The following is a 144,179-nucleotide window of genomic DNA, read 5'->3' as shown; positions in this document are numbered from 1 at the left end:
TGAGGGTAAAGGTGATGCACTGGCCAAGCATGTCTCTAGACCTAAACCCTATTGAGCATCTGTGAGGCATCCTCAAACAGAAGGTGGGGGAGTGCAAGGTCTCTAACATCCACCAGCTCCGTAATGTTGTCATGGAGGAGTGGAAGAGGATTCCAGTGGTAACCCAGACATCTCAACTCTCCCGTGTGTCTCAGGAGTCTCCTGCATTTGGCTGCAGGCTCCCGGTCTCCTGCGAGTGCTGGGCGATCTCCCGGCTGAGCCTGTCACTCAGCCGCAGACAGAGCAGCCCGAGCGGCTGAATGGAATATGGCCGCTCGGGCTGCTCTGTCTGTGGCTGAATGATAGGAGGACAGAGCCGAGAGGAGGGGTGGGCGGGGTCTTGTCAGGTGGAGGAGGGGGGGTGTGTTGAGTCCTATGCTGATTACATACTGAAGATCTCTTCATTTCAATCATCTGGCTGTCATACCACTCCATGCCTGAAAATCTGCAACAGCCCACGCTCTTGGCTGAGGACACTGTGTCCCTCCTCTCTGCAGCTATGCCAGTGTCCAGACAGGAGAAAAACGATCCTTCTCAGGTTTGGATAAAGTGTGCCTGGCTAGATTGCATGGTCTGAGCATCAGTAGGGATGGGCAGATCTGGCAGAGAACACAACAGCACGATCACTGTCCAGCCCAGCAGGAACCAGAACTCTCCCCAGGTCAGCTCAAATGCTCTTGATTCAAGCCATGGCAGCTGCCATTAAGGTGAATTGCTAAAATGTATTTGTTAGTGCCAGCAATATTAGATTTGTGAAACTTCCTGTCTGTGTCAGTCTGTCCAGCAACTCTGATGAGAGCACAGACCAGGATGACTTCTCTGTTTCCCAGGATCATTAGAAATCTGTATTGGACATTTACTGAGGGCTAGGTATTTGCTTGCCTTTGAGGTTAGGGTCTGCTTTAATTAATTTCAAAGCCTATGATCAGTTGCACTTATTGTTTAATGTCACTTAGAAATGTCTAAAAATCTCTGCAGTGACTCGGTATAAATATTTTTTTTGGATATCTCTATGTAGCTGCTCCACCCCCCTAGTTGCCAGCCCTCCTTCATACCACCACCACATCAGTTGTCCTAAAGGTAGGTACAGATGGATTGAAATTAAACCAGTTCAGCAGGGAGCAGCAAAATTTCAATCTGTGTGTGGCTCCCCCCCCCCCCCTTCCTGTTAGACAGAATTTGATTGGTAGATTGACTTCTGTTGAACGGTCATGCTAGAAAACTTTCATTTAATCAGTGGCCAAAGCCAAATGTCTGCAGCCACTGATCAGTGAATTCTGACAGTGGGGAGTCCCTACTGTCAGAATACAATGGCACAGTGGGGAGTATTTCTCCATCCACCTCACTTGTGTGGATGGGAAGAACCTGTTCATTTTTTTCTTCCGCCCACCAGCTGAACAATAAGAGAACTGTGTATACTCACCTTTAGACTTATACCACAGACACCAGGGCACACTGACCCCAATATATTACTGTGGGATATAATGTCTACTGCTTTTAAATTTATATATTACATATGTTTTGATGAGACGTGTTGCACGTGTCGCTACAAGCAGCATCCCACTCCCTACTCCACCTGGTTGGGGGGGGGGGGGGGGCACAATTTAAAATCTTTGCCCTGGCACTGGATGACCTTGTCCCGGCACTGCAGGTGGATGTAATGATGTCCTCGCCAGGAAATGCCAGTCTGTTTGAGGTGGAGGACTGTAAGGCTTGATTCACACCTATGCATTTTAAGTGCTTTTTGCAGATTTGCTCTACCGAACGTGGTCCATAGGAAACCATGTTAAATCAACTGTAGTGCAAATCTGCAAAATGCAAAAAGCTCTAAAAATGCATAGGTGTGAATTTATCTTAACCAAGTCCTGCCTCCTAGATAGATGAAACACTGATCCAATGATACATGTATGATAATGTGTATCATAGGAGGCGGGACATTGTTACAGTGGCCGCCAGGATATTTGAATCTGTAATTGAGCTCTGCGTAAGCAGGATGCATTTAATTGGCATTGATCAGGCTGCATTTCACTGGTAAGGCTGTATTTAATTGGGGGGGGGGGGGGGGGGGATTTGGCGGCAGCACAAAGCGTCACCTCCTTGAAATGAGTTTGCCACCTCCCTAAAATGAGTTTTTGCAGATTGGGATGTCTGGTAACCTGTGAAGCTCTGGTGAACTCCATGCCCAAGAGGGTTAAGGCAGTGCTGGAAAATAATGGTGGTCATACAAAATATTGACACGTTGGGCTCAATTTGGACATGTTCACTTATTATTTATTATTATTATTATTATACAGGTTTTATATAGCGCCAACAGTTTGAGCAGCGCTTTACAACATGAGGGCAGACATTACAGTTACATTACAATTTGGTACAAGAGGAATCAGTTTTGCCAGCGGTTTAGACATTAATGGCTGTGTGTTGAGTTATTTTGAGGTGACATCAAATGTACACTGTTATACAAGATGTACACTCACTACTTTACATTGTAGCAAAGTGTAATTTCTTTAGTGTTTTCACATGAAAAGATATAAAAAAAATATTTTAAAAAATGTGAGAGGTGTACTCACTTTTGTGAGATAATGTATATAGTTGTAACAACGTTCATATTGTATGTTCTTATGTGTAGCTTTAACAAATATTTCATTATTTCTTAGTTCATAATTTCTTAGTTTAATAAAGTATATTTCCTAAAATATGAAATTCTGTAACTTCTTTAACTAAAAGTCCAAACAAATCAGAGTTCATAAATTAGCCCCTCACTGTTTGAGCCGTTTTTTAATTTTCTTTTTTCTTGCACAAGCTTCAAATATCATTTACGGCCAGAAGATTAGTTAAAACCTCTAAACGCTACATATTTTTGAAAGCAGAAACCCTGGAGAAAAAAAGCCACCATTTTATGTCAGATGATGTTAGTGCAATGTTTTTTCAAGCGCAAATATTAAGTAAAATATACACAGTTCATTTTAGGGCACACAAACAAAATAAATTATCCACATTTTTTGAGTAAAATATAAGATACGAGTTTGCAGTGGATAATTAGATACCCAGCACATCAAGTTTAAAATTGCACACACATTGAAATTGAGTTTGGTTTCCAAATTTTCTATAGACAACATGTAAAAGCCCCACAGATCAACAGTTCAGTGTTTACATGTAATTATTGCTACCGGCTGTTATAATCACTGTGTTCTACAAGGGGGATGGCTTCCCCCACCCCTCCGCTGTAAGAACACAATAGCTCCACGGGAGGGATTCCCTCATCAACACTGACTGTGTTGATGGGGGAATTGAGCAATTTTCTTTCCTGCAACCAGTCAGATAGACTTATGCCCGGTACACATGATCGGAAATTCCGACAACAAAATCCATGGATTTTTTCTGACGGATGTTGGCTCAAACTTGCCTTGCATAGACATGGTCACACAAAGTTGGTCGGAAATCGTGAACGTCAAGAACGCGGTGACATATAACACGTACGCCGAGCCAAGAAAAATGAAGTTCAATAGCCAGTGCGGCTCTTCTGCTTGATTCTGAGCATGCGTGGAACTTTGTGAATTGGAGTTGTGTACACACGATTGGAATTTTCGACAACGGATTTTGTTGTCGGAAGATTTGAGATCCAGATCTCAAATTTTGTGTGACAGAAATTCCGATGGAAAATATCCGATGGAACCTACACACGGTCGGAACTTCCGACAACAAGCTCCCATCAAACATTTTCCATCAGAAAATCCTTCCACGTGTACGGGGCATTAGACTTGATCCAAATAACCTCCATTTCCCTAGTATGCCCTGCTTTTTCCTCTTGCTGCATTTGTGCAGGGTATCTGAATATGACTGTGCAGTCAGTAATTACAAAATCGCAAAGACCTTTTCAGACATGTCCCTCTCCTTCTCTCCAACACAAGTCTATGTCACATGCTGAGTGATGTGGTTGTTACTCAGCTCTGCCAGCACAGAACATTGCTTTGTAAAGGTTCGAAGCATTATTTTCAAAGACTAAAAGATACTTTAAGGAATTTCCTAGCAAAAATCAAAAGATTCTGTGGTAATGCATTATAAAGAGATAGAAAAGGTGGGGCATTCATTTTCAACCTGTGTCCTTTCCTTTTTCACTAAAGAGTAAAACTCTTCAGAGGATTGACTGGAGACTGTGATAAACATGCATGTGTCTGGCTCAGAAGATTTTGACAAACAGCTTCATAAGCGATATTTTGTTAGATCAGGTGAGTATAGGACTGATGGGGGGCTGGGGGCATGGCAAACTATAAAATAAGATGCAGTTGCACTCTATGGCAACAATCTGGTCCAATTTAAATGCCTTTTGTTGCTCCTTCTTCCTCTCTACAATTCATCTACTCTATGCATCTTCTCTGATTTGGCTAATTTTCTCTCTCTTTATGTTTACACTGTATTACTTCTTTCCTTCGATTCCTCCTTTACTGCTATGCAAACTTTTCAACACTTTTTTGTTTTCTCTCCATCTACTCTACTTTGTCCCTCTACAGCTCTTCTGTCCCCTTATACACACCGTTGTAATTATTTAGATATCAGCACACACATCTCTTTCCCATTGCCCTCTTTCTCTCAGAACAGGTCAAATGGCCATAGGGTCCTAGGATAGTTAAACCATCCATGGTCATTTCTTTTACAGCTCCCAACTCTCTTAAGACCTTGGGTTTCAAAGGCTTAAGTAGATCTGGCAAGGCTTGGGACTGGACTTTGTTTTAGTGCGGAACCCCTTTCCATTCTTTCTAGTTAGATTTAAATACATCAACGAGGATCTAAATGAAAAATGAATGAAACTTAATGCAAAATACAATACTAATTGCAAAATACTAGTTGCCTGAATGTTATTATGAACCATCAGATTCAGCATATTTGAAATTACTGAAGCAGAACAAGTATATACATTAGATGCTCTGACTTTCCTGATCTGCATGCTATCAGCATGTTATCAGCATGCCAGTTAACTAGAGTTTTTAAAAAGAGGTCATCCATAAACTATAACTGCCTCAATATTTCTGTCAGTACATGTTTATTTTAGGGCAGTTTTCTACTTTTTAATTTATCCAATTTCTTATTTAACTTAAAAATATATTAAATTAATTAAAAATATAAATCTGCAACATCCTGAAAGATATAGCTCATTATGGCATTCACTACAACTATAATGTGTGTAATATAGATAATTTATCCTTACATTTTTTTTTTTTAATCAATCATATTATTAAGTTCTATAAGGCTGTTCAGGTATACAGTACAAAGGGTTATGTAGTAGCAAACATGCAAATGCATAGATATAGAAATACATTAACTGGTATTAACAACTCCAGGGAGAAGAACCCTGCCGGGTACTCCTAAAAGAGGGGAAAAAGAAAAAGATATGCTTGGGAAACATGAGGGATGGCTTCCCAGTGGAACATTGGGTGTTATCATGCCATCGTTACGGACATGCTGTGCAGGATAGATTTTGTAACTAAGGTGACCAGTGAGAGCAGAAGGATTGGCCATTGCTATTTTTGATGGAGAACATAAGTTCAAATTGAGTCTGAGTGTTGAGATTAACTGTGAATTAAGAGAGATCGGGAGATTCTGCTTGTTACCAGTTAGATGTGATGGATCTCCTGGCTGTGATCATGCAGTGTATGATGAAAGATATCCTTACAATTTTATTTGTTTAGCAATATATTCATTAATAAAGTGTAGACGTTGCATGTGTCTTACTGGAGAATAGCATAATATAAGCTGTTAAGTGCACAAAACCTGAAATCGGTACCTTCCAAACAGTTCCTTTTGAATGAATGAAGCATTGAACTGGTCTAAAAATCTCCCATGATCATACAGCAGAGGTACTCCATTAATTCCTTATGGAACCACTCAATGATGATCTGGAAGCTACACAGTTCAGCCACCAAATCTAGATAAAGAATACCCTGTGTAGGCTCCAACCTGACTTGTTTGGAGCTCACACAGGGCTCCTCTGGCACATGTGATAGCACTGGACAAATTAGAAGGAAACTAGAGTATCACATTGGAGAGAGGGAAGAGGGAAAGGAAGTCTCCTGCTCATCCCAACATGGATGTGCCATTTACTTCACCTTACGCTGAACAGTATTGAGGGGGTGTGGGGAATTTGAGTATATGTTGCTGGGGAAGGGGGCAGCTAAGTGAAACATTTACTTTGTCCTGCATTGGGCAACAGAAAGGTTCACTTAAATTTTTAGTAAACATTTATTAAAAGTAAAATAACACTGCGCATGTGACATAATAGCAGTAGCGCTGACAATTGAACTCCCATCAATCCATTGAAAATAATGAACTGCACAAATGAAAACCAATCTGCAATGATATCATCTATAATTTTTTTATGAATAGCTCTGATTTTAATGCATGTAATTTAGCATTCCATAACTTAGGTAAGAAAAAGACAAGGAAAAATATTTGAATTACCAGCAAAGTTCTCGGTACATTAAAAACCTTTGTCTATATAAACATATAGTTACATAGTTAGGTTCAAAAAAGACACAAGTCCATCTAATTCAACCATATAAACAGGTCTCTAAAATTTAATATAGTTACAATATATAACATTGTATAGGAAAGGCTGTAGAAAAAGATACAGTAAACAAATACTCAATTCAAGTGTAACTAAACGCAAATGAGAAAAATATAAATAATTAAACGTATCTCTTGCACATATAAATATATTTGATGAGCCATGGTTGCTTCTATTTTTCTAAAAAATTATTTAATGTAAATGGCCCCTACGCTTTCTTTTTTTAGAGAGGCTACTTTTGCACTACATGTTCTCACTAATGCAGGCCATACACGGTCGAATTTCGAACGAATTTTCTTTTCAAAATCAGAAAATTCGTTTTTTCTGTGATCCGATGATGCCACCATTGATTTTCGAAATTCGGCCGACCAAGCCTTCAATTTCACCTCATGTTGCTACAGAAAAGAATTTTCTTGGCTGGGAATCTTCTTTTCTCTCCGTAAATTTTCTTTTATCTCCGTACATTTTCTTTTATCTCCGTACATTTTCTTTTATCTCCGTACATTTTCTTTCCTTATTACGTTTCTCACACGATTCTCCCATCATTGATTAGAAAATCGTTAGTTTTTCTAAAAATTTCCAACATGTCCGATTCCTCAAATTTTATTTCCGCACGAAAATTGGCTGTTGCTGCAGCCCACTAATGGTGCGAAATTCATACGAAAATTCTTAGATACGATTTTCGAAAGAAAATTATTTCGAAATTCGAACTGTGTATGGCCCGCATAAGGCTGTTCTGTACATGCAATGTTTATGTGTTCAATGCACACATGTAGCTGTGAATGGACCCGTAGAGTTTCCCTTTGTTTTCCACACTACACTGCAGCACGTTGATGTGAACCAGCCTGATAGTAAAGAACGGGATTTCTACTTGACATGCATTTTCAATCAGCAAAATGCAAAGATTTTGCTGCATCAAAATGGACAAGTGTGAATAAGCTTTGTAGGTCTACCTGTATACCCACCTACAAACTGATTCCATACAGGCACTGCTCATTGCAAATGAAAGTTAGAAGGCATGTATGCACATTACTGAAAGCACTATCAAACCTAAAAGAAAACATTTATTAGATTCTTACATGCAATGGCTGCATTTTTTTTGTTGTTTTTTAAAAGAACAGGCTGTCCTGCTGATGTAGCAGTCAGTGGGTTAAGACAAACCATTTGCCACTGGCAGGGGTGCTTACAATGATCAGATTTTATTTATTTATAGTATGTAAAACCTTTATCACAAAAGGAAAAAAAACTCTTGTAATCACGTGTGAGCTGGAGTTTGGCTTCAATTTGTTAGATGACTAGCAGATTTATACACTAACACTCTCCTCCCTCCAAACTGGCAATTCTGCCTTTCAAAGGTGCTCCTTCTTCCATGTAATGGCCGTGCATACTGGACATGAATAACTGTGTGTGTGGCAGCCATTTTGTTGAGATCACAAGTCTTCCATTCATTTCGCCATAGGAAGGTATACTGCCACTGCAGTGACCTTACCCTCCCTCCTCCTCCAGTTTACACAATTTACAACCTCTTATTTGCATGCCAGACACCTCTTTTCAGTCTAATGATAGGACTAGCAGAATTGAACCCAATACATATCACAGTACTCATAAAGCTGTCTGACTTGCCCCCTTGAGTGACTGGAGTATTAACAGATACCTTTCAGCTCTCTCCCCTATTGTAAATACAATAGCAATAAACATTCCTTATGGACTGGTTAGCAGCCAAGACTCTAAAACTTCAGTATATTTCATAACTCATAAAATAATAACAGCACAGGCAGAATGAGTTGAGTTGAGAGGTATCTTGATATAGCGCGGTCTTAGCCCAAAGGGTCCCGAATAAGGACATATTTACCTCCCTCAGTTAATTTTTTTTTTTTTAAGTCCAACACCCCTATGTTAGAGGATATGGGGAACCACTGGAACACCTTATCTCTCCTGGGTAAAGTAGACATCTGAGATCAATCATATTTATATCCATTTCAAAGCCAATGTTATGCTGGACAATAATGTGCATGTTAGCAGACTGTTTACACTGTTTGCATGTTAGCAGACCTGTTGTGGGTATTCAGGGATATTAATATTTCTAGAAAACTGTACCTGGGATACAGTCATAAAAACAGTGATATCCCAGGGAAACTCCTCAGCCACTTAATTGGTCAGATGGTCTCTGTCAACACCCCCTTGAAACCAAAGAAAAGTGGGCTGCAACCACATTGGACAGATCTCATGTACCATCAAACGAAGGAAGATCTGTCAAGTTATAAGAGACAATATATCACCTTGCTCATTGACTGAAGTCTGCTGAAGCGAGGACTTGCAGGTATTTTCATTTTCAACTCCTTTTTGCTTCTCTGCTGCATTATTGTCTCTTTGTTTCTTTGTAATACCCCTTTTTCTGTAAATATTTTATTTTGCGCCATTTTTTACCTTTTCATTATTAAACCATATTTTGTAAAGTGCTAGTCTCTATTACCTTAATGCAAATTTAAGGAATCCCTGTCTCTTGAAGAGCACGACTGCACGATAAATCTCTGAATATACCTGTCTGTGGTGACAGTGTGTGTACGGATGTTTATTTGAAAATTATAATTGTCATTGCTAATACTGTGAAGGGTTGATAGGCCCAAAAGCTATCTGGTGTCAGTTTGGGGTGTAAAGGGTTAATTTCTTACGTAACTATACTCAGTGAATATTGCTTTCAGTCTGTTGGCACTTAGATTATCGTCCAGCAAGCTGCAAAATCTTTGTGCAGGGTGAGCCTGAGAGTGTCATTGTTGCATATCAGTGACAGCATGGTGTGAGGTTGACCAGTCATTTATCACAAGTTTGTGGAAAGGGCCGTGGTCTGAAACCGTGTTCCTCACAATCCAGAGTGGAGGTGCTCTAATACAGGAGGTCTGTTACTGTCCAGATCACCAGGTGAAAACAAAAGGTAAAAGGCCTAAAAAGAGAGAACGAATGTTTCCACCGCATCTAATGATTGGTAAGCTGCAATATATACAATTTTTGATTTGGGGTTTAATACCACTTGGGGCAAGCAATCATGGGATGTGTTGTCAGAGCAGAGAGTACTCCATATGACCATAATTATATATACACTGCTGAAGCCTAAAACCAGAACTTCAGAACTGGTGCTTCCTAGGTTTGCAGGACAGAGTATAAAATCGGCAAACAAAAAGACCCTTTGACAAGCTCATTTAGAAAATATTATACAGATAATAAATAATAAACAAATACATTGTGTATATATATAGATATATATATGTTGCAACTAACTTGCACATTTGTTTTTACATGATGGTTTTGTGAAGCTTTCAGTTTTACACCTTTCTGGAAGGTTAAACAGTTACAAGCTGTACTGAATATAAATAACACAAAGATAGCAGGAGGCTGATACAAGGTCAACGCGAGTCATTTTATACAGTGCTAATCTTTAACTGTGCAAAACACATTATAGAGCATCATCCAGATGAAAGAGCAAGAAGGTCAATGGGACAGGTCGGCCACCCACCTCCGCTATTAGCCCATCATCCCACCTGACATGTAAAGAGGCTGATTTCCTTCCACCGTTCTGATAGCCACTTGCACTTTCTAATTATACCTAATGCTCTTTTAAGCTCATTAACACTGTTGTCAGATCTGCTGGTGATAATTTAGAAGCTTGATTGTGCTCCACATAAATCGTTTTTTGCCATGTCGATGTGTTATCTCAAGCAGTCAATAACAGTTTCCTCTCATGGCTTCTGCCAATAATGGTTTACTTTAAAGGTTGTGTGCCCCTACATCAGCCAGTGTGAGAACGGTACTTTTCAGCTTTGCATGATGGGAAATCACCTTCCAGAACATACTGTAACATACTGCTACAGTGCGGTTCAGCTGCACAAGATCACTTATACCCTATATTATTAAAAGTGTTGGGACGCCTGCCTTTGCACGCGCATGAATTTTAATGACATCCCAGTCTTAGTCCGTAGGGTTCAATATTGAGTTGGCCCACCCTGTGCAGCTATAACAGCTTCAACTCTTCTGGGAAGGCTGTCCACAAGGTCTGACCATTCTTTAAGAAGCACATTTTGTGAGGTCAAGCACTGGTGTTGGACGAGAAGGCCTGGCTCGCAATCTCCACTCTAATTCACCCCAACCATGTTCTATCAGGTTGAGGTCAGGACTTTGTGCAGACCATTCAAGTTCCTCCACAGCAAACTCACTCATCCATGTCTTTATGGACCTTGCTTTGTGCACTGATGTGCAGCCATGTTGAAACAGGAAGGGACCATCCCCAAACTGTTCCCACAAAATTGGGGACATGAAAGTGTCTAAAATGTCTTGGTATGCTGATGCCTTAAGAGTTTCCTTCACTGCAACTACGGGGCCAAGCCCAAACCCTGAAAAACAACCCCACACCTTAATCCTCACCCCCACCAAATTATTTGGACCAGTGCACAAAGCAAAGTCCATAAAGTGCAGCAGTTCTCATACCAAATTGTATTTTAACTGTAATGTCTGCCTTCATTTTGTAAAGCGTAGACTGTTGTCACTATATAAATCCTGTATAATAATAATAATTCCCCTGGCTATGGCCAAATGTCAGGCCAATTGTGAATGGGGAAAACTCAGACATCCCTTAGTGGCAATGTAGCTCCCACACCCTTTCCCACTTTACATACATTTCTATTGGTCAAAGCGAGGGCAGCGTTAGAGCAACCAGGCAAGCTCAAGAAATGCCTGTGTTTTGCCTGTTAAAAAACCCAGCAATTGCTTGTAGCCGAAGTCATTGAGAGCTGCATCTTCTTTTTTGATGGCATTTCTATTTAAATTGATAGCCATTTGTGATTTTCATTTTTCTTTTCATGGAAAAACACTGCAGAGATATGTGCCCAGCTCAAATTTCATGAATTGGGTTTACATCCACTTTAAAGTGGATATAAACCCGATTCATTAAATTTGAGCTGGGCACATATCTGCAGTGTTTTGCCATCTCTCTTCAAAGCACTAAGTCCCGTGGCTTTCCTCTGCTCCATTCCTGTTATCAGCACAATAATTTCTGACAAGTTCTCTGACACAGGAGATAAAAACCAGCCTGAAATTTGTGTCAGGGTGGGTGCTATAAATTAGCAGACAGCTGCTCTACTCACAGAACAGTTCTGAAAGTCTCTGCCTATCTGGAGAGGGGGGGCGCCTTTCCTCCAATCAGCTGTCTCCCAGTGTAATCCAACCCTACGCTGCTACTGCTGAATCAGGAAGCAGGTATACATGTAAAACCTATGTAGGGGGATTTGTTTCATCCCTGTGTTTCATCTGAGGCTGTTCACTTCACTAGGTATATGTGAGGGCTTACATTCACTTTAAACACGTGTGCATTAACCAAGGACTGCATTATAATATGAGATATCTGATGCGCAAACCTTCGTTTCAAATAATTATTGTATCAATCAGCATGGAAAGTAAACATTAAACTGAGGTCCTCCCACCGCTGCAAAAATTAAAAGCCAGCAGCTACACATACTGCAGCAGGTAGCTTTTAATAATAGGAGTCCTGGAGTCAAGCGATGTCAGCACCGCAGCTGATGTTTCCATCAGCTGTCGGGTACTGCAGCCACCATTGCGGGTAAGGAAACCTGGCAGTCTAGCCTAACGGCTTCACGCCGGGAACCCTACTGCTCATGAGGCGAGGCTCCTCTCTCCTACTGACCCTGAGCCGATATCCGCACCACCCTCTCCTTGAAAGGTGCCAAATGTGGCACCAGGAGGAGGGGGGGAGACAAATGAGCAGAAGTTCCACTGTTGGGTGGAACTCCGCTTTAACCACTTGCCGACCATCTCATGCTGACATGCGTCATCCGCGGGTCCCGCAGACTCTATGTCTGCCGGTGGCCTGCGATTGTGGCATGGAGAGGTAGAACAGGGAGATGCCTATGCAAACAAGGCATTTCCCTGTTCTGCCTAGCAACATGACAATGATCTAACTGCTCCCAGCAATCGGGAGCAGTCATATCTGTCATGTTCTAGTCAGCCTATCTCCTCTACAGTTAGAACATGCTGAGGGAACACAGTTAACCCCTTGATCGCCCCCTAGTGTTTAACCCCTTCCCTGCCAGTGACATTTACACAGTAATCAGTGCACTTTTATATCACTGATCACTGTATAAATGCCAATGGTCACAAAATAGTGTCAAAAGTGTCCGATCTGTCGCAGTCACAATAAAAAGTTTGGCGCCATTACCAATTTAAAAAAAGAAATGTGTTAATAAAAATGTCATAAATCTATCCCCTATTTTGTAGACGCGATAAACTTTTTTGCAAACCAGTCAATATACGCTTATTGCGATTTTTTTTTTACCAAATATATGTTGAAGATACTATATTGGCCTAAACTGTGAAAGAATAATTTTTTTTATATATTTTTGGGGGATATTTATTATAGCAAAAAGTAAAAAAAATTACTTATGCTTTTTTTGTTTATAGCACAAAAAATAAAAACCACAGAGGTGATCTAATACCACCAAAAGAAAGCTCTATTGGTGCTAAGATTGTGGGGAAAAAAAGGTAAATTTTGTTCAGGTACATTGTCCCATGACCGCGCAATTGTCAGTTAAAGCGACGCAGTCCCGTATCGCAAAAAGGGGCTTGCTCAGGAAGGGAGTAAATCCTTCCAGGGCTGAAGTGGTTAATAGAGATACGAGTAAATTAATTAATTAAAAATGAGCATATTACAGTAATACCTCGGACTGCGAGTAACGTGGTTAACGAGTTTCACAATACGAGCTATTATTTTTTTTAAATCCTGACTCAGTTTGCGAGCGTTGTCTTGCAAAATAAACAGGATTCAAGCCTCTGCGGTGTGCAATAACATATTTGGCCAGAGGTGTGGGGGCGCCGGTGACACTCGGAGCCGATCGGAAACACTTGGTTTCCAAGTGCATCAGAGCTGTTTCTGAGTGTCTCCGACGTCCCCCCACCTCTGACCACATGCGGAACTGCATACCATAGAAGTCACTGTGGAACAAATTATCTTAGTTTCCATTTGGGAAACTCGATTTGATATACGAGTGCTTTGGATTACAAGCATTCTTCTGGAACAAATTATGCTCGTAATCCAAGGTACCACTGTACTGGCAACTTTTTCTTTATAGATTTCTTTCTTTCTTTAAAGCGGAGTTCCACCGAAAAAAATAAAAGTCAGCAGCTACAAAAAGTGTAGCTGCTGACTTTTAATAATAACAGTGGAGAAGTATTAGAACTAAATCGGGTTTATTTTGCTGTTTTTGCCCCCATGAAAGAGAAAGAAAATCCCATTTTTGGCTTGACACTTAAAGCAGTAATAGAGGGAACATGACCGAAAATCTCCCCAATGGGGCACAGATGGCAAAATAAAATAAAAAATACAACAGGGATTATAACCCTCCCTTACTCTGTCCCAAATAAAAGGTTTTACCTTTAGCTCTACTTTAAAATACATAAATGAATCTGCTGGATATTTATTACTGCATCTTTAAATGTTTTTTTAAATTTTTTTTACAATGCAAGCAATGTAAACACCTATATTCAATCTGGTATCAGCCACTCATAGTCCCTGTACAGCAGAGCTCAGATTGAGGAAGGAGAAACAGCATAGGGAGTCAGTCAGTTTTGGGAGGAGAGAGCAAAGTAACAGAAACAAGTTCATCAGACTACAGCATATCTTTTCAGTATCCACTTCAAGCCTGGCTGTGCTGCGTGGCAGAGCTGTGTAATTCTTAGGACTAGCAGGAATACAAATCATTAAGCCCACCTTTCATACTGGTGCTGCTTGTCATGCGGTTCCAAATCGCATGAAAAGTCTCTGCCTAATGTTGGCAATGGTTCAAATTGGTGTGGCTCCTACTTTGCGGTGCCACACTGATTTGAAAAAAGGTTCCTGCACTATTTTTTTCGATTTTCGATTGAATGTACAAAGAATTTTTGTACAGCTTAAGAACATCTCCACCTTCGGACAACAGCATTGTCAATCTGGGGAAAGGGTATGTTAGATGTACTAGCAGATATAGATGGACCTGACTAATTATTAAAGGCAAACTTCAGCTAATTAAAGTGGTAGTAAACCACCACAAAAATATAAAAAAGGGCCCCCTGCAGGTTTAAGTCATTATGTACTAGTATGCACTGCATACTAGCACATTATGACAGACTTACCTGCACATGTAGTCCTCTAGTGCAGTGCTGTCACTGGGGGGTTGTGGGCTGTATGGATGCTCTGGGTAGGGATTGTCGTCCCTTCAGAGCGCATGCACCGGTGACATCACTGGCTGCATCACAAGTGAATTTCTCCTAAACAATGCAAGTTTAGAAGATATTCACTGTACCTACAGGTAGGCCTTATTATAGGTACAAGTTAAAAAGTGGACTTTCCTTCCTCTTTAAAACCTGCCTAGGAAGACCCACTCCTCCAGATTGCCATCCGTGCATCAAGGCATTTTTGCATAACTCATTACAAGAGCTAACACACTGCTTGTACCAGGGCTGAGGGTTGTTAGGAAGAGTACTGAGGGAGGGTGCGGTGATGGTTTCAGGAAGCTATGTACAGCTCCCTGCCAGCACCTCGTACCAACCATCATCTGTCTGCATTGCATAAAGAAGCACAGAAACACAAAATGTAATATAATGACATCTAAAATAAGGAATCATTTTATTAGCGTCTCCTAATGGCAGTCAAGTGTTATGACACATTTAATAAGCATGTCTGTATTTGCTGGTGCTTCCTCTCTATTTGCTGAAATTACCTGGAAAGTCACTTCTCTACCACCTTGTTTCGTGGGGGGGGGGACCTCTCATGATTGTTGATCTTGTTTTCAATTGTGAAACAATCTGTAATCAGTCTAACTTGTGACCCGTTTTAGGTCTTTACTTCCTGTCATATCTGGAATAAATAAAGAATGAAAAAAAACCTGAATTAGCATGTTGATGACAGCATACTGGCGCTGGGGTAGCTGGAACTGGGACAGAATAAGTCATAAATGTGACAAAGTGAGCAATAAAAAAAAACACAACAAAGTTTTGAACTAATCTTCAAACTAAAAATAGAAAGGAAAAGAATAGCTAGATTTACAGTACAAAGCGTACATACAATAAAAGCTGCAGTACACCGCGCAGTGTTCTGTTATTGCCATATCATAGTGCCAGGTGCCCTGTGTTCTCATGTAAGATTGCCAATCTCTCCGCTCTCTTATATGGGATGGGGGTGAGCGGGTTTTGTCAATCAATCAAAGATAAATACATTAGACCCCTTTCACTGTGGGGCCGCAGGTGCGTTAGCGCTGAAGTTTGTTTTAGTGGAACTTTCATGCCGCTAGCGGGGTGCTTTAACACCAAAGAAGGGGTTAAAAACACCCATGTTGTGGCGTTTCCGAATCGCTTTTGGAAGCGCTGCCCATTCATTTCAATGGGCAGGGCGTTTTGGGGTCGCTGTATACAGCGCTCCCACACCACCCCAGAGATTCTGCTTGCAGGACTTTTCCTAACGTCCCCCAAACGCACCGCCCCAGTTTTCAGGTGCTATTTAGAGGCTATTTCTATTGCTAAAATGCCTGAAAACCACCTCAGCATGAAATGTGCAACTAAACTCTCTCAGTCATATTAACTATTTTAAATATTTATGCTGCTAACATGAGTAAATAGATAAGAAGATATATCATTTACTTGTTTTAATCTTCTTTTTTTTACATTTCTGCAGTTGCTTCCTGGTTTCTGGCCTAGGCTAAAATGATGTCATACTTCCCAGGAGTCTTCATGGGTATTTTCTTCTTTCATCTGGAGGAGGGAAGGAGAGGCTTTCTCAGCTAAGCACACACTCCTGCCTGCATGCCTGAACTAAGGGCAGATGGATTCCAGGAAGTAAATTCTACATGAATCATTTGCCCTTACTCAAGATGGTCATTGCTAAAAATGCTGGGGATGTTTTTCAAAGTGATTTCTCAACAAAATAAAGCATGGGGACATTTATGGATGAGTGAGTTTACTTTGAATATTAATAGAGAAGTATGGATTTTTTTATCCCATATTCATACTTAGCTAGGTGGATGCAGCATTGGACCGAATGAACCCAGGCTGGACTTCTCCTTTAACCGCTTCCGCACTTCCCTATACCAGCTTTATTGCTACAGGGTGGTAGCTGTATGCCGGATCATGTATAAAAACAACAGCTCACTTCATTATACAAAGCGGAAGCCAATCAGCGGGTGCAAGGTACTAGATGTCCGCCAGCCGATCATCGGGCAGAGAGACAGAACTCTGATCTGCCTATGTAAATAAGGCAGATTGCCATTCTGACAGTGAGAAGGGATGGCGTTTGTGTCCCTGCTACATTCCATCTCTTTCCCTAGTAAAAGCACCTCAAACAGTTCACATAAACACTGGTGAGGCACACAGTTAACCCTCATTAGTACAGTGGCAGTGCATATTTTTAGCACTGATCACAGTATTAGTGTCACTGGTCCCCAAAAAGTGTCAGAATGTCCGGCGAAAAATCAAAGTCCATTATACGTCGCTGAAAACCACCATTACTACAAAAAAATGTAATAAAAATGTCCTATAGTTTGCAAATGATATCATTTTATATTTTAAGCAATCCAATCAATATACGCTTATTGGGATTTTTTTTAACAAAAAAATGTAGCAGAATACATATTGGCCTACATTTATGTTTATGAAGAAATTTGATTTTTACAATTTTTTTTTATTGGATATGTTTTATAGCAGAAAGTAACATTTATTTTTTTTTCTTTAAAAATTGTCAGTATTTTTTTTTTGTTTATAGTGCAAAAAATTTAAAATGCAGAAAAATGTCAAATACCACCAAAAGAAAGCTCTATTTGTGGGAAAAAGGGACATTCTTTTTATTTGGTTACAGCTTTGCATTGACCGCGCAATTATCAGTTATAGAGTATACAGGTAGGTACATTATATATGCGTAGACTCAATATACACAGTATACAGTTAGGTATATATGAGTAGGCTCTAATTATACACAGTATACAGGAAGGTATACATGAGTAGGCTCTATACACAGTATACAGGAAGGTAGACATGTGGGTGCTCTATACACATAGTATACAGGTAGGTATGTATGTTTTAGGGGGCTCTATACACGCAGGGGATTATGAAGTAAACACAGGGATGAAGTGTATACACCGTTGCTATGGTAACCAGTGACACTAAGCCCTCTCTCAGATATGAAAGGGCTCAGTCACCACACAAAATGAAAGCCAAGCCTGCCTGTGGAGAGAAGTGACCCAGGTCCCCCCCCCCCCCCCCATACACAGTACTACACACACATAACACAGATATATGTACTGATTGGATCAACATTCAGCCCAACTCCATTCATAACCCACTTCCTGGTCCCCCTACAGCCCTCAGGACCCCACAGATAGTCCCGTCTGTCCTTATCACTGCCTGATACCAGAGCAACTGTCACAGTTCCTTTATATTATGAAATGCTCAAACCCAGTGTTTATTAAATACCATAATAAAGCTTTATTTGTTTAATACCAATGGCATAAGCTCAATTGCATTTAGGTACTGTGTTGTATGAGCCAGTATATTTCAGGCAAAGGATTAGGGCAGCTAGTGTGAGAAGTCCAGCGCTGTGATTGGCTGGCAGTTGATCTCTGCACAGGTGCAGATGTTAAGGGTGTAGTGTCACATTTTGCTGCCTATCACAGGATGCTGCGGAAGTGACGTTGCCGCCAGAAATTGCATACTGCGCATGCGCGATGCTTTCCAAACACTCGCGCCGTGCGTTCCAACATAGTTTCGGCAATACAATTCAGCGAAACCATCACATAATGTTACGGAAGTGATGTTACACACAACACAAACACTGGGCCGTTCGTTACAACACTAATACTTCCCTTGTTACCTAGTAGGTTTTGCATTGCTGGGACTTGTAGTGCCTATCCTGAGCTACATGCTTCAATGTTCAGTGTCCTCATCCCTATCCCCGGACTTCAATGTTCAGTGTCCTCATCCTTATCCCCGAGCTTCAATGTTCAGTGTCCTCATCCTTATCCCCGAGCTTCAATGTTCAGTGTCCTCATCCTTATCCCAGAGCTTCAATGTTCAGTGTCCTCATCCCTATCCGCGAGCTTCAATGTTCAGTGTCCTCATCCTTATCCCCGAGCTTCAATGTTCAGTGTCCTCATCCTTATCCCCGAGCTTCAATGTTCAGTGTCCTCATCCATATCCCCGAGCTTCAATGTTCAGTGTCCTCATCCCTATCCCCCTGCTTCAATGTTCAGTGTCCTCATCCCTATCCCCATGCTTCAATGTTCAGTGTCCTCATCCTCATCCCCGAGCTTCAATGTTCAGTGTCCTCATCCTTATCCCTGTGCTTCAATGTTCAGTGTCCTCATCCTTATCCCCATGCTTCAGTGTTCAGTGTCCTCATCGAAGCAGGGGGATAAGGATGAGGACACTGAACATTGAAGCTCACGGATAGGGATGAGGACACTGAACATTGAAGCAGGGGGATAGGGATGAGGACACTGAACATTGAAGCTCGGGGATAAGGATGAAGACACTGAACATTGAAGCTCGGGGATAAGGATGAAGACACTGAACATTGAAGCTCGGGGATAAGGATGAGGACACTGAACATTGAAGCTCGGGGATAAGGATGAGGACACTGAACATTGAAGCACGGGGATAGGGATGAGGACACTGAACATTGAAGCTCGGGGATAAGGATGAGGACACTGAACATTGAAGCTCGGGGGTAAGGATGAAGACACTGAACATTGAAGTTCGGGGATAAGGATGAGGACACTGAACATTGAAGCACAGGGATAAGGATGAGGACACTGAACATTGAAGCAGGGGGATAGGGATGAGGACACTGAACATTGAAGCTCGGGGATAAGGATGAGGACACTGAACATTGAAGCACGGGGATAGGGATGAGGACACTGAACATTGAAGCTCGGGGATAAGGATGAAGACACTGAACATTGAAGCTCGGGGATAAGGATGAGGACACTGCACATTGAAGCTCGGGGATAGGGATGAGGACACTGAACATTGAAGCTCGGGGATAGGGATGAGGACACTGAACATTGAAGCTCGGGGATAAGGATGAGGACACTGCACATTGAAGCTCGCGGATAGGGATGAGGACATTGAACATTGAAGCTCGGGGATAAGGATGAGGACACTGAACATTGAATTCCGGGGATAGGGATGAGGACACTGAACATTGAAGCATGTAGCTCAGGATAGGCACTACAAGTCCCAGCAATGCAAAACCTACTAGGTAACAAGGGAAGTATTAGTGTTATGACGCACGGCCCAGTGTTTGTGTTGTGTGTAACATCACTTCCGTAACATTATGTGATGGTTTCGCTGAACTGTATTGCCGAAACTATGTTGAAACGCACGGCGCGAGTGTTTGGAACGCATCGCGCATGCGCAGTATGCAATTTCTGGCGGCAACGTCACTTCCGCAGCATCCTGTGATAGGCAGCAAAATATGACACTACAAGGGCTCCTCTAGGGGTCCTGACAAGCCAACGGTGAAGAGGAACTCGACTGAGACGCATCTCTATAGCCAGACTCCAGCGAATACTGCCATAAACGATTATTCTACATTTCTCTTATTATTTAGTATTAATAGTATTTATTTTTAGGTAAACCTTCATTCGCCTGCCATACCATCTAGTACCCTCAAGATGCCGCGGCGTCCACAGCGCAACAATCGTGAGATACCACCACGTGACCCAACAGGTATGACAATTGTACCATATTAACCCCTTCATGACTGCATAACACATATATGAGGCATCCAGAAAGTGGGCTTTAAACCTGGGTGCTCCATATATGTGTTCTTACAATACATACTATTGATTCTTGGCTCTATTTTGGGCACAAAAACAAATCACACACACATATGGGGTATCACTGCGATCGTCAGGAGCAGGAGAATTATTTGTGCAATTTTTTTTGGCGGTGGTACATTGTAATGTCCTAAAATATACAGCTAATTATAACTACTTCCTGCCTGTAGGACATACATGGAAGTCCTTGGGTTGAAGTAGCGGGAAGATGTCTGCACCTACCGGCCTCATTCCAGTATGTGTTTTTTTAGCCAGCGATTCTGTTTGTGACAGAAGTGATTTGAGTGGCTAAATAGCCACTCAATCACTTCTGTGGGTGGCAAAAGGGGGTGCCCCCTCCCTCTTCTGCCTTTCCCGAGCTCTAAGTATAAAACAATAAATAAAAAAATAAAAATAATAATAATTAAAAAAAAATCAAAGCACTCCCATTCCACTGTGCTTACACGCAAATGCAAACGCATATGTAAAGAGTGATTGTTCCACACATGTGAGGTATTGTTGCAAACATCAGTGTGAGAGCAATAATTCTAGCACTAGACCTCCTGTGTAACTCTAAACTGGTAACCTGTAAAGGCATAGAAAATGTTGCCTATGAAGAATTCTAAGCACCATAGTTTGCCACCATTCCATGGGCAGATGCAATTTTAAAGTGTGACATACTGGGTATCTATATACTCGGCGTAACTTCATCTTTCACATGATATAAATAAATTGGAGTAAATATTGTGTTTTTTAAAAAAGTATTATTATTTTATTATTTCCACCCAAAAAAATGCATTTGAAAAACTTCTGCACAAATACCGTGTGACATAAAAAATTACATCACCCATCATTTTATTCTATAGGGCCTCTGCTAAAAAATATATATGTAATGTTTGGGGGTTTCAAGTAATTTTCTAGCACAAAAAAGTAGATTTTTACATGTAGGAGCGAAGTGTCAGAATTGGCCAGGTTACAAAGTGGTTAAAGAATTATAATTTTTTTCTTCTTTTTTGGACCAGTTTTCCCTTTGATAATAATAAAAATCAGGAGATATCCTTTAACATTTCCCACCTAAAAAAAGCTGTCCTGAGAAAAAAACAAGGTACAGTAGTCGTGATGATATGCACAGTTTTACGAACACATGTCAAAGTTGCAAAATTAGGACGGGGCATTGACTCTGGTCATAAGCCCTGGTTCACATTGCAGTGATTTGGCATGCGATTTGACAAGTCAAATCACATTGAAAAATTGGCAGCTATTGCCAGCAATGGCCCCGTCTGAATCGGCACAGATTCCCGAAAGTAGTTTTTGTACTATATTTGGGGACTTCAGGGTGCGATTTCAATAGACATCTGTGCAGAAACGCACACAAGTGTCTCTGAAATTGCCCCCCATGTCATGACTGACATGCGGTAAAAATAAATTGATTTCATTCCCGATGTCAGTGTGAACCTAGGCTACAGGGGAGAAGAATTCCTTTTCTACCCTTGTTAAATAATTTAATTTTGCTACCAGATTCGAATTATTTATTTAGAGTTTATATGTTAACCAATTGCCATTCAGCATACGTATATATACTGTACATTCAGGATGGCAAGCGGTTATACTAGGATTATGGGTGCAGCAGCAGCCATAATCCTGTTATCAATTATTACAGCCGCCAATTCACTTTTATTTATTTTTAAAATATGAACAAAAATGTAAACCACCCCGTCCCCTGTTCACACACCTAAATGCGCATGTAGATCTTGCACACATATGTAAACAGTGATTGCATCACTCAATGAGGTACCGCTGTGAACATCAGAACAATAATTTTAAATGCCAGAGCTCACCTTTTACTCTAAATTTATAACCTGTAAATGCTTTTAAATCATTGCCTATGGACAATCTTAGGTAGTGTACTTTGTCGCTATTTCACATGCATTCACAATTTTTAATTGTTTTGGCATATATTTACCTGACACATCATTATCTTATATTTTAGCAAAAAAAAAAAATGTGTATTATATTGTGTTTTTGTGCAGTAAAAAGCAGGCCTCTATCTAATCAGCTGTCTTGCAGGGCAGAGGAGAGGGACCAGGGATCCAACAGACCCCTGATTTCTCCATAAAGAGTACCTGGCTGTCACTGCCCAAAGCTATCACAGGGGTTTTTGCCCACCCCTTGTAATAACAATAAAGTTGAATGAAAAAAAAATACATTTCAAAAAAGTGTAAAACAAAAATAATAATAATTGCATCACACATGTGAGGTATCACTGTGAACCTCATAGTGAGAGCAATAATTCTAGAGCAAGAGCTCACATTTATCTCTAAACAGATGCTATGCACATGATTTTTTGAACAGGGGGACCGGAATGGTCGCCTCCTCACAATGTTAGCACAACATGACCTACCCCTGAGTAATACCCAACATAGTGTCTCTTTCGGGCGAGTCGGTAGACATTCTGGACGTATATTTCGGCAATTCTATAGCTCCCTCTATACCTCCATGTTTCCCTCGGACTTCAGGCCACAGGACTTGGCACCTTGGCTGGACCCCCTGGCACTTGGCTGGCTCTCAGACGCAGAGAGGGAAACTTTGGTAAGACCCATCATCTCGGAGGAGGTTTTGAAGGTCATCGGATCCTTTCCTGCTGGAAAATCCCCAGGCCCGGACGGTCTCCCCATAGAGTTCTACAGAACTCACAGAGACCTACTTGCCCCCAAACTGGCCCAGCTGTATTCCCATTGTCTGATGGAGGACACCCTTCCCGACTCTATGAGTCATGCACACATAATACTTATCCACAAAGCCCCTAAGGACCCCACATCCTGCACCTCATATAGGCCTATTGCCCTACTTAACACAGACTTCAAATTTCTTACCAAATTTTATGGCTAACAGAGGCACAGATGTCAATCTACGATGCTTGTTTACCAACATACATGCACAACACCTAAATGAGAGTTCCCGGGTGGTAGCCTCCATAGACATAGAAAAGGTCTTCGACACAGTGGAGTGGCCTTTTCTGTGGTAGCTCCTCCGCAGAATGGGGTTCCCCTTGATATTTATCAGGTAGTTACAGACACTCTACAGGTGCCCCACGTCGGCTATTAAGTTGGGGGGGGGGTCTGTCACGGCCCTTCCCTCTGTCCAGAGGCACGCGGCAGGGTTGCCCTCTCTCTCCAGCCCTTTTCGCCATTGCCATTGAACCGCTGGCGGGGGCCCTATGCACCTCCCTACACATCAAGGGCCTGCGCGTTGGCTGGCTGGAGGAGAGGGTTGCCCTATATGCGGATGACCTCCTTCTTTTTCTCAATGATGCAGACTCCTCACTCACAGGGATGCTGCAGATTATGAACTCACTCTCCACTGTCACGGGCCTTAGAGTTAACTGGTCAAAGTCTCTTTTGTTTCCTATAGATCCTGCAGCACGTGCCACCGCCCCCTCCAATATACCTCTACAATGGGTTGATAGTTTCAGATACCTCTGGGTGATGGTTTCGAGACAGGCTTCAGATTTCTTGCCCCTGAATTTATCCCCAGTGGTTCAAGAGACACGGCTGAGACTGAAGGCATGGGAGTCACTACCCTTATCATTGCTAGGCCGGATAAATCTGATAAAAAATGAAAATCCTGCCCAAATTTACCTACCTTCTTAACCAATCTCCGCAATGGATTCCCAAATTCTTTTTTACCCGGCTACATAGTCTCTTGATTTCTGATTTCAATATTCCGCAGAGCTATTTTTTTTAGATATCTACAACTTTCCCATGTCTTCGTCGCTAATTCTCCAGTCCTCATCTCCAGATCGTCCAATCCACTCTAGAGGACCTCCTTAGGTCCAAATGTGCAAACACGCCCACCTCACGACTTTACGCTCATTTGATAATGACCTCCCTTCCCACTCTGGAAAAACTCTGAAATAAATAGCTACAAGACATTTCCGTCTTTGACAATGACGATTGGGATGACTTATGGGACATCCCTTTCAGATCCCTGGTCTACCTGAGAGACCGACTAATACAATTCAAGATGGTCCATCGTGCATATTTTACCCCACAGAGGCTGCACAAGATGAACCCTGCCTCCCCCCTGGCTGCTGGAAAGAGATACTAAAGGTCATCACACAGGTCACCACCATTTCATTCCAACCCTCCATGGCAATATGTATACTGGGCCTGTTAGAACAGATAATTCCCACTGTGGCTAGCCGCACTCTGGTCGGGCTCCTTCTCTTTTACGCCTGCAAAGCCATAGCCCTTAGCTGGCGTAAGCTTACTCCTCCTCCTCTCTCTCTCTGGAAACAATTGGTCAACAATAGCCTGCCTCTGTATAAAGATTGTTATGCCAATAGGGGTTGCCCTCATATATATGATAAGGTTTGGTCCAAATGGCTGGCAGATTCCTCCACAGCCTCAGACTTGAACCCTTCTTAACCCAGTATCTCCTGGCAATGAATAAGAATCTGCAACTATGAATGTAACGCATGCTTCTGGTATACACGCTCTAGCCCCACGATGTCCTCCTACCCATGAAGTCCAACCTGCTGAGACCATTGTGATGTTTTCATCTCCCTGCCGTATTTCATATAACTGTTTGTCTTATATCATACTTCTGTAGGTACCTAAGTAGGTCCACTCTTGTCATGACCAATGTATGTTGTTTTTTCTGATTTTAAATTCAATAAACAGATTTTCAAAAAAAATAAAAATAATCAACCTTGTAAATATAGAAATCAGTATTGAATTTAACAGTGTGAAGTGACTATTACACCCAGAACCCCAATTAAAAGGGATTATGTGACAAAAAATGTAAAAACAAATAAAACAAAGATTATAGTGAAATCAAAAATATAAACTGGTGTCCATTCTATCTGAACACTTGAAATGCGCATAGAATCGCTTGTGGATCTAAACTTCTGGTAAGCAGCCATTTCGTTTGCTTAGAACACAGTGGTGGAGCACTTACGAGCATTTGTTGTGCACAATGACACTGCAATGCCATGGACATGGATGGAAATCTTTAGTAGACTTTTACTCACCTGTTTATGAACATTTTTGATTTCACTATAATCTTTGATTTGCTTTTACATAGGGATGGCCTTGAGGTTCGCCTGGCAGTCGGTTCGCGGCAAATTTTGCTTGTTCGCGATTCCCCAAACCGGCGGACTTCTGGCGCTGTTCGCGCGGCGGACATATGCGTTTACATTGTGAAGAACTTTGACTCATGATGACACATCCATCATGGGGTACAGGACAGCCAATTGAGACATTTCAGCAAATGGACAATTGGACATACCCCCTACCTTATAAATAGACCTGATCTGGCAGCCATTTTACATTCTGTCTTTTGTCAGTGTAGGGACAGGACACTGTGTGGAGCAGGGACAGACAGTTTAATCACTAGCTATTACTATTAGGTCCACAAAGGTCCTTCTAAGGACTGGTATAGGTGTACAGTATATAGGGTTGTAATACACTTAGAATATACTTTCTTTCAAATATACAAAGTACATTCTGGTGCACTGCTGCTGACTGCTGTGCTGCGGAGTGCACTGCTGACCGATTCTGCAGCTGTCTTTTGTCAGTGTAGGGAAAGGACGCTGTGTGGAGCAGGGACAGTCAGTTTTATCACTAGCTATTACTATTAGGTCCACAAAGGTCCTTTTAAGGACTGGTATAGGTGTACAGTATATAGGGTTGTACACGTATAATATACTTTCTTTCAAATATAGAACGCATAACGCATAAGTCGCGGTAAGCCCAACACTCACCTAGGGATGACTGCCTTAATAAGGCACATGAGCTGCGATCACCGAGCCCAGTGGGAGCAACGGAACCCACAAAGCCACACTCCAGGCTCTCACCGTCCAGCCTCGTCTTCTACTTCTCCTTCTCCTCTCTCCTCACAATTGTCCTCCACTCCACCTTCCATCATGCCGTCCTCACGTTTTTCTGCAAAAAGGCAGGCTTCCGTGGGCCAAATGTTCGAGCATAGAAAAATTATGATGCCGGATAACCCTCTTGCCCAACGATTGACGGCTGGCTTGTCAGAACTGATAGCCCGCCAACTACTGTCATATAAACTGGTGGACTCGGAGGCTTTTCAAAAATTTGTGGCCATTGGAACACCACAATGGAAGGTCCCAGGAAGGAAGTATTTCTCACAGAAGGGCATCCCAGAGCTATATGGCCATGTTCAACGGCAAGTGAATGTATCTCTGGCACACAGTGTCGGTGCCAAGATACATCTGACTAGTGATGGCTGAACGGTTCGCCCGGCGGTCGTTTCGCGGCAAATTTCAGTTGTTCGCGGTTCGCCCGATCAGCGGACTATTGCCGCCGTTCGCCCGGCGGACTTCCGTGTTTACTGTGTAAAAGAACTTTGACCTATGATGACACATCCATCATGGGGTACAGGACAGCCAATTGAGACATTACAGCACATGGACACTTGGACATTCCCCCTAACTTATAAATAAACCCGATCCGGCGGCCATTTTACATTCTTTCTTCTGTCACTATAGGGAGAGGTTGCTGTGTGGAGCAGGGAGAGATTGCAGTGACCCAAATCGCTAGCTATTTGGTACACAAAAGTTATTTTCAGGACTGGTATAGGTGTTAGGTGTAGTTCAGGATATAGGTTTGAGGCAGTGCTGTGCTAGTGATTCTTGCAGCAGCCTGAGTGTCTTTTGTCAGTGTAGATAAAGGGACTGGACGGTGTGTGCTGCAGGGACAGTCAGTTTAATCATTAGCTGTTACTATCAGGTCCACAAAAGTGCTATTCCAGTTATTGTTCCAGCAGCCTCTGTTTTGTCAGTTTATATAGGGACAGGCAGGAAGCTGTGTGTGAGGCAGTGAGGGTCAGTTTAATCAGTAGCTGTTACTATATTAGGTCCACAAAGGTTCTTTTCAGGACTGGTATCAGTGGTATGGTAATAGGCTTGTACACGTATAATATTCTTTCTTCCAAATATAGAAAGAATATTATACTTGACTGCTGCCCTTCTGCTGCAGTCTGCTAATCAGTCACAACCTACTTGTTCCACAAAGGTCCTTATAAGGACTGGTAACCTGGTGTAGGGTGCTACAGTACATAGGGTTGAGTGAGATACAGTCTGCTATTCTCTAAGGACTGGTATAGGTCCACAATACATAGGGTTGAGGTGCACTACTGCTGACCACTGCCCTATACTGCAGCAGTCCTTCATCAGTATAGGGACTGACGAACAGTCTGCTAATCAGTCACACACAACCTACTTGTTCCACAAAGGTCCTTATAAGGACTGGTAACCTGGTGTAGGGTGCTACAGTACATAGAGTTGAGTGAGGTACAGTCTGCTATTCCGTAAGGACTGGTATAGGTCCACAATACATAGGGTTGAGGTGCACTACTGCTGACCGCTGCCCTATACTGCAGCAGTCCTTCATCAGTATAGGGACTGACGTACAGTCTGCTAATCAGTCACACACAACCTACTTGTTCCACAAAGGTCCTTATAAGGACTGGTAACCTGGTGTAGGGTGCTACAGTACATAGGGTTGAGTGAGGTACAGTCTGCTATTCTATAAGGACTGGTATAGGTCCACAATACATAGGGTTGAGGTGCACTACTGCTGACCGCTGCCCTATACTGCAGCAGTCCTTCATCAGTATAGGGACTGACGTACAGTCTGCTAATCAGTCACACACAACCTACTTGTTCCACAAAGGTCCTTATAAGGACTGGTAACCTGGTGTAGGGTGCTACAGTACATAGGGTTGAGTGAGGTACAGTCTGCTATTCTGTAAGGACTGGTATAGGTCCACAATACATAGGGTTGAGGTGCACTACTGCTTACCGCTGCCCTATACTGCAGCAGTCCTTCATCAGTATAGGGACTGACGTACAGTCTGCTAATCAGCCACACACAACCTACTTGTTCCACAAAGGTCCTTATAAGGACTGGTAACCTGGTGTAGGGTGCTACAGTACATAGGGTTGAGTGAGATACAGTCTGCTATTCTATAAGGACTGGTATAGGTCCACAATACATAGGGTTGAGGTGCACTACTGCTGACCGCTGCCCTATACTGCAGCAGTCCTTCATCAGTATAGGAACTGACGTACAGTGACGTACACTGCCCTATACTGCAGCAGTCCTTCATCAGTATAGGGACTGACAAACAGTCTGCTAATCAGTCACACACAACCTACTTGTTCCACAAAGGTCCTTATAAGGACTGGTAACCTGGTGTAGGGTACTACAGTACATAGGGTTGAGTGAGGTACAGTCTGCTATTCCTTAAGGACTGGTATAGGTCCACAATACATAGGGTTGAGGTGCACTACTGCTGACCGCTGCCCTATACTGCAGCAGTCCTTCATCAGTATAGGGACTGAGAGTCACAGGGTCATTTAAAAAATGACAGGCAGAGGAAGAGGCAGGCCCTTCCGCAGGGGTGGTAGGGGTAGGACAGGAGCAACAGGCTTGAGCCAAAGTGGGAAGTTGCAGAAGGTGCGTTCAATTACTTTAAAGGATGCACCAGACTTGGTTGAGTGGCTCACTCAGCCTTACTCTTCTACACCCTCCTCATCCTCTCGATCTGCACCCTCTTCTTCACTCTCTGCTATGTGCACCCCCAAAGACACTACCACCAACAACACCACCACCACCACATACCTTCTGCTTGAGTCACAGGAATTATTTTCCGATCCCTATCAAGACATTTCTGATGCGCAGCCACTCTTGGTATTGGATCAGGAAGAGGAGGTAGCAACAACCGCTACTCTGACGACAGTACCCAGATCAGCCCAAGAAGGAGGTTGGTCCCCGGAGTTGCTGCCTACTCCGAGATCTCTACTTATAGCGGTGGGGAAGGTGACGTCGATGATGACGTGTCTAGTGAAGTCACGTGGGTGCCCACAAGAGAGGAAGAGGAGGGGGGTTCAGAGGGAGATATGGACCAGCAGATAGGGAGGAGAAGCAGGAATAACTTACATTGCACAGGAGGGACAAAGCAGACTGCAAATGTATCAGGAGCGAGTCATCGACCATGTATGGTCACATCTGGCGCTCCCAGGATACCGGCACATGGCTCCGCAGTGTGGGCTTTTTTTAACATGTCCGCTGCTGACAATAGCGTTGCCATCTGCAATCTTTGCAGTCAACGCATTAGTCGCGGTAAGCCCAACACTCACCTAGGGACGACCGCCTTAAGAAGGCACATGAGCAGCCATCACCGAGCCCAGTGGGAGCAATGGAACACACAAAGCCACACTCCAGGCTCTCACCGTCCAGCCTCGTCTTCTACTTCTCCTTCTCCTCTCTCCTCACAATTGTCCTCCACTCCACCTTGCATCACGCCAAGCTCACGTTTTTCTGCAAAAAGGCAGGCTTCCGTGGGCCTAATGTTCGAACGTAAAAAAATGATGACGCCGGATAACCCTCTTGCCCAATGGTTGACGGCTGGCTTGTCAGAACTGATAGCCCGCCAACTACTGCCATATAAACTGGTGGACTCAGAGGCCTTTCGAAAATTTGTGGCCATTGGAACACCACAATGGAAGGTCCCAGGAAGGAAGTATTTCTCACAGAAGGGCATCCCAGAGCTATATGGCCATGTTCAGCGGCAAGTGAATGTATCTCTGGCACACAGTGTCGGTGCCAAGATACATCTGACCACAGACACGTGGTCTAGCAAACACGGGCAGGGAAGGTATATCACTTTTACTGCCCACTGGGTGAACCTTCTGACGGCCGTCAAGCATGTAACCCGTGGCACCCATGTAGATTTGGTTTTACCGCCACGGATTGCATGCAGGCCTGGCTCTTCTTCTCCTCCTCCTCCTACTTCATCCTCCTCCCTCTCCTCCTCGGCTGACTCCTCCTTTTCCGCTGCGCCACCCAAGCTCCCAGAACCTATTCGACATGCCAGTTGAGACGTTGCCATGCCGTGCTGCGTCTGTTGTGCCTGGAAGCCAAGAGCCACACTGGCCCGGCACTCCTTTCAGCTTTGCGTTCACAGGCAGATCAGTGGCTAACACCGCTCAATTTGACAGTTGGTAAAGTGGTGTGTGACAATGGTGCCAATCTGCTTAGCGCATTGAAACATGGCAAAATTACACACGTGCCATGCATGGCACACGTCTTAAACTTGGTCGTGCAGCGATTCGTTGTCAAATACCCTGGGGTCCAGGACATCTTGCGGCAGGCAAGGAAAATCTCGGCCCATTTCAGAAGATCTTACACGGCCATGGCTCGCCTTGCTGACAATCAGCGGCGACACAATCTGCCGGTCAGACGTCTTATTTGCGATTGCCCGACGCAATGGAACTCAAACTTCTATATGCTTGATAGGCTGCTCTAGCAGAAACGTGCAGTTAACGTCTACCTGTATGAACTCTGCGGCAGAGCAGGTTCTGGGGAGCTGGGTTTTTTTTCACCGCGCCAGTGGCTGCTTATGCGCGACGCATGCAGACTTCTGCGGCCATTTGAGAAGATCACCAAACTGGTCAGTCGCAGCCATGGCGCCATCAGTGACATGGTACCTTATGCCTTCTTTATGGAGCATGCATTGCGGCGTGTCATTGATCAAGCTGTGGAGGAGCAGGAGCAGGAATATGAGGAAGTCGCAATGCTGGATGAATTCCCAGGGGGGCTACTCTATCTGAGACAAGTCAACAACAGGAGTCTGAAGAGGAGTCAGAGGAGGATGGTGCCGGGGCGGATGATGAGGAGCAAGAAGAGCATGCTTTAAACCTTTCTGGGACCCCTGTTGTTTTGCGTGGATGGGGAGAGGAGAATGAAGAGGACGACATTATCCTGGAGGATGAGCAGGAGCCAGACCACCACACCGCTTCCAGTTTAGTGCAAATGGGGGCCTTCATGCTCCAGTGTTTTAATAGGGACCCCCGTATAAAAAGCATAAGGGTCAAGGACCAGTACTGGGTGGCAACGTACTTAGACCCCCGGTACAAACACAAAATGGCGGAAATGCTACTGCCGTCACAGAGGGCTGTCAGAATGCAGCACTTCCAGGCCTTGCTTCGAGAAATGCTGCATTCTGCTTTTGCGTGCGCTGGCAGAGGAGCAATTCCCATTCCCAGAGAAGGAGTTGCGGGTACCAATCCAACAGCGCCTGCAAGAAGAGGCGGGTTTGAAGATGTGTTGGTGACTTTGGATATGAGGTCATTCTTTCAGCCGACCCATCGACAGGTGTCATCCGGATCCAGCATCAGGGAACGCCTAGACCGTCAGGTGTCCAACTACATCGGGTTAACGGCCGATGTGGACGCTCTGAGGAGTGATGAACCCCTGGACTACTGGGTGGGCAGGCTTGACCTCTGGCAGAGCTTGCCCAATTTCCAATCGAACTGTTGACTTGCCCCTCGTCCAGTGTCCTGTCCGAAAGGACGTTCAGCGCAGCAGGGGGGATCGTGACCGATAAGCGTACTCGCCTAGCTCACAACAGTGTTTACTACCTCACATTTTTAAAAATGAATGAGGCATGGATCTCGGAGGTATTCAACACATGTTACCAGTAGACCATGTATATGTCTATAAACAATTTTTTAAATCGAGCACACAGCCCTTCTTTCTTCATTTGGCTCACTTCCTTGTCCAAAAAAAGCACACCGTACTATATGCATGTACCCTCCTGTTTGAAGAGGTTGAGCGGTGTCATATTTCTACTGGGGCTGCTTATTATGAGGGGCTCCCACCATCCCTGTGCTGTGCTGACTTCCTCCTGGGGCTGCTTATTATGAGGGTCTCCCACCATTCCGGTGCTGACTTCCTCCTGGGGCTGTACCTCTGCTGTGCATATTATGAGGGGCTCCCACCATCCCTGTGCTATGCTTATTATGAGGGGCTCCCACCATCCCTGTGCTGTGCTGACTTCCTCCTGGGGCTGCTTATTTTGAGGGGCTCCCACCATCCCTGTGCTGTGCTGACTTCCTCCTGGGGCTGCTTATTATGAGGGGCTCCCACCATCCCTGTGCTATGCTGACATCCTCCTGGGGCTGCTTATTATGAGGGGCTCCCACCATCCCTGTGCTATGCTGACATCCTCCTGGGGCTGCTTATTATGAGGGGCTCCCACCATCCCTGTGCTGTGCTGACTTCCTCCTGGGGCTGTACCTCTGCTGTGCATATTATGAGGGGCTCCCACCATCCCTGTGCTATGCTCATTATGAGGGTCTCCCACCATCCCTGTGCTATGCTCATTATGAGGGGCTCCCACCATCCCTGTGCTATGCTCATTATGAGGGGCTCCCACCATCCCTGTGCTATGCTGACTTCCTCCTGGGGCTGCTTACGGTGCAGGTGTCAGTGCTGTATATCACGGTGCTGATGTCAGTACTCTCTATCATGGTGTTGCTGTCAGTGCTGTATATCACGGTGCTGGTGTTAGTGCTTTATGTCACGCTGCTGATGTCAGTGCTCTCTATCACGGTGCTGGTGTCAGATGACTCTATCACGGTGCAGGTGTCATTGCTGTATGTCACGCTGCTGATGTCAGTGCTCTGTATCACGGTGCTGCTGTCAGTGCTGTATATCACGGTGCTGGTGTTAGTGCTTTATGTCACACTGCTGATGTCAGTGCTCTCTATCACGGTGCTGGTGTCAGATGACTCTATCACGGTGCAGGTGTCATTGCTGTATGTCACGCTGCTGATGTCAGTGCTCTCTATCACGGTGCTGCTGTCAGTGCTGTATATCACAGTGCTGGTGTTAGTGCTTTATGTCACGCTGCTGATTTCAGTGCTCTCTATCACGGTGGTGGTGTCAGATGACTCTATCACGGTGCAGGTGTCATTGCTGTATAAAGTGGGGACGTGTGCGCTACCTTTAAAAACGAAGTAATATGAGAGAATAATAAATAAATAAAAAATATAGTAAAAAACACCCTAATACTAACAAAGTGTAAATACAAGTGTACTTGTAACAATAGCAAGAAATTAAATATTATGAAAAAAGTGCATCCGTGCATTAATAAATAACAAGTGGCTTAGTGCATAATTCAAGTGAAGTTTGCTACATGCAAAAAAACGCATATATCTGTGTAAAGATAAAGTGTCTAAATAACATAAGAATGTTCCAAACAGGAATCCAGTAGCAGCAGGTAAGTGAAATTATACAAAAATGGCAACATATATAAGGAAATGAAATATGGCAAAAACCATATGAATAGATCAAAGTGACATCAGTGCATCACACTAAAGTGTCCCATACAAGATACAATCGTGCAACTCAGATAATCGCAATCCAAAATTTTAAAGTGCAATGTGCCAAAGAGACAGTCCTCTGGTGATGATCCGTGCCAGTGGTGCTAACGCTAGGTAATTACCTCACCGCTGCAAGGTAAGCAGCGAAAAAAACACAGGGCAACCAGATGGCAGGGGATGATCCAGGGGATGGCTGCACAGCAAATTCTTGGAAATAACACAAATTCCTCCAACTTCCTCGTCAGTGGTAGGTGGCAAACAGGCTCAAGGGGATAAACCAGAGAGATCCGCCATGGTGTAATATTTCAAACATTTAATTTTATTAAAAATCAATATCTACTCACAGGGGAAGTGGGGAAATACACAGTGAACAGCAGACCGCCGAGCGCCTTGCTCGGATGTAAACGTCACTTCCGGGTTCCCACGCGTTACGTCATCAATAGGACTTCAAATCCCAGTTGAAGTCCTATTGATGACGTAACGCGTAGGAACCCGGAAGTGACGTTTACATCCGAGCAAGGCTTGTTAGTATTAGGGTGTTTTTTACTATATTTTTTATTTATTTATTATTCTCTCATATTACTTGTTTTTTAAAGGTAGCGCACACATCCCCACTTTATTCTAAGTCCACAATACTGAGAGTTAACTCATACAGTGATTGCTGCTTCTTTTTTTACCTCCCTCTTCTATTTCTCATAGAGCACAGAAGCCCCTAGATACATATGTCATTGCTGTATGTCACACTGCTGATGTCAGTACTCTCTATCACGGTGCTGTTGTCAGATCACTCTATCACGGTGCAGGTGTCATTGCTGTATGTCACGCTGCTGATGTCAGTGCTCTCTATCACGGTGCTGGTGTCAGATGACTCTATCACGGTGCAGGTGTCATTGCTGTATGTCACGCTGCTGGTGATCATCTCCTGCACCCTCTTCTTTGCCTACCCTGACCTTCCCTCTCCTCCATTGCCTTCATGTGCTCCACAGTCCTGAATTGTCACAACAATTTCCCATATAAAAAAAGAATGCTTGTAGTTGTCGATCCCAGATTCACCTCATACATGTGTTATGTCATTGGCCATGTGGTGGGACTATGTTTGCACAGCTATTAATTATTTTGTGGCTGCAAATTTGACCTGTAGGTTTGCAAAGTTCGCCTCCCATTGAAGTCGATGGGGCCCGCCGCGAACGTTCCGATTCGCGAACTATCGGCCGCGTTAGCGAAACGTCCCGACGGAAGTTCGTCCATCACTACATCTGACAACAGACACATGGTCTAGCAAACATGGGCAGGGAAGGTATATAACTTTTACTGCCCACTGGGTGAACCTTCTGACGGCCGTCAAGCATGTAACTCGTGGCACCCATGTAGATTTGGGTTTACTGCCACGGATTGCATGCAGGCCTGGCTCTTCTTCTCCTCCTCCTACTCCATCCTCCTCCCTCTCCTCCTCGGCTGACTCCTCCTTTTCTGCTGCTAGCGCCTTTTCCGCTGCGCCGCCCAATATCCCCAGAACGTATTCGACATGCCAGGTGAGACATTGCCATGCTGTGCTGCGTCTGTTGTGCCTGGAAGCCAAGAGCCACACTGGCCCTGCACTCCTTTCAGCTTTGCGTTCACAGGCAGATCAGTGGCTAACACCGCTCAGTTTTACAGTTGGTGAAGTGGTGTGTGACAACAGTGCCAATCTGCTTAGGGCATTGAAACAGGGCAACATTACACACTTGCCATGCATGGCACACGTGTTAAACTTGGTCGTGCAGCGATTCGTTGTCAAATACCCGGGGGTCCAGGACATCTTGCAGCAGGCAAGGAAAATCTCGGCCCATTTCAGAAGATCTTACACGGCCATGGCTTGCCTTGCTTACATTCAGCGGCGACACAATCTGCCGGTCAGACGTCTTATTTGCATTTGCCCGACGCAATGGAACTCAATCTTCTATATGCTTGATAGGCTGCTCCAGCAGAAACGTGCAGTTAACGACTACCTGTACGAACTCTGCGACAGAACAGGTTCTGGGGAGCTTGGTTATTTTTCACCATGCCAGTGGCTGCTCATGCGCGATGCATGTAGACTTCTGCGGCCATTTGATGAGATCACCAAACTGGTCAGTCGCAGCCATGGCGCCATCAGTGACATCGTACGTTATGCCTTCTTTATGGAGCGTGAATTGCGTCGTGTCATTGATCAAGCTGTGGAAGAGCAGGAGCAGGAAGATGAGGAAGTCGCAGTGCTGGATGAATTCCCGGGGGGGGGGGGGCTACTCTATCTGAGACAAGTCAACAACAGGAGTCTAAAGAGGAGTCAGAGGAGGATGGTCCCGGGCGGATGAGGAGGAGCAAGAAGAGCATGCTTTAAACCTTTCTGGGATCCCTGTTGTTGTGCGTGGATGGGGAGAGGAGAACGTAGGAGGAAGACATTATCCTGGATGATGAGCAGGAGCCAGGCCACCACACCACTTCCAGTTTAGTCCAAATGGGGGCCTTCATGCTCCAGTGTTTTAACAGGGACCCCCGTATAAAAAGCATAAAGGTCAAGGACCAGTACTGGGTGGCAACATACTTAGACCCCCGGTACAAACACACAATGGCTGAAATGTTACCACCATCACAGAGGGCTGTCAGAATGGAGCACTTCCAGGCCTTGCTTTGAGAAATGCTGCATTCTGCTTTTGCGTGCGGTGGCAGAGGAGGAATTCCCACTCCCAGAGAAAGAGTTGCGGGTACCAATCCAACAGCCCCTGCAAGAAGAGGCCGGTTTGAAGATGTGTTGGTAACTTCTGATATGAGGTCATTCTTTCAGCCGACCCATCGACAGGTGTCATCCGGATCCAGCATCAGGGAACGCCTAGACCGACAGGTGACAGACTACATCGGGTTAACGGCCGATGTGGACGCTCTGAGAAGTGATGAACCCCTGGACTACTGGGTGGGTAGGCTTGACCTCTGCCAAGAGCTTGCGCAATTTGCAATGGAACTGTTGGCTTGCCCCTCGTCTAGTGTCCTGTCCGAAAAAACGCTCAGCGCAGTAGGGGGGATCGTGACCGATAAGCGCACTCGCCTAGCTCACGACAGTGTTGACTACCTCACATTTATAAAAATGAATGAGGCATGGATCTCGGAGGAATTCAACCCATGTTATAAATTCTTTATTTTCATAATATAGTGATACAGTCTTTCATTTCTAGACACATACACATCTACATCTTATATTTAGACCAAGCCGTTCATCATTTCATCGTGCTAGATTTCTCCTATTACATTACCTATTTCCTTATATTCACTATTATTATTTTTTTTTCCCCCTTAACCTGGTATAGCCCTGGTTATTTGTCTTTGAAGAAAAAGAAGCAAATAGCAAAACAACAAAAAATAGGAAAACGAAAATAAATAAATAAATAAATAAATAAATAATAAAATGTTCTCCTTTCATTTCCTCCCCCTCTCTCATCCTCCCCCCCTCCCCCACCCCTCCCAAAAAAAAATAATAATAAAAAAACAAAAAACAAACAGGAATCAGCATCTAATGGTTTTGTTCCCTATATAAAATATAGGGTTTCCATACTTCATGATACCTATCTTCTTGCTCTTTCAGTATCATAGTCAGATTTTCCATTTGTTGGATCTCCGATACCCTGCTCATCCATTGTGATTTGGTTGGAGCCAGCGTCGTTTTCCATAAAACTGGGATGCATGCTTTTGCTGCTGTAAGCAAATGCCTTAAAAGAGATTTTTTATATTTTTCTATAGATAACGGAACATCATGCAATAAGAAAGCTGCCGGATTTTCCCCAAGAGACACATCTGTTATTTCCTTCACTGTTTCCGATACCATCTTCCAGAAATCTTTTACCCCGGTACACTCCCAAAATATATGTAATAGGGTACCCTCGGCTCTCTGGCAGCGCCAGCACAAATTTGATACTTGTGGGTATATCCGGTGCAATACTTCTGGGGTCCTATACCATCAAGACAAAATTTTGTAGCCCCCTTCTTGGTATCTAGTTGCTATCGACGCCTTATGCGTGAACATGAAGATCTTATTTTTCTGTAAGTCTGAGAAAGTGACTCCCAGGTCCCTCTCCCATGCTCGTATAAAAGCCAGATCTTGTGAAGCTTCTTGTTCCATCCGCAATACGTACATTGATGAGAGGGAATGTTTCAGTGGTTCACCTTTTAAGCATATCTGTTCGAACTCAGATAGTGTCCTGATCACCGGTATTCTCTGCCTACTTAATCGCAGAAACGCATTTAACTGTACTCGCCTAAATGGGTCCAAGTCCTCCCTAAATTCTTGTTCGATCTCTTCCTTATACATTACATGATTATCAATTGAGAAATGTATAATCCTACTGATTCCCTTTCGTCTTAAATCCCTAAAAACCTGATCTGTCAAACCTGGCTGAAAACCAGGAGTGCCCAGAACTGGTATCATAGGGCTTGGATGTTCTGATATCCTGGTTTTCTTAAATAACTTTTGAACTACCTGTAGTGTGGCACCCACTGTCGGATGTCTCCGTACTTCCTGTGGTATTTCTACATCTGAGAGCCACACTATTCCTTCCAATGGTATCGGGATTATTGCTTGTTCCATATCGATCCAAGGTTTTTCTTTTTTGATTCTACACCAATCTATTACCCGTGTTAGATGTGATGCCTCATAGTAGCCTACTGGATCTGGGAATCCTACCCCTCCTCTCTCTTTAGGTAACATCAGAATATCCCTACGTATTCTCGCTTTTTTACCTGCCCATATAAATTTTATGAATCTAGATCTCAAATCTCTCAGATATCTTACCGAGAGCTTTATCGGTCGAGTTTGGAACAAATATAACAGCCTCGGCATTACGTTCATTTTGATTATATTGATTCTCCCAAACCATGTAAAAAACGTTTTGTCCCAACGTTCAAGGTCTAGCTTAATCTGTCGTATTAATGGGATAAAGTTTAGTTCCAACAGTCTGTTCAACTTATTTGATATTTTAGTCCCTAAATAACATATGTGGGAATCCGTCCATCTGAACGCGAAATGCGCCGCTAGCTGAGATTTCATTTCATTATTCATTTCTACTCCCATCGCTTCCAATTTGCTATAATTTACTTTAAAGTTAGATATCTCTCCATATATGCGAAGCTCCAATAACAAAGAAGGTAAAGAAATCCCTGGGGAGGTTATAAAAAACATCAGATCGTCCGCATATGCGGCCAATTTATGTTCATCATTTTTTCTTATTGAAATGCCCTGAATATCCGGGTTAGCCCGGATTGTTCTCAAAAAGGGTTCTAATGTAAGAATGAATATGATAGGGGAGAGTGGACATCCCTGACGCATTCCATTCCTTATACAGAATGGTTCAGACATTGTCTCATTTATTTTCACCCTAGCTTTTGGGCAGGAATATAAACTATCAATCCAATTCTGCATCCCCTTTTTCAGTCCTATATGCTGTAGCGTTGCTCTCAGGAATGTCCAGTCGACCCTATCAAATGCCTTTTCCGCATCTGCCGATATAAGTACTAACGGTTTTTGATAGTGTTGTGCTATATATAGAGCATCAATAACTCTCTGCGTATTTTCTCTTCCCTCCCTACCAGGGGTAAAACCTACTTGATCTGGATGTATTAAAGCTGGAATAAATGGCAAGAGTCTATTCGCTAGTATTTTTGTTAAAATCTTGAGGTCTGCATTTAATAAGGAAATTGGGCGGTAACTGGCACATTGAGTTGGGTCTTTCCCTTCTTTTGCGATCACTGTTATATGAGCCATTAGTGTTTCTGGTCGCATCCTTTGCCCCTCTCGTATTGAGTTATAAGCCTCTATAAATTTTGGTGCCAATTTTTCAAAAAAGGTCTTATAATAAAGTAATGTATACCCATCCGGGCCAGGGGCCTTTCCGGGTTTCATTTCTTTAATGGCTTCTGACAGTTCCTCTACTGTAATTGGTCCATCTATGTTTTCTGCTTCTTCTTCGAGAAGCTTAGGCATTCCCGATGCCATTATATATTCTTTTGCCTTTTCCCCTCTAGAAGGTATCCCCACCTTTGGCCGTCGATCTTCAATTTGATATAGGGTAGTATAATAATCTCTAAATGCTTTCGCCATAGCCTGTGGTGAGTTAACTAACACATCTCCTTGGGTTTTAATTCTCTCAATATAATTTCGTGCTCTCGTTTCTCTGAGCGCATTTGCCAGCACTCTGCTGGGTTTATTTCCATATTCATAATATATTTGTCTGCACCGAGTTAATTTTGCTTTTGCTTTATCCGTCAATAACAAATTCAATTCTTCCCGTAACCTCAATAATTTTTCTTCAGTCTGTTGCAACTGCGATTTCTTATGTACTGATTCAAGTGTCCGGATCTCTTCCAGCAGAGTATCTAGTTTAGCGCCCAGAGCCCGTTTCCTTTGTGCTCCTAAAGAAATAAGAATCCCCCTGATATAACATTTATGTGCTTCCCATCTACATAGCGGGGTTACCTCCTCTGATTCATTTGCTATAAAAAAGAGTTCCAGTTCCTGGGCTATCTGGTTCTCGTACTCTGGTTCTCTCAGGAGTGTCTCATTCATCTTCCAGTTCCATTCCCGCGGGATTTTCTCTCCCCATTCCATAACACTATTAGTTGATGCATGGTCTGACAGCGTAAATGATCCTATGGACGCCTCCTTTACGCAGGCCAATGCGCTTTGGGATATAAAAATATAGTCTATTCTAGTATATGTTTTATGTTTAGCTGAAAAAAAAGTATAATCTCTTTCCTGTACGTGGAGAATTCTCCATGTATCTATTAACTGCAAATCCTGTAACATTTTCTTCACTCTGCGCAATTTCACTGCAGATAGATGAGAGACTCCCTTTGATACATCCAGAGCCGGGTCTAATGCGATATTCAAGTCCCCTCCCAACATCAAAATCCCTTCCTTATTTTGGTATACCAGATTCAGATATGCCTCAAGTACCGCGACCTGGCCCTCGTTCGGTAAATACATATTCACTAGTGTTACTTTTTGTTCTTGTAAAATACCTTTAACAATCAGAAGTCGTCCTGCCTCATCAGTAATTATCTTACATTCTTTCCATGGTATTTGATTTGAAATCATAATTGATACTCCATTTGCCTTTGTAGTCTGAGCCGCACTATGATATACTGTAGTAAATCTCCTATTTCCCAATTTTGGGATTTTATCCTTTCTAAAATGTGTCTCTTGTAGGAAAACAATTTGGGTCTTCAATCTTCCTAGTTCCGTTAACAATCTAGTACGTTTCTCTGGGCTGTTTAACCCTTTTACGTTATAGGAAGTCAATTTTATCCTCGTCATCTTTTATTGCTTGGCTACAACCGAATCCCAACACCGAGAATCCAAATAACTGGGAGGAGGGGAGGGGGTGATGAGGAGGAGAAGAGAAAAAACAGAGAGGAAGAGAAAAAGAGAAAAAAAAAAAAAAGTATCCCAGGACCAGACAGACTCAAGGCCCTAGGTAATGTAGAATCTAGGCGTTAGCAGGCTCTCTACTGCTAAGAATCTGCCCGCCAATTGCCTAGTAGAAAGAAATAAAAATTTAAGACGCCTCTGGCTATCCTCCCCTAGAAGGAGAGGCGTCTAACTTATGGAAAGTGAATAAGCAAGACAGCGATCTGAGCTCTGTTAGCAATCCATATGCACCCTTTAACCTATCACACCATCAACCCTTTTTTAATGTATCGAAATTCTTAGCTATTCTATCTTTTGCATTTTAATAACCCCTTTACATCCCTATCTATCCCAGCCCCCCCCCCTCCTTTCTCCTTTTCTTCTTTCCTCCTTTCCTCTCCTCCCACTGCCCCCATTACTTTATATTTATTAAATTCCAAGGGAGAGATAATAAGAAAAAAAAAAAAGAAAAAAAAAAATATATATATATATATATATATATTTATATGGGAAATACCTCCAAGCGGGTCCCTGTATTATTCTATTTTTCCAGCATTACTATTCATTCTTTCACTCTCTACTCTTATTTTCAGCTTCTCCCTTTTTCTTCTTTCTCTTTTTTCCTTTTCCCCTCTCCTCTCCTCCTTACCTCTCCCCCTCCCTTCCCTCCCTCTTCTCTCCATATCTCCCATGTCCAGCTACTCAGTCAGATAAGGGAATGGGTCCCGTCATCAGGGCGCTAAGAAATCTCTATTTCCCCTATACCCCCCCTTCCCTCCCTCCTCAATCCATATCCACCAGTGATTCCCTCATCTCTGTGTTATACCCTTATCCTAGTGATAACATATCATATTTATTAACCTTTTATTCCCCCTACGTGACCTTCTGGTTGAGAGGGGTTGACTCAACCAGAGCAACCCCCCAAAAAAAAAAAAAAAAAAAAACACAAATAAAAAAAGGAGATGTTTCCCTTTAAACGCCCAATCGTGTACTCATCTAATATCCAATTTTACAACATCAATCACAATTCAGAAACATGCCTCTCAATGAGAGGAAAAAAAAAAAATTATATTTATGTACCCATAGTATATTATTATCAACCTATCCACAGTGCAATATTTTATTTATTCATATACCTTTAATATCTCCCCCATCCCTTAAACTTTATTAAACTATATTTAATTTAATTATAACACCTCTTAGTGTCTCTCTACATTTTACCCCACCTACCCTCCCCACCTCCCCCCTCCCCGCCTCCCCTATACCTGGGTCCCACCCCCCCCCCATCTTCGCCTCCTATTCCCATTCATGGGATATATTCCGTTTTCTGTTTTCTTCCCCCCCCTCAGAGGTCTCCCCCCCCAAAAAAAATAAAAAATAAAAAAATACAATAAAAAATTACATGGATAAATAACCTCAAAAATGCATATTCCCAAACCCAGACTTAATAAAATTCCATTTATACTAAGATCCAAAAGTAGATCCTCATTACGCCTTCCTGATACTTATACACAAAATTTATAACCATACGTATAATAAATTCTTTTTTACACTTTAACAAATCATAATACTTTAAATCTATTAATTCCTTCCAAAAAAAAAAAAAAACACATTTTTTCTTTGTAAGTTCATTTTGATTTGTCTCGATCAGTCCATGCTGATTTCTTCTTCCTATGATGGGCTTGGTCTAGGTCTCTCCCTCTGCCATAAATTTTGTTGGGAGGGTCGTTCCAACAATTCTGTCCAATTTGGGACTTCAATAGCCTCTGCGCCCAGGAAAAAGAAGAGGTCTGGGAGTTGGGTCGTTTCCCTTAAATTGAAGCTTTGCCCCCCCTTTTTCACTACTACTGCCAATGGGTGACCCCATTTATATGTAGCTCCTTGGCTTATCAGATAGTCTAGTAGGGGCTTTAGCATCCTTCTCCTCATTTTAGTTTGTCCACATATATCCGGATATATTTGTATTTCACTTCCTTCAAACTTTACTGTTCCCTCTTGCCAAGCCGCTCTTAGTATGTCCTCTTTTACCCTGTAAAAGTGTACCCGACATAAAACATCTCGTGATTTAAACCGTGCAGGAACATGCATCCTGGGACTCCGATGCACCCGGTCAAGCTCAATCTGAGTGTTCGGGGGATTGTGCAGCATTTGGTTTAAGATAGTAATCACTATATCTCTTAGGGTGTCCCCCTCGCTTCCCTCAGGGATCCCCCTAATCCGGATATTGTTCCTCCTACTTCTATTTTCTGTTTCTTCAGAATGCAGTTGTATCATAGCCATTTGCTGATGTTGTTTATTTAATTTGTCCTCCATAGCCACCAGCCTTATGTCAGTCAAATTATTTATCCTTTCTAGATTGCACACTCTACTATCAACCGCTGTGATATTATCCCGCACCTCCTTAATTTCTTCTTTCAGTGAACCCACTATGCCAGCCAGAAGTTTTTGTATATCTTCCTTCGTTGGGAGAGCCTGAATAAGCTGTCTAATATCCGGCTCATTCCCCTGCTCCTGTGTATTACATGTGGCATGTGTACATACCTGCTCCTCTCCTCCTGAGGCTATAGGGGTCACCACCATATGTACTGCGCCAGCCGTCTCAGATATTGTCTCAGATAGTATCTTTGATGATGTAACCGATTCTCTCCGCTGTAACTGTGATCGTAGCTGCGAGGTCACCGTAGCTCCACGCTGTGTCAGCTCAACCGCCGGAGCCTGTGTCAGTACCTCCGCAATGGGCTCCTGTGTCCGCAGCATACTGGTGTCCGCGTCTGCCGGCTGTTTAGGGTCCCGCTTTACCGCCAAGTATCGAGTGATGTATGAGCGGGTTGGAGTATGTGCTCCGGCGCTTTTCCCTCTCCTCGGCATGGGTTAGATAGGGTGTGCGTCCAGGCACTGTCGGTCTCCTTAGAGGTGCAGCTGAGCTCCGCTACCAGGCTCTCACGCCGCCATGCCTAGGCCACTCCCCTTCTGGTTCTGCTCCCGGATCCAGCATCAGGGAACGCCTAGACCGACAGGTGACCGACTACATCGGGTTAACGGCCGATGTGGACGCTCTGAGAAGTGATGAACCCCTGGACTACTGGGTGGGTAGGCTTGACCTCTGCCAAGAGCTTGCCCAATTTGCAATGGAACTGTTGGCTTGCCCCTCGTCTAGTGTCCTGTCCGAAAAAACGCTCAGCGCAGCAGGGGGGATCGTGACCGATAAGCGCACTCGCCTAGCTCACGACAGTGTTGACTACCTCACATTTATAAAAATGAATGAGGCATGGATCTCGGAGGAATTCAACCCATGTGACCAGTAGACCATGTATATGCATAACTCTATAAACGATTTATTTAATCTAGCACACTGACCTTTTTTCTACCTTTGGCTAACTTCCTTGTACAAAAAAAGCAGACCGTACTATATGCCCTTACCCTCCTGTTTGAAGAGATTGAGCGGTGTCATTTTTTTGGTCCTGCAGCGAGTTGCTGGTATCAGTGCCGGTGTCAGTTCTCTCTATCTCGGTGCTGGTGTGGTGTCAGTGCTCTCTCTATCACGGTGCTGGTGTTGTGTCAGTGCTCTCTATCACTGTACTGGTGTCAGTGCTCTCTCTCTATCTCGGTGCTGGTGTCAGTGCTCTCTATCACGGTGCTGGTGTCAGTGCTCTCTATCTCAGTGCTGGTGTCAGTGCTCTCTATCTCGGTGCTGGTGTCAGTGCTCTCTATCACGGTGCTGGTGTCAGTGCTCTCTATCACGGTGCTGGTGTCAGTGCTCTCTATCTCGGTGCTGGTGTCAGTGCTCTCTATCGCGGTTCTGGTGTCAGTGCCCTCTCTCTATCTCGGGGCTGGTGTCAGTGCTCTCTCTCTATCTTGGTGCTGGTGTGCTGTCAGTGCTCTCTATCTCGGTGCTGGTGTGATCTCAGTGCTCTCTATCACGGTGCTGGTGTCAGTGCTCTCTATCATGGTGCTGGTGTCAGTGCTCTCTATCACGGTGCTGGTGTCAGTGCTCAGTCTCTATAGCGGTGCTGGTTTCAGACAGTGAGGGAGATAGCAGCGGAGAAGCCAATCAGCAGGTAGTGCCAGCACCATGGCTGAGGATCAGCACTGGACTGGCACCTCCGGACCACCGCAGTGGAGCCCTGCATAGGTGGGGGTAAGGGCTGGGCAGAGGGAGGGGCTCAAGCACAGGTTGGCACACTGGGACACTAGCACAGGACTGCGCTGCCCTGACTGTGGCACTGATCATCTCCTGCACCCCCTTCATAGCCTGCCCTGACCTTGCCTCTCCTCCATGGCCTTCATGCGCTCCTGAATTGTCAAAATTTCACAGATAAAAAAAGAATGCTTGTAGTTGTCGATCCCAGATTCACTTAATACTTTTGTTATGTCAGTGTTCATGTTGTGGGACTATGTGTGCACAGCTAGTAAGTATTTTGTGGCTGAAAATATGACCTGGAGGTTTTTAAGGTTCACCTGCCATTAAAGTCAATGAGTTCTGCCACGAACCTTGCGGTTCGCAAACTTTTGCCCACATTCGCGGTTCACGTTCGGGAAACATCCCGTCGGAAGTTCGTCCATCACTACTTTTACATTTTTTGTCACATAATCCCTTTTAATAGGGGTTCTGAGTGTAATAGTCATTTTACACCAAATGTGCTTTTGTATTTATGAACTACTTTTTAAAGGGGTTGTACACCCTATTTTTTTGTTTATCATTTTTATTTAACATGCCATACTTATCTCCAATTTGTTTTGCACAGAGTGGCCCTGGTCCTCCTCTTCTGGGGTCCCACAGCGGCGCTGGTGGCTCCTCCATGCACCCGTGCTGGCACACTCCCAAGTCATGCATCTGTGGCCATTCACACAGAATGCAGGACTCGGCCCACCCCCTGGCGCCACATCATTTGATTTGATTGACAGCAGCGGAAGCTAATGGCTGCGCTTTTATCAATCTATCCAATCAGGGCATGAGACACCAGCTAGATCTTGTGTGCTCGTTCCTGGCTGGAGGATGACAAGGTTCAGGTAAGTAAAATGGGGGGCGGGGCTGCAGCACTACAAAAGGTTTTTCACCTTAATGCATAGAATGCATTAAGGTGAAAAACCATGAGGGTTTACAACCCCTTTAAGTACATTCAGTTATTAACTCACCAAGGTTTTAGGGTTGCATGTGTTAAATTCTATACTGATTTATATATTTACAAGGTTGATTACTTTTTATTTATTCTTTCATGCACATATGACATACTGTTTTTTGAATGTCACTGTTAGACAGCGCACTATTTATGTTTCACAATTATTTATTATGTAGTCATAAATATGTGGTAAGTAGTAAAGTGGTAGATGTAATCTAAGTAATCAGTATATATACATCTGCAAATCAATCAATATGCAAATAACCTATATAGGAGAGGGAAAGGGTATACAGTGTGAGGTAAGGGAGAGAGGGGGAAGAGCGAAGGGGGAAAAAATGGAGAGGGGGCTGAGACTCGAGCGCTACAGAGGAATGAAGCCTGGGCATCTAATCAAGACTGGCAGACAGTAGAGCAACAAATTATACAGAAGAGGCAAACTTTGGAGAATGTCCGAATTGATTCCAGACTGACCATGTAGGGATATATACCGTCTGCCATTAGAAGATATAGATTGACAAGCATATGTAAGCTGTGATTGCATCATACATGTATACAGGTATCACTGTGAACCTCATAGTGAGAGGAATAATTCTAGAGCCAGAGCTCACATTTAACTCTAAATGGATAACCTGTAAAGGCTTTTCAAGTGTTGCCTATGGAACATTTCATGTACTGTAGTTTGTTGCCCTATCACAGGAGTATTCACTTTGAAATCTTGATGTTTGATATTGATTCACTTGAAGAAACATCTTTTATATCATTTAAAATAAATTGGGTATTATACGGTGTACTAAAATTTACTTACAGGAGTCTCTGATCTAGTGCACAGAGCTGCACTGAGATCAAGCTCGGGTAAGTATAAGGGGAAGAGCTGCATTTTTTTTATCTTAGTGCAGAGGACATACTAAGGTAAAAAAACTGCTTTCAGAACCACTTTAAGTCTTAAATAATATCAAATTTTCTGGTTTACCTATGAGACAGCTACATGCACAATTGAAATTTGTTAAAAATTACCATAATTTAGTCATTTAATGATTAAAACTGTGATAGAATGAGTTACATGACAGAAATGCTGAAATCTCTGACATTGTTATTTCAGGCATGGATTCACCCATTGCACACCGCACACGGTCTAGGACAGCTCGTCGACAGCAACAGGAGAATGCCAGGTCCAATAGAAGTCGATCTCCAAGAGACCGCATCGTTGCTGAGGACCAGCCAGGACCAGCCAGACCACCAGCCAGGGAGTATCGGGAGCTGCCCACATGTACCATCTGTTTAAGTGAAATTGATGTGGGATATGACACTACCTTACCCTGCTCCCACCAATTTCATTCAAACTGCATCGACACATGGAGGGCACAAAGCAATACCTGCCCTCTTTGCAGAACAGTAATACATTTTTTTCCTCCACAGGCTGTCAACAGAAGAGAAATCCGGAGGATCAACTTCTGGGATATACCCTTCCTTCATTGAGAAGACGCCATCAACTTTGGTTTCTTTTATGAAATTGATGAATTTGGCAATTCCAACTTAGTTTTCTATGTGTAACATCTCTTCTGTTTGTTTAGATACCAGAAATCAAATGACACCTGCTAAGACCGCTATAAAGAAGACACTACTGTGTACTATATGAAAAAATGTATATTTACTGTTATTGATATAAATGTATATTTGTGGGGAGGGCAGGGTGCACCCGATTAGGACGGATGGAGCATGGCCAGGGGGGGCACAGAGCATGTCCCAGTGGGGAAAAGAGCCGGTGGGGGCACAGAGCTGGTGGGGGCATGGAGAATGACCCAGTGGGGTACAGAGCCATGGGGGATCTGGAGAATGACCCAGTAGGGAACAGAGCCGGTGGGGGCATGAAGAATGGCGCAGGGGGAACTAGGTGTTTCCAGCCAGGCCCATAGAGTCACTAGGCAGACGGAACATGGCCCATAGAGGCATAAGACAGATGGAGCCAGGCCCATAGAGGCACTAGGCGGGTGGACCCAGGCCCAGTGGGGCAGTAGGTGGATGGCACCAGGCCTGGTGGGGCACTAGGAGGATGGAGTCAGGCCTGGCTGGGCAATAGGCAGATGGAGCCAGGCCCATAGAGGCACTAGGCATATGGAGCCAGGCCCATAGAGGCAGCCTGTAGAGGTACTAGGCAGATGAGCCAGGCCCATAGAGGCACTAGGCGGATGGAGCCAGGACCATAGAGGCACTAGGCGGATGGAGCCAGGCCCATGGAGGCACTCTGTGGAGGCACTAGGCAGATGGAGCCAGGCCCATAGAGGCACTAGGCATTTGTAGCAAGGACTGAAGAGGCAATAGGCAGATGGAGCCAGGCCCGTGGAGGCACTAGGCGGATGGAGCCAGGCCCATAGTGGCACTAGACGGATGGAGGCAGGCATGTAGAGTCACTAGGCGGAGCGAGGCCCGTAGAGGCACAAAGTGGATGGAGGCTGCCCCAACTGGGTACTAGGCGGATGTATCCAGGCCCATAGAGGTACCAGGCTGATGGAGCCAGGCCCGTAGATGCACTAGGTGGATGGAGGCTGCCCCAGCTGGGCACTAGGTGGATGGATCCAGGCCCATAGAGGCACTAGGCTGATGGAGCCAGACCTGTAGAGGCACCCCGTAGAGCCACTATGCAGATGGAGCCAGGCCCGTAGAGGCACTAGGCAGATGGAGACAAGCCCATAGAGGCACTAGGCAGATGGAGCCAGGCCCGTAGAGGCAATAGGCAGTTGGAGCCAGGCCCGTAGAGGCACTAGGCTGATGGAGCAAGGCCCGTGGAGGCACTAGGCGGATGGAGCCAGGCCCGTAGAGGCACTAGACGGATGGAGGCAGGCATGTAGAGTCACTAGGCGGAGCAAGGCCCGTAGAGGCACAAAGTGGATGGAAGCTGCCCCAGCTGGGTACTAGGCGGATGAATCCAGGCCTGTAGAGGCACCAGGCTGATGGAGCCAGGCCCGTAGAGGCACTAGGTGGATGGAGGCTGCCCCAGCTGGGTACTAGGTGGATGGATCTAGGCCCATAGAGGCACTAGGCTGATGGAGCCAGGCCCGTAGAGGCACCTTGTAGAGGCACTACGCAGATGGAGCCAGGCCCGTAGAGGCACTAGGCAGATGGAGCCAGGCCCGTAGAGGCACTAGGCAGATGGAGCCAAGCCCATAGAGGCACTAGTCAGATGGAGTCAGGCCCGTAGATGCAATAGGCAGATGGAGCCAGGCCCGTAGAGGCACTAGGCTGATAGAGCAAGGCCCGAAGAGGCACTAGGTGGATGGAGCCAGACCCATACAGGCACTAGGCTGATGGAGCCAGGCCCATAGAGGCACTAGGCGGATGGAGCTAGGCCTGTGGAGGCACTAGGCAGATGAAGCCAGGCCTGTAGAGGCACTAGGCAGATGGAGCCAGGCCTGTAGAGGCACTAGGCAGATGGAGCCAGGTCCATAGAGGCACTAGGCAGATGGAGCCAGGACAATAGTGGCACCCTGTAGAGGCACTAGGCAGATAGAGAGAGGCCTGTAGAGGCACTAGGCTGATGGAGCCAGGCCCATAGAGGCACTAAGTGGATGGAGCAAGGATCAACAAGGAAGTGGGAGGATGGAGTCAGGGCTGGCTTGGCACTGGTTGGATGGAGCCAGGCCCATAGAGGCACAATGTGGATGGAGCATGACCCGGAGGGGCACTAGGCAGATGGAGATTGGCCCAGAGGGGCACTAGGCGGATGGAGCATGGCCCAGAGGGGCACTAGGAGGATGGAGCATGGGTCAGAGGGGCATTAGGCAGATGGAGCGTGGCCCAGAGGGGCCCTAAGCAGATGGAGCGTGGCCCAGATGGGCACTAGGTGGATAGAGCGTGGCCCAGAGGGGCACAAGGTGGATGGAGCCAGGCCTGTAGAGGCACTAGGTGAATGGATTGTGGCCCGGAGGGGCACTAGGCTGATGGAGCGCAGCCCAGAGGGGCACTAGGTGGATGGAACATTGCAGAGAGGGGCACTAGGTGAATGGAACGAGGCCCACAGAGGCACTAGGTGGATGGAGCCAGGCCCGTAGAGGCACTAGGTGGATAGAGCCAGGCCCGTAGAGGCACCCTTTAGAGACACTAGGTGGCGTGGCCCAGAGGGGCACTAGGACACTAGGTGGTGTGGCCCAGAGGGGCACTAGGCGGATGGAGCATGGCCCAGAGGGGCACTAGGAGGATGGAGCATGGGCCAAAGGGGCATTACGCGGATGGAGCGTGGCCCAGAGGGGCACTACGCGGATGGAGCGTGGCCCAGAGGGGCACTAGGTGGATGAAGCCAGGCCCATGGAGGCACTAGGCGGATGGAGCCAGGCCCGTAGAGGCACTAGATGGATGGAGGCAGGCATGTAGAGTCACTAGGCGGAGCAAGGCCCGTAGAGGCACAAAGTGGATGGAGGCTGCCCCAGCTGGGTACTAGGCGGATGTATCCAGGCCCGTAGAGGCACCAGGCTAATGGAGCCAGGCCTGTAGAGGCACTAGGTGGATGGAGGCTGCCCCAGCTGGGTACTAGGTGGATGGATCTAGGCCCATAGAGGCACTAGGCTGATGGAGCAAGGCCCGTAGAGGCACCTTGTAGAGGCACTATGCAGATGGAGCCAGGCCCGTAGAGGCACTAGGTAGATGGAGCCAGGCCCGTAGAGGCACTAGGCAGATGGAGCCAAGCCCATAGAGGCACTAGGCTGATGGAGCAAGGCCCAAAGAGGCACTAGGCGGATGGAGCCAGACCCGTACAGGCGCTAGGCTGATGGTGCCAGGCCCATAGAGGCACTAGGCGGATGGAGCTAGGCCTGTGGAGGCACTAGGCAGATGGAGCCAGGCCTGTAGAGGCACTAGGCAGATGGAGCCAGGACAATAGTGGCACCCTGTAGAGGCACTAGGCAGATGGAGAGAGGCCCATAGAGGCACTAGGCAAATGGAGCCAGACCCATAGAGGTACAAGGCTGATGGAGCCAGGCCCATAGAGTGGATGGAGCAAGGATCAACAGGGAAGTGGGAGGATGGAGTCAGGGCTGGCTTGGCACTGGTCGGATGGAGCCAGGCCCATAGAGGCACAATGTGGATGGAGCATGACCCGGAGGGGCACTAGGCGGATGGAGCATGGCCCAGAGGGGCACTAGGAGGATGGAGCATGGCCCAGAGGGGCACTAGGAGGATGGAGCATGGGCCAGAGGGGCATTAGGCAGATGGAGCGTGGCCCAGAGGGGCCCTAAGCAGATGGAGCGTGGCCCAGAGGGGCACTAGGTGGATGGAGCCAGGCCCGTAGAGGCACTAGGTGAATGGATTGTGGCCCGGAGGGGCACTAGGCTGATGGAGCGCAGCCCAGAGGGGCACTAGGTGGATGGAACATTGCAGAGAGGTGCACTAGACGGATGGAGCACGGACCAGAGGGGCACTAGGTGAATGGAACGAGGCCCACAGAGGCACTAGGCGGATGGAGCCAGGCCCGTAGAGGCACTAGGTGGATAGAGCCAGGCCCGTAGAGGTACCCTTTAGAGACACTAGGTGGCGTGGCCCAGAGGGGCACTAGGACACTAGGTGGTGTGGCCTAGAGGGGCACTAGGAGGATGGAGCCAGGCCCATGGAGGCACTAGGCAGATGGAGCCAGGCCCATAGAGGCACTAAGTGGACGGAGCAAGGACAAACAGGGAAGTAGGAGGATGGTGCCAGGGCTAGCTTGGCACTGGTCAGATGGAGCCAGGCCTATAGAGGCACAATGTGGACGGAGCACGGCCTGGAGGGGCACTAGGCGGATGAAGCGTGGCCCAGAGGGGCACTAGGCGGATGGAGCGTGGCCCAGAGGGGCACTAGGAGGATGCAGCACGGGCCAGAGGGGCACTAGGCAGATGGAGCATGGCCCAGAGGGGCACTAGGCAGATGAAGCGTGTCCCCGAAGGGCACTAGTCGGAGGGAGCGTGGCCCAGAGGGGCACTAGGCGGATTGAGCCAGGCCCATAGAGCCACTAGGTGGATGGAGCGTGAGCCGGGGGGGGGCCATAGGTGGATGGAACGCAGCCCAGAGAGGCACTAGGCAAATGGAACGAGGCCCACAGAGGCACTAGGCGGATGGGTCCAGGCCCATAGAGGCACTAGGTGGATAGAGCCAGGCCCGCAGATGCACTTGGCAGATGAAGCCAGGCCTGTAGAGGCACTAAGTGGTTGGAGCAAGTATCAACGGGAACTAGGAGGATGGAGCGTGGCGTAGAGGGGCACTAGGCGGATGGAGCATGGCCCAGAGCGGCACTAGGCGGATTGAGCCAGGCCCGCAGAGGCACTAGGTGGATGGAGCGTGGCCCGGAGGGGCGATAGGTGGATGGAGCGCAGCCCAGAGGGGCACTAGGCGGATGGAACATGGCAGAGAGGGGCACTAGGTGGATGGAGCGTGGCCCATAGAGGCACAAGGCGAATGAAACGAGGCCCACAGAGGCACTAGGCGGATGGGGCCGGGCCCGTAGAGGCACTAGGTGGATAGAGCCAGACCCGCAGATGCACTTGGCAGATGAAGCCAGGCCCGTAGAGGCACTAAGTGGATGGAGCAAGTATCAGTGGGGAACTAGGAGGATGGAGCGTGGTGTAGAGGGGCACTAGGCGGATGGAGCTTGGCCCAGAGGGGCACTAGGCGGATGGAGCGTGGCCCAGAGGGGCACTAGGCGGATGGAGCGTGGCCCAGAGGGGCACTAGGAGGATGGAGCATGGGCCAGAGGGGCACTAGGCAGATTGATGAAGATGAGGCGGATCCCGGTCACGTTTTACCTATTGGAACTTCCGGTTTCTTCAGCCCAAGCGGTGGCGCGCACGCCGATCGCAGAAGCGAAAACGGCCAGTTCACAGCACACCTGGTCTGACATGCCCATATCCTCCAGTGCCGAGGCAAGGCACTTTTTAATGAAAGAGGCCATTTGGCTGTTTTATCTTGTATGCTATAGAAGTTTTTATTAAACAATATTATGCTATGGTTCTGCTCATTTTGCATTTCTCCTGAGTTTGTTTGGATGGATCCAGCATTTCCTAGCATATCAAAAGCAAAGATTCTCCATCAAGGGGGGCAGCTCCTCAATCTGTCAATGCTGCACATGACCTGTCTTTTTAATTAAAGGGGTCATGGTGAGTTGGTGAGTAGGCTACCTGCTATTATTCACCGGGTGATTTAGTTATTATCTTCAATACTACGTGGTGATGGTCTAAGGAATTTTACTCACTTCAGAACAAAAATATTTTTCAATCACATGGACTTTTTATATTTTTATTGGCTTGTTACATATAAACAATTTATTTATTAATTATTGTAAAAATAGTATGGTTTGTTAATGAAAGCACCAGAGCACTTTATGTTTATTTAATTTGGTATAACGCCCCCGCATTATATACCATTTACACAGATTGAGCACAGCCCAGAGGGGCACTAGGCGGATGGAGCGTGGCCCAGAGGGGCACTAGGTGGATGGAACGTGGGCCAGAGGGGCATTATGAGGATGGAGCACGGGCCAGAGGAGCACTAGGCGGATGGAGCATGGCCCAATGGGGCACTAGGCAGATGGAGCGTGGCCCAGAGGGGCACTAGGTGGATGGAGCGTGGCCCAGAGGGGCACTAGGCGGATGGAGGCAGGCCCAGATCGGCACTAGGTGGATGGAGTCAGGCCCAGAGGGGAGACGATTATAGTATAGTGTATATATTATATGGCAAAATAATAAAAATTTATATTTGCTGATCTCTATAAAAATGTATATTTACTTCTCTCTATTAAAATGTATATTGATTTATCTTTATAAAAGTGTATATTTGTTACAACGTGCGGATTAGGGTAGGGTGGAGCAGATTAGGGCAGGGTAGAGCGGATTATAGTATAGTGTACACCAGGGGTATTGAATTAAAATTCACAGAGATCCAATCCACAAAAATTTTTCCACCAGAGGTCCGAGTGAATCACCTGTTTGTACGATTATTCGCATCACAGCCCCCTTTTGAAATCACAATCTCCTTTTTGCACCACAGTTTTCCCTGAACAGTGCTGTCCTCTGTCCCCATCGCATCACTCTCCCCACCCCAATAGTAGTGTCCCATGTCACCCCCTTCACATAGAACCCCCTAGTAGTGTCCTCTGGTTCCACCTTCACATCCCCCCACAGCAATGTCCTCTGCTCCCATTCACATTACAGCCCCTCTACGCTCTGTCCCCCATTGACATTGTAGGCTCCCTCAGCTCTTCCCTCGACTTACATTGAAGCCCCCTTAGTTCTTCAGCCCCCCATTTTGCTTACTCCATTTACACTGCAGCCCCCCTTAGCTCTGAGTCCCCTTCACAATGCAGCCCTTCTAAGCTCTGCTCTCCTATTTCACATTATAGGCCCCCTCAGCTCTGCTCCTCCCATTCGATGGCAAGCCCTCCTCAGCTTTGCCCCCCACAGCTCTGCCCTTTTCCCAATTCACATTACAGATGACCCCACAACTCTATCCCCCCATTCACAGTGCAGCCCCCCTCAGCTCTATATCCCAATCCACAGCCCATCCCCACTCAGCTCTATACAGCGGAAGACACAGCAGCTTTGGATAGAAGGCAGAGGCAGGCACTGACGGAGTTAATTTTTCAAGTGTCCTATCAGGTGATTGGTTGCTAGAACCGCCCTTCATCCTAACAACCAATCACCTGCTGGGACACTTAAAATGGTAATTCCAGCAGTCCCTGCCCTCCATCCAAATCTACTTTGTCTCTCGATCTCTGTCTAGCATTGTCCCGAGGCTGCCATGCCATGATGACAGCGGCGATAAAGAACTGGCTCCTAAATGTTGGAACCACGGTGGTCTGGATGGGACAGTGACCCGGTCTACATTCAGCTTTATTCCGGTTATAGGGCAGGGTGAAGGGGATTACGGCAGGTTGAAACTGGGCTGGGTTATAGAGCAGGGTGGAGGGGATTAAAGCAGGGTGGATTAGGGCAGGGTGGAGGGTATTAAGGCAGGGTGGATTTGGGCAGGGTTATAGGGCAGTGTGGAGGGGATTACGGAAGGGTGGATTAGGGCAGGGTGGAGGGGATTAAGGCAGGGTGGATTTGGGCTAGATTATAGGGCAGGATAGAGTGGACAACGACTGGGTGGAGCAGACTATGGCAGGGTGGAGCAGACTACGGCTGGGTTAAAGGACAGGGTGAAGTGGATTAGGGCTGGGTTATAGGGCAGGGTGGAGTGAGTTACGGCAGGGTGTAGAGGTTTAGGACTGGGTTATAGGGCAGGGTGGATTTGGGCTGGGTTAAAGGGCAGGGTGGAGTGGACTACGGCAGGGTGGAGCGGACTATGGCTGGGTTATAGGGCAGGGTGGAGTGGATTAGGGATGGGTTATAGGGCAGGGTGGAGTGAATTATGGCAGGGTGGAGATGATTAGGGCAGGGTGGAGCAGATTAGAGTAGAATAAATTAGTGTAATGTAGTGTAGTGTAGATTAGTACAGTGTAGTGTAGGGCCTGGCCAGAGAAGGATTACTTTGACGCAGTTGGCCAGCTTAAACATGCATTGCAGTGCATGTGAACTAAAAATCCCTATTTTTATGTAAAGTTTGCTAGAAGGGTATATAGCTGTGTGCAGAAGGTTCATTTAGTATCTTTAGCACCTTTAGAGAGAACTTCATTTTAACCTTGTAGTAGTGTATGTTTACTGAAAATTGATAAACAGTTGTGCTATGTTGTGTAATATTGTTATCTAATATTGTGTGCCTTGTCCCTGGTCCTCCTCTTCTGGGGTCCCACAGCGGCGCTGGTGGCTCCTCCATGCACCCGTGCTGGCACACTCCCAAGTCATGCATCTGTGGCCATTCACACAGAATGCAGGACTCGGCCCACCCCCTGGCGCCACATCATTTGATTTGATTGACAGCAGCGGAAGCTAATGGCTGCGCTTTTATCAATCTATCCAATCAGGGCATGAGACACCAGCTAGATCTTGTGTGCTCGTTCCTGGCTGGAGGATGACAAGGTTCAGGTAAGTAAAATGGGGGGCGGGGCTGCAGCACTACAAAAGGTTTTTCACCTTAATGCATAGAATGCATTAAGGTGAAAAACCATGAGGGTTTACAACCCCTTTAAGTACATTCAGTTATTAACTCACCAAGGTTTTAGGGTTGCATGTGTTAAATTCTATACTGATTTATATATTTACAAGGTTGATTACTTTTTATTTATTCTTTCATGCACATATGACATACTGTTTTTTGAATGTCACTGTTAGACAGCGCACTATTTATGTTTCACAATTATTTATTATGTAGTCATAAATATGTGGTAAGTAGTAAAGTGGTAGATGTAATCTAAGTAATCAGTATATATACATCTGCAAATCAATCAATATGCAAATAACCTATATAGGAGAGGGAAAGGGTATACAGTGTGAGGTAAGGGAGAGAGGGGGAAGAGCGAAGGGGGAAAAAATGGAGAGGGGGCTGAGACTCGAGCGCTACAGAGGAATGAAGCCTGGGCATCTAATCAAGACTGGCAGACAGTAGAGCAACAAATTATACAGAAGAGGCAAACTTTGGAGAATGTCCGAATTGATTCCAGACTGACCATGTAGGGATATATACCGTCTGCCATTAGAAGATATAGATTGACAAGCATATGTAAGCTGTGATTGCATCATACATGTATACAGGTATCACTGTGAACCTCATAGTGAGAGGAATAATTCTAGAGCCAGAGCTCACATTTAACTCTAAATGGATAACCTGTAAAGGCTTTTCAAGTGTTGCCTATGGAACATTTCATGTACTGTAGTTTGTTGCCCTATCACAGGAGTATTCACTTTGAAATCTTGATGTTTGATATTGATTCACTTGAAGAAACATCTTTTATATCATTTAAAATAAATTGGGTATTATACGGTGTACTAAAATTTACTTACAGGAGTCTCTGATCTAGTGCACAGAGCTGCACTGAGATCAAGCTCGGGTAAGTATAAGGGGAAGAGCTGCATTTTTTTTATCTTAGTGCAGAGGACATACTAAGGTAAAAAAACTGCTTTCAGAACCACTTTAAGTCTTAAATAATATCAAATTTTCTGGTTTACCTATGAGACAGCTACATGCACAATTGAAATTTGTTAAAAATTACCATAATTTAGTCATTTAATGATTAAAACTGTGATAGAATGAGTTACATGACAGAAATGCTGAAATCTCTGACATTGTTATTTCAGGCATGGATTCACCCATTGCACACCGCACACGGTCTAGGACAGCTCGTCGACAGCAACAGGAGAATGCCAGGTCCAATAGAAGTCGATCTCCAAGAGACCGCATCGTTGCTGAGGACCAGCCAGGACCAGCCAGACCACCAGCCAGGGAGTATCGGGAGCTGCCCACATGTACCATCTGTTTAAGTGAAATTGATGTGGGATATGACACTACCTTACCCTGCTCCCACCAATTTCATTCAAACTGCATCGACACATGGAGGGCACAAAGCAATACCTGCCCTCTTTGCAGAACAGTAATACATTTTTTTCCTCCACAGGCTGTCAACAGAAGAGAAATCCGGAGGATCAACTTCTGGGATATACCCTTCCTTCATTGAGAAGACGCCATCAACTTTGGTTTCTTTTATGAAATTGATGAATTTGGCAATTCCAACTTAGTTTTCTATGTGTAACATCTCTTCTGTTTGTTTAGATACCAGAAATCAAATGACACCTGCTAAGACCGCTATAAAGAAGACACTACTGTGTACTATATGAAAAAATGTATATTTACTGTTATTGATATAAATGTATATTTGTGGGGAGGGCAGGGTGCACCCGATTAGGACGGATGGAGCATGGCCAGGGGGGGCACAGAGCATGTCCCAGTGGGGAAAAGAGCCGGTGGGGGCACAGAGCTGGTGGGGGCATGGAGAATGACCCAGTGGGGTACAGAGCCATGGGGGATCTGGAGAATGACCCAGTAGGGAACAGAGCCGGTGGGGGCATGAAGAATGGCGCAGGGGGAACTAGGTGTTTCCAGCCAGGCCCATAGAGTCACTAGGCAGACGGAACATGGCCCATAGAGGCATAAGACAGATGGAGCCAGGCCCATAGAGGCACTAGGCGGGTGGACCCAGGCCCAGTGGGGCAGTAGGTGGATGGCACCAGGCCTGGTGGGGCACTAGGAGGATGGAGTCAGGCCTGGCTGGGCAATAGGCAGATGGAGCCAGGCCCATAGAGGCACTAGGCATATGGAGCCAGGCCCATAGAGGCAGCCTGTAGAGGTACTAGGCAGATGAGCCAGGCCCATAGAGGCACTAGGCGGATGGAGCCAGGACCATAGAGGCACTAGGCGGATGGAGCCAGGCCCATGGAGGCACTCTGTGGAGGCACTAGGCAGATGGAGCCAGGCCCATAGAGGCACTAGGCATTTGTAGCAAGGACTGAAGAGGCAATAGGCAGATGGAGCCAGGCCCGTGGAGGCACTAGGCGGATGGAGCCAGGCCCATAGTGGCACTAGACGGATGGAGGCAGGCATGTAGAGTCACTAGGCGGAGCGAGGCCCGTAGAGGCACAAAGTGGATGGAGGCTGCCCCAACTGGGTACTAGGCGGATGTATCCAGGCCCATAGAGGTACCAGGCTGATGGAGCCAGGCCCGTAGATGCACTAGGTGGATGGAGGCTGCCCCAGCTGGGCACTAGGTGGATGGATCCAGGCCCATAGAGGCACTAGGCTGATGGAGCCAGACCTGTAGAGGCACCCCGTAGAGCCACTATGCAGATGGAGCCAGGCCCGTAGAGGCACTAGGCAGATGGAGACAAGCCCATAGAGGCACTAGGCAGATGGAGCCAGGCCCGTAGAGGCAATAGGCAGTTGGAGCCAGGCCCGTAGAGGCACTAGGCTGATGGAGCAAGGCCCGTGGAGGCACTAGGCGGATGGAGCCAGGCCCGTAGAGGCACTAGACGGATGGAGGCAGGCATGTAGAGTCACTAGGCGGAGCAAGGCCCGTAGAGGCACAAAGTGGATGGAAGCTGCCCCAGCTGGGTACTAGGCGGATGAATCCAGGCCTGTAGAGGCACCAGGCTGATGGAGCCAGGCCCGTAGAGGCACTAGGTGGATGGAGGCTGCCCCAGCTGGGTACTAGGTGGATGGATCTAGGCCCATAGAGGCACTAGGCTGATGGAGCCAGGCCCGTAGAGGCACCTTGTAGAGGCACTACGCAGATGGAGCCAGGCCCGTAGAGGCACTAGGCAGATGGAGCCAGGCCCGTAGAGGCACTAGGCAGATGGAGCCAAGCCCATAGAGGCACTAGTCAGATGGAGTCAGGCCCGTAGATGCAATAGGCAGATGGAGCCAGGCCCGTAGAGGCACTAGGCTGATAGAGCAAGGCCCGAAGAGGCACTAGGTGGATGGAGCCAGACCCATACAGGCACTAGGCTGATGGAGCCAGGCCCATAGAGGCACTAGGCGGATGGAGCTAGGCCTGTGGAGGCACTAGGCAGATGAAGCCAGGCCTGTAGAGGCACTAGGCAGATGGAGCCAGGCCTGTAGAGGCACTAGGCAGATGGAGCCAGGTCCATAGAGGCACTAGGCAGATGGAGCCAGGACAATAGTGGCACCCTGTAGAGGCACTAGGCAGATAGAGAGAGGCCTGTAGAGGCACTAGGCTGATGGAGCCAGGCCCATAGAGGCACTAAGTGGATGGAGCAAGGATCAACAAGGAAGTGGGAGGATGGAGTCAGGGCTGGCTTGGCACTGGTTGGATGGAGCCAGGCCCATAGAGGCACAATGTGGATGGAGCATGACCCGGAGGGGCACTAGGCAGATGGAGATTGGCCCAGAGGGGCACTAGGCGGATGGAGCATGGCCCAGAGGGGCACTAGGAGGATGGAGCATGGGTCAGAGGGGCATTAGGCAGATGGAGCGTGGCCCAGAGGGGCCCTAAGCAGATGGAGCGTGGCCCAGATGGGCACTAGGTGGATAGAGCGTGGCCCAGAGGGGCACAAGGTGGATGGAGCCAGGCCTGTAGAGGCACTAGGTGAATGGATTGTGGCCCGGAGGGGCACTAGGCTGATGGAGCGCAGCCCAGAGGGGCACTAGGTGGATGGAACATTGCAGAGAGGGGCACTAGGTGAATGGAACGAGGCCCACAGAGGCACTAGGTGGATGGAGCCAGGCCCGTAGAGGCACTAGGTGGATAGAGCCAGGCCCGTAGAGGCACCCTTTAGAGACACTAGGTGGCGTGGCCCAGAGGGGCACTAGGACACTAGGTGGTGTGGCCCAGAGGGGCACTAGGCGGATGGAGCATGGCCCAGAGGGGCACTAGGAGGATGGAGCATGGGCCAAAGGGGCATTACGCGGATGGAGCGTGGCCCAGAGGGGCACTACGCGGATGGAGCGTGGCCCAGAGGGGCACTAGGTGGATGAAGCCAGGCCCATGGAGGCACTAGGCGGATGGAGCCAGGCCCGTAGAGGCACTAGATGGATGGAGGCAGGCATGTAGAGTCACTAGGCGGAGCAAGGCCCGTAGAGGCACAAAGTGGATGGAGGCTGCCCCAGCTGGGTACTAGGCGGATGTATCCAGGCCCGTAGAGGCACCAGGCTAATGGAGCCAGGCCTGTAGAGGCACTAGGTGGATGGAGGCTGCCCCAGCTGGGTACTAGGTGGATGGATCTAGGCCCATAGAGGCACTAGGCTGATGGAGCAAGGCCCGTAGAGGCACCTTGTAGAGGCACTATGCAGATGGAGCCAGGCCCGTAGAGGCACTAGGTAGATGGAGCCAGGCCCGTAGAGGCACTAGGCAGATGGAGCCAAGCCCATAGAGGCACTAGGCTGATGGAGCAAGGCCCAAAGAGGCACTAGGCGGATGGAGCCAGACCCGTACAGGCGCTAGGCTGATGGTGCCAGGCCCATAGAGGCACTAGGCGGATGGAGCTAGGCCTGTGGAGGCACTAGGCAGATGGAGCCAGGCCTGTAGAGGCACTAGGCAGATGGAGCCAGGACAATAGTGGCACCCTGTAGAGGCACTAGGCAGATGGAGAGAGGCCCATAGAGGCACTAGGCAAATGGAGCCAGACCCATAGAGGTACAAGGCTGATGGAGCCAGGCCCATAGAGTGGATGGAGCAAGGATCAACAGGGAAGTGGGAGGATGGAGTCAGGGCTGGCTTGGCACTGGTCGGATGGAGCCAGGCCCATAGAGGCACAATGTGGATGGAGCATGACCCGGAGGGGCACTAGGCGGATGGAGCATGGCCCAGAGGGGCACTAGGAGGATGGAGCATGGCCCAGAGGGGCACTAGGAGGATGGAGCATGGGCCAGAGGGGCATTAGGCAGATGGAGCGTGGCCCAGAGGGGCCCTAAGCAGATGGAGCGTGGCCCAGAGGGGCACTAGGTGGATGGAGCCAGGCCCGTAGAGGCACTAGGTGAATGGATTGTGGCCCGGAGGGGCACTAGGCTGATGGAGCGCAGCCCAGAGGGGCACTAGGTGGATGGAACATTGCAGAGAGGTGCACTAGACGGATGGAGCACGGACCAGAGGGGCACTAGGTGAATGGAACGAGGCCCACAGAGGCACTAGGCGGATGGAGCCAGGCCCGTAGAGGCACTAGGTGGATAGAGCCAGGCCCGTAGAGGTACCCTTTAGAGACACTAGGTGGCGTGGCCCAGAGGGGCACTAGGACACTAGGTGGTGTGGCCTAGAGGGGCACTAGGAGGATGGAGCCAGGCCCATGGAGGCACTAGGCAGATGGAGCCAGGCCCATAGAGGCACTAAGTGGACGGAGCAAGGACAAACAGGGAAGTAGGAGGATGGTGCCAGGGCTAGCTTGGCACTGGTCAGATGGAGCCAGGCCTATAGAGGCACAATGTGGACGGAGCACGGCCTGGAGGGGCACTAGGCGGATGAAGCGTGGCCCAGAGGGGCACTAGGCGGATGGAGCGTGGCCCAGAGGGGCACTAGGAGGATGCAGCACGGGCCAGAGGGGCACTAGGCAGATGGAGCATGGCCCAGAGGGGCACTAGGCAGATGAAGCGTGTCCCCGAAGGGCACTAGTCGGAGGGAGCGTGGCCCAGAGGGGCACTAGGCGGATTGAGCCAGGCCCATAGAGCCACTAGGTGGATGGAGCGTGAGCCGGGGGGGGGCCATAGGTGGATGGAACGCAGCCCAGAGAGGCACTAGGCAAATGGAACGAGGCCCACAGAGGCACTAGGCGGATGGGTCCAGGCCCATAGAGGCACTAGGTGGATAGAGCCAGGCCCGCAGATGCACTTGGCAGATGAAGCCAGGCCTGTAGAGGCACTAAGTGGTTGGAGCAAGTATCAACGGGAACTAGGAGGATGGAGCGTGGCGTAGAGGGGCACTAGGCGGATGGAGCATGGCCCAGAGCGGCACTAGGCGGATTGAGCCAGGCCCGCAGAGGCACTAGGTGGATGGAGCGTGGCCCGGAGGGGCGATAGGTGGATGGAGCGCAGCCCAGAGGGGCACTAGGCGGATGGAACATGGCAGAGAGGGGCACTAGGTGGATGGAGCGTGGCCCATAGAGGCACAAGGCGAATGAAACGAGGCCCACAGAGGCACTAGGCGGATGGGGCCGGGCCCGTAGAGGCACTAGGTGGATAGAGCCAGACCCGCAGATGCACTTGGCAGATGAAGCCAGGCCCGTAGAGGCACTAAGTGGATGGAGCAAGTATCAGTGGGGAACTAGGAGGATGGAGCGTGGTGTAGAGGGGCACTAGGCGGATGGAGCTTGGCCCAGAGGGGCACTAGGCGGATGGAGCGTGGCCCAGAGGGGCACTAGGCGGATGGAGCGTGGCCCAGAGGGGCACTAGGAGGATGGAGCATGGGCCAGAGGGGCACTAGGCAGATTGATGAAGATGAGGCGGATCCCGGTCACGTTTTACCTATTGGAACTTCCGGTTTCTTCAGCCCAAGCGGTGGCGCGCACGCCGATCGCAGAAGCGAAAACGGCCAGTTCACAGCACACCTGGTCTGACATGCCCATATCCTCCAGTGCCGAGGCAAGGCACTTTTTAATGAAAGAGGCCATTTGGCTGTTTTATCTTGTATGCTATAGAAGTTTTTATTAAACAATATTATGCTATGGTTCTGCTCATTTTGCATTTCTCCTGAGTTTGTTTGGATGGATCCAGCATTTCCTAGCATATCAAAAGCAAAGATTCTCCATCAAGGGGGGCAGCTCCTCAATCTGTCAATGCTGCACATGACCTGTCTTTTTAATTAAAGGGGTCATGGTGAGTTGGTGAGTAGGCTACCTGCTATTATTCACCGGGTGATTTAGTTATTATCTTCAATACTACGTGGTGATGGTCTAAGGAATTTTACTCACTTCAGAACAAAAATATTTTTCAATCACATGGACTTTTTATATTTTTATTGGCTTGTTACATATAAACAATTTATTTATTAATTATTGTAAAAATAGTATGGTTTGTTAATGAAAGCACCAGAGCACTTTATGTTTATTTAATTTGGTATAACGCCCCCGCATTATATACCATTTACACAGATTGAGCACAGCCCAGAGGGGCACTAGGCGGATGGAGCGTGGCCCAGAGGGGCACTAGGTGGATGGAACGTGGGCCAGAGGGGCATTATGAGGATGGAGCACGGGCCAGAGGAGCACTAGGCGGATGGAGCATGGCCCAATGGGGCACTAGGCAGATGGAGCGTGGCCCAGAGGGGCACTAGGTGGATGGAGCGTGGCCCAGAGGGGCACTAGGCGGATGGAGGCAGGCCCAGATCGGCACTAGGTGGATGGAGTCAGGCCCAGAGGGGAGACGATTATAGTATAGTGTATATATTATATGGCAAAATAATAAAAATTTATATTTGCTGATCTCTATAAAAATGTATATTTACTTCTCTCTATTAAAATGTATATTGATTTATCTTTATAAAAGTGTATATTTGTTACAACGTGCGGATTAGGGTAGGGTGGAGCAGATTAGGGCAGGGTAGAGCGGATTATAGTATAGTGTACACCAGGGGTATTGAATTAAAATTCACAGAGATCCAATCCACAAAAATTTTTCCACCAGAGGTCCGAGTGAATCACCTGTTTGTACGATTATTCGCATCACAGCCCCCTTTTGAAATCACAATCTCCTTTTTGCACCACAGTTTTCCCTGAACAGTGCTGTCCTCTGTCCCCATCGCATCACTCTCCCCACCCCAATAGTAGTGTCCCATGTCACCCCCTTCACATAGAACCCCCTAGTAGTGTCCTCTGGTTCCACCTTCACATCCCCCCACAGCAATGTCCTCTGCTCCCATTCACATTACAGCCCCTCTACGCTCTGTCCCCCATTGACATTGTAGGCTCCCTCAGCTCTTCCCTCGACTTACATTGAAGCCCCCTTAGTTCTTCAGCCCCCCATTTTGCTTACTCCATTTACACTGCAGCCCCCCTTAGCTCTGAGTCCCCTTCACAATGCAGCCCTTCTAAGCTCTGCTCTCCTATTTCACATTATAGGCCCCCTCAGCTCTGCTCCTCCCATTCGATGGCAAGCCCTCCTCAGCTTTGCCCCCCACAGCTCTGCCCTTTTCCCAATTCACATTACAGATGACCCCACAACTCTATCCCCCCATTCACAGTGCAGCCCCCCTCAGCTCTATATCCCAATCCACAGCCCATCCCCACTCAGCTCTATACAGCGGAAGACACAGCAGCTTTGGATAGAAGGCAGAGGCAGGCACTGACGGAGTTAATTTTTCAAGTGTCCTATCAGGTGATTGGTTGCTAGAACCGCCCTTCATCCTAACAACCAATCACCTGCTGGGACACTTAAAATGGTAATTCCAGCAGTCCCTGCCCTCCATCCAAATCTACTTTGTCTCTCGATCTCTGTCTAGCATTGTCCCGAGGCTGCCATGCCATGATGACAGCGGCGATAAAGAACTGGCTCCTAAATGTTGGAACCACGGTGGTCTGGATGGGACAGTGACCCGGTCTACATTCAGCTTTATTCCGGTTATAGGGCAGGGTGAAGGGGATTACGGCAGGTTGAAACTGGGCTGGGTTATAGAGCAGGGTGGAGGGGATTAAAGCAGGGTGGATTAGGGCAGGGTGGAGGGTATTAAGGCAGGGTGGATTTGGGCAGGGTTATAGGGCAGTGTGGAGGGGATTACGGAAGGGTGGATTAGGGCAGGGTGGAGGGGATTAAGGCAGGGTGGATTTGGGCTAGATTATAGGGCAGGATAGAGTGGACAACGACTGGGTGGAGCAGACTATGGCAGGGTGGAGCAGACTACGGCTGGGTTAAAGGACAGGGTGAAGTGGATTAGGGCTGGGTTATAGGGCAGGGTGGAGTGAGTTACGGCAGGGTGTAGAGGTTTAGGACTGGGTTATAGGGCAGGGTGGATTTGGGCTGGGTTAAAGGGCAGGGTGGAGTGGACTACGGCAGGGTGGAGCGGACTATGGCTGGGTTATAGGGCAGGGTGGAGTGGATTAGGGATGGGTTATAGGGCAGGGTGGAGTGAATTATGGCAGGGTGGAGATGATTAGGGCAGGGTGGAGCAGATTAGAGTAGAATAAATTAGTGTAATGTAGTGTAGTGTAGATTAGTACAGTGTAGTGTAGGGCCTGGCCAGAGAAGGATTACTTTGACGCAGTTGGCCAGCTTAAACATGCATTGCAGTGCATGTGAACTAAAAATCCCTATTTTTATGTAAAGTTTGCTAGAAGGGTATATAGCTGTGTGCAGAAGGTTCATTTAGTATCTTTAGCACCTTTAGAGAGAACTTCATTTTAACCTTGTAGTAGTGTATGTTTACTGAAAATTGATAAACAGTTGTGCTATGTTGTGTAATATTGTTATCTAATATTGTGTGCCTTGTCGCTAGAGTGATCCCTGGCATTACTGCTTGCACTTAAAAATCCCTGCACATGTGTACTCCCTCTTCCTGGTCACAGCAGCTCTGAGCTCAGTGCTCCTCTGACTGGTGGAGAGCACAAACAACGCATGCGCAGGAATTATCTTAGCAATATCCTTGCATTAAGGCAGTACAGGGTAGGCACCATCCCTGAGAGGTACATAAATGGCCTACACCTTGGGCCCTCCAGCTGTTGCAGAACTACAAGCCCCATCATGCCTATGGCAGTAATTGTAACTGCCAGCCTTGCAATGCCTCATGGGAAATGTAGTTCCACAACAGCCGGAGGGCCACAGGTTGCCTACCCCTGGCCTACACCAACAGGGGCCTAATTCAGCTTTAATCTCAGTACACATTTGGCTTCATCGGATTCTGGGAAAGGTGAACTAAAGTAGGCCAGAGATGTTGCAACTTTCTTTCCTTCCACCCCAGGTTGCTCATTTCTCCCCATCAACAATGTCCAAACTTTTTCTTAGTTTTGAGTGGGGAGGGATTAGGACACCTGTCAGGTTTTTATTGCTGTCTGTGTCCCTATCAGTTATTACATTATGAGGAAAAAAATATGGAAGCCACCACTGATATATTTAGAAAAGAGATGTCATCCTTATCACCTGTAAGAAGCATGTAGGACAGGAGATCAGACCTGTCTGCCCGCTCATTATAGGGGAGTGATGAGGGATGAGTAAAGTTCAGGAGGAGGATGACAACCCTGGATCAGTAATGACAGATCACATGAGCACACACGTTATGGAATTGTACAGAGCTCATCACAGAGAGTGACATCTGCACAGGAATGGGCCAAAAGGTGAGGTCTGAATAGGTGCAGAGCTGTGCACACCTCGGCCACCCCCAATCTGATCACAGCTTTTTCTCAGATCAGTCTATTCTACAAAAATGGGGGTGCTCACCATCGCTCCAGACAGCCGCTCACCCAATTCTGGCTGGATAATTGTTAATATCTGCAGAGCAAATGTGTAATGGGCTCTCTGGGAGGAGTATGCCAGGAAGAGAAAGTATGCTGGCTATGCTGAAAGGTTATCAAAACATTATATATTGTCTGAAAGCAGACACCCTAGAGAATAAAACAGTAGTAGTTCCAATTTTTTATATAATTTTTATGGCATCAGGAAAACACACACTTGATGTTTCTGAAGGCTTGTACAACATTTAGGCATCAATTCATTTAATTGGCCAGAAAAATTATTTATTCTGTCCACTGAATTGAATTAACGCTCAAGCGCTAAACAAGCCTAGTGTTAACACGCATTGGGAGGTTTTTTTTTCTGGCTAATTGCTCATCTCCGGGGCATGTTTTTGGTGCATTCAGATTTGTGCTTTTAAACAGCCCTGCCTCTGAACTCTTTTAAATGGCTATGTATGCATGGACCCATAGGCTAACATACAGGGGCATTTCGGGGCAGAAAAAAAACTTCAAACACTTATAAAACGAGTATTTAGGAGGGGCTCAAGCGTGCATGAGGCCTTAGAATATTAGAATATAAAATAATAGATCTTCTGCCGCGTACACACAATCGAATTGTCTGGCAGATTTAGTCTGCCGGACCACAGTACGCCGGACAATTCGATCGTGTGTGGGCTCCAGTGGACTTTTTTCATCGTAAAGTCCGGCAGACTTAGAAAGTAGTTTCGACTCAAAATTTGTCCGCCAGACTTGGCTTTCAGCGGACAATCCGTTCGTGAGTGTGCTAGTCCGGTGGACTAAGAATATTCTGAAGCAAGTACAAGAAGGAAGCTATTGGCTACTGGCTATTGAACTTCCTTTTTCTAGTCCCGTCATACGTGCTGTACGTCATCGCGTTAGAAATCGCCTGACTTTTGGAGTGTCTGTGTGTGGCCAAGTCCGTTCGTTATAAAGTCCGACAGATTGTTTGCCGGATTGTTTGCAGGACCAATTCCGCCGGACAATTCGATTGTGTGTACGCAGCATTAGTTTACATTCTCACATCGGCATGTACAATTACATGTGGAAATCTTAGTGAAGGTTCCTGGCTATTAGCTGAAAGCCCTGTCTCCAGGGCCAATCATTGCAGGTAATCCCTCTAATCACTTCATGACGAACGAGGGATAAACAACTCCTGCAGTTCATTGCAGGCACTACCACACAATCGCTCATGGAACAGAATCTGCATCCAAGGCTAAATACTTGCAGGTAATTGCTGCTTGAGGGAGGGATGGCGGAGATGTGAAATAGGTGGGGATGTGTGAAGAAGAATTGGTCAGATACCGGGGTGGATTAGGTATGTGAATGATTGATGACAGATGGAAATATAAATATTGTAATGAAGGAAGAGGACGGATAAAGATGGAAGACTGGTGGAGGTGGAAGGGGGGAATATGGGCAGAGATATGGCAGATGCACAGATGTTCGTGTGTAATGAACAAATGGGGTGATGTGGGAAACAAAGCCCCTGTACACGGGACAAAGGGAAAAATTCAGGAAAGTCCCATCTGGGACTGTTGGGAGGGATGGAAAGGGGTTTGCATACAACAACCTGTACATGTCAATGACAGGCTATGGCTGTATGCTGGTAATTGCATAATCATGCATTTAGTTGTGTACAGGGACTGATGTGCACCCCTGAACACAGACAGTTTGTGTCCAGGACTGCTCATCTTTTCCTATATGCAAGTAAACACGGGGATATGTGGTTTTTGGTGTACAGCCACAGAATGTCATTGATTTGTACAGGCAGCTGGTTCTCTGTCCCGTGCAAATCAGCCCTAAGCAGAATTGAATCTCATTTTGTTAGGAGTAGCAGCTTCTCATACAGGCCTCTTTTCCGGCAGACACAGTGCTGAAGGGACTTCATTTAATACCGACAGCTATATAGAACAAAGCCCAGCTTGCAGTACAGTAAGCATTCACATGTGCTCAGAGACTTTGGTTTCTTAAATACTTGTTGACTGCCCATAGCCGAAAAACATCTGCAGGGCGGTTGGATAACTCTTGGAGGGCATACTATAACGTCCTCCCAGAATCGCACACACCCAAGAATATCCATGACCCCTGGCATCACGGATCATGGTATAGGGCTGATGGCAGTGGCCCTTTACAACATGACTGCTCCATCAAATGACGGAGCAATTAGTGGTAAACAAGCTGGAGCATGCCTGGCTCATCTCTCCCCTCTCCCCCTGCACGATCGGTACAGTGTGAGAGGAGATGGGGAGAGATCGGTTGCAGCAGAGCTGTGGGCTGCCCACAGCGCTGCTCTGTGTCAATTCCTATACTCAACCATCCATGCTCAGCCATCCTATCCATACTCAGCCATTCCAATCCACAGCTCATCCATCCCACATCAGTTCTCATCGGTGCCACATCCATGCCACTACAGTGCCCATCAGTGCCTCACAAAAGTTTAATAGGTAGTCAAATTAGATTTTAAATGTATGCCACTAGAACACCTGATGGTGTTCCATGCATGTTGGGCCTCCGTATTTGTCCAGGCTGTGTAAAACTCTCATACATGTGATATTGTTATACTCGGGAGGAGTAGCAGAATATATTTTGGGGGTGTACACACTAAGTGTTAGAAAGATTGTATAAATGGATTGATTTCATTTTCTTTCCACATTTTCCAAAAACTTCTGGAAAGAAAATGACATGTTCAAAGGACTCCCAAAATTCATTTTGAGGTGTTTGCTTTCCAAAGTGGGGTAATTTTTTGGGTGTTTCCATTGTTCAGGTGCTCCAGAGCCTTCAAAATTGTAAGAGGTAGTCAAGAAATGATTATGTGTAATTTATGTCCCTAGAATGCCTGACGGTGCTCCCTGCATGTTGAGCCTCTGTAAGTAGCCAGGCTGTGTAAAAGTCTCACACATGTGGTATCGCCATAATCAGGAGGAATAGTAGAATGTATTTTGGGGTGCAATTTGTGTGATGCATATGCTGTGTGTGAGAAAACTTGTTAATATAACAATTTTGTGGACAAGGTGATCAAATACCACCAAAAGAAAGCTCTATTTGTGTGAAAAAATACAAACTTTTCATATGGGTACAGAGTTTAATGACTGATTAATTGTCATTCAAAATGTGAGATCAATGAAAGCTGAAAATTGGTCTGGTTAGGAAGGGGTTTAAGTGCCCAGTAGGTAAAAGTGGTTAAAGTGACCCTGTCACTGTAAATGCTACCACTTCGCTGCAAGTATCCCACATATCCAGGTTCATGGAATATCAGTCTACCCTGCTATGCACTGTGTTTTCTCCGATCAGGCATGTGCCTGCTGTAGCAATATAGGAGCTGGTAGAGAAACCACAGCGTGCAACGGGGGAGCAGATATTCCATAAACCCAGAAGTGTGGAATACGTGAAGGGGCCAGTGAGGCTTTTCAAGTAATTTCACTCTTCTTTTAGCATATAGGTTATCGGAAACAAATGTTCCTGTGTTGACAGGGTCACTTTAATGGAAGAATACGTGGGGTGGTCTTTGCTGACCTCCTATTTGCCTTGCTGTCTCTGACTTCGATACTTTCCAGGTCAATACTCTGAGGCAAAGCCATTCAGATTAAAAGGGTAACTCTACTTTCGCGGGGGAAAAAAATAGCAAATAAAGCAAAAATAATATAGCACATATAACTGAGACACTAATCACATTGTAATTGAATGTTATTAAAAATAACCTTTCCTTTTCAATCTGCAGCCACTGTAATTGTTTGAGAATGCATTGCAATATGGCTGCATGGGGTTGTTCTGTACACAGAGTGCGTATTGACCACTCCCCAGAAACATCATTTCCTGCTTGTGCAATTGGCTCACCAATTTTCCCAGAAGTCTGCCTTATCACACATATTGTTGTGAACATCAGAGAGAGCAATAATTCTAGCATTAGACCTCCTGTGCAACTCTAAATTGGTAATCTGTAAAGGTGTTTAAAGTGTCGCCTAATGAAAAAGGCATCTGTTTACTCGACGTAACATCATCTTTCACATTATATCAAAAATTGGGCTAACTTTGGTGGGTTTTTTCATTTATGAAAGTTCTTTTTTCAAAAAAAAAAAAAAAACTGCATTTGAAAAACCACTGCACAAATACCTTGTGACATAAAAAATTGCAACACCCACCATTTTAGTCTATAAGGCCTCTCAGCAAAAAATATATAATGTTTGGGGGTTCCAAGTAATTTTCTAGTGTGGAGAAAGTAGATTTTTACGTGTAGGAGTGAAGTGTCAGAATTGGCCCCGATACGAAGTGTTTAACCACTTGCTTACTGGGCACTTAAACCCCCCTCAGTCCCAGACCAATTTTCAGCTTTCAGCGCTGATGCACTTTGAGTGACAATTGCGCGGGCATACAACACTGTACCCAAATGAAATTTTTATCATTTTTTTCCCACAAATAGAGCTTTCTTTTGGTGGTATTTAGTTACAGCTCGGAGTTTTATTTTTTGCTAAACAAACAAAAAAAATGCAAAAAAAAAAAAAAAAAAAATCATGTTTTAATAGTTTGTTATAAAATTTTGCAAACGGGTCATTTTTCTCCTTCATTGAAGTGCGCTGATTAGGCGGCACTGATGGGCTGCATTGGTGGGCACTGATGGGCTGCATTGGTGGGCACTGATGGGCTGCATTGGTGGGCACTGATGGGCTGCATTGGTGGGCACTGATAGGCTGCACTGGTGGGCACTGATAGGCATAGTTAAGGCGGCACTAATAGGCACAGATAAGGCGGCACCGATGGGCACAGATAAGGCGGCACTGATGGGCAAAGATGGGCACAGATAAGATGGCACGGATGGGTGGCACGGATAAGTGGCACGGATGGGTGGCACGGATGGGCACTGATAGGTACCACAGATAGATGGGACTGATGGGCACTGATAGGTGGCACTGATAGGTGGCTCTGATAGGTGGCACTGCTGGGCACTGATGGGCGGCACTGCTGGGCACTGATGGGCGGCACTGGGGTGCAGCACCTTTGAGGCAGATTGGGTGGCACTGTGGGTGGCACTGTGGGGTGGCACTGTGGGTGGCACTGTGGGTGGCACTGTGGGTGGCACTGTGGGCACTATGGGCACTGACAGGGGGCACTGACGGGGGGCACTTACTTTTTCTTTTATTTTACTTCAGGATGGCACTGCGGGAGGCAGGTGGGCACAGGCAGGTGGCAGGTGGTCCCTTGTATTGATGGCCGTGATCGGGACTGATGTCCCGATCACGGCCGCCGGTGATCGGCTTTTTTTTTCTCTCCTCGCGCTGTCAGCGCGAGGAGGAATAATAGCCGATTACCGGCTCCGTTCTATCACATGATCAGCTGTCATTGGCTGACAGCTGATCACGTGATAAGGGGTCGGGATCGACCCCTTACACGGATCGGTGATCAGGCGAGTCTCACGGACTCGCCGATCACAGAGCGCGCCGCGCGCGCCCCTCAGGGGGCGCGCAGGCCGCTCGTAACCGGGACTACGTCAATAGACGTAGTCCCGGAAATGTAGGTCCGCGCTAATGCCGTCATTTGGCAATAGCGCGGATCTGAAGTGGTTAAATAAACATATTGATGCGACTCTATGGAGTAATTTTGTCCCCCTTCCCCAGTTTTGCTATATATTCTGAACAGGATGAACTTCTAAAAGGCCAGGAGCCAAAGCAGAGGGGGACCAGGGGAGAACATTGGGGACTTGAAGCTGTGCAGTCCACTTTTTGCTTCTACTAAAGCTGCTCAGGTTAAAAATCAGGGCATTTCATTATGTTGTTACTGCCTAAGTGGTAGTGGTGGCCAAGTGCAAAACAACATCATGGGACATTGTGCGATTTGGAGAAAGCTGAGAGCAAGAGAATTAACTATTTTTGAGCTAAGAATATGCTATAGACTAAATAATATACACTGGTTTGGGTTATTTTTTCCGCAAAATGGAATAGAATACATTTTGGCATACATTTATAAAGATTTGCCACATTATATAACAAATTTTATAACAAATGAATAAAAACAAAAATAAAAAATAAAAAATTGGGTCATTATAAGACAATCTCTAGGTGGTACAGGACACCAGCTTTGATAAACAAATATAACAAAGAGCTCACAGACAGGTGCTGGAGATGCAACATTGAGAGAGGCACATTCCTTCATGTCTGGTGGTCATGCCCCAAACTACAGGCCTTTTGGATGCTAGTTCACACCACCATATCCCAAATTACGAACGCCCAGCTAGACTACTCGCCTGAGAGATTTCTTCTCCACCATTCTGATATACCCGCTCAAGTGTACAAGAAATCTCTGTCTATGCACCTGCTTAACGCAGCCAAATTATGCGTACCAGCTCACTGGGGTTCCCCGGATACCCCTTCTGTCTCAGAATGGTTTAAACGCATCGAGAAGATGGCAGAAATGGAAGAGCTAATCCATATTGCGAAAGACACACCACATAAGTTCGCTAGAACTTGGGGACAATGGAGAGATTTCATAAACTCAGAGAGATACCAAACACATTAACGGACAGTTTCTGGTGACCCTGCCGCTATTAATAGGTAACCACATGGACATTACCCCTCCTCTTCCTAGACTAGGAAGGTTTGGGATCTACTAGATCCCATTCACGGCGCAAACAATACAGAGACCCAGATAAACTGGGCCCACACATCGCGGGCGGCGGAAGCCGGAGAGGCAATCATATTCCCTACACCCTTCCCCCCTCCTTTACCCCTTTGTTTCTTTACCCCCACCCCCCCCTCCCCTCTTCTACCTGTGTAGATAACCCTTCATACGTACTCAACTACTCATTTTTCACTACCAATAGACTACATTCATTTGGACGGTCTACCAATTTGCCCACAAATGACTACGTGTGAGATAACCGACTTGCTCGGGGACAGAACCCTACTTTATTTCTTAGACTAAACAGACATTCCCTTACTTAGACCGTTCCAATGCGACCTGTTAAACGCATTATGACAGCTGTTTGGAAGGAATGGCAAGAGATGTTTATTACATGATAGCGGGAGGTTTAACCTTCCCATGTTGTGAGTAGGTTCTGCATCGGAATTTCAGCATGGAAATATGTTATACTCAGACGTAGATTAATTGTACTATGTTCTAATATGTACTACGTGTTGGACTGTACTGATTTTGCACGCACGTTACGTGCCCTGTTATTGTAACCATTTTCTTTTCCTAATAAAAAATTTTGAATGGAAAAAAAAAAAAATAAATAAAAAAAAAAAATTGGGTCATTTTTGTTTATTTAACATTAAAAAAACAAACAAAAAAAAAACAGGCAGTGATTTAACACCGCTGAAAGAAAGCTATATTTGTTTGACCAAAATTATAAAAATTGCCATTCAAAGTGTAACAGTGCTGAAAATTGTCCTGGGCCGGAATGGGGTAAATGTGTCTGGCACTAAAGTGGTTATAACAGAAGAGACCTTAATGGTCTCATCTGTTCTAAATTTCCATCCTGCCTGCCAGCAATGTGATTTGAGCCACGCATGCGCAGCTCACGTCACATTTAGGTTGGGTTCACACTTGTGCGGCCACAGGGTTACAGTAGGGGGTCCGGTGCATCCCTGTTCACTGTTTCAGGTCCGCATTAGGTCTAAAATTGGCTGAATTCAGACCTGAATTGAAGCTAAAGACTGACAGGACTCTTCTCCCGTATGCTCTGCGGCCGTCCTGAAGATGTGTAAACAAGCTGTATTGAGAGCCGGTCACAGTCTCCTGTCATGAGAATTGGATGCAAGGGAAACCTGAATTCAATTCGCAATAGTGCGAACCCAGCCTAAGAGCCCACTCAGTGTGCTGTGGTAATGTGACTCCCGAACGCATGAGTGGGAGCGACATCACTGTGGCCTGTCCATTCTAGCTGTCAAAGGTTGAGATCCCTTTTTGTCTGGGAGAAAAGTGATGTGCTGAGGGCCAAGGGGAGTGGTGAAGGGCTCAGTTTGCAGGCAAGTCTGTCATAATGTGTTAGTTATGTGGTGCTTACTAGTGCATTAAGACTTAAACCTGCGTATCCCAGCACTCCTCTCCCTCATGCAAATCATAATTTTTTTACTAGAAAATTACTCAGAACCCCCAAACATTATATATATATATTTTTTTTAGCAGAGACCCTAGGGAATAGAAAATGATGGTTGTTGCTACTTTGTATGTCACACACTATTTGCACAGTGAACTATTTGGCCTAGATGCAACATGATGTCTGCCTTCTGACTGCAGGCTTACTGCGGCTGAGTGTGGGGTGTACCAAGATGGGCATTGTCACGGCTTTCTGACAGAATGTCACTTCCGTTACCGAATGTGACAGGTCGCTGATTCTGACAGAACACCCAGCATTGGGAACATAGCGGCTGCACCCCTACCACTGCTGCCAGCGTGTTGTTGACTCCCTCTCCACCCACTGACTAGTATCGGTATCGGTGCAACCCTAGTCGATGCTTATACTTATATGTTCAGTCACCCTGCACTCAAAAAATTACATGAGCTTTTTGTTTAGCATATCCAGGAGGTTTTTGACCCATTGACTTCAATTGAAAAAGCTGTAAGTGTGCAATATGCACATTTTCATGTCTATAGAATTTCTCTCCTCTTATATAACTGTTCTCTTCCCCTTGCCCAGCACAGGAAACAAACTCCTGAAGCTTGATCAGTGTGCAAAAATGCCTGCAAAACACCTAAAATACACTTGAAAAAACCCTGCAGGTGGCGCTCAACTGCAGCAGCATAGCAGTGGGAGAGGATGTCAAGATAAGCATAGTTGCTCTATGGTTTCCAGGGTCAATGGGGAAGCTATTTGATTGGATGCTGCTGCCCCATGTGACTCTAGCAGTCATTTTGGGTCAGGCAGAGCCCTGGCCCCAGGTTTGGCATGCATTTCGTGTGTGGGTAGTATAGGTCACCAGTCTGTTAGGGACAGTATTAACGGCAGTTCTAGACGGCAAAGGAAAGCTTAGGGCATGCAATCTTCTTAGCCCTTGTACACACGGTCTGAGATTCCGACAACCAGATTTTGTCTGAAACTGTTGTATACACAGGGTCGGACGAAGTTGACGGAAAATCCGATCGTTCAGAACGTGATGACGTTATTTCGTTAAGACGGGACTATGTTCAGGCTAGTAGCCAATAGCTTTGATGTAGGAATTTGATCTGAGCATGCGTGGCACTTTGTCCAATCGGAATTCTCTATACATGATCAGAGTAGGTCCGATCAGAGCATTTTGTCAGAAAATTTTACCAACAAGTTGGAAAACTTGGTCCGTCGGATACTCCGATGGAAACAGTCCGATGGAGCCCACACACAGTCGGAATATCCGACAAAATGGTCCGATCGGACACATTCCGTCGGAACCTCCGACTGTGTGTACAAGGGCTTAGACATCTTCCTATTTAGGTATGAGAAGGCTAGGCCGCAGTCTGCCCCTCCAAACAGATGCTGTCAGTTTGGTTGATAACTGCTTCGCTACACGCTGTTGACATTCATGAGTGTTCCCCTTTGGCCCTTTTCCCACTGGGTTTGTTGTGCACTGTTTTTGCCTTTACTGCAATACAAATGGCATTGATTGCATTTGGATTGTGTGTGAGTTATTGCCACTGAACCACACTGCACCCTCCCAGAGGCTCATGCTGCTTATATTATTTTTCTCTTTTGTCCATGTGATGGACCACCTGGCACCCCGCCTGGGTGACTCCACCAAAGAGCTGCATCCTCATAGCTGGAACATAGGAGCACAGTCTTATAGCTGAGAATTGCACCTAAAAACTAGACGACACTAGCTTAGGTGCAAACAGGAACTCTCTTTACTGTAAATTCACACAGAATTTATACCACACAAAATCAGATAAGAGCTTGATCACATTATTCTAAACAATGCAAACTTTAAACAGTTATATCATAAGTACATCTAACAATACATCTAATGAACATCTAGCAGCAAACAGTAACCTAATTAAACAGTGCTCTAATTAACCCCATACAGTCCAGCAACAAGTGCACAGCCCTGGATACACAAACAACATTACATACAATGTTACAGCAGTCCGAAAAAGTGGAATTAATTTATCTTCATAGATTTCTTGAGGGGTATGGTTGATAAATATTTCTGTCCCAAGTGAAGGAGCTTCTCCAACCCGGTCTGCAGAAGGGCCACCATATTTCCTCTGACCGATAACCTGTACAAGAGTAATATTACACCTTTCCATCTACTCCAGAAGGGAAGCTTTATTGTCTTAATTCAGAGAATGAATCCAAACCTCACTCTCAAAGTTCATCACGTTGTTGTCCATCATTAGAGAATGATCTGATCTCTCCATGGAATCAGAGGCTTAACTAAGCGCTTTTCCTTGCTCTGATCGGTAGAAGCAGATAAAATCCCCAGTCTCTTCCATGTGCCATAATCAGTGGGTAGAAGGCCAGCCCCTAGTCTCCTCTAAAAGCCACAGTCACCGGGGTCACCGTGACAGTCCAGACCATCAGATTATGATTACTGAAGCCAGATTAATACAGCATGGATTCTTTTTTTCAGGCTATTCTCTGTGTACTTTGCCTCCTTTCTGCTTTACAGATTAAGCCTTAAGGCTGGCTTCATAATATTGCGAATTGGATGCAGGTTTCACCGCATTCTAATTCGCATGTCAGGAGACTGACCGGCTCTCTATGGAGCCGGTTCACACATCTCCGGAGCGGCTCTGGTGCGAATTGCACAGGAGTCCTGTGAATCTTCTGGTCCATTTAATGCCCGAATTCAGCCAAAAGTTCAGGCTGGAATCAGACCTGAAACGATGAACAGGGACACACCGGACCCCTGCTGTGAGCTGCTCTGTACTGCACTGTGAACCCAGCCTTAACGCAAATCCATGCTTTGCCCATACATGTCAAGCTTTGATGCTGGCTACATAGCACATTCTCTACATTTAACTACCAGCAGGGAATAGAAATATACCATAGTGAAGATTATCAAGAGGAAGGTATCATGGGGAACTGACTCCACCTATTCTGATGTGATAGCTCTGATGCTTGACCATTGGTCACTCAGGCAGCATGGGGTGGGTAGAGATTCCTCAGCTCGGGGCAAGCTCTAAGCCCTTGTACACACGGTCTGAGATTCCGACGGAATGTGTCCAATCGGACCGTTTTGTCGGATATTCCGACTGTGTGTGGTCTCCATCGGAATGTTTCCATCGGAGTATCCGACGGACCAAGTTTTCCAACTTGTTGGTAAAATTTTCCGACAAAATGCTCCGATCGGACATACTCCGATCATGTGTAGAGAATTCCGATCGGACAAAGTGCCACGCATGCTCAGATCAAATTCCTACATCAAAGCTATTGGCTACTAGCCTGAACATAGTCCCGTCGTAACGAAATAACGTCATCACGTTCTGAACGATCGGATTTTCCTACAACTTGGTCCGACCGTGTGTATACAACAGTTTCGGACAAAATCCGACGGATTTGGTTGTCGGAATGTCCAACCGTGTGTACAAGGGCTAAGAGCTTACATAGGGTTTTTCTCCTTGTTCTTGTGGGTGAAAGGAGTGGGCGAGGACTGAGGGGAAGATTCATAAAAGGCAGCTATTAAAATTAACCTGCTGGTTTACCTGTCATATGCAATTCACAGGTTCATGTTAGGCCCGGCATGCTTATGTTTAATCACAGCTGATCTGATCCTTTAGATGCCGAGTGTCAGAGCAGGCCACTTGGGACCATCGGGCAGTGACTAGCTACTTGCTCAGAAATTTGGCAGCTGGACACATATTAAATGAATCTAAGAATAAATTGCCAAATGTGTCATTACGATTTTATGCCTTCCATGGCTCTGAAGCACAAAAGTAGACAAATGATGTATTGACGTGGAACATAATAAAACGACATGCCTCCGGGGCACTCTACTCTCTACATAATGCTGCTACTCCATCCAGTTGTACCCACTTATTATATTTTTCCAGTATGTCTCCTAGAAAGCTGCAGAAATCCATTGGTCACTTTTTCTTTAACACGCAACAGAATGTACAGATTCTGATGTATTGCAATCAATTAATAGTTATGCAGAAATGATGGATTTGTTTATAACAGTGTGAACAGCAGCACTATTACGTAGCCTATAGAGACCAAGACCGAGGAGAATCCAGCTTTTAGAAATACAACTCCAGGCCAACAACTAAATACACAGCTAAAATTGCATACACCATTACGGTTATGCCTCCCGAAGGGCTTGTAATTCTGTACAGCCAGTCTGCTGATTTACACACGTCTGCCACAATGCACAGCTAGGAAGATAACTCTGATTTCCTCGATCACCTTCCTGCTCATTTCCTGATGGTGATTATACTGATCAATTTTTCAGTGAGTAGGATGGAGGCAGTAAGGTGACAAAAAATACTGTATTGCTGAATTAGGAAATAACTATGATGCCTGCTTGACTGTGCAGGGTGAGTGCTATGCAAACCACAAGGCTGGCTGTGCAGAATCACAAATCCTTTGGCAGGCAAAACAGAAATACATATAGTATGTATGTAAAGTATATTTAAAGTAATACTAAAGCTTTATTTTTTCTTTCTAAAAAAACAAACATGTCATACTTACAGTGGTGTGAAAAAGTGTTTGCCCCCTTCCTCATTTCCTGTTCCTTTGCATGTTTGTCACACTTAAGTGTTTCGGAACATCAAACCAATTTAAACAATAGTCAAGGACAACACAAGTAAACACAAAATGCAATTTGTAAATGAAGGTGTTTATTATTAAAGGTGAAAAAAAATCCAAACCATCATGGCCCTGTGTGAAAAAGTGATTGCCCCCCTTGTTAAAACATACTATAACTGTGGTTGTCCACACCTGAGTTCAATTTCTCTAGCCACACCCAGGCCTGATTATTGCCACACCTGTTTACAATCAAAGCATCACTTAAATAGGAGCTGCTTGACACAGTAAGGTCCACCAGAAGATCCTTAAAAGCTACACATCATGCCGAGACCCAAAGAAATTCAGGAACAATTGAGAAAGAAAGTAATTGAGATCTATCAGTCTGGAAAGGGTTATAAAGCCATTTCCAAAGCTTTGGGAATCCAGCGAACCACAGTGAGAGCCATTATCCACAAATGGCGAAGACATGGAACAGTGGTGAACCTTCCCAGGAGTGGCCGGCCGCCCAAAATTACCCCAAGAGCGCAGCGACGACTCATCCAAGAGGTCACAAAAGACCCCACAACAACGTCCAAGGAACTGCAGGCCTCACTTGCCTCAGTTAAGGTCAGCGTTCATGCCTCCACCATCAGGAAAAGACTGGGCAAAAATGGCCTGCATGGCAGAGTTCCAAGGAGAAAACCACTGCTGAGCAAAAAGAACATCAAAGCTCGTCTCAATTTCTCCACAACACATCTTGATGATCCCCAAGACTTTTGGGACAACATTCTGTGGACCGATGAGACAAAAGTGGAACTCTTTGGAAGGTGTGTGTCCAAGTATATCTGGCGTAGAAGGAACACTGCATTTCATAAAAAGAACATTATACCAACAGTAAAATATGGTGGTGGTAGTGTGATGGTCTGGGGCTGTTTTGCTGCTTCAGGACCTGGAAGACTTGCCGTGATAAAAGGAACTATGAATTCTGCTGTCTACCAAGAGATCCTGAAGGAGAATGTCCGACCATCTGTTCGTGTACTCAAGCTGAAACGAACTTGGGTTCTGCAGCAGGACAATGATCCTAAACACACCAGCAAGTCCACCACTGAATGGCTGAAGAAAAACAAAATGAAGACTTTGGAGTGGCCTAGCCAAAGTCCTGACCTGAATCCTATTGAGATGTTGTGGTATGACCTTAAAAAGGCCGTTCATGCTCGAAAACCCTCTAATGTAACTGAATTAGGACAATTCTGCAAAGATGAGTGGGCCAAAATTCCTCCAGGACGCTGTAAAAGCCTCATTGCACGTTATCGCAAACGCTTGGTTGCAGTTGTTGCTGCTAAGGGTGGCCCAACCAGTTATTAGGTTTAGGGGGCAATCACTTTTTCACACAGGGCCATGATGGTTTGGATTTTTTTTCACCTTTAATAATAAACACCTTCATTTACAAATTGCATTTTGTGTTTACTTGTGTTGTCCTTGACTATTGTTTAAATTGGTTTGATGTTCCGAAACACTTAAGTGTGACAAACATGCAAAGGAACAGGAAATGAGGAAGGGGGCAAACACTTTTTCACACCACTGTACCTGATCTGTGCAGATTTTTTCCAAACAGCAGCCCCAATCCTCTTCTTTTTTTGGGTCCCTCACTGGTGTTCCTGTCCCTATCCCCTCAAACAGTGCCTCCAGAGAAAGTTGCTTGCCCTGGGGGCACTGCTGTGTGCTCCCTCCTGAGCCACTGCTCGGCCTCAGCCCCCCCCCCCCACTCTCTCTTCATTGGCTCACTAGCTGTGATTGACAACATTGGGGGGCCATTGGGCTCCCACTGCAGTCTCAGCCAATGAGGAGGGAGAGTCCCCATCCAGCCAAGGCTATCAATAACATTGCTGGATCAGAGGTGGCTCAGGTAAGTATTGTGGGGGCCGGAAGGGGAGAGGTGGTGCAAAAAACCTTCAGCCTTTAGAACCACTGTAAAGACAACATTTGATTTTCACTTGTAGAGTATGGATTGATTTCAATCCCAGTTTTGTTTTTCTGGGGATCTATGACCCATTTAAAAGATTCCCCTTCACTTCCTGTCCTGTAGACACAGCAGAAAGCATTATGAACATAGAAGTCAGAATAAACACGGGCACCATGTGTATTATGTCACTTTAAGGTTCAGAGCTGGTATTCCTCACCCAGAGAAGAAGCTGATCATGCATGATTTGTGCTTATTTTTTTGGGATCTAAAAAGTTTATTGGACCGCTAATGTCACCTTAATGAGGACCTGTCATGTACAAAATGCTATCACATGCTTGGTTCCCTATATGAACGTGTTAGCGTAGTATTAAACCCTCAGTTTTTTTAAGCTTAACACATTGAGCACAATAAATAAACATTCCCCAGAATTTTTTTATTTTATTTTTACACCAACACTTGCAATTTACAGTTGTCATTGCTGCTGGCACCTGCTCTTTCAGTGCTGCTTCCCTAAACTTCTGGTCATCACAGGAAAGGATTAACAGAGGGCAGGGCAGTCTCAAGTCAGTCTGTTACCTTGAAAATGGGAAGAGGGAGAGAAAAAAGCAGTGGAGTGCCTTGCCACCTTAGGCTATGAGGTTGTATGTTTCTATTGATGCACACAGTGTAAGGAGACACAACTCTAGTTCTCACAAGGGTGACTCCTTAGGATGCTGCAAAAGAAAGCAGCCATTCTGAAACAGGGAAACCTGGGGCAGCAGTCATGACACCAGCTTAAAATTGTTAAGTTAAAAAAAGATTTTTTTTTAAATAACAAACATGTCATACTTACCTGATCTTTTGCACAGAACAGGCCCGATCCTCCTCTTCCAGAGTCCCCTGTCGGCACTCTTGGTGCCTCCTCTCCCCCCATGTGCCACCATAGGTGTGGCTTAGTCCCACCTCCTGCTCCCTCTTCACTGGATTTGATTGACAGCAGCAGGAGCCAATGGCTCCCACTGCTGCCTCCCTGTTCAGTGAGAATAGAGAGAGAGACGAGAGAGCTGCTGCTCCTGGGCACAGTAATGGATTGGGATTGGGCTCCGTTAAGTATTTAGGGGGGCTGGTGGGAGATGAACATAGAACATTTTTTTTTACCTTAATGCAGAGAATGCATTAAGGCAAAAAAACATAATCCTTTACAACATTAAAATTGAACTTTCAGTAAATGAACTAATCAGCTGCTGAAAGTGCTTAGAAAATGAAGGGTTCAATGTAAATAATAAAAAAAAAATGCTGAAGCCCTCTGCCCCCCCATGTACACAAATATACACTTAAACACATGGGTCATGTGTGGCTACTTACGGAAATGCCAGTGGCACTACATACTGTATGTTACATATTCTCGGGCATACCAAAGTGAGTGTAATAATTCTATGAGCATAATTCACGGTTAACTCTAAACTGGTGACCTTATGTTAACTCTAAACTGGTGACCCCTATGAACAATTTTGGATAGCAAAGTTTGTCACCATTTCCTAATTCCCAGGCATGCTTAATTTTAGGACTTGACATGTTTCGTATCCATTTACTCGACATAAACTAATCTTTTATATGTTACTAAAAATGTTGGTAATAAACTTTGTATGAGTGCAGTAAAATTAACTTTAGTGTATTTTTACCCTAAAATATGAATTTGATCAACAGCTGCACTTATAATGTGTGACATAAAAAAATTCCATAACCATTTCATTCTCCAGGGTCCCTGCTTTCAGAAAATATATAATACCTTAGTGTTTTAACTAATCTTCAGGCCTATAATGTGCATTTAACCACTTCAGCCCTGGAAGGTTTTACCCCCTTAATGACTAGGCCATACTTTGTGATACGGCACTGCGTTACTTTAACTGACAATTGTGCAGTCGTGCAAAGCTGTACCCAAATAAAATTGGTGTGCTTTTTTTTCCCCACAACTAGAGATTTCGTTTGGAGGTATTTGATCACCTCTGTGCTTTTTTTGTTTTTTTTTTGCTATAAACAAAAAAAAAGAAAGGCAATTTTGAAAAAAATACATTATTTTTTACTTTTTGCTTTAAAACATATCCAATAAAAAATGTAAAAAATGTGAATTTCTTTATCAATTTTGTCCAATATGTATTCATATTTTTTGGTAAAAAACAAACAAACTCAATAAGCGTTTTTTTTTTTTTTGCACAAAAGTTATCGTGTCTATGCGATGGGTTGTTTTAATGCATTTTTATTTATTTTTATTAGTAATGTCGATTTTTACCTCAAAGGCATCAAGGTTGGAATCAGAGGAGAAACTCAACCCCCTAGATAGTAATGTCTTCTCCTCAACAGAGAGCACATGACCCGACAAATTGATAATATACATATTCTTTATATCCGTTTTATAGCTATGAAATGGTCTTCTACACTATTTCTACGCTTCTGTGGTCCGTGCTGGGTCCTGTGGAAAAAACCCACCTTCCCCCCTCAGCCAGTAACAGTGCGATTATTGGTTTGAGTAGAAGGTATACCCAAGTGTTGAGAAGAGGTAGGACCCTCACCTGAAATACCAGAGGAATATTAGTGGGGATTGGAGCATGAAATGTCCCCGTCCCCACCACTTATGGGATCATTAAATGACAAACAAAAAATTGGTTGTAACGTTTTTATTATATTACAAAAAAATAAAATAATTATACTTACCTGAGATTGGTTAATATTCAGTACAGTTACAATAACGGTCCAATACTCGAGCAGGGCAGCCTATAAATGAAAGGGAATGCATCAGTTTAACTGACAGAAGACTGAAGAGATCTAAGCCGCTTGTCGCACCCTACCCTCCCTGTCGTGGCCCTACTTATGAGGTGCTGTTTTATGTATTTGATGTAATTTCTTAGTGGTTGAAAATTACTTTGTTTCTGAAGCTTCCTGTTGCGTTATGCAAAGGGGGATATATATATATATATATATATATTAACTTGAGTGGTTAGCTCAAGCTTTTATAGTTGAGTTATAAAATATATATATATATATATATATATATATATATATATATATATATTATTTTTGAAAAAACTACATATATTTGGTAGTATTGTTTTGAATAGTAAATATATATTTTACTTGAGTTATTGTATTATTTAAACCTATAATAAAGGGCACGGCCTATTCAACCATATTTAATTCTTGAGTCTATTTTTTTAAATGTAATGTTCTTTATATGATCCCACAAGTGGAGATATCACCTCTTGTGTCAATTTTTGTATAGTTACCCAACAGCCCAGATACAGACAGAGTAGAGGAGGAAGCCGTATCCATAATTATTTTTTTCTTCGTTTTGGAATCATCGCCAGATAATGGATGCTTCGCTTTCTTTTGCTTAGTCCTGCTGTGATTATGGGAAGAGGAGGAAACAGAGGAGTTAATGGAGGACATGGTCTGTTTTGCAATTTGTCTGGCTACTGTGAGACACCCTTTTTTATTTTTTATATTTTGTAGATCAATTTTATATTGGAAAATGAACAAGCCTGAAAAGTGACAAGTTTGTGTATGCCTTGGCTGCTGCATTTTCTTTGTTGACTTAGAGACTTATGCCGGCCATACACGGTTCGAATTTCGAAAGAATTTTCTTTCGAAAATCGTATCTAAGAATTTTCGTATGAATTTCGCACCATTAGTGAGTCTGCAACAACAGCCGATTTTCGTGCAGAAATCTAATTTGAGGAATCAGACATGTTGGAAATTTTTGGAAAAACAAACAATATTCTAATCAATGATGGGAGAATCCTGCGAGAAATGTAATAAGAAAAGAAAATATACGGAGAGAAAAGAAGATTCTCGGCCACGAATATTCTTTTCTGTAGCAACATGAGGTGAAATTGAGGGCTTGGTCAGCCGAATTTCGAAAATCAATGGTGGCATCACCGGATCGCAAAAAAACCCGAACTTTCTGATTTTTAAAAGTAAATTCGTTTGAAATTCGACCATGTATGGCCTGCATTAGTATACCCGGGGAGGTGGTCCCAACTCTGTAGTGCTCCCAAGGAGAGAAATGGAGTAGAGGGAAGATGGCTAAAAGATGTATGCTTGTGCTCTGCACTGAAATGATTGCTGCAAGTAGAGTTGCCACCTCATGCCTTTAAACCCGAACACCTTTGAATTACACAGATTCTGAGGATAATTAAATGCAGATAAGGCAAAGTGGGTTTAATTACCACCTTAATCAGCCACAGAACCTGTGTAATTAATATGTGTTCAGGTTTAAAGGGATGAGGTGGTAACTATAGCTGCGAGATGTACAGTATATTCATATTGGTGCTCTGCACTGAAACATCTGCCAGTATGTCAAATATTATCTATCACAGGTCATAATGTGTAGATGAGAAGTTGCAATAAAGTGCTGAAAATTCAGTCATGTGTGGACATTCCTTTATTACAAGTGTAGGCCTCAGGCTGAGAATTTGTGAGCGGGCCAATGGCCAGGAGATGCGTGTCCAATATGGTGGCTACAACGACAAGGGATGAGGTACTCTATCAAAGAAGAAAAGCAAGGCAGGACCCACATCTGGCCAGTCACACTCTCCCTTGACAAACAGGTTCTGCTGTATATAAAAACAGCCTTATCACTGCAAATGGCAAAACAACCATGAAAAACAGATGACATCTCCAATATAAATTCTATTGGATGTTCACTCTTCTGCATCCATACAACACAATAGTGACAGCTAAATCGTGACATTTACATGAAAGATTTAGCTGAGACAATATTTCATCTATGATATGTATGTGTTCTGTTTACTATGTAAAATTTGGTAGAATGCTATGATTAAAAATGTCTTTGAGAAATTGTCAGGCTGATGTGATTTGTGTGCTCTGCACTTTCTTTTGATGTTGTCTCCATTAGTGTGATTTTTACAAAGTGGGTCAGTGTTCACCATGCCTGGTACACTAATTTTAACGTGCAAATGGATTCTTTAAAAGTAGATCAAACCCCTAACTGTATGAAATTTTGTTTCTAATGCATCATAAACAGCTGCCATATTTTTTTAAATTTTTAAATAAAATCTTATTTTCAAATTTTTAACTCTATTTTCTTCAATCTAAATGCTGAAGCCTCTTCCATCTACATCCTGTTTGCATGCACGGTATAGCTTTGGACTGGCTCCCTGTTAGTGAAAACAGTGAAGTATACCTGTACAATAAGGATAATTTATCAATTTATGAAAGAAAAAAAAAAAGACAGAAACTAGAACCGCTGTATGTGGCATCCAATCAGCTCCTATCTTCAGCTTATTTGGTTATGCTTTGAAAAGTAAGATTTAGCCTAGGTTCACATTGGTCCGATTTGGCGGCAATAGCACCGTCCAAATCATTTCCAAAAAGTAGTTACTGCACTACTTTTGGCGACTTCAGATGTGATTTCAATAGACATTTGTGCAGGAACATGCATAGATGTCTGTCAAATCACCCCGAAGTCGGAATGCATTGCCGGGTTGAAATTGTGTGAGTTCAGCTGAACTCGCAAGAATTCTAACCCGCGGCAATGTGAACCTGGGCAGAAGCTGATTTGGTTGCCAGGCACATCTGCTCCATACCCTGGTTTCTCCAGTTTTTATTATTTCACCTCAATATCAGTATGGCAAACGCTGCAATATTCTAGCTGATGTCATCCTTTCTTTAAACTGAATGGCATATTAAAGCAAACTTGTGTAACTCTTTGGGCAGATTAAAAATTCCACTAATTGGCTCCTAGAGTCTTACAAACTCTACTTACCAAGTAATAAGTGTGATGGACTGTCTAGCACCTAACATGGGTGCTTCCACCAAGATACAGCTTCCTCCACTCTGGAAACGGATACCAGGTATCATAGCTGGGCATTGCACCCAAGAACTAGACGACACTAGCTTAGGTGCAAATTGGAACTGACTTTATTGTAAATTCAAACAGAATATACAGTATACCACACAAAATCAGATAAGAGCTTGATCACATTATCTTAAACAATGCAAACTTGAACCACTTGCCGACGCTGATTTACGTTGGCAGAATGGCACGGGTGCGCAAAAGGGCGTACCCGTACGTCCTTTCGTATTTCCCGCCTAGTGGGAGTGTGCTTGCGGGTCCTGCAAACTCAATGTTCGCCAGCGGCTCGTGATTGCAGAGAGGAGAGGCAGAATGGGAAGATGTCTATGTAAACAAGGCATTTCCATGTTCTGTCTAGCAATATGACCGGGATCTACTGCTCCCAGTCATCGGGTTAAGTGATCTCTGTCATGTTCTAGTGAGCTCAATCCCCCTACAGTTAGAACACACTGAGGTAACGCATTTAAACCCTTGATCGCCCCCTAGTATTTAACCCCTTCCCTGCCAGTGACATTTATACAGTAATCAATGGCTATTTTTAGCTCTGATCGCTGTATAAGTGTGAATGGTCACAAAATAGTGTCAAAAGTGTCCGATCTGTCTGTCGCAATGTTGCAGGCTTGATAAAATCACAGATTGCTGCCATTACTAAAATTCCTTAAATCCATCCCTTTTTTTGTAGACATAACTTTTGCGCAAACCAATCAATATACACTTGTTGCGGTTTTTTTTTTAACCAACAATATGTAGAAGAATATATATTGGCTGAAACTATGGAAGAAATTTGTTTTAAAAAAAAATATTTTTTGGGGATATTTATTGTAGGAAAAAACTAAAATATATTGCTTTTTTTTTTAAATTGTCACCTTTTTTTTGTTTATCGCGCAAAAAATAAAAACCGCAGAAGTGATCAAATACCACCAAAAGAAAGCTACATTTGTGGGAAAAAAGGATATCAAATTTGTTTGGATACAATGTCGCACAACCGCGCAATTGTCAGCTAAAGCGAAGCAGGTCCAAATCACAAAAAATGCTATGGTCAAGAAGGGGGTAAATCCTACCAGGGCTGAAGTGGTTAAACAATAATAGCATCAGTATATCTAATGAACAGTTAACAGTGATCTAATTAACAGTAAGCTAGTCACATCTACAAGAGGATTATCAGACAGACAGAACCAGCAGGTGACTCAATTAACAATGGGAATTCACACCTAGGAGGAACACAATAGGTTAATTATACCATGAGAGAAAGACAACTTAATAAACATATTATAGCAGGAGACCCCAGCATGAGGTTATTTTGAACTGATTATATTAGCCACTTGCCGTCTGCCATATAGCAAAATGACGGTGGCAAAGTGGTTTTAATATCCTGACCGGACGTCATATGACATGATCAGGATATTAAGCTGCTGGGCGCCCCCGGGGGCGCGCATCACAGTGATCGTTGTTGCGGGTGTCAGTCTGACACACCACAACTACGATCTCGGTAAAGAGTCTCTTTACCACATGATCAGCTGTGTCCAATCACGGCTGATCACAGTGTAAATAGGCAGAGCCGTTGATCGGTTTTTCCTCACTGCTCCTCTGACCGGGGGGGGGGGGTGTCAATGCTGATCGATTATCAGCGAAGCCCCCCCCCGAGGATGCCCACACTGGACCACCAGGGACACCACCAGGGATGCCCAGCACCAGGTATGCAACCCTTGACCCCCAGGAATGCCAGTCAGTGCCACAATGGGCATCACTGATTGGCATGCATTATGGTTTGGCACTGATTGGCATCCATCAGTACAATACAATACAATCCCGCCTATCAGTGCCCATCCATGCCACCTATCAGTGCCCATCCATGCCACCTATCAGTGCCCACCCATGCTCATCTGTGCTGCCTATCCATGCCCATGCATGCCTCCTATCCATGCCAATCCGTGCCAGCTATCAGTGCCAATTTGTGCCACCTCTCAGTGCCCATCCGTGTCACTCATTAGTGCCACCTATCAGTGGCCAGTGCTGCCTGTCAGTGCCACATATCAGTGCCCATCAATGCCACTTCATTGGTGCCACCTCATCGGTGCCCATCAGTGCCACCTTATCAGTGCAGCCCCATCAGTGCCCATCAGTGAAGGAGAAAACTTACTTATTTACAAAGTTTTGAAACTGAAACAAAAAAAACATATTTTTTTACAAAATTTTCAGTCTTTTTTTATTTGTTTAGCAAAAAATAAAAACCGTAGAAGTGATCAAATACCACCAAAAGAAAGCTCTATTTGTGGGAAAAAAATGATAAAAATTCCATTTGGTTACAGTGTAGCATGACTGTTCAATTGTCATTCAACGTGCGACAGCACTGAAAGCTCAAAATTGATCTGGGCAGGAAGGTGTTTAAGTGCCTGGTATTGAAGTGGTTAACAATTATTCTGAATCTAGGTTGGGGCGAAGCAGTCATTGCTGGGTTGGGCACAGGGGCCCCAAATCTGTAACCAGGGATTAGGTTCCCAGAGTCTGTGTGTTTCGGGGAGACATGGACCTGAATCCAAAGCAAAACCACTCAAAGTACCTGTCCCTCAGGCACACTCCTCCCAATAATAGAGCCCCCTCAGATGCCAGGGCCCATAGTCAGTAGGCAGGAGGCTACCCCGCAGTCCCCTCTAAAAGCCCCTGTCCCAGTTGGGTCTGTCACAATAAGTACAATACAGGACTAATCAACATCATAATCCATGGAAATATCAAGATTTACAAGTATTTTGTATTGCTGATAGTGTTAATGTTATTCTTTTATTTGCCTTTTTTTTCTTACTCTCTTATTTTATTATATATACACAGTATCGGCATGGCTACTTGTAGTCTCCAGCAGGGGTGTGAGCGACAGGCTGACAACAAAAAAACAACTCTCAGACAGTTGTCACCCCACACCAGGAAGTGCCTAAGCAACAATCTTTATGGAAGAATCAACAGGCAATATTTTAAGGGAAGAATACAGTTAAAAGGAGTTGTAAACCCTCAAGGTTTTTCACCTTAATGCATTCTATGTATTAAGGTGACAAAACTTCAAAAGCAACAATGCCCAAAGGGAATTAGGAAATGTCTTCTAACACTACTGTTGGGCCGCGTACACACGCGGGGACTGTTCACTCAACTTTGTCCGCTGAACAGTGTTTCGGCGGACAGTCCGCTCGTGTGTGGGCTTTCAGCGGACAGTTTCAGCGGACAGTCTGACGAACAAAGTTTTTCGGAAATTCCGAAAAACTGTCCGCTGAAACTTGGTTTGAGCGGACAGTCCGCCCGTGTGTAGGCTTGTTCGTCAAACTAAGTCTCGCACATGCTCAGAAAGAATTTACACGCCGAAGGTTGCATTGCAGTGTATAGGACGTCGTTTTCTAGTCCCGTCGTACGTGCCGTTCACGTCATCGCGTACGGTTTCAGCGGACTGTTCGTTCGTCGTGTGTGGGCAAGTCCGTCCATGCTAATTTTGAGCAGACTGTCCGCTGAAACTGTTTGACGGACAAAGTTGAGCGAACAGTCCCCGCGTGTGTACGCGGCCTTGGTGTATTGTTTCCCCATGCACTAGATGAAGACTGTACATATGGTATGGATGCCTAACAAACTACCTGTTCACAGCCAAAGGGCGTTTCTAAGGGGGAACTGTCACAGTTCCTGTCACTGTCACAGTTCCTACCATGCCATGCAAACAGCCAGGCGTGGTCACACTGCAAGTGGCTCAAGGAGGTATTGAACCGATGACGTTCTGTGTACTGCTCCTGCTGTATTTCCTCTGAGCCACACCTCAGCTCATTATTCAGCCTGGTTTCCAGCTATGCCTTGTCCTGCATGCAGCACTAAGGGCTATACTCTGGATCTTGCTTTGCAATTAGCACCTGTCACTCCTGGTTCAGCTGAGGCAGTTTATCAAATCAGCTGCGTATAAAATATTGTCTCACCCTGAGGGCTGGGTCAGTTCACTGTCTCTTGTATTCCCAAAAGTTCCTGGTTTCCTGTGTTCTTATTTTCAAGCTTCAGTGTTCCAAGATAGACCCCGGCTTCTGACCCTGGCTCTATTCATCGTTAACCCTGACTTCTGGAATCCCTGACTAGGGCTTCACCTCAGCAATCCTTTGGTAAATTCCCTGTGCAAGCTGCAAATGGAACTTCTTATGGCTTTTTCAACAATGACTTTCTTCTTGCCACTCTTCCATAAAGGCCAGATTTATGGAGTGCATGACTAAGCCCTTGTACACACGGTCTGAGATTCCGACGGAATGTGTACTATCGGACCGGTTTGTCGGATAATCCAACTGTGTGTGGTATGCATCGGAATGTTTCCGTCTGAATATCCATCGGACCAAATTTTCCAACTTGTTGGAAATATTTTCTGACCAACTGGTTCGATCGGACATACTCACTTTCTGAAAGATCGGATTTTTCGACAACTTAGTCCGACCGTGTGTATGCAACAGTTTCGGACAAGATCCGACGGACAAAATCCGACGGACAAAATCCGACGGATTTGGTTGTCGAAATCTCCTACCGTGTGTACAGGGGCCAATAGCTGTCAGATTCTCCCACCTAAGCTGTGGATCACTGCAGCTCCTCCAGAGTTACCATGGGCCATGGGTTCTCCTGCTTCCAGCTCCTGGGCCCTCATCATAGGCTCTCATACGACTCTGCACTCCCAGCCACCTGTCTACTCTACCAGGGGTTGTAAGTCAGACACGTACGGGAGACCACCCTCTGCCCAAGCGGACTCACTGGTCTGGTAAGTGGAAGTCTGACACATCACAAAACGCGTCAAGCTTTTGATTTGATGTCCCGGCTACATTTTATACGGAACCATATTCATTTCATTATGAATTGACTTTTTAACTATATACTAAAAATAATTTTTGTTTTACATCTAGTGGATGCATACTTACCATGTGGGTATACTAGTCGAATCAATAAACATCTAAACATGGTTAAAATTTACCTCCACTATCCAAATGTTTCATTTTAAAGTCCCAAACTCTCTCCTATATGTACCTATTACTGGGATGGAGGCACTTAACTGTGCTTCATTTAAAATCCCAAAAATCCCCCCTTCTTGCATATATATCGGGAGGGAAGCACTTGGATATATGGGATTGGTAGTGTTCCCCTACTTTCCCAGTGTGAGGTCTGTCTACATATTGTTGATATTTATAGATTTTGCTTTCTGTGTATCTACATACATCCATTTCATTCATGTACATAATTGTATATTGACAGCATTTACTGACACCGTTTGAAAGTCCCACATGGATATCTAGTCATTAGGGTCCAGTGCACGCTCACTGGCCAGCCAGTGTTGTTTCATGTGGGGCAATTGGGCGTTTGGGTGTTGCTGGGCTCTTTTTTCCCTGCGGGAACTGTGATGCGCCAGTGGGTCCTCCCCTCCTCCCCTTTCACTTGTGATCGGGAGGTTCGGGTGGACTTCACTTTGCGCATCGGCGTCACGCTTCCTACTCCGTGCACGTGACGTCAGTTTTGACGTCATTGCGCCGACGTCTAGTGTTTTCCTTCTCCGTTTCTCCATGAGGAAGTTTCGGCATGCCTGTCGCTGGTTGTTAACCCAGGTTAGGTGCGGCCCCTCCCCGTGTCTCGCGCACGTGGCTTTGGCGGCATATTTAAACCCCACTCGGAGCTAGCTGTGTGTACGGCTAGACTCTGCATGGGGTCTGTACACACCAGCCGCTTGGCTTGCTGGTGCTCTTCTAGTAGCGATATCTAGGTGAAAAATCTTTTCTCCCCCTTTTTTCACACTCTCATCTTTTCCCTTATTGATAATTCTCGTTACTCTCTTTTGTCCATTACGGCCTATGTACACCACATTATCATTTTCCTTTATTCACTTGCACCTGTGCACTTTTACTCCTATTGACACTTTCACTTTATTTTCGTTAATCTGCACATCATTCACGATGATATTCATTTTCATACACCTATTTCTTTGCACGATTCGGCCACTTGTTATCACTCTTTCTGCATTCTTTGGTGGTCACCATTAATTACTTTTGTAAAATATTATTATTATTAATTATACACATAATCAACATTTTGTTCCCAGATATGTTGGTTTCAACAATTACAACACATCCCATTTTTGGTGACACTCTTCTATGCTGTTGCATTTCCTTGCTTTGCCCGATATCACATCCATTTTTATGCCGCCTCAGTTCTCGTGAAGGGATTGTGTTCCTGGCCCACCCTACGCCCACCGCCACGCACTGCACTTGCCGTCCGGATTGGTGAGTGTGTCCTGGCTAACCACTTAAACGCATGAAATCCTTATTAATTCATATATTTATCTATATTATACTTTTTATTTAACCCTTTCCCGCCGAGCGTACGCACATCTGCGTACTCGGCTTCCGGGGGTTATACCGGGATGATGCCCGCACCTGCAGGCATCATCCCGGTACCGATTTTTACAGCAGGCGATTGGCTATCCAGGCATAACAACCGATGCGGCTAAAAGCCGCTCGGCTGTTATGCCGGAGGAGCGGGAGGGGACGCCCCCCCCTCCCGCCGCCTCTCGCCGCTGTTACCGGTGCTCCCGCTCGATCGGGAGCACCGATTAAAGATCCGTCGGCTCTGGCTGCTGGGGAGGAACTGGAACGAAGCCGTAATCGGCTTCGTTCCAGTCTCCTCATCGTAAACACGGAAGCGACGTCATGACGTCACTTCCCGTTTACTCGGCTGCCAATGGCGCCGGTTTTAAAAAAATATCCGGTATTCAGAATCGCCGTTTTCGGCGATCTGAATACACTGAAGTGTAAAGGAGGGGTGGGGGGTCTTTTAGACCCCCGATCCCTCCATAAAGAGTACCTGTCACCGCCTATTACTGTCACAAGGGATGTTTACATTCCTTGTGACAGCAATAAAAGTGATCAAATTTTTTTTTTTTTTTTTTAAACAATTTAGTCATTTAAAAATAAATAAAATAAATAAAAAAATAAAAAACAAAAATTTCAAAGCGCCCGCCGTCCCCGCGAGCTCGCGAAGCAAAGAAAACGCATGCGGAAGTCGCGCCCGCGTACGTAAACGGTGTTCAAGTCACACATGTGAGGTATCGCCGCGATCGTCAGAGCGAGAGCAATAATTCTAGCAGTAGACCTCCTCTGTAACGCTAACCTGGTAACCGTAAAAAATGTTTAAAGCGTCGCCTATTGAGATTTTTAGGTACCGTACTTTGTCGTCAATCTACAAGTGCGCGCAATTATAAAGTGTGACATGTTTGGTATCTATTTACTCGGCGTAACATTATCTTTCACATTTCGCAAAAAAATTGGGCTAATTTTACTGTTTTGTTTTTTTTTTATTCATGAAAGTGTCCCTTTTCCCAAAAAGTTGCGTTTAAAACACCACTGCGCAAATACCGTGTGACATAAAATATTGCAACAATCGCCGTTTTATTCTCTAGAGCCTCTGCTAAAAAAATATATATAATGTTTGGGGGTTCCAAGTAATTTTCTAGCAAAAAATATGGATTTTAACTTGTAAACACCAAATTCCAAAAATAGGCTTAGTCATGAAAGGGTTATATTCCATAGGAACTTTTTGATTGCATCAGCTCCTGATGAGTGGGGATACACCCATGAAACGCGTCAAGCTTTTTATTTGATGTCCCAGCTACATTTTATACGGACCCATATTCATTTCATTATGAATTGACTTTTTAACTATATACTAAAAATAATTTTTGTTTTACATCTAGTGGATACATACTTACCATGTGGGTATACTTGTCGATGTCGGGCTTGCTGTCATGAGCACTATCATGCTACACTACTCAATTAATTTATCTATTATTATTATGTGCTGTTATATGTAGATATTATATATCATGTGTCTACTGTATTGATGCCTTTACATATTATTATATTACGTTTTTTTACTGAACAATCAATAAACATCTAAACATGGTTAAAATTTACCTCCACTATCCAAGTGCTTCATTTTAAAGTCCCAAACTCCCTCCTATACGTACCTATTACCGGGATGGAGGCACTTAACTGTGCTTCATTTAAAGTCCCAAACCCCCCCCCCCCCTTCTTGGATAACTAAATGATGTATGACCAGCTTTACACACTGCAGACAAGATCTACACCCTACAGATGAGATCCATACACTGCTGATATACCCTACACTCTACTGACAGGTCCTACCCACTGTATATACTCCCTACACAGATAAGCTCTAGACACTGGAGATACACCCTACAGATAGGTCCTATACAATGGATATAGCTCCTACTCACTGCAGATAAGACCTACACTCTACAGATGATATCCACACACTGCTAATAAGACTTATACGCTAAAGATATGCTCTGTGCCTCTTTAACCACTTTCAGACCGGACCAATTTGCTGGTCAAAGACCAGACCACTTTTTGCGATTCGGCACTGCGTCGCTTTAACTGACAATTGCGCGGTCGTGCGACGTGGCTCCCAAACAAAATTAACGTCCATTTTTTCCCACAAATAGAGCTTTCTTTTGGTGGTATTTGATCACCCCTGCGGTTTTTATTTTTTGCGCTATAAACAAAAATAGAGCGATAATTTTGAAAAAAAACGCATTATTTTTTACTTTTTATAATAATAAATATCCCCCAAAAATATATAAAAAAACATTTTTTTCCCTCAGTTTAGGCCGATACGTATTCTTCTACATATTTTTGGTAAAAAAAATCGCAATAAGCGATTATTGATCGGTTTGCGCAAAAGTTATAGCGTTTACAAAATAGGGATAGTTTTATAGCATTTTTATTAATAATTTTTTTTTTTACTAGTAATGGCGGCGATCTGCGATTTTTATTGTGACTGCGACATTGTGGGGGACCCATCGGACATTTTTGACACATTTTTGGGACCATTGTCATTTATACAGTAATCACTGCTATATAAATGCAGTGATTCCTGTGTAAATGACACTGGCAGTGAAAGGGTTAACCAGTGGGTGGCAGTGTAGGGGTTAAGTGTTCCTAGGGGTGTGTTACTAACTGTGGGGGGGTTGGGCTTTCATTTAGTGTACACTGATCTCTGCTCCAATCACATGGAGCAGAGATCAGCGTCACTAGTTGCTAGGCAGAATGGAAAAATGTTGTTTATACAGCATTTCCTCCATTCGGCCGCTCCGTGAGACGATCGCGGGGATGCCCGCGGCGATCGAGTCCGCGGGTCCCGCGACCGGACTCACGGGGGTCCCGACCAGCGCGGGAGCGCGCCGGCGGCGGCGCACTCCCGATGGCACGGCGGCAACGAATATTGGATGTACATGTACGCCAATATGCCTGCCCGTGCCATTCTGTCGACGTACATCATCGTGCGCTGGTCGGGAAGTGGTTAAGTATAAAAATACCAATTTATTGGATGGCGGAAATGTATAAGTGCTATAATGAAATCCCCCTTCCCTGTCATGCCTTGGAATTTGAGAACTCATATAGCTCAGTGGAGTGCATACATTTGTGTTCCAATGGCATATGGAAGAAGGCATATTCCTTTAGATGCTTATACTTTTCCAAGTGTGTTCTGCAAATTTATGCTGTGCACGATCAGCTTGTATGAGTTCAAATCCCAGTACATTTTATTTATATTATTCATCTGTATCTTCTTTTTCATCTTCGTCTGTTCAGCCATGTCTGACTTTAACAGACCTTATAAACTAGCTCTTCCCATTCTTTTCACAGTTGCAGAACTTTGTTTAATTCTTCCAACTTTAAACCCATATCTTCCTTGATGAAGTCAATCCAAGTGAATGATAACAGTTCTATACCTTAGTCCCAAGCCTGCCTAAAGTGGTCGCAAACCTCAGACATGAAATACGGACCAAGCATATCCTTCTATAGTGTGTACTTGTCTCAATTATGCCGCGTACACACGATAAGACTATCCGGCGGACTCTGGCCCATGTGTGGGCTCTGGCTGATTTTTTCTTCCCAAAAGTCCGGAGGACTTAGAAAGAAGTTTTGACTCAAAATGACTCAGCAGTCCGGCGGACAATCCGCCCATCTGTGTGCTAGTCCACCGGACTTTTGAAATTAATGGACTTAAAGGGGAAGCCCAACGCCAAAAAAATGGTGTGGGGGTCCCCACCAAAATCCATAGCAGACCCTTATCTGAGCACGCAGCCCGGCCAGTCAGGAAAGGGGGTGGGGACGAGCGAGCGCCTCCCCTCCTGAGCCATACCAGGCCCGCGTGCCCTCAACATGGGGGGGAACTTTGGGGAAGGGGGGCCCTGTGTCCCCCACCCCAAAGCACCTTGTCCCCATGTTGATGAGGACAAGGGCCTCTTCCCGACAACCCTGGCCATTGGTTGTCGGGTTCTGCGGGTGGGGGGCTTATCAGAATCTGGGAGCCTCTTAAATAAGGGGGGCCCCACATCCCAGCCCCCACCCTATATGAATGAGTATGGGGTACAATGTACCCCTAACCATTAACCTGGGGAAAAAAGTGTAAATAAAAAACACAACACAAGTTTTTAAATTAATTTATTGGACAGCTCTGTTGGTCTTCTCTTCTTCCGTCTTAGGGGGTCTTCTCGCCGGACTCCTCCGCTATCTTCTGCTAGCTCTTTTACTAGCGGAGGAGCCTGGATTTCTTCTTTGTTGTCGCCGCCATCCGGGGGTCTTCTTCCGACATCGGGGGTCTTGTCCCACTCTTCGGGGGTCTTGTCCCCCTCTTCGGTTCTTCTCCATGGGGGTCCTCTCTTTCTTTTTCCAGCTCTTTTGCTAGCGTTGGCCTGGTCTTCTGGCCTGGTCGATTGTCCAGGTGAATGAAAGAGGCCCTTGCCCTCATCAACATGGGGACAAGGTGCTTTGGATTGTCTGCTGGAAAAGTCCGGTAGTGTGTGGGCAGGTCCGCTCATTCGGAAAGTCTGGCGGTCCTCCGCTTCAAAGTCCGGCAGTTTGTCCGCCGGATAATCCGATCGTGTGTGCGCAGCATTAGGAGCACTAAGTGTAATTTCTATCTGCTGCCTCTGCTATCAGCATGAATCACTTCAGACAAGTTTTCCTGACACCAAGAGAAAAAAGGTGAGAGGGGAGGGCGGTCCAGAACATAGCATGTGATTGACAGCCTCAGCTCTGTTCCTGTGTGCTGTATGAAAGGGGAGGGGTATCCCTTACCTCCAATCAGCTGTCAGAGTTCTCCTTACTGAGCTCTGCAGTGTGTAATTTCTGACAGCTCAGACAATCTTTATCAATTCTGGACTTTGAACGGCTGTAGAGAAGAGAAGACTGCATATAATAAGTAGGTACAACTTATATAGGAGGATTTTCTTCACCTCTGTGTATTACAGGCCAATCACTTCACTGGGTATATGTAAGATTTTACAACCACTTTAAGAAATGGGGGTCAGAGATAATGGGCTTGCATGGCACTTTAAAGCACAACAAATTGAACTTTATTTTTTTAATACACTGTGCAACACCGCAGTGCAAGTGCATTGCAAGCTACTGTAAGGGGTGCCATGGCACTGCACCGCACTGTGGTTTTATCGTGCTATGCAGTAGCGTGTAGTAAAATGTAAATTTTACTGCATGTTACTATGATGCGTAAACGTAAATCGGGGACAAATTTACATAGGTTTGGAAGTGTTTCTATTCATTTAAATAGAAAATGCATCAAGCAAGAATGTGTGTTACAAGCCTCATACATACATACATACCTATTACATAGTGTGTCAAAAATATTATGTTACCTTTAAGGGAGGAAACCCAAAGCCACCAATCAGAGTTCATTTTGAACTGGTCTGACTTTAGTAAAGTAAATTCTAATTGGCTCTGCATATAAGGATGAAAAACTCTTTATTTAATAAGCAGAGTGTGACATGAGTATATTTTTTAGCATGCAAACTGAATTTGCCAATTTGCCCTGGAACAAACCTATATGTGTAAATGATGTGATTTGATACCAGCGATTTTAGATGCTCATCTGTGCCAATTTAATTTGTCTGGATGTAATTCTCCTGGAAAAGTTCAGCAGAACTGTGGATAGCAATAATTATTAAACTACAGAACTGCTTATAAAATTGTGAGCTGTTGCTGCCCTGTGGATGTGTGAAACAATATGTGCAGGTGAATGATTTCACACTTTCACTTCATTTGTTTCCTCCGTCTACTCTTCATTAATTTCGGAATGCTGAAACAGCAAAATAAGCAACTCAATAAATATACCTCAGTACAGGTTGAACACCGCGACTCCATAGAAGTGGATAGGTTGAGAAAACGTGCAAATTATGTACATTTGAATACAGAGTAATCAATGTGAGGTCTGCAGACTTATAGGGAAGTCATTTTCTCATTTAAAGGGTTAGTGCACTATTTAGTATAGTTTATGCATGTTATTTACCTATAAAGCCCTCCTTGTTTTGACATCAAAAAGCCTGGAGACTACTGCTGGGCTGGCCATCTTGGATATAATGCCAGTATGTCGGGGTAGGGGGCAGGTCAAGATGACAGAGTGGCCACCCCATAATCCATGTTTCCCTCCTCGTTGGTCTCCATGCAAGGGTTCCATGAGAAGCCTACAACAGGGTGGGTTCTACTGGCTACACTAGACACTTTGTACAGGGTCACTGTTATATACACATGGGTTTCCTTTGCTTTATGTCTATTTCATCAATTCCCTGGGACCAGGCTGAGACTGCCATTGGGGAATGCCTGACCTTAAGGCGAGCTTCTAATCTTAGCGATGGATATTCACAGTGAACACTTGCACTGCAACTGTTCTCCAGTTACCTCCCAGGTCTCTGTGACAATGTACACTTACTCAGTGGCTTGCATTTTGGAGGGACATGGTGAGCCTTGTCCACTTCCACCTATCCAATGTTTTCCACTACCATTCCCAGTAGCGGAGTGGGCCCCGCCATGCACCTTGTGTGGGCTCCACACGTGCACTTAACTTAACTCTTGAACTTCCATATTTCTGTACAGGAATGAAACCTCTGCAGTATTAATCTGCTCCCAAAGCTATGGGAGACAAGCTGCTGGCAGGAGGAATACTGACAACATCTCCCTTGCTGCCAAATGCCATTCCATATATAACAGGTCCACACTACCGACATGTTGTTATACTTCCATTACCCATAGTAACCACTTGCATCGTCACACTGCTCCAACTTCACACCGATGTCTTCATACCCCAGTGTGTTTAATACCCACTCTGCGGACTATTTGTAATGGTTACTTGCATTACACCTCTTTCAGTAACTTCAGACCAGGCAGAAAAGGATTTTAAAACCTTATCCCAGGAAAAATGCGAAGGCATTTACAAAGTCCAACGTTCAAGAACATACTTGTTCTCTATTTACCTAATCCTAACCACAAGCTGTGTGTGTACCTGTGAAGTAAGTGTCAATGAGATATAGAGTCCATCAGAGGAATTCTTCCAGTGCCTGGTGTCTTCAGTGTAGTGATGAACAACAACCTTCTGTTCGTTGGGGCACTGTTCTCTGTCTGATTCCCTTACAAGAATCGGACCTGATGCAGGCCCTGGCATTTGGGACCTCTTACCTCTCTAATCCCAGTCTCCCTCGGGTACGGACCCATGTTTCTTTTATAATAAACATAACCAGTGGGTCAGACCCATAAAAACCCATCAAGAGAACAAAGAACCGGGAAAGGCATTAACTCCAACCCTCCTGTTTGAGACAGCAGTGGAAGTGGCTATTTCAACCTGCTTACAAGTAGCCTAAGTAGACCTCCCCTGACTGCTACATATAAGCAGAAGCGTATCTACCACAAAGCAAACGAGGCAGCAGTTTTCAGGGGGGCAGCGTTGCCCCCAGGCAGAAGGGCAGAGGTGGCTCTATTTTTTGTGTATAGTAGAGCATGTCTCTGGGGGCATCTTTATTTAAGACCCTTACCTACTTTGCTGCCTGTGTCTTTGTGCTTCTCAGAGCCTTGTAATGTTCCTCTGGACAGTGCAGAAGCAGCACCATGTTGGATCTCCAGGGCTGTTCCTTCTCCTGTGCCTCCTCAGGTCAACATAGCTCAGATCCGATTGAATTCCTCTTGAAGAGCTGTAGAGAATGATACCTATATTGCCCGGATCAATGGTCGGAGTCAGGATCGGTAGCAGGATATTAGTCGGGAGCTCTGTGAGGCTCCAGGTGGCTCATAACCACCTTTCAGTGGTTGTTATAATAGTATAATTTTTTAGAGCCGACGGTTGGCTCTCTTGTAATAGCAATGGGAGCAGCTTACTAGCCAGCTGCTCGATTGCAATTACATGCAGTAGGAGGGGACGTCCCCTACCACGGCTCTCTCAGGCTCTCACATCCCAACAGGAGACCCAAGTGACCAGCCGGCGCTACCTCAGGCTGGCCCGGACAGTCAAGCAAAGCTGGGATCAGCTTTGATCGGCAGTTCGTAACAGTGAACTAGAAGCAATTGCTTGAATTTCAGTTTACTCTGAAACTATCTGCACCAGTTTTTAAAAATTTTAAGCATTCAAAAACACAGATCTTGGTGTTTTGAATGCTTTTAAGTGCAGAGGAGGAATCTGGGGTCTTATAGACCCCAGATCTCTCCATAAAGAGTACCTGTCACGTGCTTATTTTTGTCACAAGGATGTTTACATTTGTTGTGACAGCATAAGAAGTGATAAAATAAAATAAAAATGAAAATGCCCTTGTCTTCCCATGCTCGTGAGCAAAGGCGAATGCATGTGTCGGTATCGCATTTACGCAAAAAGCGGTCCTTCGACACATGTGAGGTATCACTGCAAATGTCAGATCATGGTCAGTAATTTTATATATGGCACTTTGACAAATCATGTCTCAGAGTCTGATGAGGAAGCCGCAGCTGTTCACTGTGCCTGATTTTAGTTTTACCTAGTGCAGCACAAAACCAAAATACACCATTGCATACAAGGTTATGTAGAGAGGTGAGGTGAGGGGCAAAGGAGCTGGGACAGCATAGACACTAGCTAACCACTCCCAATATATAAAAGGACTATGACATGTAAGCAGGGAAGGGTTTGTGCTAGGGAATTGAATTTCCTTGAACAAGTACAAATTTCTGGACACTGCAAATGAATATAAGTAAGAAGGCTGGCTGGAGGCTAGCCTGTATTTGTAGAAGGAGTCTGAGGGGAATATATCCCTCCTCTGTCCGATCCTGCATTGGCTCGCATTCAGGGTTACTTCTGTTTTCCTTGAAAAGCGGCATTCGGCTGCAGCAGTCTCATGGTGGTTCCTCTCCTGGGACCGTCCACTCACTTCTCCCAGGCTCACACCAGCATCATCAAGGGGGGCCGCCCGCCAGTCCACCCATTTCTCCCGGTGCTTTTGGGGGGGCGCCCTCCTGCCCGTCCACTCACTTCTCCTGGGCTCACGCCAGCGTCATAGGGATGCGCCCACCCGTCCACCCACTGTTATCCTGGGCTCACACCAGCAGCATCATTGGGGGGCGTCCACCCACTTCTCCCGGGCTCACGCCGGTGTTCTGCCTAATAGAGTCCGCCTATCAAATGCTGTCCGCTCCGTACTGCGCATGCGCAGTACGGAGAAGACGAAGCTTCGGAAAAACTCAGAAGTTGAACGGCGCCTGCGCCGTGAGTGGAGGAGGTAGCCCCACTATCCAAGCGGACATAGGGTTAAGAATTTTAGAGGGCCCCTCGCGGGCGAGCTTCGCTCGCCACGCTTCGGGCTCGGCCTCGCTCCGCTCGGCTCTTTTTTATTCTAACTCTATGTCCACTTGGATAGTGGGGATAGAACCTGGACTCACGGCGCAGGCGCCGTTCATCCTCGGCAATTTTCGGAATCTGTGTTCCTGTGTACTGCGCATGCGCAGTACGCAGGGGACAGCATCTGATGGAGGACCCTATTTGACAAGACACCGGCATCATTGGGGGGGGTACTCATCCATCCACTTCTCCCGGGCTCGCGCTGGCATCATCGGGTGGAAGGGGCGCCTGCCCGCTTGCCAGGAGGTGGCTGGATTGTATGCATTTCATGGCAGTTTTTAAAACAGATCCTTGTAAAATACTGCAGACATGTGGATGTTGGATGGGAATCAAGGAAGGAAAGCAGTGCCTAGCACAGTATGCTGGCCATGCTGCTGACTAGCAATGGGCAAGTCATTGGTCACCTTATATATGCATACCGATTTGTCCAATCTGCAGAGAATAATCTAATTCTTGGAAAGAACATGATTGCTTAACCACTTTCAGACCGGACCATTTTGCTGGTAAATGACCAGAGGTCTTTTTACACTTTGGCACTGCGCTGCTTTAACTGGTAATTGCGCGGTCATGCAATGTTGTACCCAAACAAAATTTGCGTCCTTTTCTTCCCACAAATAGAGCTTTCTTTTGATGGTATTTGATTGCCTCTGCGATTTTTATTTTTTGCGATATAAACGTAAAAAGACCGCAAATTTTGAAAAAAAATGATATTTTCTACTTTTTGTTATTAGAAAAATCCAATAAACTCAATTTTAGTCATACATTTAGGCCAAAATGTATTCAGCCACATGTCTTTGGTAAAAAAAAAGTCAATAATTGTATATTTATTGGTTTGCGCAAAAGTTGTCACATCTACAAACTAAGGTACGTTTTCTGGAATTTACGCAGCTTTTAGTTTACGACTGCCTATCTCATTTCTTGAGGTGCTAAAATGGCAGGGCAGTACAAAACCCCCCCAAATGACCCCATTTTGGAAAGTAGACCCCCTAAGGAAATTGATAAGAGGCATGTTGAGCCCATTGAATATTTTATTTTTTTGCCTCAAGCGATTGAATAATGACAAAAAAAAAAATTTTTTTTTTTTTTTACACAAAGTTGTCACTAAATGATATATTGCTCACACATGCTATGGGCGTATGTGAAATGACACCCCAAAATAAATTCTGCTGCTTCTCCTGAGTATGGGGATACCACATATGTGGGACTTTTTGGGAGCCTAGCCGCGTACGGGGCCCCGAAAACCAAGCACCGCCTTCAGGCTTTCTAAGGGCGTAAATTTTTGAGTTCACTTCTCACTACCTATTACAGTTTTGAAGGCCATAAAATGCCAAGATGGCACAAAACCCCCACAAATGACCCCATTTTAGAAAGTAGACACCCCAAGCTATTTGCTGAGAGGCATGTTGAGTTCATGGAATATTTTATATTTTGCCACAAGTTGCGGGAAAATTACAAACTTTTTTTTTTTTTTTTTTTTTTAACAAAGTTGTCACTAAATGATATATTGCTCATGCATGCCATGGGCATATGTGAAATGACACCCCAAAATAAATTCTGCTGCTTCTCCTGAGTACGGGGATACCACATATGTGGGACTTTTTGGGAGCCTAGCCGCGTACGGGGCCCCGAAAACCAAGCACCGCCTTCAGGCTTTCTAAGGGCGTAATTTTTTGATTTCACTCCTCACTACCTATTACAGTTTTGAAGGCCATAAAATGCCAAGATGGCACAAAACCCCCACAAATGACCCCATTTTAGAAAGTAGACACCCCAAGCTATTTGCTGAGAGGCATGTTGAGTCCATGGAATATTTTATATTTTGCCACAAGTTGCGGGAAAATTACAAACTTTTTTTTTTTTTTCACAAAGTTGTCACTAAATGATATATTGCTCACGCATGCCATGGGCATATGTGAAATGACACCCCAAAATAAATTCTGCTGCTTCTCCTGAGTATGGGGATACCACATATGTGGGACTTTTTGGGAGCCTAGCCGCGTACGGGGCCCCGAAAACCAAGCACCGCCTTCAGGCTTTCTAAGGGCGTTACAGTTTTGAAGGCCATAAAATGCCAAGATGGCACAAACCCCCCCCAAATGACCCCATTTTGGAAAGTAGACACCCCTAAATTTAGGGGTACACTAGTGAGACTAGGTAATAAATGGCGGGTGCCCTGAAACTATAAAAAAATAACTAACCAACCAGCGTCACCTGTAACAGTTATATGGTGATCACTGGTGAAAGGGTTAACTAGGGGGCAATCAGGGGGCTTTATGCGGTAGTATATGGGGGTCCCTGGCGCTATAAAAAGCTGCAGCGAACCTAAATACCTACCTGCCTAACTAGCGTCACCTGTGACACTAATACAGCGATCAGAAAAACGATCGCTTATTAGGCTGGGTTCACACTGGAGCGATGCGGGAACGCCACGAATGCGCGGCGGGTTCCCGCATCGCATGCCTCCCGGCGGCAGTTCACACTGCCCTATGCGAACTGCTGGGAGTGTCAGTGAAATGTTACTGACACCCCCAGATCAGTTCGCATATCGCAGTGCGATCTGCAAACTCGGATCGCATGGTGTGAACACCCATGCGATCCGATTCTGCTGCGGGCCAAAAAAAGGGTCCCGTGCGAATTTGCGGCGGGTGCGGCGGGTGCGGCGAATGGCTGAACTCGAATCGCACAGAGATCGGATGTGATTTGCACTGCAGTGCGGTGCGAATCACATCCGTTCTCATAAACCGCTGCAATGTGAACCCAGCCTTAGTGACACTGGCGACGGGGGGTGATCACGGGGTTAAACCTTTATTGGGGGGGTTAGGGGGGTACCTTAGAACTAAAGGGGGCTAACCCTAACTGCCCTAACAGTTATTAGTCACAAATGACACCCGCCGGGTGATCAGGGGGTTAAACCTTTATTAGGTAATAAATGGCGGGTGCCCTGAAACTATAAAAAAATAACTAACCAACCAGCGTCACCTGTAACAGTTATATGGTGATCACTGGTGAAAGGGTTAACTAGGGGGCAATCAGGGGGCTTTATGCGGTAGTATATGGGGGTCCCTGGCGCTATAAAAAGCTGCGGCGAACCTAAATACCTACCTGCCTAACTAGCGTCACCTGTGACACTAATACGGCGATCAGAAAAATGATCGCTTATTAGGCTGGGTTCACACTGGAGCGATGCGGAAACGCCGCGAATCCGCGGCGGGTTCCCGCATCGCATGCCTCCCGGCGGCAGTTCACACTGCCCTATGCGAACTGCTGGGAGTGTCAGTGAAATGTTACTGACACCCCCAGATCAGTTCGCATATCGCAGTGCGATCTGCAAACTCGGATCGCATGGTGTGAACACCCATGCGATCCGATTCTGCTGCGGGCCAAAAAAAGGGTCCCGTGCGAATTTGCGGCGGGTGCGGCGGGTGTGGCGGGTGCGGCGGGTGCGGCGAATGGCTGAACTCGAATCGCACAGAGATCGGATGTGATTTGCACTGCAGTGCGGTGCGAATCACATTCGTTCTCATAAACCGCTGCAATGTGAACCCAGCCTTAGTGACACTGGCGACGGGGGGTGATCACGGGGTTAAACCTTTATTGGGGGGGTTAGGGGGGTACATTAGAACTAAAGGGGGCTAACTCTAACTGCCCTAACAGTTATTACAGTCACAAATGACACCAATGCAAAAAAAAAAAAAAAAAAAAAAAAATGACATTGGTGTCACTGTGACTGGGGGGCAGGGGTAATTGGGGGGGTGATCGGGGGGTAAAGGGGGGGTGTGAGTGTGCCTGGCATGTTCTACTGTGTGTGTGAGTGTTGGTGCAACTTACTGATCCGCTCTCCTCCGTGTCGGAACGAAAAATACCGACACGGAGGAGAGAATACATCACTTCCTCTCCTGTGTTTACATTACAGGAGAGGAAGTGATGTCACCGGGGATTTCTATTCGTCGGGAGCGATCGCGAGGGGGTGGCCATGAATGAATGGCCGTCCCCTCGTCCGGGATCGCTCCCGTACGAATACCGACCGCCGCAGGCACCGGGCGGGGGCCCGATTGGGCCCCCGACCCGCGGGAGGCAAGGGACGTACATGTATGTCCTTATGCCTGCCCGTGCCATTGTACCGACGTACATCGGCGTGCGGCGGTCGGCAACTGGTTAAAGGGGTAGTCTTTTAAGAATGTTTCAGATATTAAACTTGAGTAGTAATCTTTTTTATCAAAGTGTACTTCTGTCATAGCAGGGCTGTTCTAGCGTGTTCCAGTCATAGCGCGTTCCAGTCATAGCATGCTCAGTCATAGTGTGTTCAGTCATAGTGTCTTCCAGTCACAGCATGTTCCAGTCAGGGCATGTTCCAGTCACGGCGTGTTTCAGTCAGGGCGTGTTTCGGTCAGGGCATGTTCAGTCAGAGCGATTCGGTCATAGCGTATTTCAGTCATAGTGGGTCCATCATAGTGGAACTGTCATAGGAGTTCTGTCACAACGGGTGCTGTCATAGCGTGTTCAGTTATAGCGGGTGCTGTCATAGTGTGTTCAGTCATAGCAGGGCTGTCATAGCGTGTTCCAGCCATAGCGGCTTCAGTCAGAGCACTTTCTGTCATAGCGGTTCTGTCATAAAGTGTTTCTGTCATAACGGATCAGTCACAGCGGTTCTGTCTTAACATGTTCTGTCTTAGCTTTTTCTGTCTTAGAGGTTTCTATCTTAGCGGTTTCTGTCTTAGCAGGTTTCTATCATAGCATGTTTTCTGTCAGAGCATGTTTCTGTCATGGTGGTTATGTCGTAGCATGTTCTGTCATAGCATGTCAGTGCCATGCAGTTATGGCATACGTCAATAGCGATTTCATCTTCGTTTTCATGTCTCATCGTACCTTTTGTTCAGGTTTCTTTGTATAGCTGGGTTTTGTTAGCTAGTGCTCACATCTCAGGATCTGCCATGTCTACATCCATACGGGCAGAGGTTTCATTTTTAAATGATTGTTGACCACAATCTTCTCGTCCGTATACCACACGTCATACAATGCTTGTTTCATTTCATTACACCTGTACGACTACCCACCACGGTCTGTGGATACACCAGCCCTGAGCGTTCAGTTTTTAATTACCTGTCCTTGCAGGTTACTCGGGCAAACTTACTACATACACTAGGGTGGGGAGGCCGTCATGAGGTACATTCACACGCTATGGTCTTGTCATTACTGCTTACGTCCTATGCACAGAGGGGTGGTGTTCTGGTTGTCTGTTGTCACTTTCTCTAATTTGTGTTTCCTTGGGTTTGGGCATGCCGCACGTTTCAGAAGCAACTAATTCACATTCATCCCTTCAACCCCATGTGGGGGTTCAGAGCATGGTAGCACTCCGTCATTAAGGAATTGGTCTATACTTAACTAGTTGCTGACCGCCGGCTGTCAAATAACAGCCAGGCGGTGCAGCTATTGTGGCGGGAGGCCGTCATATGACGGCCTCCCGTTTAAACAGGGAATGCGCGCGATCGTGCGCGCATCCCTGTTTCTTCAGTGGCGGCGTGTCACGGAGACACCGCTCGCCCCCAAAGGGGGTGAACAGCCATTAGTTATGGCTGTTTACCATGTGATCGGCCGTAATGAAGTCACGGCCGATCACAGATGGTCACACCCTGACTGTGCACGGCGCATGCGCACGATCGTGAGCGCGCTACGCGTGCATGTCGGTGGCGGCGTGTTCCCCACTGCTCGTCACCGACGCTGGTAAACAGCCATTGGCCGGCTGTTTACCCACGTGATCGGCTGTGATCCTTTCACAGCTGATCACTAAAATGTAAACAAACCGCGGTAACGAGATGTTACCGGGTTCTCCTCCTCCCACACCGATCGTGTGTGAGGAGGAGATTGCGGTAACATCTCGTTACCGCCTACAGTACACATCAAGCACACTGATTGTCCCCCCCCCCAATAAAGAGGACCTGTCACCACCCCTCATAGTACCTATCAATCACAGTCCATCAGAGTACCTGTCACAGTCCATCAGAGTATTTGAGTACCTGTCAAGCCCATCAGAGTACCCGAGTACCTGTCCCAGCCCATCTGAGTACCCGAGTACCTGTCACAGTTCATCTGAGTACCCGAGTACCTGTCCCAGCCCATCTGAGTACCCGAGTACATGTCCCAGCCCATCTGAGTACCCGAGTACCTGTCCCAGCCCATCTGAGTACCCGAGTACCTGTCACGGCCCATCAGAGTACCCGAGTACCTGTCACGGCCCATCAGAGTACCCGAGTACCTGTCACGGCCCATCAGAGTACCCGAGTACCTGTCACGGCCCATCAGAGTACCCGAGTACCTGTCACGGCCCATCAGAGTACCCGAGTACCTGTCACGGCCCATCAGGGTACCCGAGTACCTGTCACGGTCCATCAGGGTACCCGAGTACCTGTCACAGTCCATCATGGTACCCGAGTATCTGTCACGGTCCATCAGAGTACCCGAGTATCTGTCACAGTCCATCAGAGTACCCGAGTACCTGTCACGGTTCATCCGAGTACCCGAGTAGCTGTCACAGCCCATCAAAGTACCCGAGTACCTGTCACGGTTCATCCGAGTACCCGAGTACCTGTCACAGCCCATCTGAGTACCCAAGTACCTGTCACAGCCCATCTGAGTACCCGAGTACCTGTCACAGCCCATCTGAGTACCTGAGTACCTGTCACAGTCCATCTGAGTACCCGAGTACCTGTCACAGTTCATCTGAGTACCCGAGTACCTGTCACAGTCCATATGAGTACCTATCACCGCCCTTCAGGGTACCCAAATACCAGTCACGAAGCCATCAGAGTACCTGTCACCATGCCATCAGAGTACCCAAGTACCTGTCACCGGGCCATCAAAGTACCCGAGTACCTGTCACCAGGCCATCAGAGTACCCGAGTACCTATCTCCAGCCATCAGAGTACCCGAGTACCTATTTGCAGCCCATGTTTCATAGAATATATGTTGGGGTGTTTGCTTTCCAAAATGGGGTCATTTTGTGGGTAATTTCACTGTCCTGGTGGTCCAGGACCTTCAAAAGTGTGATAGGTAGGAATGAAATGAGATGTGTCATTTATTCTCCTAGAACGCCTGAACGTACTACTTCAATGTTCGGCCTCTATACGTGGCCAGGCTGTGTAAAAGTCCTACACATGTGGTATCGCCATACTCGGGAAGAGTAGCAGATTGTATTTTGGGGTGTAATTTTTGCTATATACATGCTATGTGTTAGAAATATCTTATAAATTGACAATTTTGTGTAAAAAAAAATGCATTTTATTTTTTTTCCACATATTCAAAAAACTTCTGGAAAAAAATTAACCATTCAAAAGACTCATTATGCCACACAGATTATACGTTGGGGTGTTTGCTTTCCAAAATGGGGTCATTTTATGGGAAATTCCATTGTCCTGGTACTCTAGGGCCTTCAAAAATGTAATAGGTGGTTGAGAAATGAGATGCGTCATTTTTGCTCGTAGAACGTCTGAAGGTACTACATCAATGTTGGTGCTCTGTATGTGGCCAGGCTGTGTAAAAGTCTCACACATGTGGTATCGCCGTACTCGGGAAGAGTAGCAGAATGTATTTTGGGGTGTAATTTGTTGTATGCATATGCTGTGTGTGAGAAATAACCTGATAATATGACAATTTTGTAAAAAAAAAATTATGATAAAAAACAATCTTCATTTTGCAAAGAATTGTGGGAAAAAATGACAACTTAAAAAAACTCACCATGCTACTTACTTAATACCTTGGAATGTCTACTTTGTAAAAAGGGGTCATGTGGGGGGTATTTGTACTTTCCTGACTTGTTAGTGTCTCAAGAAATGAGGTACACCTGGTGTACTGAAGGCCTGATCAGAAGTGATCAATTTTCAGTGATTGGCACCATAGTTTGTAGACTCTATAACTTTCACAAAGACCAAATAATATATACTAATGTGGGTTATTTTTACCAAAGATAGGTAGCAGTATAAATTTTGGCCAAAATTTATGAAGAAAAATTACTAATTAGCAAAAATTTATGACAGAAACAAAGAAAAAGGCATTTTTTTCACAAAATGTATGTCTTATTTTATTTATAGCACAAAAAATAAAAAACCCACTAGTGATTAAATACCACTAAAATAAAGCTCTATTTGTGTGGGAAAAAAGGACGCAAGTTTTATTTGGATACAGTGTTGGATGACAGAGTAATTGTCATTCAAACTGTGAGAGCGCTGAAAGCTGAAAATTGGTCTGGTCAGGAAGGGGGTGTAAGTGCACTGTATTGAGGTGGTTAAGCACGCAGTGGAGCTTTGTCACAGGGGTTTTCCTTTCCCGGCCACAGCCCGGACAGTAGTAAGCTTCGCTTTGTTTCCAATTCCGTCCCAGCTACTCTCATCTACCAGCATGGAATATGTTCTAGGTATTATTCTTTAATGCAGATTCAGGTGGGCTTAATAGGCTCTCCACGACCTGTTAAGGTTGCAAGACAGGATGAAGGTGATCGAAGCTAGCTCGGTCACAGGCGGGGTGTCAACGCACCCCCAACTCCTGCTTTTTCTACATTCCTGCAGGCAAGGTCAGCATCCCCTTAGTCCACCTTATCAAGCCTTGCCTTCTGGTTCAATATGTCTGAGCAAAGTAATGTTCCTTGCTGGAAGAATTTTTCAGGCCTGCATGCGGTCCTCATCACTATCTCGTCTGAGTTTTTTACTATGTAGTATCTTGGCTTCAGCAGACAGTCGTGCTTTTGTTGCCAATCAAGTTACTGGAGGCAGTAATTTCCAAGGGGTGCTTGGTTTGGTTCTTTACCTTCGTTCTGAAGGTGGTGGGTTGGCCCACCGGGGTGTCCAGTGACAAGTTTCCGATATCGTTTGTTACCGGTACATTTTGGCTGCTCTCTTTCCTGCCAAAACATTTTCATCAAAGTACTCATCCATGGATTTGATGATTCAGCACTTGCTACAGTTGGGGGTATTAGCTATTCAAGCTGATATCAACAATGCTTGAACCGACTTCCATCAGATCTGCCTATTGTTAGGGCAAGATAAATGGTGCTGATGGTGTTTCACCACTGGGCTTTACCCTTTGGTCAAAAGCAGTCCTTTCTTCGAAACCTTTGCCAAGCACACCATTGGAACTTGGGTACCTGCAGGAGGGTCAAGGGTTAATTCATTTAGTTTATTTCCCGTTGCATGGAGACCCTGGTTACCACTCAGGGATCTGCAGCCTCTCTCAGGGTGTGTGCTGAGCCAACGTGCCCTTGACAGCCCACAAAGTGGTAGGTCCGGGCCAAATATCATCATTATTCTGGGTTCCACTCTCGACTCTAATCTCTTGATTGCGAGGTTGCCTGAGGAACTGCTCAGGTACGTCAGACCATTCACCTTTTGTCCAATCCCCAGCCTCTTCAAAAAAGGGGGGCTTACAATCACTTTGGGTATGCTGAATCATGCCATGAGACTTATTCCCCAGAATGAAGTCTGGCCCTCCTTCCTCTGTTCAGGACTCTGACTCAGTTGTCAGGTTACAAGTAGAAGCACGACCCGACTTATATCATGTGGGACCAGTTTCTGTGTGTCTGGTATTGTTTTCTCTATGTTTAACAATGCATATTGCCTAAGCAGATTGGCCTTATCTGCCAACACTATCAAACACATCCATCAGGTATCCAGCAATTCAAACCCATGCAAACTCCTGTCAGTTCATCCATTTTATCGGCTCACCTTCTCAAACGTCCCCATACCAAATATAGACAGGCCAGGGGTTCATGGGAATTTCACAGAGCTACTTAACCGGTGTCCGTTTGAAGCGTTTGATCCTCTCTGCTATTATTTCACAGGGGCTCCTCAGGTCAGCCCTTGTTCCCTTTCCCCACGTATCCTCTCACTACAAGAAGTTTGTTTTGTTTTTCTGAGAAATCAGGCTTAATCCAAATTATTTACAGGACATTTATTTGGGTTTATTTGGGTTCTAGGCAGTTTAGCAGGTTCCAAACAGGGGGTCCCTTCTTATCATCAATTCATGGAATGTTGGTTTTAATCCTGCTATAGCTGATACATACTAGATCTGTATACTGAAGCCATCTGGGTGTGTGCTACTCTACTGGATGTATTGTTACCTACCCTTCATCAAGCTTCTTATCACTCCAACTTTTGTGTCTTTTTGTCCTCTTTCAGGCATACTGACCAGCTAGGCCAAGGCACACCTCAGGCCTTGGTAGTTAGGTTATCGCATTTCCAGGTGAAGACTCTGACTACAAGTAAGAAGGCTGGCTGGAGGCTAGCCTGTATTTGTAGGAGGAGTCTGAGGGGTATATATCCCTCCTCCTCTGTCTGGTCCTGCGTTGGGTCACATTCAGGGTTCCCACCCACCCGTTTCCCCCTAAATTTCATATATAATTATACACATGATACATTTTTTATATTCATACATTCAGGGTATGCCCTCTTTAGGTGTACTGACCGGCTAGGCCAAGGCACACCTCAGGCCTTGGTAGTTAGGGTATCACATTTTCCAAGTGAAGACTCTGACTACAAAAAGGTATGGAAAGGAAAACAATGCATATAAGCAGTTAAAATACTTGATTTTTCTGTACAATGATTAAGTTAGTCTCTTCAAAATAAACTATTCTTAAGAGAAATAATAAGGCTGTTATTAATGGCCTTGTTTAGATCCTACTTACTACCAGTAAGTATTTGCCTGGCTGTTATGCCTAGCCACAGACTTCAATACTTTCAGTGTCTCTGACCAAAATCAAGAAAATCAGACATAAGTCAGATCTTCTTGCTCTGGGTTCAGATCAGAGGCTATGAATAATAGCCATGCAACCAGAATTTGTAGAATTTGAAGTTAACAATACTAAATTACCGTATGGTTCATTCAAGAAGGCTTTTCTTTAAAGTAGAACTAAAACCTTTTCCTCTAGCTTTGGAAAGCATGGGGAAGGGTTAAAACCTCTGTCTGGATTCAATTCCTGTATGGACCCATGTTTAGTAGTTTCATTCTCTTTGTCACTGGGACAGTATGTGATGGGTTATGGGATAACCAAAATTAAGCCTGTGGCCAGAGGAGTAGTGATAGGGATATCTGCCGGTGAGGACACATGTTGCAATGACAACGGGTCATGGTGGGATTTGCAGAAACAAGCAGCAATAAAAACCTAAGGCCCCTTGCACACATGCGGACCGTTTGTCAGTTTTTCATCCATACGTTGAGAAGAAGGGAGAAGAAGAAAAGAAGGCGGCGGCGACAGGAGAACAGGCCACCGCTAGTAAAAGAGCTATAAGAAGATAGTGGAGGCCCGGCAAGAAGAACCGAAGAGGGGAACAAGACCCCCGAAGAGGGGGACAAGACCTCCGAAGTCAGAAGAAGACCCCCGGACGGCGGCGGCGATGAAGAAGAAAGCCGGGCTCCTCCGCTAATAAAAGATCTAGTAAAAGAGCAGAAGATAGCGGAGGAGTCCGGCGAGAAGACCCCCCAAGATGGAAGACCAGAGCTGTCCAATAAATGTATTTAAAAACATGTGTTGTGTTTTTTTATTTACACTTTTATTCACCAGGTAAATGGGTAGGGGTACATGGTACCCCAATACTCATTCACATAGGGTGGGGGGACGGTATCTCGGGCTCCCTTATTAAAGGGGGCTTCCAGATTCCGATAAGCCCCCCGTCCACAGACCCCGACAACCAACGGCCAGGGTTGTCGGGAAGAGGCCCTTGTCCTTATCAACAAGGGGGACAACATGGGGACAAGGTCCTTTGGGGTGAGGGGGCTGCAGACACTGTTGTAGAACACGTAGGAAAACTAAACTTGAAGAACACTCGTGGGATACCTGGATCTTTCAGCCAGCTTGGCGATATCCATGAGACCGGATTCTCTTGGGTACTCCAGGCTCTTACTAAGAAACCAACTCGTAGGTGGCCTTCTTCTGAAGAGTCCTTCCCTGGATAGTGTGAAGTCACTGGGTCTCTCCCAAACTCGGAGACGGCACCCAAACACCTCAGAATCCTCCTTTAGTTTCCTTGCCTCGGGCTAGCCAGTCCCAAGACATCAAGATCGGGTGGATTCGCACCCCAGGCCATAGCCTTCCTGGGGGCTGGTCAGGAGGACCAGGACCATGAAGCCAGTACATCCTTCTGAACCGGAACGACGTGACGTCCGCATCTTAAATACCCTCTCCCAGAAAGCACAGCAAGAGCGCCACTCCCACTGAGCAGACTGTGAGAGAGAGTAACTTAAGCACCCGACCAGGCCATTGTTCCATACCTGCCAGAAGAGACAGTGCCCCCCCGTGGTCAGGCGGAACCTCTCATAGTCTAGTCAGACTGATGCTGAAGTCCAAATTTAGACAATTGTACCCAAACCAAACTGCAGTTTAGGTATAACCTTAACTTTGAAAAACGCATAGCACGTGCTCTTCAGGAGCCGACACTTCACACTCCCCCTGCTTATTTAGACAATGTCCTCATCGTCTGGGAAAGACAAGAAAAAGAAACCCAGAGATAACAAACTAACTCTTTTAAAAACAAAAACCTAGAGTACCTGAACATTGGGGTAGGAATGGGAATAGGAAGGAAAACAATAAACTTCCAGTATTGTGTGAAGACACTGTTTAAACACAGAATTATCATACATAAAGTTTATCACCCAAACTTGTCTACCTAAACCACCCATTCTCCGGAAGCTTGACAGATGCTCCTTGGTGAATCCTGAAAGAAAAGAAAAACATGCAAACAATACACTGTACACAGACTATTAGAAGGCAGGGTTCCATCCAATCTCAATGGATCCCTCTCCTCTAAAACACCCTTCTTTTTTCTACTTATAAAACAGTGCTAATTGCGCCGACTCATGCCACCTAATTATATGCACCGCTAAGGTGCAGTCTCTTGTTAAAACAGGTTCCATGTCCAGTAAAGTGATCTTGACATGGCAGATGTTTCTTTCTCTGTGTAACTGGTCGTGTTTAACTACCCCATAGTTCAGCAGTTCCAAAGGAAAATGCAAAGATATAAAGACAAAGAGAAACTCTCCTTGCAAATTCAAAGACTTGACTCAGGGACAGTTCACCAGTAGAAACAGGGATCAGGCAATGTTAAATCTTTCCCCTGTGCATCCACAGTGGTAATGAAATAAACGGCACTGTCTTTGTCTGGTCTGCAAATCACAATTTTGTCTCCATAAATGTGCCGACCATAACTCCAATGCTGTAGACATCCGACAAACTGTTCATACAGCTCCGGTGAAAAAGCCTTTTTGCGAAGTGGCTTTGGTATTTCTAAGTAGTTCCAAACATCATCCTCATACCATGCCTCGCAGTTCTCCTCAATAATATTCATAATGTCCATTAGGACAGTATGGGGAATTCCAACCCATACTCATTGGCTACTCTCTTATTAGGAGTCACTGTGACCTTGCAAGTCTTGGCAGGGCACGGACATTTCCTTCCCCGGGCGGTATGCAGGAGTTTGGGGAGCGTTGCACCAACGTGGCAGAGTCCTTTTGAAGTGTGGGCAAATTCACGGGCTTAGGGAGAGTCACATTTACCGTGATGGGGTTTTCCACACTCGGCGTTCCACCCCCTGAGGTTAAAGATAGCCAGTTCGAAACATCTGTACAAGTGGTGGCTACATCACCCCCTCAAGCCCACAACAACTCCTGAGACAATGTCCCCAAAATGTCATCATCTCCAGTGTCTGACAAAGACTCTAACTCTGAATCTCGATATTCCCCTGCCGAGAAATACAGTGGTGTGAAAAAGTGTTTGCCCCCTTCCTCATTTCCTGTTCCTTTGCATGTTTGTCACACTTAAGTGTTTCGGAACATCAAACCAATTTAAACAATAGTCAAGGACAACACAAGTAAACACAAAATGCAATTTGTAAATGAAGGTGTTTATTATTAAAGGTGAAAAAAAATCCAAACCATCATGGCCCTGTGTGAAAAAGTGATTGCCCCCCTTGTTAAAACATACTATAACTGTGGTTGTCCACACCTGAGTTCAATTTCTCTAGCCACACCCAGGCCTGATTATTGCCACACCTGTTCACAATCAAGGCATCACTTAAATAGGAGCTGCTTGACACAGTAAGGTCCACCAGAAGATCCTTAAAAGCTACACATCATGCCGAGACCCAAAGAAATTCAGGAACAATTGAGAAAGAAAGTAATTGAGATCTATCAGTCTGGAAAGGGTTATAAAGCCATTTCCAAAGCTTTGGGAATCCAGCGAACCACAGAGAGCCATTATCCACAAATGGCGAAGACATGGAACAGTGGTGAACCTTCCCAGGAGTGGCCGGCCACCCAAAATTACCCCAAGAGCGCAGCGACGACTTATCCAAGAGGTCACAAAAGACTCCACAACAACGTCCAAGGAACTGCAGGCCTCACTTGCCTCAGTTAAGGTCAGCGTTCATGCCTCCACCATCAGGAAAAGACTGGGCAAAAATGGCCTGCATGGCAGAGTTCCAAGGAGAAAACCACTGCTGAGCAAAAAGAACATCAAAGCTCGTCTCAATTTCTCCACAACACATCTTGATGATCCCCAAGACTTTGGGACAACATTCTGTGGACCGATGAGACAAAAGTGGAACTCTTTGGAAGGTGTGTGTCCAAGTATATCTGGCGTAGAAGGAACACTGCATTTCATAAAAAGAACATTATACCAACAGTAAAATATGGTGGTGGTAGTGTGATGGTCTGGGGCTGTTTTGCTGCTTCAGGACCTGGAAGACTTGCCGTGATAAAAGGAACTATGAATTCTGCTGTCTACCAAGAGATCCTGAAGGAGAATGTCCGACCATCTGTTCGTGTACTCAAGCTGAAACGAACTTGGGTTCTGCAGCAGGACAATGATCCTAAACACACCAGCAAGTCCACCACCGAATGGCTGAAGAAAAACAAAATGAAGACTTTGGAGTGGCCTAGCCAAAGTCCTGACCTGAATCCTATTGAGATGTTGTGGTATGACCTTAAAAAGGCCGTTCATGCTCGAAAACCCTCTAATGTAACTGAATTAGGACAATTCTGCAAAGATGAGTGGGCCAAAATTCCTCCAGGACGCTGTAAAAGCCTCATTGCACGTTATCGCAAACGCTTGGTTGCAGTTGTTGCTGCTAAGGGTGGCCCAACCAGTTATTAGGTTTAGGGGGCAATCACTTTTTCACACAGGGCCATGATGGTTTGGATTTTTTTTCACCTTTAATAATAAACACCTTCATTTACAAATTGCATTTTGTGTTTACTTGTGTTGTCCTTGACTATTGTTTAAATTGGTTTGATGTTCCGAAACACTTAAGTGTGACAAACATGCAAAGGAACAGGAAATGAGGAAGGGGGCAAACACTTTTTCACACCACTGTAATTCACTAAAGTTTACTTACAGTCTGAGTTTTTCCCGAAGCAACCTTCTTCAGCCGATTGGATCCAGCCGGACTCAGTAGCGGTTTTCCAAGTCGGTTCCGGGAAGACTTTGTACGCCCCACTTTCTCCAAAGGAGGCACAGTGATTTCAGTAGTGGTAGTAAAAGCAGTGTCCATCTGCTCCAAAGTGGTCTCTTTGGCAGTTGCAGAGGTAGAAGCAGCGGCATCTCTCTCAGGGGTGTCAGCAATGACAGGTGTCACCGCTGTGGAAGGCCTTAAAGGGGCGAAAATAGCTGACTCCTCGGTTGTCACGCCCGTGGCCCAGTCCACGCGGTATGCCCTTGGTAGTGCGATTGACTGCTCCACTTTAAAGAAATACTACCCACAGGCAAAACAACGGACAAATGGCCGGGAGTTCACGAACAGTCTCTCACACTTTCCACACAACATCCCCAGGGCCTCAACATCCCCTGATGCATACAGGATGAACCGCCCTTGAGGGGCCAGACGAATCCCTGTATAGATCAAAGTGGCTCCTGGGAGTCTCGCTCCTATCATACCTTCACTCAACGGCATACGGGGTCCCATGCTAGGTGGCATTCCCAGAGCTTGAAACATTTTCACGTTGAGAGCCTTTTTCTCCAACACTGTGAGAGGAAAGACTAGACTAGCTTCCTCTCCTTTCGCAACACACTCTCACGTTGTGCCTCGTGCAGGAAAAGAACAGCTGAGACTCCTCCCACTGGTTGCTTGGGCTGCGTAACTTAGCAGGCTTTTTGGCAAGGGCTCCTCCCACGCTTATGCACCTCAGTGAAAGTCTGAGTAAAGATGACGCTGATGGCGCAGTTCAAAAACACAACCCTCTGTCCTATATTTTACCACGTGTACAGTTCTTTGCAAGGGTAACGGTAAATCCTGGACTGCGAGCCCCCACATGTAGCACTAACCCCCGAAGGAGCTGCTGGTTAGATTTGGGCTTACCGCTACCTTCTTTTCTACTCACTTCACGTCTAGGGGTGTCCCGTGGTAGATGGCCCAGAAACTCGAGAGACTGACAACAGATCCACTTGAATGGATTTTATTTGCAAAAAAGCTTAGAATTGGGATCAGAGGGTTGGAAAGGAAGTTCATGTACTCTTTAGTGTCAAAGTGAAATGTTGAACAACTTGCTTACTTTGACTGCATCCAGAGAATAGCCATTTGCAACTGGATGTTCACTTCAGTTGGACAGTCCCTCTCTCACAAGGCCTAGCAGCCAACAAGGTGCTTAACTCAGGAACAAGTCTCTGCCACAGACATTGTTGTAGAATATACAAGATATGTGTCTGCTACAGACATTGTTGTAGAACACGTAGGACAACTAAACTTGAAGAAAAGTCGTGGGATGCCTGGATCTTTCAGCCAGCTTGACGATATCCACAAGACCGGATTCTCTTGGGTACTTCAGCTCCTCCAGGCTCTTACTAAGAAACCAACCTGTAAGTGACCTTCTTCTGAAGAGTCTTCCCCTGAATAGCATAAAGTCACTGGGTCTCTCCCAAACCAGAGATGGCACCCAAACACCTCAGAATCCTCATTTAGTTTCCTTGCCTTGGTCTGGCCAGCCCCAAGACATCAAGATCGGGTGGATCTGCACCCCAGGCCATAGCTTTCCTGGGGGCTGGTCAGGAGGACCAGGACCATGAAGTCAGTACATCCTTCTGGACCGGAACCCCGAACCACGGGACATCCGCATCTTAAATACCCTCTCACAGAAAGCACAGCAAGAGCGCCACTCCCACTGGGCGGGCTTCGAGAGAGAGTAACTTAAGCACCCAACCAGACCATAGTTCCATACCTGCCAGAAGAGACAGTGCCCCCTGAGGTCAAGCGGAACATCTCATAGTCTAGTCAGACTGATGATGAAGTCCAAATTTAGACAGTTGTACCCAAACCAAACTGCAGTTTAGGTATAACCTTAACTTTGAAAAACGCATAGCGCATGCTCTTCAGGAGTCGGCGCTACATATATATATATATTTGAAAATCAATTAGTTCTGATGTACCTAATTTTTTGAGGCCCCAAAATGCCAGGACAGCACAAATACCCCCCCGAATTATCTATTTTTGAAAAGAAGACAATCCAAAATATTTAGTAGAAGGCATAGTGAGTTTTGTGAAGCTGTATTCTTTTTGTCACAATTTTTTGCAAAGTGAAAAAAATAAGTATTTTCAAAAATTTGTCATTGTACCAAGTTCACCTTCAGTCTATCTACGGGCATAACATTATGCATCTAATAATGATCAGGGGAGCTCCATATATGACTCAGCAGGGGGTGTGGCAAGCCTCTTCATACAGACCACTGCTTCCTCGCAAGAGGGCAAAGGTCCTTCTCTGAAGCTTGCTGGCAGGGGACAAACTTCTTTACTTAGGCAGTGTTTGCTTTTTAAAGTAAACACACCTTTTGTTTGATGCATCTGGAAAATATTTAGCTGATTTAAAATTAAAGTTCAATTTGGTTTTAAGTATATTTTATAGCAATCATGTCTAGATTAAATTCTAAACAAATATGGAAGCGCTAGAATGCAATTTACGCCCAGGGAATGCAGACCATGTAAAAACTAGACAATAGCATTAGTAACGCTTGTATGTAATTATAGTAAATTATAAAGGTTTATCATTTAGAGACAGAGTATGCTTTATGATTCTTATAATCTATGTGATTTATAGTGTTCAGCTGCACTGACTCTATGTTACGTGATTTGGTATTATGCAGTTATATTGCTTTAGTATCAAGTGTTAACATGTTCCAGAAAGACCTTTCCTGTAATTTTTATAGTAGCTCCTATCTGCATTGTCAGGCGCCTCCTAAAATTACCATCTGCAGCCGCTCACTGTGTCACTGTCAGAAGTTGGTGCCATTCCGCTGTATGTGGCAGCCAATCAGCAAGGTGGTGACGGCTACAGATTACTCTGTGCCTCTGGGATTCCCATGTCTAGGAGTTCATTAGATTTGCTGCAGGGGTCCTTTATTCATTTTCTCAGTTAAGAAGAGACCGCTGTTCTAAGCTGATGGGGGAGGCAGTCTGCAGCCATCACTCCCAGTGTACATGCAGATTGTGTAATATTTATACACTCCGATCTGCAAAGACTGATGATGCCAAGACAGCAAACAAGCTATGGAAATGTGTTACTTGTTCTGCAGAGTCAGATTTCTAATGAAATTTATCATCAGGAATGAAATCCCCAATGTACTATTAACAGGTTAGTTAGATGTAGCTGGAGAATAATTTATTCAGTATATCAGAATTAAAGAGGAACTCCACTAACTTCAACTTCACAATAAATTGAACTCATAATACTGACACCCATGAGCCAAATAGTTGTATGCATTTATAGAAATAAATGTATATTTACAGGGGTGGGTGGTGCTGCCTATTACCTGGAGAGTGACCTCCAGTGATAACTAACGGTTTGAAAAGTGCAAGTACTAATTGGACCACTATGTGGTGTAAGCTGGGATCAGATTATGTGTAATAATACGTGGCACGACCTATCCCCTGGAGAGTAACCTCCAAAGATGGCAATCTGCTAACCCAGTGCGGTTACTAGTTAAACAAAAGAGTGTTGTGTACCACCCACCCCTGTAAATATACATATATTTTTTGGTGCTTCACTAGTGGAAGCAGCCCAGCCTTACCTAAGTGCGGTATTCCATCATTTATACATTTTTTAGAAATAAGATGCTAAGGCCTCAAGATGGATCCTTAAAACAGGATTTTATAAAAAAACAAAAAAACAACAACAGCATTCTAGTGTTATAACCTTGGTCATCTACTGAGCTTTGTAGAGCATTACCTACATTGTGTTCTGTTGTGGCTCACCTTCTCTATTATGTCATACTGAGAATGTCAAGCCAATAAGACAGCCCAGACATCCTGGTCTGCTGGTCATGTGACATGTCATTGGTCTGTACAGAACTTTGAAATTCTGACAAAATAAAATAAAAAATGTAGCCCAATTTTATGCAATCTGAGCAAAATCGGATATGGCAGGCTATATATAAATTCTACACAATGTTTCAAAATGAGTAGGCTGCATTAGTAACTGATAAGCTTTTTTATTAAAGGTGGTTGGCTTGCTGTCCATCTTTCTCATTCTTCATCCATTCACAAAACGGCTTACATTTTTTTCACAGAATACAAGGAAAAGGGGAGAGGAGGGTCAGAGAAATGTCACAATCTTCCCTCTTTCATGCTCAGAACACATTGGGGTTGATTTACTAAAACTGGAGAGTGCAAAAAGTGGTACAGCTCTGCACAGAAACCTTTTTTTTATGTCAAAGCTTAATTGAACAAGCTGAAGTTAGAAGCTGATTGGCTACCATGTACAGTTGCCCCAGATTTTGCACTCTCCAGTAAAGTAAATAAACCCCACTGTATTCTGTGAAAAGAATTAAGACATTTTGTAAATGGATGAGGGGAGAAGAAAATGGAGAGCAAGTGATCTGCTATCCTTCACTATATTGGAGATGAAACTGTAAGGCTGAGCGCTGGAGTTCAGTGCTTACAGTAGTGTCTGGGACTAATGGAACGAATGCCCTGTACACACGAAAAGGTGAGACAGAATCATTCTGTCGGACATTCCGATCATGTGTGGGCTTCATCTGACTTTTTCTTTCTAAAATTCTGACGGACCTAGAAATAGAATATGTTTCAAAGCTTTCCGCCAGAACCAGTTCCTATTGAGAAAACCGCTTGTCTGTATGCTGTTCCCACAGACCAAAAACGACACAAGGACAGCTATTAGCTACTGGCTATTGAACTTCCTTTTTCTAGTCCCGTCCTATGTCATCGCGTTCTAAACAATTGGAATTTGGTATGATCGTGTGTAGGCAAGTCCGTTTCGGCGGAACTCCGTCAAAAATTCCTTCAGAGTTCAGTCCGCTCGTGTGTACACGGCATAATAATCTTACCTAACACAACTCCATGCACACATGGGAGTTCAGCTTTAAAGTATAACGTCATATATGTAGTGTAGACTGCCCAAAACGTAGACTGCTCTAAAAAGCCCCTGAAACATTTTGTAAATACTTGTTAATCTAGTAGACCCATTGGATAGGCCCTTCCTTTAAAAGGGTGACATTGTTTCTGCAGCCATAATATTGTAGCATTGCTACCCTTGCCCCTGCTGTGACTGCTTAGATGTTGGCAATGCCGATAGTCAAATCAATGAATAGCCAAGCCTAGCTCCACCCAAAAGCCATTAGACGGACAGTACATCTATCTGTAGAAACTTAGGAAAATTGTAAAAAAAAAAGTAATTCACAGTCCCTCCCACCCCCTCCAGCACTGTCTAGCAGGGTTCAGGAGAAATCCAAATTCCTAGCTGAATTACACATTAATAAAAAAGGTCAATTTTCTTTCTTCAAAGACATTTAATATGCCAACGTGCAATGTAAATTCCTGATTATTGGTTAACACTCTGATAATCACTCGACAATAGCTGATAATGTCATCAGTGCATGCGCAGTGACACTCTGCATCCAGGGCACACAGAGCACTGTGCTGCGATCGTGACTCCTGCACACATGCGCAGGAGTGACGTCATCCCAACCCAGCCATTCAAACAGCTGGTGCGTGTAAACCCGAGAGGAAGACCAGATGAAGATGACAGCACTGGCAGTGGTGACAGCATGGCGCTCAAGGGCTTTGTTTGAAAGGTAAGTCTGCCATAATGTGCTAGTGTGCAGTGCATACTAACACATAATGGCATTAACCTGCAGAGGGGCAGTATATATTTTTTTCTTTTAGCGCGTTTACTACCACTTTACCAGACAGCAATTCATTTAAGGAATAGTAGCAATAGGAATTTAAACCGACACAAGACAAGGTTAGGCATTTAGGCATAAAATTTGTCATGTAATACATCTGTATACAGTAAGAAAAACTGGCATATATCCATGGCATTAATAACCAAAGGACACAGAGTGGAGACATATATAGTACCAGTGGAGTTCTACAACATAGCGATTACAGTGAGTTGATGCTTCCCCTGTCATGGTCAGTATTTTAGAATCCTGGGGGATATGGAATAGGAAAGGTGTGATAAAAATAAAAATAGAGGGGGAAAAAAAAAAGGAAGTGGGTAGGGCAGTAAAGAAAGAAAGAAACTCCCCTCTCTAATGCACTTGTACGAAGGTCTTATATTGGTATCTAACAAGGTTGTGAGTCAGAGGCTAGAGAGTCCATATGTGGGGTCCAAAGTGTCCATATATGGAAATGTTCTTCTTATTGATCCTTTAATCCTGTCGTAAGCTGTTCCTATGATTGGATTTCTGAGATTCTAGCATGCCATTGATCTATGGTAGGCGGATCACTTTTATTCTTTTGGACAGTTTTATTTTGATATTTATTTTAAAAATGAATTTAAATGTATACTTTTCTTTTTTTACTATAAATAACATCTTTGTTCCACAAATAAATATTTGTAAATAATGGTGCACCCATGACAGATGATTCCTAAAACACTTGGTTTTCTAACAGAAGGAGCTGTTTACTTTCAGCATCTCTTCAATCAAACTACTGATCTAATTGAAACTTTGCCATCTTAACAGGTGGGAATATTAAACAACAAACTAAGCAGACAATGATAGTCCGAGAAAACTCATGAAAAAGATTTTTTGAGAAATTTGCTATTATTGCTACTGTATGTAACGCACCAACTAGAAAACAAAGCGTTACTAGACCTACTGATTACCAACAATACAGACCTTATCACCGATGTGGAAATACGGGGCAATATAGGAAACGATCACAGGTCAATTAGCTTCAGTATAAATCACACAAATAGGAAACATAAGGGAAATACAAAGACACTGAATTTCAAAAGAGTCAACTTCCCCAAACTACGATCCTTGCTAGAAGATACTAACTGGGATAAAATCTTAGGAACAAAGAACACAGAGGAAAAATGGGTATACTTTAAGAACATATTAAATAAGGGCGTTTGCCAGTGCATTCCAAGGTGAAATACATTTAAAAGAGCTAAAAAAGTTTAATGCCAATATAAAAATGCATAAAAAAAGCAACGGGGAAAGTTTAAAAAAAAATACAAGGCTGAGGGATCATCATTAACATTCCAACTTTACAAAAAATGCAACAAGAAATGTAAGGGTGCAATCAGGGTGGCTAAAATAGAACACGAAAGGCACATAGCGAGGGAGAGTAAAAAAAATCTGAAGAAATTCTTTAAGTACATAAATAGTAAGAAAGGGAGGTCAGATCACATTGGTCCCATAAAGAATGATGAAGGGAATCTGGTTACTCAGGGTGGAGAGATGGCGAAGGTATTGAATTTATTCTTCTCCTCAGTCTTAATGAGGGAATCGGGGTGCTTCGGTAACCAAAACTACAAACTTTATCCTCATGACACGTCACAGGAAGCACCCTCATTGCTAACAGAGGACAGAATTAGAAATAGACTTGAAAAACTTAACACTAATAAGTCACCAGATGGCTTACACCCGAGGGTCCTTAAGGAACTCAGTCAAGTAATTGCCAGACCATTGTTCTTAATTTTTGCGAACAGTCTATTGACTGGAATGGTACCAGCTGATTGGAGAAAAGCCAATGTAGCATCAATATTTAAAAAAAGGCCAAGATACATGCTTGGGAATTACAGACCAGTTAGAAAATCACAATTTCTGTTCACAAAAGAAGAGAAATAGAGGGGAAATCTTCCAGTGGGAACACTAGTTCTGGTGACCTGGGGGCCTCAAAGAATTCCCTTAATGTGCAGGGATTTCCTCTCACTTCCTGCTTTGGCTTTGGGACTGGAAGGGAAGGTAAATATCCCCAATGGGACTATCACAATATGGAGTTAGGCTCAGAGGCCAGTAGCTATAGCAGTAGCGAGGCACCCAACGATCAGCTGCATTGGTATCCAAGCACATCATCCTGGAGCAGTGTTTCTCAACTCCAGTCCTCAAGACGTCCCAACAGGTTATGTTTTCAGGTTTTCCATTATTTTGCACAGGTGATTGATCAGTTTCACTGCCTTAGTAATTACCACTAGTGATGGCCGAACGGTTCGCCCGGCGGTCGTTTCGCGGCGAATTTCCGACTTTCGCCGTCCGCGGGTTCGAACGCCTTTTTCCGTCGTTCGCCCCGGCGGACTTACGTGTTTAATGTATACAAGAACTTTAACCTTTCGTGACACGTTTATCATGTGTTACAGGACAACCAATTGAGACATGACAGCTCATGGACACTTGGACATTCCCCCTAACCTATAAATACACCCGATCCGGTGGCCATTTTACATTCTTTCTTCTGTCACTGTAGGGAAAGGATCCTGTGTGGAGTAGGGACAGAGAAAACGCTAGCTATTTGGTACACAAAAGTTCTTTTCAGGACTGGTATAGGTGTTAGGTCAGCAGCCTGAGTTTCTTTTGTCAGTTTAGATAAAGGGACAGAGCGCTGTATGCTGCTATTTTAGGGACAGCTCAGCCAGATTAGTCTTTCTTCATCATCATCATCATCATCATCATTAGCTGTTACTATCAGGTCCACAAAAGAGCTGTTCCAGCTAATCGTTCCAGCCTACTCTTTTTTGCCAATTTGTATAGGGACAGGCAGGAAGCAGTGTGTCAGGCAGTGAGGATAATTTTAAAGACTTGCTGTTACTATTAGTTCCACAAAGGTTCTTTTCAGGACTGGTATCAGTGGTACGGTAATAGGCTTGTACACGTATAATATTCTTTCTTCCAAATATAGAAAGAATATTATACTTGACTGCTGCCCTTCTGCTGCAGTCTGCTAATCATTCACAACTCACTTGTTCCACAAAGCTCTTTATCAGGACTGGTAACTTGGTCTGTCTAGGGTGCTACGGTACATAGGCTTGGGTGCGGTACAGTCTGCTGTTCTGTAAGGACCGCTATCGGTCCACAATACATAGGGTTGCCGTGCACTACTGCTGACCGCTGCCCTATACTGCAGCAGTCCTTCATTGGTATAGGGACTGACGTACAGTCTGCTAATCACTAACACACAACCTGCTTGGTCCACAAAAGTTCTTATAAGGACTGGTAACTTGGTATAGGGTGCTACGGTACATAGGCCTGAGTGCGTTACAGTCTGCTGTTCTGTAAGGACCGCTATCGGTCCACAATACATAGGGTTGCCGTGCACTACTGCTGACCGCTGCCCTATACTGCAGCAGTCCTTCAGCGGTATAGGGACTGACGCACAGTCTGCTAAACACTAACACACAACCTGCTTGGTCCACAAAAGTTTTTATAAGGACTGGTAACTTGGTATAGGGTGCTACGGTACATAGGCCTGAGTGCAGTACAGTCTGCTGTTCTGTAAGGACCGCTATCGGTCCACAATACATAGGGTTGCCGTGCACTACTGCTGACCGCTGCCCTATACTGCAGCAGTCCTTCATTGGTATAGGGACTGACGTACAGTCTGCTAATCACTAACACACAACCTGCTTGGTCCACAAAAGTTCTTATAAGGACTGGTAACTTGGTATAGGGTGCTACGGTACATAGGCCTGAGTGCGTTACAGTCTGCTGTTCTGTAAGGACCGCTATCGGTCCACAATACATAGGGTTGACGTGCACCACTGCTGACCGCTGCCCTATACTGCAGCAGTCCTTCAGCGGTATAGGGACTGACGTACAGTCTGCTAAACACTAATACACAACCTGCTTGGTCCACAAAAGTTCTTATAAGGACTGGTAACTTGGTATAGGGTGCTACGGTACATAGGCTTGAGTGCGGTACAGTCTGCTGTTCTGTAAGGACCGCTATCGGTCCACAATAGATAGGGTTGACGTGCACCACTGCTGACCGCTGCCCTATACTGCAGCAGTCCTTCAGCGGTATAGGGACTGACGCACAGTCTGCTAAACACTAACACACAACCTGCTTGGTCCACAAAAGTTTTTATAAGGACTGGTAACTTGGTATAGGGTGCTACGGTACATAGGCCTGAGTGCGTTACAGTCTGCTGTTCTGTAAGGACCGCTATCGGTCCACAATACATAGGGTTGCCGTGCACTACTGCTGACCGCTGCCCTATACTGCAGCAGTCCTTCATTGGTATAGGGACTGACGTACAGTCTGCTAATCACTAACACACAACCTGCTTGGTCCACAAAAGTTCTTATAAGGACTGGTAACTTGGTATAGGGTGCTACGGTACATAGGCCTGAGTGCGTTACAGTCTGCTGTTCTGTAAGGACCGCTATCGGTCCACAATACATAGGGTTGACGTGCACCACTGCTGACCGCTGCCCTATACTGCAGCAGTCCTTCAGCGGTATAGGGACTGACGTACAGTCTGCTAAACACTAATACACAACCTGCTTGGTCCACAAAAGTTCTTATAAGGACTGGTAACTTGGTATAGGGTGCTACGGTACATAGGCTTGAGTGCGGTACAGTCTGCTGTTCTGTAAGGACCGCTATCGGTCCACAATACATAGGGTTGCCGTGCACTACTGCTGACCGCTGCCCTATACTGCAGCAGTCCTTCATTGGTATAGGGACTGACGTACAGTCTGCTAATCACTAACACACAACCTGCTTGTTCCACAAAAGTTCTTATAAGGACTGGTAACTTGGTATAGGGTGCTACGGTACATAGGCTTGAGTGCGGTACAGTCTGCTGTTCTGTAAGGACCGCTATCGGTCCACAATAGATAGGGTTGACGTGCACCACTGCTGACCGCTGCCCTATACTGCAGCAGTCCTTCAGCGGTATAGGGACTGACGTACAGTCTGCTAAACACTAATACACAACCTGCTTGGTCCACAAAAGTTCTTATAAGGACTGGTAACTTGGTATAGGGTGCTACGGTACATAGGCTTGAGTGCGGTACAGTCTGCTGTTCTGTAAGGACCGCTATCGGTCCACAATAGATAGGGTTGACGTGCACCACTGCTGACCGCTGCCCTATACTGCAGCAGTCCTTCAGCGGTATAGGGACTGACGTACAGTCTGCTAAACACTAATACACAACCTGCTTGGTCCACAAAAGTTCTTATAAGGACTGGTAACTTGGTATAGGGTGCTACGGTACATAGGCTTGAGTGCGGTACAGTCTGCTGTTCTGTAAGGACCGCTATAGGTCCACAATAGATAGGGTTGACGTGCACCACTGCTGACCGCTCACCTATACTGCAGCAGTCCTTCAGCGGTATAGGGACTAAGAGTTTTGTCACAGGGTCATTTAAAAAATGACATGCAGAGGAAGAGGCAGGCCCTTCCGCAGGGGTGGTAGGGGTAGGGCAGGAGCAACAGGCTTGAGCCAAAGTGGGAAGTTGCAGAAGGTGCGTTCAATTACTTTAAAGGATGCACCAGACTTGGTTGAGTGGCTCGCTCAGCCTTACTCTTCTGCACCCTCCTCATCCTCTCGATCTGCACCCTCTTCTTCACTCTCTGCTATGTGCACCCCCAAAGACACTACCACCAACAACACGACCACCACCACCACCACCACATACCTTCCGCTTGAGTCACTGGAATTATTTTCCGATCCATATCAAGAGGACATTTCTGATGCGCAGCCACTCTTGGTATTGGATCAGGAAGAGGAGGTAGCAACAAGCGCTACTCAGCAGTCTGACGCCAGTACCCAGATCAGCCCAAGGAGGAGGTTGGTCCCCGGTGTTGCTGCCTACTCTACTTATAGCGGTGGGGAAGGTGACGTTGATGATGACGTGTCTAGTGATGTCACGTGGGTGCCCACAAGAGAGGAAGAGGAGGGGAGTTCAGAGGGAGATATGGACCAGCAGATAGGGAGGAGAAGCAGCAATGACTTACATTGCACAGCAGGGACAAAGCAGACTGCAAATGTATCAGGAGCGAGTCATCGACCATGTACGGTCACATCTGGCGCTCCCAGGACACCGGCACATGGCTCCGCAGTGTGGGCTTTTTTTAACGTGTCCGCTGCTGACAATAGCGTTGCCATCTGCAATCTTTGCAGTCAACGCGTTAGTCGCGGTAAGCCCAATACTCACCTAGGGACGACCGCCTTAAGAAGGCACATGAGCAGCCATCACCGAGCCCAGTGGGAGCAACGGAACACACAAAGCCACACTGCAGGCTCTCACCGTCCAGCCTCGTCTTCTACTTCTCCTTCTCCTCTCTCCTCACAATTGTCCTCCACTCCACCTTCCATCACGCCAAGCTCACATTTTTCTGCAAAAAGGCAGGCTTCCGTGGGCCTAATGTTTGAGCGTAAAAAAATGATGACGCCGGATAACCCTCTTGCCCAACGGTTGGCGGCTGGCTTGTCAGAACTCATAGCCCGCCAACTACTGCCATATAAACTGGTGGACTCGGAGGCCTTTCGCAAATTTGTGGCCATTGGAACACCACAATGGAAGGTCCCAGGAAGGAAGTATTTCTCAGAGAAGGGCATCCCAGAGCTATATGGCCATGTTCAGCGGCAAGTGAATGTATCTCTGGCACACAGTGTCGGTGCCAAGATACATCTGACCACAGACACGTGGTCTAGCAAACACGGGCAGGGAAGGTATATCAGTTTTACTGCCCACTGGGTGAACCTTCTGACGGCCGTCAAGCATGTAACCCGTGGCACCCGTGTAGATTTGGTTTTACCGCCACGGATTGCATGCAGGCCTGACTCTTCTTCTCCTCCTCCTACTCCATCCTCCTCCCTCTCCTCCTCAGCTGCCTCCTCCTTTTCCGCTGCTAGCGTCTCTTCCACTGCACCGCCCAAGCTCCCCAGAACCTATTCCACATGCCAGGTGAGACGTTGCCATGCCGTGCTGCGTCTGTTGTGCCTGGAAGCAAAGAGCCACACTGGCCCGGCACTCCTTTCAGCTTTGCGTTCACAGGCAGATGAGTGGCTAACACCGCTCAATTTGACAGTTGGTAAAGTGGTGTGTGACAACGGTGCCAATCTGCTTAGCGCATTGAAACAGGGCAAAATCACGCACGTGCCGTGCATGGCACACGTCTTAAACTTGGTCGTGCAGCGATTCCTTGTCAAATACCCTGGGGTCCAGGACATCTTGCGGCAGGCAAGGAAAATCTCGGCCCATTTCAGAAGATCTTACACGGCCATGGCTCGCCTTGCTGACATTCAGCGGCGACACCATCTGCCGGTCAGACGTCTTATTTGCGATTGCCCGACGCGATGGAACTCAACCTTCTATATGCTTGATAGGCTGCTCCAGCAGAAACGTGCAGTTAACGTCTACCTGTATGAACTCTGCGAAAGAAACGGTTCTGGGGAGCTGGGTTTTTTTTCACCGCGCCAGTGGCTGCTCATGCGCGACACATGCAGACTTCTGCGGCCATTTGAGGAGATCACCAAACTGGTCAGTCGCAGCCATGGCGCCATCAGTGACATGGTACCTTATGCCTTCTTTCTGGAGCGTGCATTGCGTCGTGTCATTGATCAGGCTGTGGAGGAGCAGGAGCGGGAAGATGAGGAAGTCGCAATGCTGGATGAATTCCCAGGGGGGGCTACTCTATCTGAGACAAGTCAACAACAGGAGTCTGATGAGGAGTCAGAGGAGGATGGTGCCGGGGCGGATGAGCAGGAGCAAGAAGAGCATGCTTTAAACCTTTCTGGGATCCCTGTTGTGCGAGGATGGGGAGAGGAGAATGAAGAGGACGACATTATCCTGGATGATGAGCAGGAGCCAGGCCACCACACCGCTTCCACTTTAGTGCAAATGGGGGCCTTCATGCTCCAGTGTTTTAATAGGGACCCCCGTATAAAAAGCATGAGGGTCAAGGACCAGTACTGGGTGGCAACGTACTTAGACCCCCGGTACAAACACAAAATGGCGGAAATGTTACCGCCGTCGCAGAGGGCTGTCAGAATGCAGCACTTCCAGGCCTTGCTTCGAGAAATGCTGCATTCTGCTTTTGCGTGCGCTGGCAGAGGAGCAATTCCCACTCCCAGAGAAGGATTTGCGGGTACCAATCCAACAGCGCCTGCAAGAAGAGGCCGGTTTGAAGATGTGTTGGTGACTTCGGATATGAGGTCATTCTTTCAGCCGACCCATCGACAGGTGTCATCCGGATCCAGCATCAGGGAACGCCTAGACCGTCAGGTGTCCGACTACATTGGGTTAACGGCCGATGTGGACGCTCTGAGGAGTGATGAACCCCTAGACTACTGGGTGGGCAGGCTTGACCTCTGGCCAGAGCTTGCCCAATTTGCAATCGAACTGTTGGCTTGCCCCTCATCCAGTGTCCTGTCCGAAAGGACGTTCAGCGCAGCAGGGGGGATTGTGACCGATAAGCGTACTCGCCTAGCTCACCACAGTGTTAACTACCTCACATTTCTAAAAATGAATGAGGCATGGATCTCGGAGGAATTCAACACATGTGATCAGTAGACCATGTATATGTCTATAAACAATTTTTGGAATCAAGCACACAGACCTTCTTAATTCATTTGGCTCACTTCCCTGACCCAAAAAAGCACACCGTACTATATGCCCCTACCCTCCTCTTTGAAGAGGTTGAGCGGTGTCATATTTCTACTGGGGCTGCTTATTATGAGGGGTTCCCACCATCCCTGTGCTGTGCTGACTTCCTCCTGGGTGTTCTTATTATGAGGGGCTCCCACCATCCCTGTGCTGTGCTGACTTCCTCCTGGGGGTTCTTATTATGAGGGGATCACACCATCCCTGTGCTGTGCTGACTTCCTCCTGGGGCTGCTTACGGTGCTGCTGTCAGCGCTGTATGTCACGGAGCTGCTGTCAGCGCTGTATGTCACGGAGCTGCTGTCAGCGCTGTATGTCACGGAGCTGCTGTCAGCGCTGTATGTCACGGAGCTGCTGTCAGCGCTGTATGTCACGGAGCTGCTGTCAGCGCTGTATGTCACGGAGCTGCTGTCAGCGCTGTATGTCACGGAGCTGCTGTCAGCGCTGTATGTCACGGAGCTGCTGTCAGCGCTGTATGTCACGGAGCTGCTGTCAGCGCTGTATGTCACGGAGCTGCTGTCAGCGCTGTATGTCACGGAGCTGCTGTCAGCGCTGTATGTCACGGAGCTGCTGTCAGCGCTGTATGTCACGGTGCTGCTGTCAGCGCTGTATGTCACGGAGCTGCTGTCAGCGCTGTATGTCACGGAGCTGCTGTCAGTGCTGTATGTCACGGAGCTGCTGTCAGCGCTGTATGTCACGGAGCTGCTGTCAGCGCTGTATGTCACGGAGCTGCTGTCAGCGCTGTATGTCACGGTGCTGCTGTCAGCGCTGTATGTCACGGAGCTGCTGTCAGCGCTGTATGTCACGGAGCTGCTGTCAGCGCTGTATGTCACGGAGCTGCTGTCAGCGCTGTATGTCACGGAGCTGCTGTCAGCGCTGTATGTCACGGAGCTGCTGTCAGCGCTGTATGTCACGGTGCTGCTGTCAGCGCTGTATGTCACGGAGCTGCTGTCAGCGCTGTATGTCACGGAGCTGCTGTCAGTGCTGTATGTCACGGAGCTGCTGTCAGCGCTGTATGTCACGGAGCTGCTGTCAGCGCTGTATGTCACGGAGCTGCTGTCAGCGCTGTATGTCACGGTGCTGCTGTCAGCGCTGTATGTCACGGAGCTGCTGTCAGCGCTGTATGTCACGGAGCTGCTGTCAGCGCTGTATGTCACGGAGCTGCTGTCAGCGCTGTATGTCACGGAGCTGCTGTCAGCGCTGTATGTCACGGAGCTGCTGTCAGCGCTGTATGTCACGGTGCTGATGTCAGTGCTCTGTATTACGGTGCTGCTGTCAGTGCTCTGTATCTCCTGCACCCTCTTGTTTGCCTACCCTGGTCCCTGACCTTCCCTCTCCTCCATTGCCTTCATTAGCTCCATAGTCCTGAATTGTCAGAACAATTTCCCAAATAAAAAAAAAATGCTTGTAGTTATCGATCCCAAATTCACCTCATACATGTATTATGCTATTGTCCAGGTGGTGGGACTACGTGCTACCCCCTAATAATTACCCCGTGGCCGCAAATTCGACCTAAAGGTTTGCGAAATTCGCCTCCCATTGAAGTCAATGGAGCCCGCGGCGAACGGTCGTTTTCGCGAACGTTTGTGTCCGTTCGCGTTTCGCGTTCGCGAAACGTCCCGTCGGAAGTTCGTCCATCACTAATTACCACAGCTGTTTCATCTGAGAAAAATCCTGAAAACATGACCTGTTGGGGCCCCTTGAGGACTGGAGTTTAGAAACACTGTCCTGGAGAATGACAAGGTACGAAGTCTAAGTACTAACCGGTGCTCACCAGAGCTTCTGGTGGTGGGGATGGGCTTTGCTACACGTTAGTACCATGTCACGGTCCTCAGGGTTGCCCCACCAGTAGATGAGCAAACTGGGGTCCAGTAGCCGATATAGCAGGTATGGAAAATCAGAAGAGAAGTTAGTAAACAAGCCAAAGGTCACTAACGAGTGGTTGCAGATTGGGATCAAGCAGAAGTATAGTCGAGGAACAAGGCAAGGGTCGGTAACTAGTAGTAGCGAAATATAAAATATAATGCTCCTATCTGTACCTTTGTGCCTATTATCTCTTTTCAATAAAATCTATAAAAAAAAAAAAATATAATGCTCCCGCACTATCACTTGCTGGTAAGCTGATCCGTAGCTAATGGGGTGAATAGAGTGTAAGGGTGGTGGTGCACTGTCAATTGATACTGTAATCAATTATGAAAATATAAACAAGTGTAAATAAAAGAATGATGATAACTTCCCAAAATAACATCGCCAAGGGCCATACATAACATACGAATAAAAATTCTGCTAAACATCATGAAAGTGCAGTGACTTTTGTGATAAATATAGTAACTGATCAACATCAATAGTATAAAGTCCAAGAGACAGACATATAGGTCTGATGAATAAAGTGCAACATGTTACTAGTGTCTTTCCCAAATAATATTAGTGAAAAAAGTGACTGATGCCTTTTCCTTCCCGTTGTGAGGACATCTCTGTACTCACAAGCCTCTTACCTTACTGCTGTAAGGTAACAGCATAAATTAGATGGCTCTTTCTGAGGATTCGTGTGTATCTACTTGTCTCAAGGGGTCCTACAGCATTTTGCCCGGCTTGTAAACCTCTATGGAGAATGGTGCTCCCTGGGGTCCTACACCAATAATCTCCTCGGTTGTGATGTGTAAAGAAGGAATGCTCCAATAGTGTAATAAAGTTTAACTGATTTATTATTGTAAAAAAGCTGGTATGTACTCACTATTCAGTACTCCCGCATCCCTACCGGTAATCTGTCGCTTAGTCCTGACGCGTATAGTCACTCCTACATGACTTCATCAGTGTCCATCTGCAGCCTTGTCCAGTGTCATTGCAGCCTTGTCAGTGTCATTTGCAGCCTTGTCCTTTCAGCCTTGTCAGTGTCATTGTAGCCATGCCATTGCAGCCTTGGTATTGCAGCCTTGCCCCAGTGTCATTTGCAGACTTGTCAGTGTAGCCTTGCTCCAGCGTCATTGCAGCCTTGTCAGTGTAGCCTTGTCCCAGTGTCATTTGCAGACTTGTCGGTGTAGCCTTGCTCCAGTGCCATTGCCACTTTCCAGTTTAAAAATGACGCCACCAAGATACAGAGCAGGATGTCCTGTGTATCTCGGCGGCACTCGGTGGCTCTCGGCAGCTCTCGGCTGTTCTCGGTGGCTCTCGACGATTTCCGCTGATTGTGAGCTGGAGGAGCAAGCCCCCGAGATCATAGTCGAGTGTACTGGGCTAGACTCTTCTCCGCTCACAGTCACACCCAGTCCCTGTGTCAATCATAGGGCGAGACTTGGCGTGACTGAGCGGAGCCGAGTCTAGCCGAGTACACTTGGCTATGATCTCGGCGGCTCGCTCCTCCACTCACATTCAGCGGAGATCGGCGGGGATTGCAGTATAACTCGCACCCACAATTTTCCCCTGATTTTAGGGGAAAAAAGTGTGAGTTATACACCGATAAATACGGTAATTTGAAAGATTATTTTTGTATATACTTTGAAAGAAAGACCAGAAATCATTAATACAACAGTTCAAATCAAATTCTATATTAAGTCCATGAGGTGTAAGAGTGTCCATCCAGAAAATCCATTTGGATTCTAATTGGCAGAGGGTTCTTATTTTGTGACTCCCCCGCCAGTGTCTTATAATTGGGTTCAACACCCCATAGCTTCAAATGAGTAGGATCCCTATTATGAACTTTAGCAAAGTTTTTAGATACACTACGTTTGTCATATCCCTTACGGATATTTTTAACATGCTCTTTAATACCAATTAGAAGCTCACAAGGATACAGCAGAATTTAGGGCACTTACAGCCCAGCTCAATAAAGACCTACTTAAGAAATATAGAGAGATCCAACAAAGAAAAAGCAAAAAATATTCCAGAGACATTAATGACTACAAAATAGTATTCATGTGGCAGAGCCAAGTGGGAGATCCTGATCCCAATTCCACATACACTACACCAGAGAAAACAGTAAGCCCTTGTACACACGGTCGGAGATTCCGACAACCAAATCCGTCGGATTATGTCCGACGGATCTTGTCCGAAACTGTTGCATACACACGGTCGGACGAAGTTGTCGGAAAATCCGATCGCTCAGAACGTGATGACGTTATTTTGTTACAAAGGAAATTCTACTCCTTTTAACACTTGGAGGAGGCCCCCACATTGGGACCATATCCCTCAAAACACATAGAAGAAACCTCAGCATTGGATAAACAATAGAAGACCTAATAATAACTGGAATAGACCCCATCAAAGACCAAATGAAAATAAGGGTCCACCACAGGATGCATATAGATATCACAAGAGGAGCCCCGCACCTATGTACAACAAACAATGGAGCAAGAGAAAGAAGATGACCACTCCATGAACCATATAGACCAGGGGTAGGCAACCTGGGACCCTCCAGCTGTTGTGGAATTACATTTCCCATGGGGCGTTGCAAGGTTGGCAGTTACAATTACTCCCAGAGGCATGATGGGACTTGTAGTTCTGCAAGAGCTGGAGTGCCCCAAGTTGCCTACCCCTGATATAGACCATAGGAAAGGAGCCCAATTCCCACGTATAACTACTATGCTCCCCTCAGGGACCAATATGGAGATGATAGGCAAGATAGATATTACAATGATAATTATGTGGAAACAGGATCCTACAGGTATTATTTAGGAAGGGGAGAAAGAGAACCATCCATGAGAAGGACAGAGGATGGGAGAGGACAAATAAGAAGCACAGAAAGAAGCAGGAAATAGAAAACAAACGTAAAAGAAAATAATTGGAGAAGGAATTTTTAATCTTAATAATAAACCTTTGACACAAGAAGAGATCGGGGTGTTGGATACAGGTCTGAAATATGCACCAACAAAAAACCTTATCAAACTTTTATAGGCATTCAGAAGTATTTAAGGAAGTCAATATGAAGAAATACATTTTGAGTAATCCTATTAAACAAGGATTACAGTATTTACAGGCCAATGGAGGAATTATACATAGCCAACTACGAAACAAATCTATCTTTAATCCCACTGTCAATGATAATAAACAAATTGAGGTGTTCAAGAAATTAGTCATACAAGATGTTAGAAATTTGAAAATTAAGAAGAAAGAAGAACCTAAATACATAAAAAAACGGGATTCACAAACTAATCAAGAGGAATGATGTAGTCATCAGACCAGCAGACAAGGAAGGGGGATTGTAATTCAGTCAAAAGAACAATACCATGACAACATGCTCAAATTATTAGAGGATATAGGCACCTATTAAATATTGCCAAACAACCCCACCTTCAAATGTAAGAACGAGTTTGAAAAAGTAGTACATCTAGATCTCAAAAGGAATATACTGGAGAAAAAGGAAGCAAAATACTTAATACCAGAAACCTGTCGGACACCAATCATGCACTCAACACCCAAAATACATAAAGATAAGGACCACCCACCCCCAGACCCATAGTTAACGGGATTGATTCTATAACAGCGAGGATGGGCCAGTACATAGACAAGTATTTACAAACCGCAGTACAAAACACCAAAGCTTACCTAAGAGATATTAAACATATGTTACAAATTGTAGAAGAAATAGAAATTGCCCTTGATCATGCCAATTGCAGATGTGTCATTACTATATACTATTATTCATCATCACCAACCGTGTGAGGCTACCAAATGGGGACTCAGGGCCCATACCACTCTCCCATGCATACAAAGAAAATACCTCATTAAAAGCCTAGACTTATGTTTAAAAAATAGCTACTTTTGGTATCACCACAAATATTACAAACAGAAAACAGGAGTAGCCATGGGAGCTAGGTTTACACCCAATGTAGCAAGGCTGTTCATGGCCCAATGGGAGGAAGAATCTATCTATAAAAATATGCCGACAGAACTTATTTTTTACAAAAGATATATTGACATTTTTTTTTCTTTTTTTAATTGAAGGGCCATCCATATCAACTTAATCAGTTCTTTGAATCATTGAATATTAATGATGGAAATATCAAATTATCTTGGGATATTAATGCCACTAGGATCACCTTTCTAGATTTGTCAATTTTACAAGAAGGGAATAAGATAATCATAGTTACATAGTGTTGTGGGAATTTTATTATGTGTGTTTTATGGATTGTTGTCATCTGTCTCCCTATGTCTGCACTTGGGTTGAATCGGGACCAGCGGTAAAACCATCAGTATGAAAAACCTTCTCATGGGCTTGGAGACATGTTCTCTGTGTGTGTGGGTGTTTGCTGGTTTGTAAGTATCAAGCACACCATACCATAGATTAACAACACCAGTAGCAATGTTCCTCCAGATCTTCTCAAGCCTGTAAGAACAAGTAAAATGATCTTACTAGATAATGGTTACTCTGAGAAGTATTGAGTGGGTCCCATGCTCACTAAGATGGTAGATGTGGCTGGACGGAGATACTGATACTCATCAGCAATTAACATATGTAGAAGTCTATAATAGAAAAAAGAGAATTACAAAATGAACAGATGCTGGACAAGAGGACAAAAAAAAGCGAGGGTAAGGAAGGTATTACCAACCACTCTTACCTACAAGTAAAATTGGTATGTAATTGAATAATGCCATTAACATCTGGAGGCGCCACAGAGAAACAATTATCCTACGGGATACTGCAGCTGCACCAAGGACATGACGTGAGAGACATCAGTGATGGTGTAGTCCCTTGTTGATGATGGGATATTGATACAGAGTGTATGTCAGTGCCAATGATTGTACTGTGAAATAAAACGTGAATGTGTTCGTTTATAAAACGATCCTTGGGCAATAACTGTCCAAGCCGGGTGAAAAAACATACTAGGTAATATAACTTAACATATCCAAGCAAGGCAGGTATGGATATGAGGATTGGATTGATTAAATAATACAGTGAATGAACCACAATATCAAAAAGTGTTTACCTTCAATCTCAGAGGAAATAATGAAAGCCAGAGTGTGAAAGTCTGAGGGGTTAGGGGGAAGTGTGTTCCACCCATGTGTAGTCTAAATGGCTGCAGCTGACCGTGGTTTACCGCCAATGTCAGGCTGCAATATAAAGAGAGGGGGAAGGAGGCGGCGCCAGTGCCCACAAGCCTAGTGTCACCAGGCAATTGGCGGCAAAATCCTTCCCTTGTTGAATGCCGATAGAAGAACCAGCACACCGGCACGTGGCGTCAAATGACACCGCACGTTCGATGCGCCTGGCGTGGCATCGATGTGCGACAGGTTCCGGCCCCCAATATCATGGGAGGGAGTAGGAGGGAGGGACCTACGCCACACAGCGCAGCTCTCGATGATACAGGACCCAGGCATCTCCAGTGAAAGTGCATCAGTAATAAGGAGATTAAAATGAATGATCAAGTGTCAAGCAGGAGTCATGATGCAATCTATATAGCCAATAAAGTTAATCCTTATGCTACCTTAACTATTGTGCTTCCATCCCTAAATCATTGCAGAAAAAGAGGAGGGAGGGGTTTGGGACTTTAAATGAGGCAATGAATGGGTAGGTTCATCTGCCTCCATCCTTGTTATATATACAACATCAATTGAAGGAATCAGTTGCGACTTTAAATGAAGCACAGCTAAGAAAAAAAAAATGCATAATAATGACATAAAAAACAACTAATCAATGGGTGATAGATACATTGGTGTATGATAATACAATTGTTCCAATTCATGGACAGCATGATTCTGATAATAATAGTAATAATTGAGGGTAAGATTTCATATCGTTCATATCGTGGAATTCATGGAGACTATCCATTTATCGGGAGCAATTAACATTTGTAGAAAAAAAGAGAATTACAAAATGAACAGATGCTGGACAAGAGGATAGCATGTGTCTATGGTTATGTGTCACTCAATTGTTTTAGTCGGTTTTTAATGGACAAAAATGTTGGTGTCTTAGTGAAGAAATCTTGGTTTGTGCTGGTTTTGGCAGGATCAGCAACTGCATTTCAAATGTTTGTTTCAGCACGTGGTCCGATTGTCGTCGCCCATTCTTGTAGTCACCATGTGGCCCAGTTTTTGTCAGCCATTTTCACCATGTGGCCGTGGCTTGATTTTCGTTTGTTGCAACTGCCATTTCGTGTCTGCTGTGTTATCAGTGGAATTGCTCTGCTTTTAGGCCAGGTTTCTAAGTTTAGTGTGAGTTAAGTAGTGCGGTCTGTTCTGTGTTAAAAATGTGATTTTGGTTTGTAGAGGCGCAGTTTAAGGATTTTATATTGTTTAGCCTGTAAATCATGCCAGAGTGGAAATTGCTCCAATTTCAGGGGTGAGACCCTGGGAACTGAGGAACTGTTTTGTTTAAATGTTAAAATCACTGGTTTAAATTGTTTTTCCACTGTTGGATTTCGAAGACACCGTTTTGTCATTGCAAATGGTGTAGGCACTAGGCACCATTTCCTTTTTTTTGTCCTTTGTGTGAGTGCGAAGCCATGCGGTCTGAGCCACCACCTTGGCACAATTTTTGTTTTTCTTTTAAGTGAAATCTTTTCAGGTTTAGCTATTTTTATACTTTTTACATACTTTTCAGTAAAACGATTGCGTTTTTTGTATTGATCTCTACTTTGCACTGAATTTACTAACTTTAACTGAGTTTTTGTACTTTTAGCAGTGTGTTATTTTTATTTTTAATTGTTTGAGCATTCTCAGAGGGCAATTCATGCCCCCGCCGAACCATTGTTTTGGGTTTTATCGCTTTAGAAGTTTAGGGAAGATGAAACTAGGCTTCCCCTCCCCCTCCCTCTTCCTGTCCATTGATATTTAAATAAACCAGTTAGATGGGTTTTTAGAGCTGAGCAGACAACAAGATGTTGGTGGGAGGAGCTTGGGTCTTTTTGGAACAAGCATGTGGACAAAGGTACCTGTGTTTAGAAGGACAAAACTATTTCGATTTTTAAATTTAATTCCAGTTGTTTTGCGAAGTTGTATACTATAACACAGTTTTGGGTAGAGAGTAAACGAGAAGCATCCATGTTATTGTTGTAACATCTAGGTACAGATAGAAGCCATACAATTGTTTTGAATAGTAGAGGATTTCATGGTGTTTTGTAGTTGTCGGACAAACACCTTTAGAAGGCTGTATATCGTGAGACCGGTCAGGCCATGTATAATAGTTGGAATTCCAGTGCGCGATTGTATTAGTATAAACGTGAGTAGTATTCTAGCAGCCTTGATCAGGCCGTGTATAATAGATATAATCAGAAAGCGGGGGCTGGTTATAGTAATAAAGGTGCAAACAATAACCAGTCCAAAAGTAAAGCACAGGGTTCTCTGGATGCAGAGTTTGCCTAAAAATCGATTTGAATTGTATGGGCAATGGGCTATCCATGCACCCCAGTCAGACATCTGCACAATACATGATATATGGGTATGGGGCTAAGGCCATTAGACCCCTTAAAGATTGGCATATATGGTCAGAGGGTACAGTAAAGGTGTATTCCTTTTGAAGGTACTTTTGATGTCTGGTGGTACGAGACCCCAGAATAAAAATACCTTGGAAGTAGTTCAGCTGTGGCTTCAGAAATCTATAATGATGAGTGGATTGATGGATGTGCAGTGCACGCTTGTGTGATTAAAATTCTCATGCTTGTTTTTGAACTTTGTGCCCATACAAGATTGCGAGCTGCTCTCATGTTTTTTCCATTGTATTTTTTTTTTCTATTGCTAAAAGAGTGAAGGCAGCATTCCATCTGGTTGTTTTGTTTTTTACATTTTTGTTTGGGGAACTATGAAATATCTCCCCCACATTTGTATCTAAATGTTTGTCTCATGTTTTAGTCTTCTCATTGTTTGTATGTAGTAACAAGAATATGTTTAATCCTACCGTGACAGCCCTTTTACGTGTTGTGGGTTTTGTATTTTAGTAGGAACTTAAAAGTAAGGGTTACAGAGGGTTTAGTTAATGTTGGTTTTGAGGAATGCCAATGACAATTTACCAATGTACACGGATGTTGTATTGTTTATCATTCTTTACAGGTTAAATATGAAAGCTAGAGTAATAACTTTTGTTTATAAGTATCTTTTCAGGTCCAAGGAGTTTCTGAAAGTGTATGTACATAGAAAGCAGGTGTCTGTAGATAACCGTACACATGCATAAATACACACGCCTAAGAAGTAAAAAGTATCATAGGCTATTTCACTATTTCATTGTTATTTTCTGTACCATTCCAAATCCTGTGTGTTTTCCTCCAGTTTGTAATGAGGAAGAAAATGGGGAGATAATGGTAAGTGACAATTTTCAAACCAGTAACACTAACCGCTCTAATTCTAGCCACATTTGTGACCTAGTAGAATGACATGTTCCACAACTGTCTTTCTTTGATGGAATTTGAATCAGCAAGCAGCCGTTCGGTGACTCCCCCACCCATTGAAATCAATGGGGCAGCGCGGCTATACTACAGCAGCTCTTTGCGGTGGTTTTAACTCTTTCTCGGCTGTTAGCGGGAGGTAAAAGCACCCCGCTAGTGGCCGAATATCGCCGCAAAATTGGCAGTAAAGCACCGCTAAAATAGCCGTGTTTTACCGCCGGTGCACCCACCGCCCCAGTGTCAAAGGGGCCTAACAGTAAAGAACCCTCTACGTAGTTTATGGTTGAACCTCATTTTTTCTAATTTTAATGAGTGGCCATCTATTGTGGGATCACCAGTATGGTATTTTTAAATTTAAATCATATCCCCTCTCAAGCATCTCTTCTCTAGAGAGAATAAGTTCAGTGATCGCAAGCTTTCTTCATAACTAATATCTTCCAGACCCTTTATTAGCTTTGTTGCCCTTCTTTGCTCCATTTCCAGTACATCCTTCCCGAGGACTGGGGCCTGGACAGCATACTCCAGGTGCTGCTGGGCCAGAGACTTGTAGAGTGGGAAAATTAACACTTTATTCCTGGAGTCAATCCCTTTTTTAATGAATGTCAATATTCTGTTTGCTTTGTTAGCAAAAACGTCCATCAAAATAGTTACCTCCCTTTGCATAGCTGTCACTGTAATAATTGGCTGTACAATAGCATTGGCTCTATAGTATTATGTATCACATTAAAGAGTTTACTGGCTGTAATACAGAAGGGGCCGTGTATGCCCTTGAATATAGCTGTGTATAACAGTACATAGGATGCACTAAGAGACCACTGAGAGGTCGTATTAAAGAACATGTTCAAAATATCCGTAAGGGATATGACAAAGATAGTGTATCTGAACACTTTTCTAAAGTTCATAATAGGCACCCTACTCATTTGAGGTTCAAGGT

The sequence above is a fragment of the Lithobates pipiens genome, unplaced genomic scaffold (genome assembly GCF_037356315.1).
Source record: "Lithobates pipiens isolate NorthernLeopardFrog02 unplaced genomic scaffold, aLitPip1_a1.2 Scaffold_18, whole genome shotgun sequence".
Taxonomy (NCBI): domain Eukaryota; kingdom Metazoa; phylum Chordata; class Amphibia; order Anura; family Ranidae; genus Lithobates; species Lithobates pipiens.
Note: the sequence above shows the minus strand (reverse complement) of the source record.